Consider the following 144,179-nt stretch of genomic DNA (forward strand, 5'->3'; position numbering starts at 1 on the left):
ACATTGGAAAAAATTCCACCTTGCAATTGAATGGATAAAGTTAAATCTCAGAGAATTTATCCTAAGGAATTGGATATTTTTACGTTGATAAAATATTGATTATTTAATTTATTAATAATGATATTTATATACCATATTTGAACATTTAAATACGGTAATGTCTCTTTCTAAAACCAACGTGGCGATTTGGGGCATCTGCAAACACTGGGCAACCATGGGTAACGTTTCGTGTCAGGAATTACCCCGCGGTTCACTTTATGATAGATTGTATTTACTCTGTTTTTCTTATAATACTGTATAATTGTACGTTGTCATGATCAGGATCTGCTTTTGACCATCACAACATAAAATTATAGTGATTTAAAATTTGAGGTGTCCATTTTTCTTTCTTATAAATTAAGAATTATTTATATTTCAATTATTCAAAATTACTAATGAATATGTGTAAATAAATTATATTTCATTTTTTTACTTCCTTTGTCTGTAAAACTTTGCCCACTTGTCCTGTTGTTGTACAGGTTCTCTTCACTATTACCCCATACCACAAGGTAATACCGGAGAGTCCATATTTGTCTAGTTTTATATGAAAATAACAGGTTAGATTTTTAATGTCATATACCATTAGCTAACAGATTGGAGTATCAAATGATATAAAACGTTCTAAGGTTTCTCTAACAGATCCTCTGATACAGACTTAAAATTGTTGTCTTCGCTATTCCTTCAGTTTTCCCTGTATGTTACTGTATAATTCCATTTATTATATTTCCCATTAGAAAAATTACAAAACACTTTTCTATTTTACGGTAGTTTTAATACAGGGTGTCGCATTAGTCACTCCCTTAGGCGAAATATTTATTCAGATGATGACTACAGTTCCGTTAAATACACAAAGATTCGGACAAGTGATTCATAATTTCGGTTAATGTTACCTATGGTTCCAAAATGGCCGCTCGTCTCTGATTCCAGCAAATAGAAGAAAGGAAACAGTGGGGACGCACGTTCTATCCTAACCTAACCTAACCTATTCTAATAAGTTTGTTCGTAATAATTATGGTAATTTATTAGGATAGGTTAGGTTAGGTTAGAACGTACGTCCCCACTGTTTCCTTTCTTCTATTTGCTGGAATCAGAGACGAGCGGCCATTTTGGAATCATAGGTAACATTAACCATAATTTCAAATGACTTACAAGATGACCTGACATGCCAGATTTAAATGGGTAAGTGACATGATCTGTCCATAGAGTTAACGAGAGGCTTCAACTGAAAAAAATCAAGCCAACTTTATTTGGGTGATTCTTTTACTTTAACATTGTTCTGAAACAGAAGAACTCACTTCACTACATTGTAAGAATCGGGGGTTAAGCGACAAGGCTTACCCGGTTTCCGACAACAGGAAGGTGAGTCCCGCTCACGGGGTCAGTGGATGGCAATTTAGGAGGGCACAAAAAAAGAACATCTTGAGTGGGAGGTCGCGGATAAGTCGATAAGGTGTCGGCCGTGTTCGAGTAACCCACATATTTAAGATACTAAACAGATTTAATAAAGATACTATATAAAGGATACATATACTAGTAATAATAATAATAATAATAACAATAATAATAAAAGATAATAGTAATGACAATAATCCTTAACGGAATTTCTAATAAGGCGGTTAGCGGGGTTAAGCCGTACGTATTCGCGATCAGCTTTTAATCCCCTTTCTCTATCTAATCTAAATTAGACCTAGAGCAACTGAGGGAAGAAAGAGAGAGTTCTACTTAAAAAGTCAAAAATTACCTCGCTATCTGTTGTCATCGGCGTCAATTAGTGTCGAAGGGACAGAGGATGAAAGTTGGTCAGTCCTGGTTTGATGTCTTTGACGTCATTTTTCTAATGGGGGTGCGCGCCTTCTTTATACCAAATTCAAGGGGGTGAGAACTGTCATACTGTCAGGATTTATACGCACACCTGCTGGTGTGTTCATGTCTGGATCTAGCTAGTACGGACGCCGACAATTGAGATGTTTGTTTAAATTATAGACTTAAGTACTTTGTGGAGGTGAATTTAAAATATAAATTTCTATAGATTTGACAGCTCTCCCCAATCAATTAACGTCTAGCTGACAATAATTTCTACAATTTGGTCAACAATTTCGATATTGTTTATGTCAAACTTCGCGCTCGACGATGAGCTAGGTGATTTATTGCTGTAGCCATGTGTCACGTGCAACCAAAGCGGGGATGAGAAACATCGCCTATTTCCGTCTTGTTGACGCTATCGCCTATCGAGTTACCGTAATACAAAGGATTGTTTCTTTCTTGTTGATATATATATTTTAACAATTATTTCGAAGAGATCGTTGCGGTCGTTGACCTTGGAAGGCCTCCTTCTCCCTCTTACTTAAAATTCTTACATAAAATTACGAGATTTATAAAAAGAGCGATACTATACAAAAAGGGAAAAGGGGGTTTCAGATCCTCGCAACATTTTGCCTATAAGCGTAACTTATGGGATATGAGTTGCATCAAATTTTTATACAAATTTTAGTCTATTTTATTCTCATATTAAATATTTCAAAATTTTGTTTAAATTAAGTAAAAATTATTTTCAAAAATATTGTGAAAATTAGCTTTGTATTGTATTAGATTAATGTATTTAATAACTAGAAAAATTTAAATGTTATAAACTAAACATAAAGTAGCCTACTATACATCCTGTATAGCGCATTATAATTTAGTTTGTATAGCACTGGTTGTATAATTTACTTATTTTTCAATCAATAATTAAAAGAAATGTCGCTAAAATTAATTATTTATCTACTTAGTTATTCATTAGAAATAAAAGTGCATATATAGAAGTTTATTATCTTAACCTCTATGTAAAATATTATTCAAAAACAATAATTATCAGGTGTATAATATGCTAATTATTTCTAATTTAATTTTTCATAATTCAGTGGGTCCAGCGAAACTTTTGGAATCTATTTTATTCGGGTCATATAGAAAGCATATGCAATAATAAATCATGATAACGTGCAAGGCAATAAAAACTAATTACATTACGGTTGGCCTAATTTCACTGCTCATTCTACATCCGTGTAATGTCTCTAAAGAAATTTATCGGGCTGTCTCAATAGTACTTAAAATGGCTCTGACACATGAGGCATATTATTTGGAACTGCTAAAGTATAGAATACAACAGGCATATCCAACAAGTTGATCGATCGATCGATCGCATCATCAGTTTTCAAGATCACGGATGTTTTTATAAAGGTCGATGAAACCCCACTATAAGTTGGCCAGGCCTTGTCTATAACATAGTCAATGCATATAAAATACATTTATGTGTGATACTATTGACAAATATAATCAATTAAAAGTTTATTTAATTTATTTAATTTAAAATATATGCTCAACACCGCAAATTACTAGCGGCTTGCCCCTAAACATCATACTTTTCCTTTAACAGTAGAGTTGTGCCGGTCACCAAACATCTTTCAGAGGAAACACTTTGAATTGAAATAACATGACTTTCGGTTTTCATATGAAGTTTATATGTAGTTAATTGGATCCTTTTCTTTCTTCTCTTATTATATTTGTCTTGGCATTCATCTGTCTAACTTTTTCTCGAGATTAAGAAAAGCAGACAAGCGGACAGACGAAATTTACAGGTCTATAATTTTTTCTGCAGCCCCAAAAGTAGATTCTTACATAGAAAGAGATAATTAATACACCAGAGTAAATTACGAGATTTTTTATTTATTTATTGTCCGACTGATATTTAATCTCCAAAAGAATTTATATAATTATAAAATATTTTTGAGCATATGATTTTTCTCCTAGTGTTTATGTGACGTTAAGCAATTTACATCGATCCGAATACGCTTGAATATTTATTGATCGTTCAGACAGCTCGAGAACTTAAGGAATGGATTTGTGAAGTCATTCTGCCTTTGCATTGGATAGAATTTTGTACAGAAAAATAACAAGTTATGCAACAAGAAACAAATTTTAATAAATTCGTACGTAGTTTTTCACACGTGAAATATTTTTTTGGATATAACTTTGCTGTAATAATTTAAAATGTAAGTGTCTCGTGTCATAAACCTTTATCTTCTTTTATTAAAATGATTATACATTTATTTCAAGCTTTAAGTTGTCAACTTAGAAGAAAATTATAACATCACTAACTTGATGTTGAAGTTAGAAATAATTTTAAAATATTTCAACCTTTATTACTCAATGTAAAAATGAATTAGGTATAATTAAATTTTTATTTAATTATCCCTAATGTATTTTCACATAATACTATTTTACATAACAAATAATTGACTTTGTAATAATTAATTTTCAATTTTTTTCTTAATTAAATTCATAAAGAAAGAATAAATTTGTCTTAACGGCAAATAATATATTACACATTTTATGGCTGCATTTTAAATAAAATTAATCATAAACGAGCAAAAATTATCGCGATATCGTCACGATGCCGGGCTCTTAATTTATTTAATTTAAAATATACGCTCTCGATCTCAAATTAGTAGTATCTTGCCCCTGTACATCATACTTTTTCTGATAACAACGGAGCCTTGCTGGTCATCTATCTAACTTCATTCTGGAAAAAATATTTGAATTGAAATCATGTGATTTCCGGTCTAGACAGAAAGTTCGTGTATAGTTAATCAGAACATTGTGTTTATAAGCTTTCTATATCTGGTCTTGACTTTTATCTAACTTTTATCTCTAGATTAAGGAGGATCAGGCAGATGGATGACAGTGGGAATTTATAGATCTAAATTTTTTTTTTTCAAATTGCAGCTTAATAACGAATAGAAAACAATTAATAGTATAATTATTATAATAATTTAATAACTTTTTGATTGAAATTATAATCAAACAGCAATTAAATTACTTTCTTTATAAAATTTATTGTTTACCTTTCACCTGTAAGCATTGTATGGATCAGAAAATCAACTTATTAAGGTTTCTCAACTGCAATATTATCTAATTATGTAATAAAATCATAACAGGTTTCATAAATAATACAGAATTTTTCAAATAATCTCAACAGTATGGAATATAATTAAGTATTTTAATATTTAGGAAACTTGGTAGAAAAGTTTCATTCCGCTATCATGTTGAAGTTATAAAATTTATTCTGCTCTTGTCGATTTACGCTATAAAAGCAGTTTTTATCTACAGAAAACCTATAATTATATCATTCATACTCACTAGGAGCTATGTACGTGAAAATTGTCAGGAGATTAGAGAAGAGACACGCAATTCTATATTTAGTTACTGATATGAGAACCCCATCTGTTTTATAGTCTACTTTAATATTTTCTTATACAACTAAGTTCAATATAATTATTATATAAAATTAAAACAAAGTTCTATGCAGTAAAACCTGTTCAAAACGTACTCGCACGGTTTGGAAGTTTTCCGTTTTGAACAGGTTTTACTGTATATATAAATCTTTTAGAAAAAAAAAAATGGTAAAATAAAAACTATATTCAATTCAATTTTCCAAAGTAATAAGAGAAGTAGAAAAGGAAAACAGGAAAATAATAATAGACTTGATTTAAATTTTGTACGGTAAACAATGTACTGTACATTTATTAAAAGAAAAATTAAATTTATAATGGCTTTGTCTTACTTATTGTTACATGTAGCGTAAATTATTTTTTATAATAAAATAAATGTTATTTTGAATAATCAATAATGTGAAATTTATATATTGTGAGTAAAAATCAATATCAAAGCCACGTGTCTTTATCAAAACAAAAAATGGATATCCATTAGCAACAAAATTTTCAATTGTATTATATATAACTAAATTATTTTCTTAATCACAGTTGAGTGAATATCTTCAGCTCCCTTCTAGAAATATAAAAGGAAAGATATACAAGTATAATACTTCAATATAATTAATATGAGTGTATATAATACAGTATGCACGTTAAGATTACAAGTACTGTAAACGTATACTGTAAAAAATGTATACAAGATGCGTGTGTGTATATCACACACATATATAGTACACGCATACAGTACAAACATATGCATGAGATTTTTCAAGGGAGGGGGGTAAAGCTTGGAGACAAATAATTACATCAATAAATTCTTATTCAATTATTTAAATAAGAATTTATTTTAATGATTTTAAGGATTTTCACAAGTAGATTAGAGTATTGTATCAAAGGATGTAAGATTACATATCTCGATCACATTTACGAGTATAATCTGTGGAACACATTACGCGACCGTAGGGAGGTCCACTTGCTCTGTCCTCCCCCTCTGCTTGATGCTCATATACACACAGTGTTATCTTTTAAGTGTTAATGTTAATACAACTTTAAAAGCAATTGTCTTAATGATAAAACCCAAGAAGAAACATTAATTTTGTTTAAAAAATTGATTGAGAAGGAAAAAATTTTAAATTGCTTAAATATTATAAAACATGTTCATTATAAATACATAAATTTAAATGTTATATGAATTTTTTCAATGAATTTTAAATATATTTAATAATTATTTTAGTGTTCATGAAGATTTTAGTGTAAATATAAGTGCAAAAGGTTCTGGAATGGAAATATTGAATGTGTTTTAATGTACAATAATCTGAAAACAGTTTAAGAATAGAAATTTTCACAAGTCTCATTACAAATTCAGTACTATAAGCTGTCATCATTAGTTTTTTCTTTAATAAAAATGATACAAAAGAGCTCGAAATCTCTATTATTACCTGTGAATAAAGTTCTTGACATTATCAAATATTAAAATTCACATCTTATAAGTAAAAATAACGTAATTTATTATTCTTAAACACGCTCATCAACTAATAATATATAAATAGTTAATTCTTTTATAGGTTTATGTATTCTATTACCGCTATTATTCTTTCTAATATGCTATTATGTTTAAATTTTAACATCATTTTTTTACTATAAAAATTTCACATTATATTGTTAAAATTAATGGAATAAATTGATTTTATAGCTTAATATTTTAAATAAATACATTGTAAATTAATAATTTAGAAAAAAAAATATTTTTTCATTACGTTGTTGCCCCTGTACATCATAGTTTTCCTCACAACAACGAAGTCATGCCGGTCATTTATGCAACTCCGTTCTGTGGAAAATATTTGAATTAAAGTCACGCGACTTCCTCTCCAGACAGGAAGTTTGTATATAGTTAATTGGCCTTAGACTTTCCATATCTGGTCTCGACTTTTATCTATCAAATACAAAGGAAGTTCTCGAGATTAAGAAAAGACAGACAGGAGACAGTGAAAATATATAGGTCTACAATTTTTTCGAATTTCAGCCCAATAATATAGTAATACAGTAAACTGAACAATGATCACTAATGGAAACATAAAAAATGGCCGTAGTTTAGAGGTTACTCTGTAAACATTTTAAAACAAAAGTTCCTGAAAAATAACCGCTGCTAAGATGTGGCCGTTATTGGAGGTTCGACTGTAATACTTTCCATATTTTTATAAGACTGATATATTTGAAAATCTTCAATTTTCGTCACGATATGGCCACCAGTGGCCAATTGGTTCCACTCGCTGAACACTAGGAGTTCGGTTTTGAGTTTGCGCTTTCTCCACGTCTGTAACGCCTGAATAGGGATGAGTTACCCTTAAAAAAACCTCCTGAAAGGCATCCCCCTTAGGCATATCGCTCAAGTGTTGCGTTGCCATAATTTAATTAAACAAAACAGTCATCATGTTATTTTAAATAATTAACCTAAATAGGAATGTGAGTGCTTTCCTAATGTAGTTTTTGGGGTGGAAATTAGTGATTTTGATGAATTTCTTTTAATTAAATAAACGTTTTATAGAATTTTCATTTAAAAATTTTGGCAATAGAGAATGTTTATAAGCGATAGAACAAATATAACGATAGAAACTGCAGTGATTATAACAGTTTTCCTTTCTTAACAAGGTTTTCTTACAATATCGTTCTTACGAGTCAAAACTTAACAGACTTTTATATTTATAATTAGAAATATATTCATGTTGAATATAAAGTTATAATTAATTTACAATTTCTTTTAATTTTCACAATGTTTCTACTTCTATCATTAGGCAAAAGGATTTAAACTTCACTGACAGTTCTGTTCGAATATATCGTAAAATTTCCTCGCCACTAACAAAAAAATGACTAAAAATAAGCTTTAAAATGCTTAAAAACAATGTAAAACATCAAGTATTTATACAGAACAAAAATTAAATGCCTTTAGCAGGTAATTTAATATTTACCTTAGTTAAATAATTGTTCACTTTAATTATTTCCACTGAAACTTTAATGAAAAATAAACACATTACATATTTTTTTTCATATTATTAGAATATACATTAAATATATTTTTATTTTTATTTGAATTATTAGTGGAAATAATTAATGTTTGCATCGTTACACAAAAATTACCAGACTCCGTTCGTATATAGTTAATCTCTGACCCCTAAGCTCTCAATATCTGGTTTCGATTTTTATCTGTGTAAACCCGTTCTCGAGATTAAGGAATGACAGACAAACGGACGAATAGACGAATTTATGGGTTTCAATTTTTTTCAAATTGCAGCACAATCAATAAACCGAAAGACTACTTTTTGTAGGAAATTTTTAAAAGTATAGAAAATAAGAAAACCAAAACGTTTAACCCAATTACATTCTTTAACAAATTTTGCGGGAGTATTTTTTGTCATTCGTTTGTATTTCGGTCACCAAACAGTTTTGAAAAATCGATAAACTAAAAGTGACGAAGAACATGTTTGGAATAGCAATCAACGTTTAAAAATATATTCTAAAAAATCGTTTTATTAGCTCGATAATTGAAAAATACATTTTGTTAATTGTCTTCTGTGGGATACTATTGAAATAAATTATAATAATCAGCGTTCAATTATTCCGCCATTTTATATTGTTTGTTAATCCTATCTGTTCACGCAATGGCACGTTTTAATTTCAAGGAGAGCCCCAGGTAAATTTGAATTAGGTGGCCCCATGTACAGTATTGACTTCAGACATTTTTATTCTGAGGAATTTTTCGGGGAAATATTTTCTTATACAAATTAATTTATGGCACTTGATAGTGAAGCCCTTTGCCCCTTTTTGCCCACAGGATATGTTTGTGAAAGAAATTTTCGAGAGATAACCAAAATCTTACCTTTTATTATTTTGACTTATGTAATTTTAGGTAGTGTTCTCGTCTATTTATTTCTTTTAAATCATGAGAAACGTTTAAGAAACTTCTCTAATTTCTCAAAATTTTATTACACTCATTCTGTGTTTTATTGTCTCGTAAATATTATTCATGTAATTGTGAAGTGTAAAGGGACTAGCGTGTCATTTTTCTGAATGTTTCCAAGGGTTATAACAACAATAAAGATACATGCTATCAAATATAGGGCGTGTTTGAGGTGGGCAATACAAGCAATTGCCCACCCCAATTGCAAAGTTTACTGTATTCATTCCTTGTATCGTCATGCTTTTGTCGTGCAGTTCTAATCTTCAATCACAGAGTTTTTATGTGCTCATGTCACCTTCACTTCCTTTTCTCACTTCAGTGAGGCAATGGCAAAATAAACGGATTTTTGAAGCAACACAGCGCAATTATATTGCAAATGGGATGTCAGTAATGTGCTTATTGTTATTTTGAATTCATTTTTACCTATTGAGAAGCGGAAGAGTGTCGTCTTTGTATACTTAACACCGGGTCTACAACAACTGGCATTGCATTAAGAGCAATTCTTATCCAAAAATCAATTTCACACTTCATAGCCCGCAAACTGTCGCCATCTGGTGCACATCAATCTAAATTTCACAAAAGATTTTTTAATGTAACTAGTATATCATGCCCCAAAAAATTCAGTAAAAATTATTATATTTTTAACACAGTATTTTTATTAATTGGAGTACAATTTTAGACAATTTCAGACTTATAAATTTCCACTGCCGTCTGTCCGGCTGTCTGTCCTTGCTTAATCATGAGAACGATGTTACATAGACGAAAGTCGAGACCATATGTAGAAAGATTAAAGGGAAGAGGCCACAAATAACTGACTTGACCTCATGAAATTTCTTATAGGGAGTGAAGGAAAGAGTGTGCTATAAATACCACCCCTACCACAGGACCTCCAGAATTTATAATTCCACAATCACTCCTGATATGCAGGGTCAGGTGTGACCAAATATAAACACACTGAACATTTGTAAGATTTAAAAGTAATATTTTTCATTTGTGGGCATTTGAGAACAGGTCTTAAATTCCCAGTTTAAGAAGCCCTGGTGTATATTAATGTTTTCAAAATGATCTTAAATTTAGTATACAAAAAAAAATGGTAACTTTCATAACATTTTGTTGTTAAATGGAAAATTTATTATATCAGCAGTTTGTAAGGAAAGGATTGATAAACACGATAGAAATCCAAATATACCCATTGACGATATAATGACAGTAATAAATGTTCAGATATGAGAAAAATGATATTTAAAGTCATTTTCTAAGCAGTAAAACTTCCAAATACGTTAACCTATGTTGATGAAAGGGATATTTTTGAAATTACAGTATTAACACAGATGGCCAAACAGTAAAGAAGATAAAAGCAAAGAATGTTCCTCTGAGGGAATCGCATTCGAATCTGGGTTGAAACCTCGAAATTTTACCTTGATATCATTCTTCTATCACAGAAAAGTTATGATAAATATGCATAACAGTGCCATGTTAATGAAAGAACTTTAATCAACACTTTAAAAATAAAATAAAAATCATCATTAAAGCATATTATATATTTTTTTGAATTTTCTGATGAAGATTTCAAAATAAAATTATATTTCTTTTGTATTGACAAACAGACTAGATGTAAAAATACAAAACAAGAAATCTTCCTATTTAAATGTAGATCAGTACAGGAATTTAGATAAAGCTCAATGTATTCAGTTGAGTATTTAGATTAGTTCATTGAAATACTGATGTGAAAGCTGATTAAATTGACGTTTTAAAAAATATTTTTTATAAAAAACACAGACTTAAAAGTGCATACATTGACGTGTAAATATGACAGTGATTCAAAGAGTACAATTGGATTATTTGAAACATTTTATTAACATATTTTCACGCTATTGATACTTTTATTACCAATATTTTCATTGTAAATGATAAATTATTCAAACATTTTCTTTCTATACTTATTCTATTTAGTGATAATTGGACAATTTTCTAGATATTTCGTAATGTATATGAAGTAATTTAGTAATTAAAATGTTTCTGCCCTCCACTCGAGGATTGTTTATTTAATAATAAACTGCAGACATTAGATTTTGTTGTTAATTTTAATCTTCTAAACTTATAGAGGATGATATATTCTAGGTTTAAACACACAAAAGATTTGCAAAATTTTTATATTCCTCTAACGATTGGGAAAATTTTTTTATTACTTTTCATAGACACTCAGTTCCAAAATTAAACATTACCATTATTGGGCTTATATCTTAAAAAAACAACAAAAATTTTACCTAAATTACGTCAAACCGAAAACAACGTAAAAGAGTACTTCGTATTGTCTATGGATTCTAATCCAATGACTGTATTACAATCCAGTAATTAGATTAGAATAGGAATCTAGATCCTATAAATAAGAAATTAGGTACAGTGTATTGGATTAGATTATACCTAGATTCCTATTTATGGGTTGGACAATTTTCCTTATGTTTTGAACACGGTGTATTTAATTAACATAAACATTTTCTATGAGAAATTGTGACACATTTTATATAAACTGTGAATTAAGAAACTTTAATGACATAACGTTATAAAATTAAGAAATTCAGCACTGTATATGTGGAATACTACAGAATATGCGAAAAGACACACGCGCACTTGCATTGTATTGTTTGTATAAAAGTACACAGTGACTTTATGATTATTATCTATACATTATACAATTCTTATTTAAATATTTCAGCTTCATTAATTCTTTATTATATCCAAAAAGGAACATTAAACTGTTAATGTTCCAATTAATAAATATATATCAATTATTTAATCTGTCTTTGTTTACTAATGAATACATTTATGTTCGAATTATATAATTTGTAACGTTGATAATATATATGATTAAAATGTAACTTTGTAATCTTAATTTACAGATATTTAATAATTTTATTCTCTGGAGAAGCAGAAAGTAATATTAATAATTCCTAATTTACTAACCTTGTTAAATTATTAATTAACTGAACTGTGTACAAAAATGTAATATATCTTAAACACTTTTCACATTTATTTGGTGTTATTAATGCTTATGCAGGTAAAATAATTTAACTTAAACCGAAAGGGATTAAAATATTTTTTATATAGAGAGCGTTTAAGTATGTAAAACATCCACTCTTAAACACCTATTATTTTGTAACAAAAGGGATATCCGGTATTGGTTAGTTTAGTTTAGATTAGATTAAAATATGGACTTCAGTGGACACAAATACATGAATATAAGTCGCCATGACTAGCACCCATTACGCTGCTATCTGCAAGCAGCACAACATGTAGAGGATGCCGCACAGCATTCGAGTGATGCAACGTTATGATAAATTTAACAGTATGACGAGCCACACCTTCAGCACCTTTCTGGGCTGACAGAGTACTTTTCTCCCCGAATGGCGTAACTATAATATGTTTCATACCAGCACGATGGTGTGCCAGCTCTATATAATAGGTCTTAAGCACCTGTTACACCTGTTGTTCCTGAAATAATTAGAAATATGTGGCTATTTAGGACTCATAATAGATTTATTTCATATTACTATCCACGAGTTAGCTTTGTTTTCATCTATATATCTGAATACATTAAGACTTGAGGTCACTGTTAACTCTACCCGTAGAGATAACGTATTTACATAGTAGAATATAGTTTCGACACGTAAATAATCCCTTTAAGGCTTCCTGTTAATATATTTATCATTGAATGCCTTTAGCAGATATTTCTACATATGAATAAAATATTATTGAAGTAGAGTTCACATTGGCATACGAGGTAATAGAATTCAATACATAAAAATAGCTCGGCAGTTGCATTATATTGCTCTATTGTAGCTGTTTAATCTATATTTCATGAGTCAGAAATTCTTTAATTTGATTTAATTGGTAAGATTTTGCTTTGTAAAAGTTAATAACCTGCAAAAAAGGTAAATTACATTATATATTACAGTATTATAAGTAAATTTCAAAAAATTTCGCAAATTAAAATGTACTGAAGACTTTATATTTGCCTCGTAAATAAATATACTAATATTTAACATGCACAATAGTTTATTGTTTCTATTTGTCATCATTGTTTAACTGAATTTTTTATAAAGTAATTTTAATTTCGACAGTTGATACAGAAGATATGGACCATTGTTAGAAATGTGGTTATGTACTGAGTAACTTAATCTTGAAGACAATAAAGACATGAAAATTAAACATTTCCTGTAATGGAATCATTCCATGTTTTGCATTTATTGAAGAAATAATATTATCTCTTATATTAGTATGGCGATCTGTCAAAAAATAATTCACAAGACATTTATATTTTTGAATTCAGGGAGACCTTGAAACGTCAAGAAATACAAAAATGTTTGGTGTTTTCTGTATGTATGGCGGGATCAACCTGTTTGAAGCATAATAACTCCTGTGTCTTTTGTCGAAAATCTCTGAAATTTTTCAGAGAGGTTTGTTTATCAGGGTGATTGATGCTGTTAAACTTTGGTGTTTAAGGTCGAGGAAGTAAGGAGTTAAAGAGAGTGAACAAAATCACACACTAATATCTATACGTATAGAAAAACACCTTGAATATTTTTGCACTTCTCGACGTTTCAATGTGTACCTAGTCCAAAAATGTAAAAATCTTGGGGTAATCATTTTTGATCGATCGTCATACTTTCCCTGTGTTAAATACAACAAAGCTGGGAAAGTAAATAGTGTCATAAATATTTAGAAAATGAACTAAAATCTTCATAAGACACAAAAATATAAAATAAGACTTAGAATTTATATTAAAAATAAAATATTTTAGTTATATTTATTATTAATTTCAACGGCTTAATTAGAACATGTATGTCATATTTTTTAATATTATGTCTTAATATAAAACCTTTAACACAACTCCAGAAGATTGCTTCTATTGGATTTAATACAGGTTATAAAATGGCTTTTAGGTCTATATATTTCTCATAAGGATTATCAGTTATAAGATCTAAAATTTGTTTTCATTTTATTTAATTAAAAATTCCTAAATTAACTTTCTCTTTATAGATGCCTTAATGGCGTTATAATATTGTAAGAATTTACGAAAATTTTCATTAAAATTACATTAATAGAGATTAATTAAAATCGTTTTAAAATTATAAATTCCAAATCGCTTATTAATTTTCGTTAATACGTTATTTGGTAATCTGTACAAAATAGTTTACTTCGTTAAAATGTCTTTCGCTTAATTAATTATAATTAAATATATTTTTATGATTGTTTAATTTCCATTTAGATATGTTTAAAATTAGAAATATATTCTTCTTGTATACGGAAACTTCGCAAGTGGGCTATCTGCCGAAGGGGGATTCCCCGAGAGAACTTTCTACGAGAAATTCGCTTCTATTTAGGTGTTAAACTAAAGATAGGAAAAATTGAGATTTTTTTCCTACTTTAATTATCTCTACCTTAAATTCCCTATTAAAGTCGAAGAATTAATTTCCATATATAATTTGAAATCTCAGTTTTTCTTTATTACAACATGACAGAAGAATTCAATAAGAAGTTGACATAAAATTGAATTTTAAAAGTGTAATTTCATCGGATTTTGCCATTCACTGAAAGAATAAAATAAATAGAACAGATAAGAATGAAAACAACAATCCAATTGCCCTTGCAGGAAAATCTGTGTATTAGGGGCATTGATACTATTAAATTTCGGTGGATAAAGGTCGACGGGGGAGGAAGAAAGAACAGGTCGTATTGTGTCTGGAGTATGGAGGAAACGACGATTTTACTCGTTATTATCATTTACAATTTTTATAAAACCCTTTATTATACATTAAACTTTTATAAGATTACTACAAGTGTTTATATTAATTATGTAATATACAAAGATGCTACATTTTCCAGTCCTCTCATACATATATTCAGATAAAATGTAGTTTCTTATAAAAGCTTATGAAAGTGAACTTAATGGGGATTTGTTCAATCGATAATTGTTTTATTTATTTTTGTTTCTATATAAAGTGTTTCAAATAATAACAAAAATTATCCTTTCAATAGTTCGGTTTAGAAGAGATTCTCTAGAGAATGGCTAATGTCTTTTCTTTGAATGTAAAACTGGTCGAGTCGGAAATATCTTAATGTTTCTACTCGCTTCCATTTCAATAAGACATTTGATATTTATGGAAAGACATTATAGATCTATACAGATATTGAAATAGAGATTCGAATAAAAATATATCGTAATAACTTCTACGAATAAATGCACACAAGTTAAAAGTTATTAGGTAAAGTTTTATATTGATAACGTTTACAAGATGCTTACTAACTTATAAGTGAAACAACAAGATAAAAACATATGAAATTTAAAATGGAGTTTACCAGAATATTTAAGAACTTTACCCAATTATAACTTGAAATTATATTGAATATTGAAAGTTATGTAATGATTGTTCTCCACACTAATGTTATTTATCCTTTCTTATTTATTAAATATTACAGGAACAATATATGCCATTTTAATAGATTTAGTAAATACTATCATTAGCCTGTATATCATGTACAATGATAATATTGACGTAGAAAGAATCTGTATAAAGCAGCTGTATAAACCCATTTCCGCATTATTTTATATATTAACAGCAGCATTCAATATTTAAAAAAGGGTTGATAAACTACTACAAAGTAAAATCCAAAAGTCAATTCTTATTATCAAAGCGTATTGATATTAACATCGTATTATAAAATTACAATTTTTCATTCAAGTTTTATTTTATATAATATATATTCTTTATACTGTATTACAAGTTGAATTTTTCTGTTCTGTTAGTACTAGGAATGAAAACATCTCTAAATTTCTTTTAAGTAAAGTTTATTTCACTTAAAATTATTATAATCACAACTGTAATTAAATTTAAGTAATTAAAAAAAGATTTTCTTTTTCCTCTCGTTGCTTTTCTTTTTTTCCCTTCTTCATCTTACCTTCTTTTTCTTCTCTTTTTTTTGTCTTCTCTTCTCTTCATCTTATATTCTTCTTCTTCTTCTTCTGTTTATCTTATATTCTTCTCCTTCTGTTTATATTGTCTTCTTCATCTGTTCGCTTTTCTTCTCTCACTTCTTTTCCTTCTGTCTTCTTTTCTACACACATAAACCAACATAAACAAAAATGAACCAATATTTCTATTATTTCTTATTTTTCTGTGACTTTTAATCTTGATACTTCCGTATATGTAGACATATAACGTTAACTTGTAATTTCAATAATATGAATAAATGCATACATTCCGCATTTTTAGAATTTGCAGCAAACAAATATAAAGATTACAATTATATACAGCACGTCAGCAATGACATTTTCGATATCAGCCTAAGTAAATGTTCTTATTGCCTTAGCTTCTTTTATCAATTTTTTCAATTTTATATTCTCTTTTCACTTTTAAACATTAAAAAATTTAATTAAATTCATTGTTAAAAAATTCATTAAATATTAAGTAACTAGCAGATGAGCCCGGCGTTGCCCGGGCAAATAAGGGAAAATATGGCGATCGGTCATGAAACGACCCCTCAAAATTTTTACATTTTTGTACTCATGGACCTTAAAATGTCGAGAAATGCAAAAAAGTTGAGGAGAGAGTTTCTGTATGTATGGATACTAGTGTATGCGTGCGGGGGGGCACGATTTTGTTCACCCTGTTTGAAGCTTAATAACTCCTGTACCTTATGTCGAAAATTTCTGAAATTTTGCTGGGAGGTTTGTTTATTAGGGTGATTGATACTGTTAAATTTTGGTGGTTAAAGGTAAAGGGGGTGGGAAGATAATGGAGGTCGTGTATATCTGCAATAGGGTCGGAGTTAATAAGGATTTTACTCGTTATTAGCATTTACAATTTTTTATGAAATCCATCCCAACCCTCAAAATTAATCTTTTTTTCCACTTTATAATAATTTTAAAAAATAAACAGTGTTTTTAATGAAATATGATCACAGATGGCACCACCAAAATTCTAAATGTTGCCGGGAAAGTTGAACAACTCGTTGTTGGTTTATTTTCAAAATTAATAATATAAACGAAACATTCTATAAGCTTAAAATTACTGATATATTCACTCAAATAGAAATAATTCTGTTAATTATCATTATTGCAATAAGTTAATAAATTAACGATATTCAAATTAATGAATGTCGTTAATTTGAATATCGAAAGTTATCAAACGATCAAAGTTAAGGTTTTTTTTTCTATAGAAAAACCATTAATGTCTTCTACACAACGATAAAGGTTATAGTTAGCCTTAATAACAGTTATTTTATATATATATATATATTGGTTTATAAAGTGAATTCATTAAATTATTATTTAAAATTACGTTATCTTTTATAACAAACAAACAATTATTTCTTTCGAACATCATCACAATACAGGGCTGCACATTTTAATTAATTTTTTAAATTTATTTAATTTAAAATATATGCTTTCCACCTCAAATTAGTAGTAGTTTGCCTCTGTACATCATACTTTTCCTGTTAGCACTACAGTCATGCGGATCATCTATCTAACTCCTTTTAGGAAAAAAGTTTCAATTAAAGTAACGTAACTTTCGGTTTTTATCGGAAATTCTTTTATAGTTAATCGGGTTTTATCCCTCAAGTCTTTCCATACTTTTTCTAATGTTTTTCTAACACCATTCTGGAGAGTGGGGATTTTTCGATCTACAATTTTCGATCTCAAATTGTAGCACAATTATGTATACATGAGAATACTTGAAGAATAAGGTATTTCCTCAGTGACGTAACTATAATTTTGAGATCTTTTCCTAAACATTTCTGGAAAATAATTAACAATAATAATTATTGCTATGTTAACCTTTCGTTACTATTTTTTGACTCCTTCCATTGCTAGAACCACTAATTAAATTCCTAACTAGTTCATTCAGTTTGTTTTATCTATGCTAACCTTGTACTATTAACGCTATTGTTTTGTCTCGTCGTACGATTTGCAAGATGGCTGCTCGTGCTGGACTAAATATGTATGTTTTTGTAATGGTCGTAAAATTGTGATAATTATGTCATCCGCCATTTATATACACACTCAATCTAACATGCAAACTTAGCACACCGTTTAAGGACACTCAGAACAGTTCTTAGCTTTGTCCTCCTAGCCAACTGCATTTCTGTCATTTTACAGAATTGAATTGGAATGATAAAACGCAATACATGGGCGATGTACCAAGGGATTACGTTGAATCTTCCGTGTTTTCTTTAAGGGATTACCTCCAGGAAGACTTTCCTGGAGGTAATCCCTTAAAGAAAACACAGAAGATTCAACGTGGCTAGCCTGATGGTTAGGCGATTAGTGACTATCTGTTATCAGTAATTCAGAATAACCTGCCACCGCTGTGGTTCACCAGAAGGCAATTTCAAGATGGATGTCTTCAAAATGACGAAAATGAGAAGTGATCTACCAACATCGTTAAAATCTGACAGGCAGTATGTGTTCATCTTATGGGAGTGCATGGAGTGTTAGTTCAATGCAATCTTCTGTTAAATGCGTGATTTTTCCCTAAAGAAGAAGCAACGCTTAGTTAGCAAGCACGAAACACATATAAGGGATTTTCACTGCAATCTATAAGCCTTAAAATCCGAAAACTGTTTGAAAACTGTCTTATTTCTTAACATATTGATTTGAGGTGAAAATAAATGGGATAGAGCAAAGTTTTTAGCTTTTCAACAAGATCCTATCTTAATGATAAAATATTGAATGAATTTCATTAAGTAAACTTGAATTTGAAAAAAAGAGTTCAATGATACAAAAAGAAAACAAATAATTAATTCTTTGTGAGTTTTAATTAATTTAATTTAAAATATATGCTTTCCACCTCAAATTAGTAGTGGTTTGCCCCTGTACAACATACTTTTCCTATTAGCAATAGAGTCCTGTGGATCATCTATCTACGTACGGTTGTAAATTTTGAATTTGAATTGAACATCCTTAAACATTTCAATTTTGTTTTTAAATTGTTTACCTTGTTTATAAATAAGACTTGTTATACTGGTATAATTTCGAATTAGCAAAAGGAGGAAACCTTAGTCAAAAATAAGACAAAATATCTCTATTTTCACCTGTACACTCTTTTCTCCTTTTGCTAATTCGAAACTACACCAGTATAATGAGTCCTATTTATAAACAAGGTCCACTTTGACAATAAAAAAATACGAATTTGAGAAGATATAACTGTAATATGAGTAGGTACAAAGTTGTATTTATTACCAATAAATAATAATTAACCTGATAAGAATAGCTAAACTACAATAACTAAGTTAAAAACTTTACTATGAATTCGATTATTCTTATAATATTTTCCAATTACGATAATTTAATTTGCATTTAAAAACAAAAATAAGCAAGATCTAATTACATTTAAGCTTGCATCCGATTTAATTTTATTACCATGTTCCAAGAGTAGTGTAATGATAAAATTAAACACGATACGAAATGATCTTTATTATTAAAATTAAAAACAAACATTTAAAATATATTATTCTTTAAAATTTCGTTACGTTTTTCGCCATACATTTAAATACGACGTTTAAATTTTCTAATAAAGAAACCGTATTTACACAATTAAAACATATAAATGAAAGAGAAATGACACCATTAACATTTAAATAAACGATAAATAAATGTAATTGCACGAAAATAAATCTTATGGGATTAAAATCATATAGAAAATAATAGTAAAACCTTCACAAGAAAATTCTTTAGCATCAAAAACAGTAACTTTTATATGTAAATTCTAAAAATGATGTAATTAAATGTATTACCTTTCGTGGAATTACATCTAAATGTGAGTTTATAATTATACGCTTTAAATATTAGAAAAGATACTTTTTCACGTTAATATCTTATCTTAAAATTATTATTTTAAATATTAATAATAATTATAAAACACATATTTAAACCCGTAATAGCTCTGTAACTTTCAAAACTAGTCATAATTCATAATTGTTTGTTTCAATATATGGTTCCAGTGAGGATATTACTTTGCAAATTTCTTTTTGCGTATAAAAGTATATTGTATTTGAAGACAAACACAAAATAAATCAACAACGAACTGCTTAACTTTCCCTGCAATGTTTAAAGCTGTGTGTGTGAAGCCATCTGTTATGATACATAATTAAAAACTTTTAATGTTTTTAATTATTTTTTATAATAATAACAAAAAGTTTAATTTTGAGGGTAAGGATAGTTTTATTTAAAAAAATTTAAATACTAATAACGAGCAAAATCGTCATTCAGTCCGACCGTTCTGGAGATACGACACTCGATTACGCCTTTATCTTTCCACCCCTCGACGTTTAACCACGAAAATTTAACAGCATGAATTCCCTTAATACACAAACCTTTCAGCATAATTTCATAACTTTTTCGACAAGAAGCACAAGAGTTATTAAGCTTCAAAAATAAAGAACAAAATCGTGCCTTCCACACACACTAGCATAAAAAATACATACTACACACAGGAAAAAAACCTGAATTTTTTGCATTCCTGGACGTTTTAAGGTCTCCTAAGTCTAAAAGTGTAAACATCTTGAGAGGGGGTGAGACCCGCTGACACCTAAACATAAAAGGGAAAAGCTGTGTTTTTTTTAACTTTTTCCTCCCTGTGAGCACTAAGATGGTTTTTTTTTTGGTAAGTAGGTACAATAAAGCTTCGGAGTGGTGAGGGTTGGGGCTTGACAGATAAAGATGAACCACCCCTAAAAAATTCCAGCAGATTTTTGACCTTTTTGGATTCGATCCAGAGTGACAATTCGCCAAATATCAAAGAAAAAAGATGTAGAGAAGAATGTTAAACACATGATATTAAAGAAGTTTTTGTTATAAAGAATGAAAAAAAAATTTTATTGAAATTATTTACATATTGATATGGTTTACGAAGAATAGTATGGTTTTCATAGAACCTGTTTATTCTTATATTACAAATTTGGACTTGTTTGACTTTATTTTAACATTCGTACAATGCTTTAATTCGTGAGATATCACTAGTAGATAAACCAGGCTTCTCATTTGTTTTCTTTAGTCTTACTCCTGATTTAGATGATATAGTCTTAGAAACTCCATCTTTGGAAAATGCTGTTTCCCCGTAAAGCATGATAGAATTAATATCAAAATTATTGAAGAGTATATTCTGATTTGGCTGAAGTTTTCTGAATTGTGATGCCATATCTAAAAGTAAATAGATTTTTATTTAAAATTAACATTTTCATAAATGTTTTGAAAATAACTACTTACTTGATCGAATATTATCCCAATGTATTATCAGATATGAATCTCTGTCAGAGCGACTGTGTTCGTGATAGAAACCAAGAGCGTGACCAATTTCGTGAACAATAATATTTTTCACGTGGCACCCTCTTCCTAAAGATATTGGTTGAGCTCCTCCAGCACGTCCAACTTTAGAATAACAACTGAAACGAATGGCCTCAAATTTACGATATACAATATAAATGTTTAATATTTAAGTTGCCTTTAAATACTACTGAATTTACTTATATATTTAAGTGACTTACCCTTCTCCCCTGAAAAACCGAACATAATTTTCTTCAGAAGTTCTTGGTATGAATTTGATGCAAGTTGATCCAGTGACTTCATCCATAGCTTCTTTTATTCGATTAGTTACATTTGCTATTTGTATATATAAGATTTATTAATTTTTGAATAATCTTAAAATAATTTAAAGATAAGAAACAAACCTAAAGAGGAATCGATGGTGTAGGGAACGATTCCATTAGGCCATTTTAAATTACGGCTTGTTATAGCATTTCTTGCCTAAATGTAATGATTGAATTGAAATTTCGTTAATGTTTAAAGCACGTGTAAAAGAAAACTTACATCGTTATCCTTTATTCCAATGATATCGCCTTCGAACAAATTAGGATTTAACAAATCTTCCAGGTGATAATTGACTAAAGGAATAAAAATAATAATATTTTCCTTCTAATGATGGTTGTCAAATATTAGTAAAACTTACCATTTCTTGCCACTGCTGTTATGATTATAGTCAGAAAATAAAGCAACTTCATGTCAAAGTCATACATCTTATTGGGGCGCATTACATCCGTTTCTCTGTCAGGTAAATGATAATTTCTTAAATAAATTTTAAAATATTTACGTATGCTAATAGAAAAATATTGTACATAAATTGATATTCGAAGGGTAATCATTTTTATATCCTGACACAATTGGCCTTTTAGGCCTGTGCTGGATGACTCTAGAGGCTGTACGTAAATTTCGTAGGTAACAATGAAACTTTTATAGCATTCATAACGATTGCTACAGAGCCCGCCTGGTAGAAACATTCTGTGAACATGTCCACAGGGAGGGAGAGTTAAAAATTTCAACATATTTCTTTAACACTCCACACGGTATGGGGCCCAAAACCGCCTTATTTTCATACCTATCGTGGACTACAATTGGGACAAACGGGGTCGGATTATTTTATTTTTAACTTAATCCGATAGCGCATAATGTAAACATTCATTATTTGGATACATGCTTGGAAGAAGGGACACTCGAAAGAATAATACAAAAAAAAAAATAAATAAAATCGAACAATTTGTATTATTAAAAAAGAAGTATTCTGTTTATAGAAAATAAAAATCTATTTTTAAAAGTAAAAAAGAAAAGTTCAGTGCAGAAGAGAAAGGTTTACAATAACAAATTAATTAAAACAATTACTCTTCTACGATATTCGCATTTGATTTTTTAATTGTTTACGTAATTGTACTTATTAAATGAACACTTTCAGCAAGAGCCGCATCTAACTCAAAAAGAGCCGCATTTGCCCATGCCTGTTATATAATATCTAAAAGCTCTTAAAATAATGAGAAATTTGAGACAATGTCCCTATCATGCTGTTCTTTACAGAACAAGACATGGAGTACAAAACAGTAAACATGTTTCCATAAACCCAACAATAATAATACATAGATCTTCTATATTGAAATTATGTATATTATCAAAGTTATTATTTGTAATAAACATAATGAATTCAACAATATAAGAGTAGTTTTAACACTTGATATAAGTCATTAAGACTTACATCAAGTGTTAACACGAGCACTTTTTCCTTATAATAATCAGAATTAAATAGTAAATTTGCATATAATTATAGTTTTTACTTTTCTAATAGTTCGTAAATAAGAGTTTCTGACAATATGAAATTAATAATTGGCTCTATAGTCTAATATAAAAATTTAAAAAAAAATTATTAATACTTACGATGAACTGTAATTCAACTTCTTAAATTATATCTTTTATTCGTATGAATGTCTATAATTTTAAAATAAAAATACGATTATATAGTAAATTAAAAAACAATTATTGACCTTGTATGGTACGCATTCTAATTTCATAACAATGCACAATAATTCTTTATAATAAAAGATTTTAACTTACCTTTAAAACAATCATTTCGAAATATTGACACGTAGCAGAGCAAAGGTTAATTAGTTCAAGTGATACTAGAACTAATTAACGTATTGTTAGAAAAAATTAATGAATAAGATGAATACATAATGAATATCATTATAATAAATAATTATTAATGTATTGAAAACGTATCAGTGCTTTCAAAACAAAAACCATTTGGAAGTTAGCTTTATTAATTTATTGAAGATTATTCATGTGACAACGTATTAATAATATTACAAAATTTATATTGAAATATGTAAATTTATTAGAAGATATTAAAATTCGAAAGGTTTTTCTGTATGTATTAATGTTAGTGTGTGGAGGGACGATTTTGTTCACCTTCTTTGACGCTTAATAATTCCTGTGCCTTTTGTCAAACATTTTTGAAATTTTGCACGGAGGTTTGTGTATTAAGAGTATTGATTCTGTTAAATTTTGGTGGTTCAAGGTTGACGAGGTGGGGAGAAAGAGAGAGTCGTGTGTCATATCTCGAGTATGGTCGGACTTAATGACGATTTTCCTTGTTATTAGCATTTAGAATTTTTTGTAAAAATCATCCTTATCTGAAAATTAAGGTTTTAGCCATTTTATAATAATTAATTATATGGGGAGACTATAGATTGCTATCTACGGAATTTTTGGACTTTGAGTATATATCTGAACTGAGGGGACCGAGACGAGTTCAACGATATCCTACTTTTGGACCGGAGACGAAAAATAAGAAAGTTATCATACTTTTTAAGTTATCACACTTATTTAATGCTATCTTGCAGACGGCACCGTAGTTGCTAGTCCCACCATCTTGCGGTAAAGTCTGCAAACCATTAAAAAAAAGCACTCTGAAAGGCAAGAAATTGCATGAACAGTCGAACGCCACTTAGTAGAAAACGCTAGAATGGCGTAGAACGCATTGTGAAAGGCAAGAAATTGTAACTATGATAACTCTTATTTTTTGTCTCCAATCGAAAAGTAGGGTACTGTTGAACTCGTTTCGGTCCCCTCAGTTCAGATATATACTCAAAGTCCCGAAATTCCGTAGATAGTCATCTATAGTACACCCAATAAGGATAAAGTGTTTTCTTAAATAAAATATCATAACAGATGGCGTCACTAAATTTTTAAATGACGCCGGGAAAGTTAAGCAACTCGTTGCTGGATTCTTTAGTATCGAAATCATACGAGAAGAAAATAAGCATGCCACTTACGTCACTTAAATATTTATTTATATATTTAAAAAGATGTTAAAATACTTATTTTAGTGTTTAATACTTTTGCTTTTATTGCGAGATGCAAATAAATCCTTCTTCTTTTTCTTCTCTCAACCAATTAGTGGCGATGAATAATGAATAAACTGCTTTTTGAAGTAAATTTATTCTTAGAGGGAATAAACATTTTCATTGTTGACTTTTGCTACAATTTCGATCTCATGCCTTCCTACAGTCAAGGAAGAGTTTAAGGCTTGTAATGTGAATGCAGAATCGTAAGTCATGAAAGTTCTTAAAGAGAAGTAGTTACAAAGGTGACATCGGCTCTTCGGCCAGTGCCTCACGGAGAAAATTTAATGGTGCCATAGCCACCATCTGACTGGAAGTTATCCATTAGTGATAAAGAGAACTCTAGTAAAAGAAAAGCAGAAGTATTTGAAGTCTATGATCCGACCTACAGTCCTGTAAACTATTCTTATTGAGCAACATGAACTGAACGATGTAGTTCATAACTTGGTCTATCCAAAGAAAAAGTTGAACTTCTAAGTTCACGATTGCAGGAATGGAACCTATTAGCTAAAGGCACTAAAGTATCAGTCTTCCGGAAAAAAATGAATGTTTATCCTCCTTCTATAGTTGGAAAATTTGTTGTACTACTGTCTATGGCCTTATGATAGTAGTATGATTTACCTATGACCCACAATAATGGCAACATTTCATAGATTCTTCAAAGTTTAGTTTGAAGGCTGTGTTGTCTAAACGTCCCTCTCAGTTGCAATATAAACATATTTAATTAATGTATAATATTTTTTTATAATACATATTTATGATTTTTTGTAAATAAATAAAGAATTCGAAGTAGTGATGTGTGGGTAGGTAACTAATTTAAATAATTTATCGATATCGATTCTCTTAACATTCACTTTTATGTATTAAAGGAATGAATATTCATAATATAAATAATTACTTATTCAATGTTTACTTATTTAGTGAATGAAATTAATAATCTAAATTATAGAAATGATACAAAGTTAATTTGGTTAATGTTACCCTAGGATCCAAAATGGCGGCGTGGGAAATTTTTCCCTACGTTGGAGACTGCGACGGGGAAAAAATTTTCCCTCGATTCAAGATGGCTGCGTTTCCGGCCGCCATCTTGAATTTCTCTGCACACTCCGCGGATATTAACCGAAATAAACAATAAAAAAAAAGAATTTTTTTACTCACTTTTCGATGGTGGTTGCCTGCTTCTTCCTATCTTTTTTTCCTTTCCGAACGTATTTTTAAATATACGCCCTTTCTCGTACTTTCTTTTACATATTACGGTCTCGTCGATTTCCACCGTTTTATTCGGCACTTCTTTTTTAAACGATGTCAAATTGCTCAAAGCTATAAGCAATACCAACCGTATGTGATTGGACCAATCGACTCCCGTTTTTCTGGATTTGCCCGCCGCAATCGCCGAGGTCGTCGCCGTACATTCCAGACATAGTTAGTTCCATATAAACGACAGAATGCAACTCCAAGAAATGTGGCCAAATTTACTTTTATATGTTCCATCAAAGGCAGAGGTCTTCGTTCCGCACTTACTACATCGCAAGAAACAGCTTTCTCTATTACTCCGATAGTATAATTTGCATAAAGAATCGCAATGAATGCAAACGGACTCGGTCGGCTGTATGCCTAATTTTACAGCAAATTTCAATGCGTTATCGATACTGGGAGGCAAACCTGGTTTCAAAAAGTCGTCTTCAATTAACATGGAGAAATCACGGGTGGTGCATTTCGACCAAAATCCGTCGTTGCAACTCGAATCTGCAAAACTACTCATTATCGAACAATTGCAAATAAACTATACGTTTACCAATAATAAATTGTGCGAGAATGAAATATCGTAACGAAATAAAACAGCAATTATTCCAATACGCAATTTGTCGCAACACTACAGCAAACGATTCCAACTGGAAACTAGTCGATTTGCATAAAATTGCCCGGAAAGGAACAGAATCACGTCGTAGATCATGCATTTGCATATCGTTTGTAACACCCCTACGTATTTCCCGCCGATTTTACTCTCGCACGACGCTACGAAAAAGCTCCCTCTACCGTCGCAAATACACACTACCGTCCGTTTCGAGGTTACAGGAAACTCGGCCACGTCGAACGCAGGGTCGAAACCGAACGGGGAAAAATTCTCAACGGCGTCGACGTCACGACTCTAAGGAAAATTTTTTTCCCCGTAGTAGTCTCCGAAGTAGGGAAAAAATCCCACCGCCGCCATTTTGGATCCTAAGGTAACATTAACCGTTAATTTATAAATGAATTCTTATACTAATAAATTATTCAAAATTACTTTGCTTTTGGTATCAATAAAGCTATATTAAAAAAATCTAGCAACTAGTTGCATAACTTTCCAGGCAAAAAAGCTAATATTGTGTTTAGCTCCATCTGTTAGGGACGGGTTTTACAAAAATAATTCTAAATGCTAATAACAAGGAAAATCGTCATTAAGTCCGACCATACTCGAGATATGACACACGACTCTCTCTTTCTTTCCACCTCGTCGACCTTTAACCACCAAAATTTAACAGAATCAATACTCCTAATATGCAAACCTCCCTGCAAAATTTTAGAAATTTTGGACAAAGCGCACAGGAATTATTAAGCTTTAAAGAAGGTGAACAAAATCGTCCCTCCACAAACTAACATTAATACATACAGAAAAACCCCCCATTTTTATTCATTTTTTATTTTATTTATTTTATTTTATTATTATTATTATATTATTATTATTATTATTTTGCATTTCTCGACGTTTGGTGGTCCCTTGAATCCAAAAATGTAGAAATCTTGAGAGCCATTTTGTGACCGATCGTCATGATAAATCAGAAAACAAACAAGATTAGTTTTAATAAGTGTTATCAATATTAGAAAACTTTTTGTGTGTGACAAGCAATGGTTTTCATTAATGAAAGAGTAATATTTGAGTCGTGGCTATAACACTGGATGGATTTATACTGCTATGCATCGATTCGTAGTATTTTATATGGAAACTTGACATCCTTGCGTGATCAAATGTTATAAGAGTATAAAGTAAAAGTTTTATACTCTTTATAATTCAAAGATTTTCAATGATATAACTTTATATGTAACTTTTACAGAAAAACCCCCCATTTTTATTTATTTTTTATTTTATTTTTTTTATTTTTATTTTTCATTTTATTTATTTTATAAACAACTGTCTGATAGAAGCAAGAAGTGACGTTAATAACATCACGTCACTTCTTGAATTACGTGAAATAACGTGAGACGTTAGCAAAATTTATATTTATATTATATTTCATCTTCTATAATAAATGATAACTAAAAAAAGAACAGGGATATTTTCCTTTTCCGAATTCTTTTCATAACAGAAAAGTAACATTGGTAATGCATTGCTCAACAGTTAAGACAAGCTACTCACAAAAATATTACAGTCAAGTTTTCTGTATGTGATATAACTCGCATTCTTTATCAGTGTTACGCTATATGCAATTTATTTCAAATATTTTCCAGACAATAATATCTATAGAATTTCTTTCGGTATGAGGAACACTTTTATAACATTTTTCATCAATACATATTTCGAGTTTGCGCCTCCCCAACGTGTAGGCCACGTGGAGATTCCTCGGTTTTCTTCACGTTTATAACGCTTAAACATTTGCTAGTTTCACACAGGAAGTACTTCTCGAAAACATGTCCAAAGAGAAAGATTTCAAATCCTAAGGGTGCGCCTATGCAGACGCGAGCGAGCAAATTAGTTAATTATTATCTCTTCTGTATTGGTTGACACCTAAAATCATTCTAATAAAATAACAATTATTTAAATAAACTGAATGAATAAATTGATGTAAATTTGATCTAGTACGAGGAAATGACTTTACGTACATTATATGTGATAGGTTTATGAAAACTCTTAATACATTAGAAAATAAATTGGATGTGGAAAAGTCCAGTGTCTGGTGTCAACACTTCATGGTGTCTCAAAACATAACTTAAAATTCTTAATGGTAAGTTATAGAAAATAGTTAAAGCTTATTTTATTATACGATAAAGTCATCATTATTCACAGTTTTATATGCTACATTAAAATGGTAGTAGACGACACTAACTTTCTAGACATAATGGACGTGTTTCTTGTCTCTTTTCTTCTGTTACAAAACTTGTTCTTTAGTTATATAAAATCGATAGAACACATCTTAAAACAGTATCCTATCGATTTCATATACTAAGAATTCTAAGAATACAGTAATATCAATAAGATGTGTTTTAAGTAAAAAATTCTGAATGTCAAAGTTCAATCACTCAAATGAATGTTTACTTATGAAACAAGGAAACGATCTAATTGCAAATAAGAATAAAAGTCAGCATGAAATTGTTAGTTTTCGATAGTAAACTATACATTTCATCTATTAACATGTACACAATTAACTAGTTTTTACTGTTGTAATTTAAACAACACGCACTAATAATGTCAAATTGATTACAGAAATTACACTGTGCACTGTATTTCGAACGTTGTAAATTGTCTTTATTGTATTTTTTATTATGTTGTCATTTTCGTTTTCCAATAAACTTCATACTTATACTTACAAAATCAAAAATATTTATTTCCCTTGGAAGTTTTATGTTTTCATATACAGACAGTGACCTAAATATTGTCCTTACAGTTTAATATCTCCTTATTAAATAAGTTCATTCGACAATTAAAAATAATAACTTTTTGTCACTGTTCAAGTTAGGAAAGGAGCTATTAAGTCAGATAAAGAAGACCTTTCGTAAAGGATGAAGATGGGTCAACTTCGAAATTTCAAATGTATCCTCTCAAAATGATTAACAGGGGTTTGAAATTGTCATATGAAAAAAGACTACCCTTTTGTATGACAATTTAATTTTCATTTCCTCTTTATAAACAAGGTTCAAGTAGACAATATAAAAACAAAGAAGAATACTCTTTTTTTTGTTCGATTAGCAATCAGATAAACGATTGTTTTATCATTGTCTTACGCATACATAAATCATTTTCAATAGAATTAGTACAAAAAACAAACATATTCTTTCTATTTAAATGCGAAGATGATCATAATTATTTTACATTAACGTCATAAAAGCATTAAATATCAAGTCTATCATTAAATTATTTTACAAAAATTCCGAGCCTCAGGGTTTGTCGTTTTTCTCGTTTTTTTTCGAAAATCTGGGAGTCAATTGGTTAATATTTAAAGGTGCATACGGAATTTATAGACACCATGTATGTATATACCAGGCATGGGCAAATGCGGCTCTTGCTGAAAGTGTTCATTTCTGTTTATTATTATTATTTTTACAATTTTATTTTTATAATTTTGTGAAAATATGTTTATTAAAAAATTCAATATTTGTTTTATATTATATTTATATTATATAATAAAATCGCGCGCCTTACCATACTATCCGCCACGACAGTACAGAACTGCAGCTCCCATGCAATTTGCAAAACCTACATTTCGGCTCCATTGAACTCTTGCTTGCCCACCCCTGATATATACAAATAATTTTAAAGTCTTAAATTGTATACTGGCTGTATATTGTATCTACATTATTCTATTAAATAAAGATTCTTTAAGGAATTATTCTTTATTTTTCATGTTTTATAACAATATAGAAGTTTGTTTAAAATGTTATCTCAGATTAATATTCATGATTCAAAAATAAAATTGGAAAAAGGTTAGATACGAAAGAATAAACTACTTTTCTATGGAAAATAAATATATAATTAATTAATTAGAAAAATAATTTTTATATTTTATTCAACATCTTTATATGAAATCAGAAGCCAAATATGGAGCCACAGGTTTCATCTTCGTACCAAATAAATTAGATGAAGGTAGTTGTTTTTAGACAAAGACGAATAAATCTGTCAAGTAAAACCAATATAGCAGATAAGAAACTTTATTACAACAGTATTAACTGTCTAACCTAGCCTACAGAGTTTCTGGAAAACATCACTTCCTGTTTTCTCTTGAGGAAACACTCTCCAACAAATAAAATACTGATGAGTTCTTGCTTTATGAACAACCTTAAATATCAGAAATTTACTTCATTTAAGAAATATACTGTCATAAACGATTAAATTATAATTCTCAAAATAAGTAGTGATAACCTCACAAATTTTTTGCAATTGTTTTTAAATATTTATCGTATTCCTATGTTTTAAAAGAATAAAATAATGGAAAATTTATAAAGCTTTATAAATTTCACGCTACAGAAACTGTAATGAATTTATATGTTTAGTAAATTATACTTAAACTAGAGTAATTCATTAAACAATACAGGAGATCCGAATTGAGACTGATATATTTTGAACTGCTGCCAAAATTCAGTGCATAGAGTTAAATGCATTTACATGAGGAAGAGCAAATGTGTAAGCTTTTTCTAGAATTAATTGAAGCAAGTAGAGTAATTAGTTTTGATGCTTCCGTCACGATTGCCAAAATGGAATTGGTTCAAGAGAAACCGCAGACTGTGTGGTAGTATGCTGAGATAAATTCCATTGCGTAAGTACAGCGAAACTTTCGTCATGTTTAAAAAGATCCTTCAAATGCGTGGCAGAGCGAACACCATCAAGGCATGGAAGGAACAGTTCCTGCCCATGGAAAATGTGTTAAAAGGTCATGTAGGTGGGAAACTCCATTGTTGGATGAAAACGTGGAGGCTTTTTAATGAAGTCCACGAATTTTATGAGTCAGGCAGGTAGACAATTCGGAATTCTCCGCTCAAATGTTGAAGATATCGCATTGCTGATGGCAGAAAATTGAATAACCCCATGCAATTGACTCCATGCTTTTATAATTTTGTGTAACAAGGAGTTAAAGTAGAAATATATTTATTTTTGCAATAAAACTTGGTCGGTTTGTCTTCAAATTTCTTATCTTACTTTTATTGTAGTTCTTACCTAATTCTGTGCCTACCATTGCCAGAGTAGACTGTACAGTGAACAATTGTTGCGGATTGGCGCCTCGTCAACGGGCTGGCCACATGGATTTTTTCGGATTTTATTCACGTTAGTAACACTTAAATCTTCCATAAAAGACCTCTCGGGAGGCATGTGTCGCAGTTCCTTATACAAATAACTCCAATCTTATCTAATTTTACTTATATGTTTCCTCACAAATGGAATGAAGGCATGGCTCAGAATCGTTTTCCTACGATCGCCTGATTTAACGCGCATGGAGAAAAAATGAAAAAGGAATTAAAGATATTGTCAGAGGCGTTCAGGCTGTCGTGTAGGTCTCTCAACACACGCGAAATTCTACACGCAAAAGTTGCTTTCCCAAAATGGCTTTAAGATTTTTGGAACTTCTGCAACTCAGTCCACATTACCAACAACTTTTTATGAATGTTTAATATGTAAACACTGAAAGTAAAGTTTGGTTTATGTAGTAAATGACAGGAAATGATAAAAAGTTTTTCTAAGTTTAATGTTTACGAAAACCTCTATTTAATGATACACGACTCATCCTGTTCAGATATGTATATAGAGTCAGGTGCAGTTAGTCCTATTTTTTTCAGGTGCTAGTCCTAATACTAAACTTTACGTACTTCGATAAATGGCATTATAAGCTGTTATTCTTTTGGTCAAAAGTTCGTGATGTATTATTATTAAAATTTAAAACTTCTTTTTTATTTGTTTAAATTATATTACTTAAAAGGCCAGAAAGAATATAACAAAGACTTCTTTGTTTTATAATGATGTGCATTCTTTTCTTAAAATGTAACTTAAGCTAGTTAATACATATATTTGATTCTAATTATAAATTGAAAAATATTTAATTAATTTAATAAACTCAAATTTAAGACTGGCGAAATTTTAGAATCTTATAGTAATTTAGTATTTTTTTTTTTTTTTAAAGTAGCACCATTTTGAAAAGAAAACAAAGAAACGATGAAAGAAAAAATATGAAAATGTGTGTAAATTTTTACTGAAGGGCCAGATCAAATTGGTACACCTAACTCGAAAAGTGGCTGATTTACGAAATGGCATAAAATCCGCAAGATGTTAAAAGTTATCGGAAAGTATTTTATGCCAGACATGCTAAATGGAGACTCACAATTCAGCATGGGTGGTTGGTGAAGAATCCAATGCTCAAAGATTTCGCTCTACATAGTCCATAGTCTCTGAGATGCTCCATAGGTTCCTTTCTGGAAACCTAGAGGGCCGATACATGCTTAAAAACTCTGTGGAATGTCCTGCAACCACTCATGGGCGAACCGAGACCGATGCGAAAGCGGATTGTCTTGTTGAAATAAACAATTTCCAGCAGGATGTATGATTGACATGAATGACTACAAATGATAACTGAAAATGTTTTTTCGTCTTTCATTACTAAGAGCACAATCTACATATGCTAATCGGTCCAGGGAACACAAGCTGAAACCATTTCACACCATTACTGACCCGTTCACTGCCTGTGTAATCATCATCTGGCAGGATGGTCCATAGCATCACGCGGAGTACTTGCCTGTCAGCATGAAACAGTTGGTAAAGACTCGTTCGACCAAGCAACCTTTTGTTAATCTTCAAATGTCCAGTAGTGTTCTTTCGTCCGGGCAAACAACAGGGACGTTAAAGATCGAACTCCCAAACCCAGAAAAACGCAAGAAATTTGAATGATTCGCATGGTGACAAATTTCTGGGCTTTTGCAATGAAATTGTTGGATATCTATTGCTATGTGGTCCGACTTTGGGTGGGTACATAGCTAGATAGACGATGCAATGCTCGATCTTGTGACAGTTGTTTCCGACTACATAGGCTCCGTTCGTGGTCCGTGTGTTTTCACGTACTTTTGGTGCACTCTTGCTACAGTCGTTGTTGATACCCAAGTGCACTTGCCATTGGAGTATGAATGACTTATCCGTTTGGCTCCTACGATCATCTCTCGTTCAAAAGCCGAAAAAGCCATATCTGAATCTTACACACACCAACAACGATGTAAGAAGCTAATGATCAAGCGTTGTCTAAATTAAAATCGCCAAACCACAATTAAAAAATCCAACATCGAGTTGCTTAACTTTTCCGGCAACGTTTACAATGCTTGTATGTCTTCATCTCTTATGATATTTTGTTATTGAAACTTTTTATAGTTTTAATTATTATAAAATGACAAAAAGCTTAATTTTGAGGGTAGGAATGGGTTCCATAAAAAAAAAATTGTAAATGCTAATAACGTGTAAAATCGGGGTGGGTCATTTTTACCGATCGATATACTTTCTCTCTGTTATATATAACAGAGCCGGGGAAGTAAAACCTAAAGCTTTCTTTATGAATCTGCATAAAATAACTGACTGTTTTTTACTAAACAGAATAAAAGTAATCAGAAATTAATCTCAATATCATTTAATAAAATTGGAAAATTGTTGTAAAATTATTAATTAAATGTAAGTATTATGTGAAGTAATCTCCGTGGAAAACTATAATCTCTATTTCCATTTCTCTCTAAGATTAATATCAACTTCGTTCTCGTTTAAGTAGATATAACTGTAACATCCATACGTTAAATATAAAATAGTAAAGCTTGATTAATTGGATATTAAAAGCTGAATTTTTGTAATTAACCTAAATTCCTTTTACTATCCAAGAGATAATCCTAGCAATTATTTACCAAAATTCATTTTAGAAGCATCTGTGATACAATGAGATTACTTTCGCTTCGATACTTTTTAAATTTAGTCATTAATATCATAACAAGATTTAATATATTATTCGAAATTAAATTATAAAAATATTCATTAATTGAATCAAAACAATTTTTAAAAATTTGTTTTTAATTTACGTTAAGCGTCAGGGGAACACACACTGTTTGAAACTTAATAACTACCGTGCTTTTTGTCGAGTATTTCCGAAATATTTCTGGGAGGTTTGTGAATTCAGGGGATTCATGCAGATAAATTTTGGAGGTTAAAGGTCGAAGGAGTGGAGAGATAAATATCATATCAGACCTTGAGTAGGGTCGGATTTCATGACGATTTTCCTCGTTATTAACTTTTGTAATTTTTTATAAAACTCATTCTTACCCTAACAATTAATGAATTTGCCACTTTATAATAATTAAATATATAAAAAAAAATTTTAAATAAAATATCGTAACATATGGTGTTATCAAATGTGGCCAGGAAAGTTAAGCAACTCGTTGCTGGCAAGATCTATAAACACAAGGTCTGGTCACGCATCGCTGCAGTCGCCATATTGGGTCCATTGAGGTTTTCTGTACGTTGTTTCTATGTAGAGTGAATTTAGTTATTTGTTTTATTCGATCTTAATTAGTTGAATTTCTTGTTATTTATCTTTTTAAAAAAACGGTTTAGTATTCAGCACCAAATTGTAAAAATTCGTGTAAGGTTGTTCCGTTTTCCTGCTGACAGATCCAGGAGAGTGATGTTTGAAGAGTTAACATTAAAACAGGGACCAGTATTTTTATAGAACGACCTCTCGAGAGCCACTTTTTTTGGCAGATTCACTACACATGTTAATTTGCCTTAGATAAGACTTCCAATTTAGTACAACCTTATTTATTAGACTATCTAATTCAATCTAAATCATAGTTATGAACTAGAAGCGTTATTTAATATTATAAAATAAATAATTACTAATTTGAATATTGGAAAAAATTCCTGCAAAAAGTATTTTTTTTTCTATTTCTAAGTTAGTTTAAATTATGTGAGCTTTACTGCGAGCAATTTTAAGTGAAAAGAAAAAGATGCTAATAAAAATAGAAAAATATTCCATCACAAAAATTCCAGAATTTTTATTATTATTTTTATAACTTTGAATTTTATCTGTAGGATTAAATGAAATAGTTAATTCTGTATGAATTGCCATTAAAAAAGTACAGAAATCATTCCTCTAATATTTAACTTACTTAATGGAAGCCATTTAATTCCTGCTTGCTTTCCAAACTTTGAATGCCATATTTCTTTTGGAATGAAGGTTTGTATTATAACTTAAACATTAAAATTTTTAATGCAAAAAATTCAATTAACTCTATATGCTAATAATCAAAGATATTAACAAGAATATTTAAAAATATTTTGTATTAGTTTCTTTGCAATCTTGAAGTTTACATACAATATTTTTACTGTTATATAAATTCTGTCCTATAGTTTTATGATACTTTTGTAGGAGGAAAAAAAACAATTAAATTTATTTAATTTCTTGTATCAGATAAGCAATAACATACAGTATTATTATATTTTTATTTATCGTAAATAAAATCCAGTAAATTTTAAGAGAATCTACTGTGATAAATACAAAACATTACGCTCAGACTAAACTTTCTAGATTTAGAATATTTATTTTATTCACTCGAATAAAGGATTCAATTTCTCGTGAAATCTATTGAAAGGAAGATTTATAGAATGTGGTTCTTAATAATCATCAAGTGAATCAACCTTCAACTATCGCTTATCAGTTAAAGAGTGAGTCAGTCAGAGTGTTTTTAAGTAAGTATCTAATTCATCTATTAAAGTACGTATTAAAGAGAGAGAGAAGAGAGAGAAGAGAGAAAAGAGAGAGAGAGAGTGATTCCTGTAAATTTAATAAAATACATCAAAAAAATGAATGATTGATACATGCAATATCGTAGTTGTCAAGTCAAATTCTATAAATTTCTTTTCAATTGTAAATTTTACGAATTTTGTTTTTGTATGATAACGTAGAAGATATATTGTAATAAAATATTTCAATCGTCGCCCTTTGTAGAAGAGAGAAACGTTAAATTGACCGGTGATATATGGTAGTTCTTTCGAGTTAGTGACAGCATTATAAAAGAAATATGGAGGAAAGAAATTTATAGAAAATATAGTAAATGTTTTTTAGAATAGTGAAGGTTGGTTGAGTTGTTACGATGAGTTTTTAATAGTTACTGCTAGATGCAGCACCTCACTACTAACGTAAGACGTGGCCTGTTGAACAAGCGCCTCTCACTCGTCACTTTATAGTTAAGAGTGAGCTAAACTTGCGAGGATTCTTGGATTTTATGTTCTAAAAGGCTTATCTTGAATGGCTATTAAATTAAATATACTGAAAACAATGATATATAACTTATGTGACAGTATTTTTTCCATAAAAATAATAAATATAAAGTGAGAAAGAAGAAGGAAACGGAGATGTACTGAAGAGAAAATTAGATTTAGATGGAAAGGAAGAAGAGATTTAGTATGTGAAAGGAATAAGTGAATACAAGCTATCAGAGTGTATGTAAAGTATGAGTCACAAAATAAAGTATCTAAACAGATTTCAAAAAGGAAATAAGGGGAAGAGAAGTACAGAAAAACACGGATGAGAGATAAGTGAAGTGGGACAAATTGTAAAGAGAGTTGTGTTGTAGTAGATTAAGATAGAGAAGTCTTGTGTGACACTATCAGGAAGCTGGATATATCAAGGAATGATAAAAGTGTTAATATTTTTGACTAAAAATAGAAAGCATTGAGAATTTATTTCTTTTTCTCTATTAGATTTATAAGCTGCATAAAAACAAATTATTCAGTTAAGATAATTAATATTGTAGTATTTATGAAACCGTGTACATATATACTGTTTGTACAATAGAACCTCTGGCTCGATGTAAAAAGATCGACTAGGTATGTTGCATTATAAATTATTATTATTATATTAAAAAGACATGGAATTGTCATCGAAATTGATAAAAAAAAGTAATACTTAATGTATAATTCTCCATCAGATGACAAAAATTGATTAATGTACAGAGAAATTTTAAAACAATTTTATGTTTACAAAGATCTGTGATTTGAAGGTATGTTTTATACGGCATAACCTTTTATTTTTTATATATTTCAATTTGTAACCGTATACCTGTATTTTAGTTGGCTAAAGAGGGGCGTCAACAGCCCGAAACGTGTACAAGCACTTAATACACGTATCAACTGAATAAAAATTAGTGATGAAATTTGCCGTGTGTCCGAGTAAATACACTGTATAGTTAGTGTTCAAGTTGCATAATTAATATTTTTAAATCTAAAGCTGATTGTAACTTCTTTGGTTATACACAGACGATTTACAGCAGATGGAAGTAGAAATTTAATGTATTTTCCATGGGAAAATACTTTTCCAAAAATTTTTGAAAGCGGAAATAGATAAAACAAAACAATTTTTTGTTAAAATTCTAATTAATTCTTTTGTTAACATATGGTTCGGAAATTTGAAAACTGTATTCTGTACAAATTTATTGAAAACTAACGAATTATATATATATATACATGTATATATACAGTAAAACCTACGTAAGCCGGAATTGCACAATACCGAATATTTTTGCTGGTTTGACAGGTTTTAATTTTGAACAATATTATATATAAAACATATAATAACGTAAATCGCATATTTTTGCATTAAAGAAAAATATTTTTATAAATTTTGTATATATATACTGATATATACCGGTATATATATAATTATTATTTATTGTGACATCGTCAGAATGCCGGGCGTCAATTTTTAATCACATTCTTAATTTATTTAATTTAAAATATATGATCTCGATCTCAAATTAGTAGTGTCTTGCTCCTGTACATCATAGTTTTCTTGATAATAACAGACTGATTCCGGTCGGTAGTTTGTATTTCTTTCGGTTGCCAGGACACGAAGAGACTTTTCTGCTTTCCATGCACGGTAACCATACGTTGTACCAAATGGAATATCAATCTGTTTGGACAGTATCTTCAGGTAAATAATGTGGTTTTTTCAGTAAATGCCTCTTACGTTGTAACGAATTTTTCTGGAGTGGAGGTGCTTAATGGGCTTATACTCCACGGATTGGCGACCTTCTGCGAACTTTTTTTACTGTCTGCGGAGTCCACCCGCTAAATGATGGTTACTGCGACGCTTCGGAAAAACCATAGGTTGAAACTACTTGTAGTTAAAACTATTTTATTTGCAAATTTCTACCATTTACACAATATTTTTACACAATGGAGCGTTACCACTATAGATTCGAACGAGACCGTTATTCCACAGGGAAGCTTGTATAAGGAGTGGAACTTGAGGTCAACTGAACTAGCTGTGGAAATATTTACCTTCGTAAGCGGCACCATCCGATTTGTCTACTAAAATAAACTAGGAACACCTGTTGAGTTTGCCAAGTAAATTGCTTTACCATGACACGTGACCAACCTTCGAGAAAGGGAATGTTTCCGCTTTCTGTGACTTTCTACGAAGTTTCGGAGTTCCTAACGAGCTCTATGCTCTCGCACGTAGAAGGTAATACCGATGATCTCTTTCTTCAAATCTCCTACTACACATCTCTTCCTCCTGGATCAGTAGCTATTTCTCTGATAAGCTCTGTCTCTCTCCTCTCTTCACTCCTATTTAACATAGGTAGCCCGACTAACCAAGGGTCAAGAATTCTATTACGTGAAGGAGAGCGTGAATTGTGAACAGGTGCCAGGTGAGTTACACGTGGAAGGAGTTATTATGTTACTTGCTCGATCGTTGCCCTTCAATAAATCCTTTCAGGTCGCTCTTTGTTTCCCAATGTTTAGTGTAGTTCGGTTTACACAATAAAACAATTATTTTTCTGACTCTAAAAAATTATTTCGAATAAAATATATTTTCTATAATATCAGAACTCAATACTCGTATTATTTCTGTCTCTAAATTTATACTAAAAATTCTTCGTTGTACTGTACTTTAACTTGATCATACCTATCGTTGAAATTGGTTCACAAACCCATGCTGAACTGTACAAAGATATTACTGTATTTTGAAACTTTCAATTCTTTTAAATTTTTTTTAGAAAATCTTATCGGTTATAATGTCTTATCACATCTCAATAGCTTTAGAATTCTGCCAAACTTATAACTCATTTGCATTTAGTGGAACAGCCGGATTATTTATATCTAATTGAATATATATGGATGGTCACTTGTGTTACTTTATTGCACTAGAAATATTATTCTTCCAGAAATATTGTAAAAAACATTAAAATTTCATTTTAGAAAATTTTGTAAGCTTTAAATTATATATGTATTTATATTATTCTTTTCTTTATATTATTCATAATCCACAAAGTTTTAATACAATCGTATGTGTCTAAGTTTATTTGTTTAGAAAGTGAAAAAGAAAAGTAGACAAACGGAAGAAAAATACTAAAAAAGTAGTAAAACAAACAGAAATTACAGGAAAGAAAAGTAACCTGAAGGGATAACATCAAAAAAATTTAGTTAACAAAGTTACAGACGTTTGAGGAGCCAAAATCCAATTGTAGCTTATTTTATTTTATCATTTCTTTAATAATATTATTAATTAGTTTTACTATTATCTTTGATATTTTTTGTTTATTCATTCCGCCCTGTGAGAGATTTTCTGATAAAAAATTTCCAGCGGCGCCCGCAGATTATAATAAAATGGGAGCACAAGCTATGAAAAAGGGCATCATACATTATGCAAGAAGCTTCAAACTATGATTGAACTCTTCCACAAAATGGCATTGGTTGCAATCCGGCCTTACTTGGCCTTGAAAACAAAGAACATTCAGTGTGTTCAAGGCCAAGTTTTGGTCAACATACCACGAAGTTTGATCCAAGTTTTATAAAGTAAATAATAAATTAATTAAATAGAAATGTCTACATCTATTAAAATTCATTAATAAATCCTTTTTAATAATTATCTTTTATTAATCTTCTACATTTTTATACAGAATGTAAGTTAGAAACTTCCACTAACAGAATAAAATTTAATTAAACTATTTAAAAAGCAGAACGATAGATAATTTCTCGCATATTTTATAATATGTGAGAATAATATGTGTTTCAATATTACAAATGAATTTTCAATTTTTAAATTTAAATATTTCTCTTTAACTCAAAAATTAATTTTTCAAAATTAAATTTCATTAAAGTTTTCTTAATTTAATAATTATTAACATTAAAAAATACATTAAAATATGAACTTTTTGCAAGAATATGAATTATAAAATATTTTTCTCTTCAAGCTTTTAATAATTTATAATTTTGTAATATTACATATTTCAATGTGTTTTTTATATTAACAATTATTAAATGAAGAAAAGTTTATATAAAAACCTAGCAGCGGGTTGAGTAACTTTCCCCGCTGTTATGAGATTTTACTTTAAAAATCCTTTTTTAGTTATTAATCATAATAAATATAATTACATATGGCGCCATCTGTTATGAGATTCTGTTATAAAAAGTTTATATATTTTTAATTATTATAAAATAGCAAAGGATTTAATTTTGAGGGTAGATGTGAGTTTTATAAAGATCTGTAAATGTTAACAAGAAGTAGAATCTTCATTAAGCCCAACCCCATGTGAGATATGACACGTAACCACACTCTATCTCTCCTTCCTCTTGACTTTTCTATATAACTTTTATAATTTAAAATTATATAATAATTTTCCTAAATTATGCTCTTTATCTCCTTCCAAAAGCAGGAAAGGAATAGGATAACAAACTAACTTATGGCATAAAACAATGAGAGAAAGATTATTCTTGAGTAGGTTTCCACGAGTTTTTTTTTTCTTCTTAGAGGCTCATACATACTGTGCACATCAATGATCGTGCATATGAAACCACTGAACAGTAGTAGTTGATTATGGGTTCTGACTTGGCCAACGGGCTGACCACGTGCTCTTTTCCGGGATTTCTTCACATTTGTAACATCTAAAATAGTTATCTTCTATGAGAAATCTTTTCGCCTAACATGGTTATCTTTCTATGGATAACTGGCTCCAGTTTCCTATAGAACGTTCTCGGGAAGTTTCCCCTAGGTATATTGTCCATATGTCGCGTTGCCAAAAGTGAATATGGAACATATGTACTTTATTAACGAACAATTATTTATTTTGACATCGTCACAATGCCAGGTTGCAATTTTTAATCGTGTTTTTAATTTATTTCATTTAAAATATATGCTCCCCACCTCAAATTAGTACGGTAGTGTCTTGCCCCTATACATCATACTTTTCGTTAGCAATGTAATGGTGCCAATCAACCATTAACTGCTTTCAGTTGAAAAGTTTTAATTGAAATAACTTTTTCGGTTTGCATCGAAAGTTCATATATAGAGCCTCTTCTTTCCACCATTTCCAAATGTATTTTCTGATTTCATCTGTCATTCTGTTTTTGAGATTAAGAAAAGACAGACAGGCAGATGACAATTATCAATACAATTTCTACATAGGTCTACAATTTTTCAAATTGCAGCCCAAAAATATTTTATTAAGTTTATTTTATGTCGTTGCCTTCAAAATTAAAAAATGTTGTCTAATCTGTTTAAAAATTTAGAATACAGCTGACCCTTGATAATCCGACACTTTTGTAATCCGACATGCTCAGTAGTCCGACGCAACTCCCGTGAAGGTCACCGTAGTCCCCGTCCCGTTACGTGTCTGCTTGCACAGAAGGATGTCGCGACATGAATCTCCCCACCCAATTCTTACACGATGACACACGTTTCTTGTGTTTTCCGTGAGCAGTTCTGTACGTACTGTATTATTTATGCCTATACATACTGTATGTACATTTATTGGCTTCCATATTTCTTTTAATAAACATGTTTTAGTTAACCGAAATAAGTGTTTCATTTCCATATTAACCTAGGCAGCATTTTACACATAAAATGTAGGAATATTGTAGGCTACTGCTAGCAAAACAATGCCAAATATGTAATCACTTTCGGTAATCCGGACACTTTTGGTAATCCGACACCCCTTCGGTCCCATACCTGTCGGATTATCAAGGGTCAGCTGTATTTTTATGCATATTGTTTGTTGGGGGTTAGTAATTTCTATATAGCATTTTTTTAAGAAGTGTAGATAAATAAATAAGTTTAATGTACAATTAATAATTATTATCGTTATTATTTTTTTTTGCATTTCTTTTGCGACCATAAAACAATTCGGAATTTAAATTTATTTCAGTCGTTTCGTTTAAATTAAAATTCCTAACTGGTTTGTGACTACACTTAAATTTCAAAAGGAAGAAATTTCCAATTCGTTTTCGATAATTTCATTAAAACAATGCATCTTAAGGGAATTTAATTTTTATTAAATTAGCATAAAGCAAAAGGAAAACAGACTACATTTTTTTTTGTTCTTATTAATTTGTATTCACATCTTGTTTACTTCTGCTGTTTCTCATCTTTCCACCGTGTTTTTATTTCTATAGTTTATTGTTCTCCGCTATCTCTGATATTTGAAGGATTTTCCAAATATTAAATGTCTTTTTTTTATTATTACATATACAAAGACGATGACAGCGTACCCATGTCTTTTTTTAACATTATTAAACACTTCTATTTCTTAGTGCTTATTGTTTTTAGATATTTTAGGATTTGGAATGTGTTTTTTTGGTTTATGTAAGTGGTTACAGACTGAAAACTAATATTAGCCTAATTTCCTGGCTATTATAACATAACACTGGTTACTTTCCTCGCTGTCATAACATAGTATTGTAATTGGGTCACATTTGTCCCTCTGAGTTTTTAGAATCTTGATGTTTTGAGACCCCTTGAATCCAAAAAAGCCAAAAACTGATTTTTGAGATATGTCTGTACTGTAGGTGTCTATTTCGTTTAATACCGGAAGATGGGGCAAAGATTAAGAAACCAAATTTGGTAAGGTAAACCTGTATATAAGGGGCATTGATGCCTTTAAATTTTGGGGGTTAAAAGTCGAGGGGTGGAGAGAGAGATAGGAAATCATGTGTGGTATCTGGAGTAGGGCAGGATTTAATGGAACTTTTACTCGTTATTAGCATTTACGATTTTTTTTTATAAAACTCCTATCTGTTCTCAAAATTAAGTATTTTTTGCCTTTCTTGAATAACTAATAATATAAAAGTTATTTTTTAAATAATGTTTTATAACAGATGGCGTTATATGCAATTTTAACTTCGTCCTGTTGTGCCATAGTGTTTCATAAACACAAGTGTTTTTTAATTAAAAGGAAACTTACGCAACTCGTTGCTTAATTTTTATACACTTGGAATTTATTTGCAACATAATTTAGAATAGTCATGATATAAAAGTCAAAGTTATAGTAGATGAAAAGCTTGTCGGTTTCAAAAGCAGATATTTATTTATTCAGTACAAGACTAGCCAAACAGCTGAATACGGTATTACACTATCGTGAATCTGAAACTGGCTGTACAATAGATGGTGAAATATGTGTGGGAAAACAGCCCGGAACAGAAGTACAAAAATTTCTACCTCTGAATATTATAAGAACTTTAGTATAATCTTATAACCTATAGAACATTTTTTAAGAAATTTGACATTGGAGAAGTTGTGACATTGATCATTGTGCAGTACGTCATAAAATTCAGATACCAAAAAATCAAAACTTAAGGAGTTTTACAGTTTTGGACCATAAAATAGTAAACTATTAATGTAAAAGATAGACAAGGAGATGGTAATGAAACAACATCACGGATGTAGCAGCTCTAAATGTATATAGTTTATATATAAACGAAAATCCAGGTTCTGAGAAGAAATGACTGAACATGTTTGTCTTCAGATCTAAAAACCCATAGGAATAATGCATACAAAACATGAAGTTGAATTTAAATTATAATAAATTATATACTAAAGAAACGATATGACAAATGGCAAGATTAATAAGAAAAAAGAAACAATAATTTTGTTAGATTAAAGATGAATTATAGTAGTTGAACAAGACAATAATAAGCGTCAAAATTGACAAATATTGAAACGTTGCTGAATATGAGACGAAATTTATTCTGAGACCGGTTGATGACAGAAGCAAAATTGAATTTTTATGAGAAAAGAAGATATGATTTTATTTGACAAATTCAGTAAATGCGTGATATCAAATCGAATTTCCTTACAAAAAGGATAGAGTTGATCATCTCTTACGATAGTACATTTGATTGACATTTTAAAATGAAGCCAACAGGAAGACTATATTTCTATCATGCAATTTTATATATTTTAAAACAATTAAAAGACCAACTCGTTCCATTTTGTTCTGGAACACTAAAAGAAGAATAAAAATGGTAATCGTCTAATTTTTGGAACGACAAACGAAAACAATTTTATATAATTTTATCGAAATTATATTCAATTTAATTAATATATCCGTATTTTTAAAGTGTACTTGTAAACAGTGCTTCCTTTCAAATACACACACACACACACACACACTTAAATATATTTCTTTAAGTATAAATTTAATTTAATGTTTTAACATTGTAACAACACTTGATAACAACGAAATAAAATTTTTATAAGGAATAATTTAGAAAGATTTTTCCCTTATTAAACATTGAAAGATTTATTTGTTCTTGTATATTAAGTATTTTATCTAATCAGTCCAAATAGTGCAGTGAGCTTATAAGTTTTCTTTATTTTCTTCTATTCTTCTTTTATTTTATTTCTTCTAAGCTTCTGATCTCAAGCTTAAATTAGAAAAAGTAAGGAACGACAATAAAACTGAATCTGTCAGTCTAATCTACACAATCATTTCTACTTTCTTAGCTTTTCTATCGAGCTTCTGATCTAATCAGCAGCTTAAATATAAAAAAAAAACTTATAAGCTTACTGTACTATTTGGTATGATCAGATGGAACAAATCTATTTTATTTTATAACATTTGTTAAAATTTATAACACAAACTTCTATTTTTCTTTCGAATTATTGTAAATTGCTCAAAACTGCTTCCTGTTTGATCTGGTAAGTACATTTTATTGAACTAAAATAGAAAAGATATGTTTTAAATTAAATAAAAAATGTGATTAAGAATTGTAGCCCGACATTGTGACGATGTTACAATAAATAATTGTTCGTTATATTTATTTTTTTTTTGTATTAGTATTAATTAAATGTATTATAATTAGAAAATTCTTTCATATCTAAACTGATTTTTTTATTAGTAAAAACGACTAATTAAAAATTTTATCACTATTATTAATCAGAATTTAAGACAGAATTAAGAAGAAATTTAAAATGTCTGAACTAATATAAAAATACCGTATAAATCAATCTATAGGAAGGAAAGAAAATCGGCAGTAGGTTATCAATAAATCTGCATTCATATTCTACTTTCGATGGTGCAGTATATCAAAACATGTAGAGTGTATAAGAGATTACGTTTCTTATATCGTAAATACAACACTATTTTATCACAAGTACTATCTCTCACTGTACTGTCAAGTACAATTGGGCAACTGTTAAACTAGTTTAGCAGTCGAAGTATGAAAAAAGTGATTTCATCAGAACTATTTTAAAACGTGACAAATTTAAACGAGATTTTAAACTTTAAGTTCGTTGTAGTACAGTCAAGCTTTCTAATTCGATAAAGGTCTCAAAACACAATTTTCTCTCGTTTCGGAAGTATAATTTGGATGCCGTTTTGATCAGAATAATGATGTCAATACATGCAACATCGTAGATTACGTATGTTAAGCTCATTTGTTATTCCAATTAATGCTTATAGCTATTTGATTCAATAATGAATGTCCTCGTCACGTTAAGTTTCTATTGGATAACAGCGAAGTTTTTATTTTAATGCTTATTTATTTATACTTTATACAGCTTTTTAACTTCTTTGATACTTAATTCATATTACAGTATACGTGGAATAAAGTAAACTAACAAAGGGCATTCATATTAGAAATTACTTTTATTGCCCTTATTTCTTACAGTCAACATAAACCGAATTTTGACATAACTTATATTACAGTAATAGTACAATTAGTTTTTACAAAAGACCCCTTTTTGCAGTTATACACTTCTGCAAATTTTTAAATTAAAGACCTATAGACTCCAACTGTCGTCCGTTTCTCATTCGTACGTCCTTCCTTACTTTCGATAACGGAGTTAAATACATAAAAATCGAGACCATATCTAGTCGCAATTATTACGATTAATTCATGCTTAAAGGTCTAGAAAGCTTAGGGAATCCGAGTAATGTCTGGACTCGAACTTTCTGTCTAGACCGAAAGTTATGTGAATTTTATAATTAAAATATTCTGAAAAATTGCAGCTCGGCATTGCAACAATTGTCACAATACTTACAATAGCCTTGCAGCCCATTCTGTGTTACTTCCTTCAGTGTAATCGTTGCAACTCTTTTTTTACTTTTGCTAATTTTAATCTGAACTCCTCAGCATTTGAATCTGGTCTCTCATTGCAAACGCTGTGGAATTACCATTTGTACTTAGTTCTATCCTTATTGTTTTATTTATACATTTCTCGATAAAAATTTTATCTGTATTTAATGAATTTCTTTTTTGTAATAGTTTTATTTTTGATTAAAATATCGTAATCATTCTAATAATTATATTGTAACAGATGATTCATCCGCTCGATAAATCACAGTAATTGGGGAAGAGAAATGCACTCATCTCGAATCAAAAACTCCATTAAAATACTCGAAGCAGAATTCTAATCTACAATTTTGAAGATTGAAAATAACCCCAGAACAACTTTGAAACTAAAACAGTGTACGTTAATTTAATAATGTACATTACTGACTTTCTACATCGTTAAATCTTTGAACGGATTTAAATAATAAGAGAAATTATGAAATTTCAGTTTAATGACTTACATAAATCCTAAGGTTATATCAGTTTGTTGAAGTGTGTATTTGATTAATCTGTATTTTAGTCTTGTAATTAAAATATAATTTTAGTAGGCGCACGTAAAATTTATCATGTAGAAGAAATTGCACGTAATAAATATATATAATTAATTAAATTAAAACGGTTATTCATTACTAAATATATCACGTTTTACTTCATTCTAAGTTCAACTATTCTCTGTACAGGTTAATAATAGAGAGTATTTTTATGAAAAAATTATCTTAACTAAATTATGTTTTAATCGGATTTTTAAGCATTTTCCTATAAACAATTTAAGAAATAAACATTGAGAATATATTTTTAAAACTGATACTTTAATTAATTCATAGAATACATCTTAAGCAATTTTCTCTTCATAAATTTCATATATAAAAATTGTCAATCCTTTTATCCAGAAGAATTTTATAAACGTTGTTCCTCTAGATAAGTTCTTTACATCTGATTGTTTCTTAAATTCTTAATCAAAAGAAAATTCTGCGTACAATTCAATGAAGATAATTAAACTTAAATTCTAATTCTATTACATTTTATTATACAGAGTGTATCATTACAGCGGTTACAAACTTTCAGGAGAGATAGATTACACATAGACGATGGGAAATCACATTGTAATGCATGGTCAGAAACGCTTTTTTGGCGCGGTAGTGACGACACAAAACACAAGAAAGGAAGGACACAAACAGGGTGAGAAGACGTGTTTATTATTCTTAGTACAGCAAAAATCAAAGAAGGTGTTCGAAATTACGACAGGCCTCACAACTCCAGCCAAAGACGACCCAGCATTTTTGCTGTACTAAGAATAATAAACACTGTTTTCTCACCCTGTTTGTGTCCTTCCTTTCTTGTGTTTGTGTCGTCGGAAACTGTTTCCGATTATGCATTGCTATGTTATTTCTCATCGTCTAGGTGTACTTTATCTCTCCTGAAAGTTTGTACTCGCTGTACTGACACACCCTGTAGCCTATATGTTAGGCTGTCTTTAAAAAAACTCAAGTTTAGTGGTAGTGTATGTGAAGATAGAGAGGGCTATTAATAATTAAAATTAATAAGTAAATTAATTTAAAAATAAATTAAAGTTTTTCCGACGTAGTGAGAAAGTGTCAAAGGGTCGGTTAAAAGGGAAAAACAACCTTCCACATTTCCTATTACGTTCGATCGTAACGATGAGTAAACTGATCGTTATGACCATATAAGGCAACAAATTTTACTAAGGTTCGAGAAACCAACTCTGACCTTAGTCACCTCCAACCATTTATTTCGAAGGTTAGGAAGTCGGAATCAATATAATATAAACAACACTCGGTTCGAAACGAACTTCGAATAGATTATACAATGATTTGCATTAGTCATTTCCCGACCAAACGGGTGTAAAAAGGGTCGGATACAGACCTCCGGGCGGCCATCGACAGAAGACACCCGACACGCTGGCCCGCCACATACTCTACGGCTACTACTTCCGGCCCGCCAAGTCTACAATGGTCCACCTCCGATACTCCGCTGGATCAGCGAATGTCTGGGGACAACGCATATCACGGTTCCATACGCAGCGAGCATCGTAAGGTATATTTTACGTAGATTAACTGAGAGAGAAGAGAGAGTTTGTAGACAAGTCATAGCTATAAGTTAACGAATAGTTATCAGTTAGACTCATATTGCCGAACGTTAACATACGACCGGCATACGCACCCAAATAGACTTGTCGCGAAGATACCGATATTTTATGTTGATTTAGTTATATTTAGATCAAGTAGAATCATATCTTCGTAAATGTTATTCTTTGTATATATATTCCTGTCCAATAAAGTAAGTTTATGTTAAACCTGTCTCATCCTTGAATACGGCCGACACCTTACCTCCACCACACTCACCCTCCCACTCGATTTTTGCCCTCCTTTAGCCATCCATTGACTGAGAAGCCGGTAAGAAGGGTCAAGCTCGCCGCTTTACCCTCTCGGTTTTCACAAGTAGTTGCTTTAAACTGTAACCGGCAATCGATCCGTAGATTTTACATGGCGAACTTTGACCTCGAATATCTCAGCCCGTAGATCGAATGTTAAATTCTGGCTTCGTCACGACATCGTCCTTGCTGAGTTCTATATATTTGCAAAAAGTCATGTTTGATGGTCGTACGATCGATTAAGTCTGTAAACATCGATTACAGACAAAACACTTACTGACTTATGAAGAGTTCTGCTCAATTACGCTGTTTCGAAGATATAATTAGCGTGTTATCAATTATAAATTATCTTATACACTTATATTTATTATTATTATTATATAAAAGCCATTCTCTTTCTCTCTCTCTCTGTGTGTGTGTGTGTGTGTGTGTGTGTGTGTGTGTGTGTGTGTGTGTGTGTGTGTATTGGCGTCTATTTTCCTTAATATCTCAGAATAGAGTAAAGATTAAAAAACGAAATTTGGCATGTTGGCTTGTATATGAGAGGCATTAGTGGTATTAAATTTTGGTGGTGAAAGATCTAGAGGGTGAGAAGATAAAAGGGGGTCATGCATCTCAGGAGTAGTAGAACTTAACGGAGAGTTTATTCATAACATTTACGCTTATTTTTATATAAAACTTACTCTTACCCTCAAAATTGAGCTTTTTGCTATTTTATACTAATTAAAAAAATAAAAAGATTACAGATAGCTCCACACACAATTTTACATTTTTTGTTTAACAATTTATGTTTTTTTTTAATAAAAACTCATAACAGCCAGGAAAGTTGTACAACTCTCATTGCTAGATTTTTTATTCTCAAAGTAATGTGTTGAGATAAAACCTGGTTGCTTGAGTGTTTGAAAATCAACATGAAAACGAATTTAAATCGTTCTGCACTATAGTATTTTTGCAATCCAGGAATAAATTATTTTAAAAAATTATTTCCTTTTCTTCAAGTATACGAAGTTGAAACGTTGAGATTTACTTGGCCAAGAGCCGTACAAGATAAACTGCGCCAAGCTTAGCCAGTATGGTAATTATGCCAAAAAAACACCAATCAGATAACCATCCTCGTAGGAAGAACAAGTTAAGTATTACAAATCGTTCAAGACTTCTGCTCCACTCAGTTCACTTTCGTTGGAATTTTTCAAAAGATTCTAAATGATGCTTTAATACTAGCTAAAAGTTTTTTCTAATAAAGATTATACAGTTTTTAAAAAACGTACGCCATTATATTAATAGCATCAAATCATGTGAGGTAAAAACATTGTCGTTGTGTCACCGTAATCATATAATCCTTATCTCACATTTGCTAGCTTTCCTGTCTGTTTTCCAGCTTAATAAAAATCTTGGGAAATCATTTTTGGACTCGAAACACCTTGAAACGTCGAAAATTGCAACAAAAAAAGAAAAAAAATTCGGGAGGTTTCTCTGTATGGATGTCTGTATGTGTTGGGCATGAATTTGTTCACCCTGTTTGAAGCTTAATAACTCCTATGCTTTTCACCGAAAATTTCTGTAATTTTGCAGGGAGGTTTGTGTATTATAATGAGTTATACTATTAAATTTTGGTGGTTACAGGCTAACAGAATGGGGAGATAAAGACGGGTCGTGTGTCATATCTCGATTATGGTCGGACGACGAGTTTTCTCGTTATTAGCTTTTACAATTTTTAAAAAACCCGTCCCTACCCTCAAAATTAAGCTGTTTGCCATTGTATAGTGATTAAAAATATAAAAAGTTTTTTATAAGAAAATCTCTGGATGGCTTTTTAGAGGCGAATTTGGTCTTGTGTTCACCTTAATGGATGATAATGCTCAACCTATAGATCTGGCTCGGTTCAGAAATACTTGGAATTCAAGGATATAAGGCATCTGGACTGACCAGCGTATTCATCAAGCTTTAAACTCCATAGAACAAGTATGGGAGATTGTTGATTGCAGGATTGAAACCCTTTACCACAGATCATTGCAGAGCCGTCAAATGTACTTGTGCAACAGTAAGATTCATAACCCCAGGAACTGTTTGAAAACATTATAAACAGCACGAGGAATCGCTGTGCCGTTTGCGGCATCATACACACTATTAAGCTTCGTGCGACTACAGGGGTGGCATAAACTCTTTAGAGAATGGCACAAGCGATGTCATGCGGGAAAATCCAAGTCTGTCGTTTTTCCCATAATGAACCCAAACTTCTTTTATCGCTGTATTTCGTATTTGTATATTATATTCATCCTATTGAAAAGTGCAGCTGAATGAGGCACTAGCAAATTCCTTAAATTATGGACATAAGTGTACACATATCCTAAAACCTTGCTACAAGAGGGTAAAATTCATAGCGTGAGGCCTATGCACAAGGACAACTAACACATAGAAAACTTGAATAATAGTAAAAATTGTAACTACAGTATAAAATAAAATTGTAGTGATGTACGGGTAATACTGATTTTAAAACATTCGTGAAAAGTGGCAAAAATGACTGAAATATCGGCGTACAATTAACTATTGTACATAGCACAATAAAATTTACATAAATAATGTCATTCTTTGTGATGTTCTTTTGCTATTGGCTTTTATTCTGGAATCCTAGTTAATATCTTGGCTATAAGTCGCGATCCATAGCCGAGCTACTAGAAGTAAATACTGTAAATGATTGCACAGTAAAATTTAGTTTTTGTTACTGTAAAATTAAATTTCTAAATAATAAAAGAAAAAAAATGGTTTTAAAAAATATAAATTGATTTAAAACGAATATCTATTTTAAAAAATAAATTAAGAAATAAATCCTGTTGTATTAGTGTATAATATTCTTAAGAATGGCTATGATTGTTTCATAAACATTCAAATTTCATTTAAAAAATCATATTTAAAAGGTGAAATAAAAATGAAATTATTTTTATATATTGCATTTAAAGATTTTAAATCCATATTTATTTATATATCAACTTTACTTTTATCAAAAATATTTATAATTTAAAATGTTTGTCATATTGAAGCGACGTTGCATCCATTTCGTTTTCTTTTTTTTCGAATTGAGAAGTTATAAGATTGTTTAAATTAAAGTCTGGGCCTGATTTTAAAACTTGAGTAGTTGATATCTTTTTTTTTTCTTTATTGTGTAGAGTAGAGTTGTGTGGAGAATAGAAATAAGATAAGACTATAATGCAGAAAACTTTGATGAAGTCTGCACTGTTTGAGAAAGAAGTTTTACCGAAAAATTATCTTAGCCCAGTTTTTTCAGTTAAAAGATGTTTTTCTACATAGAGTTTTTACAGAAAAAAAATAAAAATGAATGAAAGTTTTTTCGTCATTTTGTGTCAATGAACATAAATCATTTTAATATCTATTACAGTGTTGAAATAGATCGTAATTTTGTGTCGAAATTTCCGTTTATTCCTCCATCTTAAACTCTATGAAACTACTGTATTTAACGTGATAAGTCGTACTTCGAACGGCTCTAACTTCGTACGTTTCAGACTTCGAACGGTAAATTCGCTCCAAAGTACGAACTTTTAGTTTTGGTGTGTTTGGTCAGTTATATATATCAACTTTCTAAATTACGGTTTACATGTTCGAAGGTTAAGAGCTGTAATATTAATGATGGAGACGAGGAAAAAATTATTGTGAAGCATGAAAGTTATAAACTTTTGACGAATATGGCGGCCATGCTTTAAAATGCCAATGTGCGACCATTAAAGGTAATTTTCATTTTGTTATACAGTATATACGTATTTTATTTATTATTTGTGTGTTTTAATTTATTATCAGGACATTTAACTGTTTTATGTTTATTTAAATTATGTGCATTTTCTGTTTTAAATATGTAGAAATCAGTGTTGTTTAAAGTATGGGAATTGATTAATTGAATTTCCCTTATTTCTATTGAAGAAAATTGATTCGGATGTCGAACGATTCGGATTTCGAACGGCTTCCTGGAAAGAATTAAATTTGAAATATGAAAAATCAGTATATTTATAACAACATATCTGTTGCTAGCCAGAGGGCAGAACAGATAGACTTTCCTATGTTTTTGACACTCCTGAGTCGTACACTAGGTTAGTATGCGACTCAGGAGTGTCAATGAGAGAGTTGTCCCGAATATATCGTACCCCATACGTTATCCCAGGTTCTCCATTATTATGGTCTTAACATAAAAAAGATTCTCTTAGTGTCTCCAGGACTAAAGAAGTTAAAAAAATCTATAATCGTTTTGTTTTTATATTCATGTTTTATTGAAATCAATAAGTTTAAAAATAGTTGATTTGTTAAGTTCAGTTCTCAAATTATTAATTTATTTTAAACTAGTTATTATATAAGTAATAGATTATAATATATGAAAGATTTTTAGTTAGTTAAAGTTCTAATATATAAATATAATAGTTTATTCTCACCTATCACTGGTCAAGTTTAGATTGAATGTTCTTTGTTACAAGTTTCAACTTAACTTGAATTAATTAATGGCACCAAACAGAAAATAGGAACATCCGGTCTAGACCAGAAGTCACATAACTTTTAAAATTAAATGATTAAAAATTCCAACTAAGCACTGTGACGATGTCACAATAGATAATTGCTTGTTTTTATACAGGGTGTTCCAAAAGTTTCCATATATACAAAGGTAAATTGTAACTTTATTCACAAAAAAAATGTCAGCATTAAGACTTGTGTCAGTGGATTGACGTAGTAAGGCAACGGAACACATGGGTGATCTGCCAATTGGGTAAGTTCTAGAAGGACTCCCTATGTGGAAATTGGATTCTGTTTAGGTGTTAGACACACGAAGAAAACCCAGAAAACTGCATAGTGGCCAGCCCATTGGTCAGGCACGATCCAATTACCAACTACCAGTATTCCATAGTTTTTTTATTCGGCCACTGGTGGGCTTGATTTGTGTTACTGTATTGAGACTTTTGGGACATCCTGTAGTTTCTCATCTTGAGAAAATCTGATTTCATGTTCTCTAGGAAAATGTCCCTTTGCTACTCTGATCGATATGTAGGCGCATAGTGTTTTTCGCTTATATGACTTAATTGGTTCATAGAAAACCATAGTTAAGCAAGTAGTGGTAAAAAATCTATCGTCATGACATAGGCATTTCAAAAGGAGTGTGATGATGTCAAATGTAAGAAATTCATTTTCACAAATAAGGGCGTTCTAAACCATACCAAGCCATGGATTAATTCTGTGTAATTTAAATTATTACACAGAATAATTAACTCTTATGAAAACTGTTATTAATTGAATTAATTGAATTTGCTAATTTTTGTTATATTTTCGCATGAACAAATGTTTAAATATGTTAAAATGAATAAATATTTATTTATATCAAAAGAATTCAATATTATTGAGCAGAGAAGAAAATGTTATATATAGTTTATTTATATGCAAGTAATAAGCATAAATTAGTCTATGTTTATTGACAGCGGTATAGTTTACCAACATTTATAGTTTTAGAAAAATGTTTTGAGATATTACAGGCTTCAAAGATCTGACATAAGCTACACTCCCTGAAGTAACAATAGCAGTGTCTGTTTATGGTATGATAGGAATAATAGCAGGTGGCTTCTTCATTTGAACAAGCTATAGTTCTTCCTAATCTCAGCATTATAAATCAAGATTACGTTGTTGTGAAGGTATTTCTAATTATATAACATTACAAGAAATAGATAGGCATTTTATAGAGTCGTAATAAAAATAATACTAGTCGTAAAGACTGTGTAAAGTAAATTCCCACAAAAAAGGAACGTATTATTCTTCACTACAGAACTGACACATTTTAGCTTTAAACTGTAAAAGTTTTCAAGAAAAAATTATTACTTTTTAAATGCAATAATGTTACTACTTCATATTAACGTAAAATTATACATTTGTTGTTTTGACAGTAATATAGGCATATGTTACGTATAAAATCCTAGGACACAGAAACTTAATTGAAAACAAACAAACAAAACTGACTAAAAGTTGGCTTCACTCGTCGTTTTTTACATCGGGAATTCGTTTAAAACACTGAAAATAATTTGCTAAAATCGTAAACTCAAATAAGAGGTGAAACCTCAAATAAGTTGTTCCACCTCTTAATAGGTTAAGACATGTGTAAATTATGCAAATCACAATAAACGTCTACAAGTGATTGGATAATATTGTAAAATAAACTTAAATATATTACATTTGAAAATTTAGGAGAGTAAAGTTCATTGAGAAAACGAGCATATAAACATATATTTTCCGTTCTGAATTCAATCATTGCTTAGAAAGTTTATTTATTGGATTTTTTGCATCTTTAAATCTTCTCAAGTATTAATAATTCCATTTAATTCTATAAAATATCATAAGAGGGTGTTATTTTAGCGAGTTTAAACATGATCTTTTTCTATAATATCTATTAACCATGCTAAGAAACAAACAATTCACTGACAATAATATGATTTACATTTGGAAAAGAAAGACAGAAGGTGCAAGAGTTAATTAAATTGCTAAAGAAATTCATAAGTCTGCCTCATTAATATATGCAATTATTGAAAAGGGTGAAAATTGGAGACTTAAACCAAGATCTGAAAGACCAAATATGGCTTTTGAACGTGATGAAAAGAGAATTTTAAAGCTTGCTTCAAATTCAATATCATTTGCTTGAAAAAATTTAATAGATTTGGATCATAAAGTAAGTAAAAACACCATTCATACTATATTAAAATCATCACCAACAAAAATGGCTAAACAATCTCTTTTAAAACCATAACACATTGAGACAAGATTATACTGTTCAAGAAAACTCATGTTGTGGGAAGAACAATGGAAAAGTGTAGGTTCAGTGATGGAAAAATTGGAATTTAGATGGCCCTGATGGGTTGGCCTTCTATTGGCATGATATTAGAAAAGGACCTAGAACACATTTCAGTAGATCACAAGGAGGAAAAAGCATTATGCTTAGGGCAGGATTTGGATATGGTGGGAAAATATCAATTATATTTATTTATGAACGACAAAACTCAATTTTATCAACAAACTGTTCAACAGTATATTTAACTTTTTGAGAACAAATTTCTCAAAATAACTGGATATTTCAGCAAAATAATGTTCTATTCACGTGTCTCACTCATCTCAAACCTGGTTTACTTTAAAAATTCTTGTCATAACTTAACAGCATTCTAATTCAATTCATAATTGCAAAAGTACACACATTTTGACATCCACATATTATTACACTTACAAATATCATACTTAACCTGAGTACACAATGTATAAATGTAACCCGATTGGTCATTAATTTTTCTATAAAAGAGGAAAGGTACTTTCACTCGGGGCTGCTTTAGTCATCCTAACATCCGCCAGATTCAATGTACCTAGCCGCCAGCGATAGCCCGCCTCATCAGACTAAGTAACGTCCTAAGAAGAGATACAAGGGTATCGCCATCTCGTAGTATATTTTCTTATGTAAGCTCTCTCTGTGTCAACAGCCGTAACCTAGGCGTTAGCGAATATGTACCTCTGTTATAAGTTCTATATTAGTGTATTGTACGCCTTAAATATGTATCTGCTAGTCTATGTATATACCTTGTATGATTAATTCTATATATTCCAATAAATAAAGTAATTTAGTTTATAAATTTGTCTGAGCATCCAACTCCCGAGTCAATGGGAGACTCTAGACTTAGTCCTCAAAGTAAATATTAGACGTCACCACTCGAACGTTTACAATAGAATAGACATGTATACAGTACGATCAAGAGTTAGGACATGGAATAAATTAATCCTGGCTGGTGTCGGGATGACGTTCTGACACCAGTTACTCTCCCTATCCTAGACAGTGGGCGAGGTTTTACCAATCCCGATCTCACACAGTTTAGTATATTAATGAATTTTCAAAAAATTAACTTTTTTTTATCAATTATTACAATGTGTTATTTAAAATATTTTAAATATATCTCAGAGTTAGGTGTAAAAGATTGTCTAATCAAATACTGTGAGATGTATTTTATCCAAGCCGGATGCTTCAATTTTCAATGAATTCGGCACAATACACTTATGTGGCATCGTCAGAATGTTATTTTTGAAAGGGTATTATAACGAGAGACAGTCTTTTTTATCAACACAATTGAAATTTTCTTCAGATATCATCTATAGAGATGGTGGAAGTAATAAACGCGTATGGCTATCACTTTATGAAACTTCAATTCGAGTTAGTATCGTATTTTCGCGCTTAGTAGACCGAATACATTGTTCTGCCTTTTCAGCCTACTATTTGTGGAACTAGACGATCCTACAACAAGTATGATAACAGATCCTTTAATTCTTATAAAATAAAAACAGCTAAAAATAAGGAAATTAGTTATGTACACGATATTAAATTACATCTAACGTTTTATTTGACAGTGTACTTTGTAATTGTAAGTTAAACTTCGGTTACGTTCAGTTACATAGAACAAAACCTAGTGTCTTTTTTCTTCGAGTAGCCGTATTAAATCAGAGAGTTTTTCTTGTTTTTTTTTAAACACAGCTAGTTCATTCTTTTCCTTTATAAGCAATGCATTTCGGATTAGATTTTTGAAATCCCTTCTCAAGCTATAAATTAACAAAAGGAATGCATTAGCAATGTTATTTCTATTAAAGCATTCTTCTAATTAATGAGAGCTGTCATTGTTTTGACAAAAAACATCTAACTTGAATATGGAGTTAACTTATTTAATATCTCGAAATGTATTTGATAAATTTTGCCATTAAGAAAATTCATAACTTACATCTAAGTCATTTAGATAAGCAGAACTGCAGATGTTACATTCCTTTCGGATAGAAATATTTTTTATTGGGTTTTGTAGTTTATTTACGAGTATTTTTTAAAATTTTATTTATGTAAGATAAAGTATTTCAAATAAATATTGAATATTTTTAATGTGATTCCAGCTTCCCGTTTAAGAGAAGTTGCGATACAGTTTGAATTGTCACGTATCGTTACTGCAACGTAAAAAATGTATAGATTTCTATACATTTTTCTAACGTTTCGTATATCAAAAATTTTAAAACCCTTGCAGAATCATTAGCCATAATATTGCCATTGAAAAACATATATATAGTTACTCAGTTTTTATTCAAATTATACTAATCTATTATAGTCTGAGCAGCGAAAGAGTAGACATGAATTACCCTGAGCTGGAATGGTCTATATCAGACAAAAGGCATAGGAGAAGAGTGGTTACCCCTTTGAGAATTGATATAACTTTTTAAAATATTTTTTGTTTTATCTTTTTAAACAAATTTTATTACTTATTCTTAATTCTAACGTTGCTCATACGTTAATTACTTGTCTCCTTTCATCCGAGATAGACCCTTTAGGCTGGGGCTAACTCGTGTCTACCCTTTTGCTGCGAGGATTATATATTAGTAATGTCCTTTTAATGCAGAATAATTTCTTTTAGTTATTTTTTACATTAAAGCGTTACATCACCTGTGATGATGATGACGGAAAAAAAAACATGATTCTTACTTATTTCTTACTTGTGTTTATAAAATAGTTTTAAAATGTTATGCATTAATTCTTTCTTAATGTCAAATAATATCGATTTTTTAAATGAAAAACCTACAATAACTTTGGAATAGATTAAAAGCGAAATTGGCGTTGATAATAATTTCATCAATTAATAATGAAACATGGATTATGAAATTAAATATATATGACAATTAAGGGTGCACCACATAGATCTGCACCTTCTTAAACAATGAAGCATTGGTTATGCACGTTTTCGTAGTATTTTGTGAATAAATTAAATATTGCAAGTTTCTTTGTTTTACAATACAAAAATTACAATAACTTACTTAATTAGTGAGTGGGGGCGATTTTAAGTAAGACAACTTATATTGTATAGCATAATCATAGTATATCGTTTATGGTACAAGCTTTTGCAGTCCGCAAAATCTATCTGCAGTCAAGAAACAAACTGACAAGTATCATTATGGGCACGGGTGTGTACGTACAGTACATTGAAGTGAGCGTGGGCGCTGACCGGCACCCGGAGTTTGAATCGTCATTGTGTATGGAGGCACCACCCTCTGTTGAGTTTTGCATGGGCAACGTAGAACTTTGTGGCATAATATCTGCAAGACGGCTTAAATGCGCCAAAAATGGCCTATATACTCAGCTCGAAAAACTATGCAATCAGTAATTTTCTCAGTTTTCCGATCAAAATACAGTCGGAAGTGCAACCTAGATGTTTATAAAGTAGAAGGGCTTCACTCTGCTTAAAAAAAGTACGCACTAACATGACTACAGCATTGATTATGAGGTAATTTACGCAGCACTATACTGTTTATTATTTACTTCCATTTATAACAAAAGATGCTATCAATAATTCTACACTCAACAGTCTTAGTAAATCCTTTACAAACATGCTACTGTCACGTTTTTCAACGAAACGAGCTCCAGCATCTTCATCAGAGTCAAACAAGATAAAGATTGACTAGCTTATTTTCTAAGTATAAGTAATAGCTAAGTTCTCAAAAGATCTTCGACTACTTCCATACATTTTCAACATTACTTTAAAATATATTAGAATTAACTTAAAGCAACATAAATTTGGAAATAGTAAATATAGCCATATTATCAAAGGGAAACCACCCATAATCAATTACAACAACAAAGAAAGTAAAAACAGCCGTCTAATATCCCGAAAAATATAAAAAGTGTTTAATAATAAAAAATATCACAACAGATGGAGCCATACGCGCAGTTTTAAATGTTGCCGAGAAAGTTAAGCAACTCATTGCTGGATTTTCTAAATATTTTATTTATAAATCTGTTAATCTATAAAGTCACCTATTATAAATTATTGTGCATTTTAAATTCAGATTATTTGTACTGAACGGTAGAAAAACATAAATTATTTTAAAACGAACTTAAATAAAATTGTAAATATTTTCTTACGTACAGTAAAACCTGTCCAAAGCGGACCCTGAATAAAACGGAAACCTGCCAAAAAGGAAGAAATTTTCCAAATTGTAGCCGAATTAATTACGATTTTATATACCAAAAATATTGCATATATGCAGCATGATGAATTTTAATCAATTCATTGGAAAAACTGGAAATATATATATATCCTACAAAGATTCATTGAACCAGAAATGCTAGACTTCAAAGGGTCCACAAGATGGGACTATCAGTTTTATCATATATGGCACTACTGTCAGTGAAAAGTGGGTCAACTTCATTTTCTTAAAATGGAGAATCCCGGTGCTCCCATTTTTTATTGTGTTATAATTCTACATAAAAAACAAAAAAAAAATTTCTTTAAAACAGTTATTGTCGAGGTTTTAAAGGCGCTACACCGTGCATTCACAAGTCCATGGTTATCTGTGAAATTGACTTTAAACAGGGAAAAAAATTGTTAAAATTCATTAGAAAAATATAACACTTTTCGGTGAAATCAAATGAATGTCTTCTCTCGATCACAAGCTTGACGGCTTTAGCATGCTGAGGAACTAGTTTTGCATCAGTTCGTTTGAAGAAAAGAATGATTCCACTAAATAATAATAGTTTATTAAATTGACTACCCTGTGTATAGAAAAATATGATAAAATACAGTTTTTAAATAGATAAATTAATGTTTATTACAGTCCACGCATCGAAAGAATAAACATGACTCAGCCTGAAATGAAAGGGTCTATGTCACATGAAAGGGAAGGAAGGAAACGTGTGGGAATTGACACATAGATCACAGCAATAAAATTTGTAAAAGAACAGGAAAATAATAAAATTATTTATGATAAATATTTGAAACGCTTTATACTATTTAAAAAAAACAACTGATGAAACAGATCAGATTCATACGTCAACTTTCAAACATCTCCCATCCTTTTCATCCGATATAGACCCTTCCAGCTCAGGCTGACTCATGTATACTCTTTCGCTGTGCAGACTATAGTAAGAGTAAATACTGCATTTCTTCATATACAAAAACTTTTGATATTTCCCAAAAATTCGAATCACTAGAATTATTAATTTAATAATATAACTTTCAATCATTTTTTCCCTAAATTTTAAATATTTTAGAACAGAATTTGCTATATCGCTTCCTATTTTTAATACTTAGAATGTATACGATGTTTGTTAAATATTGTAAATAAATGGCAAGCAGATAAAAGTTTTAATGTAAAATATTATAAAGATAAGGTTGTAACTAAACATAATAAAAAGAAGTATTAGAAAATATACCGAACACATTACATAGGTTAATTTATCTTATGAATTTTTACATAAGTGAAGGAATTGAATAGAATATGACATTAAAGACACGGTATCGCTATTTAGATAAAGAGAATTTATGTTATTTAAAAAATATTTGATTTCAAACAGAAATACTTTCATGCCAAAAATTGTTTCTCATATTGAAAAGGAAAGAATATATTCAGTCAGAAAGTTATTGGAAAACTGTTCAAATGTTACATTCTTCAGAATAAAAAAAAATCCAATAAAGAATTTTCCGCTACTAAAAAAATTAAACTTATATACTTCAATTTATTTCTCTTTATCTATGAAAATTTATTGGGCTGCAATTTGAAAAAATGTAGACTTATAATTTCCCATTGTTGTCTGTCTGTCTGTCTTTTCTCTATCTCGAGAATGGCCTTAGACAGATGAAATTCGCGACAGTACGTGGAAAACTTAGCCAAAAGAGGTAACGATTAATAATATAGAAACTTCCGGTTTTAATTGGAAGTAACGTTATTTCATTTCAAAACGTTTTCCCGATCGGAGTTAGATGACTGACATGACTTCATTATTAACAGGAAAAGTATGATCTTGTTTAAACAAAATATTTCTTTTAAATAAATTCAGAATAGGAATATCTCAATTTTTTTTCAGAAAATTTCTGATTCTTATGCTATTACATATAATCGAGTTTTGCCCTTGGGTAGTTTACATTTCGGCAATAGATACCTTAAAAATTTCTTGATTATTACTTAACAGGGTAGTGACTATTGTAGTAGAACGTGGCCAACATGTGGCTCGTGAGAAGCACATGGTACTCCAAGTATTAAGACTGATAAGCGTAAATATCATTACTACAGTATATCCTTTAAAAACTAAAATATTATATTAGACAAAATAAATTAGGTTAGATCAACATCCACACAGTAAATATATTTCATTTAACATCAATTAAAATATGACATATTGTTATGGGACCATTAACAGCTCAGTACTATGTTTCGTTACTACATCGCTTCTTATTGATGTTGACACATTAAGTGAGGCTCTAGGCTAAGGATGCCCAATCTTTACAGTAAACCACTTCTTATTTGAGTGCACAAAATATGAAGAACCTAGAGTGAACTTTGAGAGAACCTGCCTTGAAGAGGGACAAAATTGGCCTCCCAGGGAACAAGATGTGTTTGCCTGCGACAAGTTGCTACACGCTATGATAAAATTCATACAAGACACCAAGGCACTAATTCCACAAATCGTAAACAACCTGAATGTGGATAACGGAACTAATGAAGAAGACCAAGATGACCACAGCGACGATGACAAAGAGGAAGAATAGTGACAATTCTGACGACAGTGACTATAATAATGAAGAATCATCATTATCAACAAGACGACAATCACAACAACAACAAAGGCGACCATAATCTCGACTGGGAGAAGACTCTAAGATAACGACAAATACAAACATGACAATGACGATGATCGCAAAAATGACAGTCTTGTTGTTCTGGTTGTCGCTGGTCGTCTTGACCAGCGACAACCAGAACAACAAGACTGTCCAAGATAGTGATCAATCGACAACCAAGCAACAACCCAACCGACGAAGATGACAACCAAGACGGAGTGGAGCACCATAACGACGATGAATGACTATAGTGACAACATGAAGACATAGTGACAACATGAAGACGACCATCTTAAACCACAAGAAGACGACCACAATCAACAACTTATGATGAAGACGACCAAGACAAAAACATCCAGAAATGACGTCCAGGTCAATGACGAAGACGATTTAAACGACCAAGACTAACGAAACGACCATGATAATTATGACGTCAACTTCAATGACTATTCTAAGACTGTATTCACCGTGCAGTTACAAATTGTCTAAGTATATAAATGTAAATAATGTAAATAGTTAATAAAACAAAGGTTACGTAATTATAATTGTTTATGTTCTTTGTTGATATTTGTAATTGTAACTGAAATTTGAATTGTAATTATCTTAACTATGTATTTACTCAACTTTGTATTCGGTTTCAATCAGCCGTAAATTGGTTGGTTTTTATTTTTCACATAGTCAATTGTAACTATGTTTACTTTGTTAAACACATTTTGTAATTTGCCATTCTATTTAATAATTGTAATTTCTGATCAATAAAGGCGATGCAGGCGCCAATGGGATCCCATGGGCACACGGTTGCTTATTTCACACTGTCCTATCTTCCTTTATTCCCTCTTCCCCTAACTCTGACTTTACTCTTTTCTTTTTCCTTCCTTTTCACCATAGGGCAAAGTTTGTTGCAATTTTACAAACAGCTCTTCTTATCTTTAAATCAAAGTCGAAGTAAAAGTCCACATGCCATATAGTAAGCATCCTGTGAGAACCCGGGGTAGTGTAAATTCGACAATTTCGATCTTATTTTTTTAGTCAAAAAAGGGGAAGAAGTATTCCATTTTACATATGTAGTAAAGAAACTTTGTAAAATTTAAGTGGGAAAAAATCGCAGATTCGAGCAACCGTCAGCTTTACCAAAAATGGGCATTAGAGTGGCAGGGGAGGACAGATGACGACCGAGAGATCACCTGCCAAATTTGTTTGTGATAGACTCTTCCAATAATCCCATGCCTTTGTAAAATAGTTCTAAACTTAAACAAATAAATTGTTGTTATTTAACGTTTAAATGCATAGTGGCGTGAGTTATTCCTGGTGCACTGTCTCTCGACTCTTTCTCCATCCCGAATCCTACCGTTCTCATACGCGATCGCTCACGCGAGACTTACATACGGACGTAACAGTCACAATGATGTCTGTCCTGACTTGGACATTGCCGACATAAAGATCACAATACTTATCTTTAAAAATGTTTATGCGTGCCAAAGTTTTAGACTTCGAATAACGATATTCAAAGAAATGAAACGAATATTCTTTAATTACAACAAATGTAAATAAACTGATTGAAAAAAGGGTGATCAGATGAAAACAGAAATCCTGTGATACGTTACGAGTGAGATTTCTGCAACGTGCCACTTTAGGAAAGGCCATAGGTTTGCCACCTTCGTGCCATAGGTTTGCCACCTTCTGCTCTAGACGCATACCATCAAGGTTGAGGTGTATTTTGGTCCCTTGTTTGGATTCCAACGTGCTAGCCAAGTAAAGTTTTTTCGGCTTTCCTCCACTTTCTGATCAAATGGGGGCCACTTTTCCCTTCAAGTACTCCCGGTAAGTATTTCCCGGTATTCCTAATTGCAATACAAGTCCCCTTCCTAAATCCTATTTCCCAAATTACTGAACCTGATTATTAGTGGATTATCCCTAGCTGAATTTTTTTTTCTGACGTAGTCTTGGACAACCCGAAAATCTCAGGTTGGTTTAGATTGGTTACTAATTAACTCCCTATCCACTTTCCTATCTTACTGCTTCCTGTGATTCGGTAAGTATATAGCAGAACACATAACTTATAGAATAAAGATATACAGATAACAAATACATGTAATATATGAGCTCTCACGCAGGAATAGTTGGATATTATGAGCCCAAATAAGGACTTCCTAACCACAATACAACACATCTTGGACATAACCGTCTTAGCCTCTTAGTGTTCAATGAGAGGAATGGGGCATAAAACCACAAAAAGACGCATTATGATTAACTTTAAAAATATCAACATTCATTTCAAAATTGAATGTAATTTTTGGACTGTATAGATATAAGAATCAATGATATATAATTTGTTTATTAAAAGTTATAACAGGGAACATTTTATTAAAATATATTGTTATAATTTTAATAAAACGAGCAATTATTTATTGTGATATCGTTATAATGCCGGGCTGCAATTTTTTAAACATTTTTAAATCATTTAATTTAAAATATATGCTCTCCACCTCAAGTTACTAGTGGCTTGCCCCTGTACATCATACTTTTCCTTGAACAATAGAGTCGTGACGGTCATCGATCTACCTCCTTTCAGGCGGGAAATTTTGAATTTAAATAATGTTGCGATTCCCGGTTTGAATGAAATGTTTGTATATACTTGATCGGGGCTTCCTGTCGCTATTCTATCTATACCTTGTCTCGTCTTTCTCCTATCTAACTTCGTTCTCCAGGTTAAGGTATGACAGTCAGTAAGTTCTTCTATATACCCAACCCCTCGACCTTTAACCACCAAAATTCAATATCATTGACCCTCATAGAACACAAACCTCCCTTTAAAATTTCAGATATTTTCGGAAAAAGCACAGGAGTTATTAAGCTTCAAACAAGATGAAGAAAATCGTTCCCCCATACAAACACGCACAAAAAAACCCAAAATTTTGGCATTTCTAGGTGTATCAAGGCCACCTGAGTCTAAAAGTATAAAAATCATGAAGGGTCGTGTTTTGTCCAATCGCCATACGTTCTCTCTATTATATATAAAGATATGGGAAAGTAAAATATGTAAGATTTATGTATAAATTTATAATGAATAAAAGTTTACAATTGCTTATAGCAGCTTTTTTTATATTAATTTTTCAAGTTAATGATTATTGGTATTTAATTAGCCCTCTTCCACTGATGTGATAAATACTTTCATTAGTGTAATTTCATAATGTCATTATCTAAAGAGAAATCAAAATATTTTGTTAGGAATTTTCACTATACTAATTATATCATTAATTGATTTGCAAATCTAATTATCGCGCTGTTCTCGTGCTTAATTATTATTATTATTTAAAAAGAATATAAAATATCGATATTTAATTTAAAAAATTTAAATTTCTTGTTGCATTATTTTATATACTAGGAAGAAAAGTATGGAGATAGGGCGAAAAATTACCCTTCCCAAAAATTTTTACACTTTTAAACTCAAAGGACATTTAAATATCGAGAAATTTGGGGTTGTTTCCATATGTATGGATATTAGTGTGTATTTATATGAATGGAACGACTTTGTTCACCCTGTTTGAATAGCTTGAGCTTAATAACTCCTGTGTTTTTTGCCGAAAATTTCCGAAATTCTTCAGGTAGGTTTGGAGGTCAGTCAGGTAGGAGTGGGGAGATAAAGGAGGGTCGTGTGTCATATCTTGAGTAGGGTCAGACTTAATGACGATTTTCCTCGTTATTATCAATCCCTACCCTAAAAATTAAGCTTTTTGCCATTTTATAATAATTAAAAATATATAAAGTTTTTTATAATAAAATATCATAACAGACGGCGCCACACACACAGTTTTAAATGTTGCCTGATTTTTTTCTTTTTGTGATTCCGATTAATACGAACTTTCGTAGGAAGAAAAAACAGTGTGAATTTTACGAAAATAAAGATTTTTGTAGTAAATTCAAATTCACTTTATAACTGCAAAAAATCAATGTTTTGTCTTCTGTTTTATTAGAATGTACAGTACATCGATTTGCCATTCAGAATTTTAACCTAACACGACTTATGTTTTAAAGTATAAAAAGTAAACATTCATAGTTTAGAAAATAAAATGAAAAAGTTATTTTGCTCATTTATATTTCAGTAAATGTTTGTTACATTGAATAGAACTGAGCTAACATTGCTATTACTAGTATATTGGTTACTCTACTAATTTTTATTATTGTACAGTACATGTCATTTGCATGCAAGATTTGCCATACTTAATGATATAAAATTTCATTAACATCACTGACGTATTCACTAATTCATAATAATTGTTTAAATGAAAGCAGAATTCTTACGGAAAAACGGAATTGTACAGTTACAAAAGGAGGTGTCAGCTAATGGAATAGAAAACTGAGAAAATAAATTTTTATAGGCTATGAGGTATAAGCCAATGGCCTGATGAAAACAAGTAAAACAATATGTTTTTCAGACTTGCTTTGACTTCACCCTTTCATGGTTACAACTAATCAAAACAAAGTAATATATTTTATTTGTCATCTAACATTTATAAGACATTTCACATTTTTACTTTCTCAGCTCTGTTATATATTATACCAGTATAACAGAGCCGTAACTTTCCCTCTGTTATATTATAATAGAGGGAAAGTCTGGCTATTGGTTAAAAAATGACCCCCAAGATTCTTACATTTTTGATCTTAGGGCACTTTGAAACGTCGAAAGATATTCAGAGTTTTTGCTGTATATATTAGCGGTTCCCAACCAGTGGTCCGCAAGAGCTAAAATATGGTCCGCGAAAAATTTAAAACTTTTATTCGTTTTAAATTATTATTCCCACATTGATACAAACTGAATTTAATTTTTACTAAAAATGTTATGTTTTCTCTTATAATAGTACTGTTAAAGCATGTTATTCTTGAGTTTAACGATTACTTATGTTAAAAGTTTTGATTAAAGTTTATTTTTCTTAAACCTTGTGGTCCCTGCTAACAACAATGAAATCAAAGTGGTCCCTAGTCATAAAAAGATTGGGAACCGCTGGTGTATATGGATGTTAATGTGTGGGGGCACGATTTTGTTTACCCTGTTTGAAGCTTAATATCTCCCGTGTTTTTTGTCGAAAAATTTCTGAAATTTTTCAAGGATGTTTATGTATTAGGGGATTGATGCTATTAAATTTTGGTGGTTAAAGGTCGAGGGGATGAGAAGATTCAATCTTCAATTTCTAAATATTCTTTTGAGTCATTCAATTAGTAAAACTAATATTGTTTATGTAAAGTATTATTATAAATCGTAACAAAGACGAGAATATTCCCACGCGACACGATATGTCAGGGTTTGGGCTGCAATTAGTAAGCAGTCAGAAGCAAAATTCCTAATAACAAAGGCTATTGATATGCATTTAATCGTGAAAGGTTATATGAATTTAGATGTATATAAGTATGATTAAAATAATGTATTTAAATACCTTCAAATAATCACTTAAGAATTTACATATTTTACATATTAACATTAATATACACCGTAATTTAGGATGAATAGAAACAAAACTTTAAGAAGATTTTGTATATGCCTGACAATGAAACTAACCAACAAATCAAACATTTCTCAATGCTCGCTCTTTTTGGAAATTGTTTTTCACTGTACGGACATTTTGTTTCGCCAGGCTGGCAACACTTATATTCCAGTGTTATGGTTATAGATACATGCTTTCCATGTTTGAGAACTTTCTTGCCAAGTGTCATATCATAAGAATCACTTTATTAAAAAGTTATGTTAGAGTATTGTCTTAGTATCATTTCATGAAATTTTTATTAAAATCCCTCATATTTTGAATGCATTTTTGGGCTGCAATTTTAAAAATATTTAGACCTATAAATTCCCACTTGAGAGTAAGATGACCACCGAGAACAGATATGAACAGATTACGGGGAAGGAGGCCCAATTAAGTGTATATGCACTTTCGATGCGAACTGGAAGTCACGACTTTATTTACACGTATTTCAATTCAAAAATTTTCTCCTGAAAGGTGTTAGATAGATGATCGCCACGACTCTATTGTTAACAGGAAAAGTATGATGTACAGGGGCAAGCAACTACTAATTTGAGGTGGAGAGCATATATTTTAAATTAAATAAATTTTAAAAATAAAAATTTCAGCCCAGCATTGTGAAGATGTCGCAACATATAATTGTTCGTTATAACCATTGATCTCTTTTTGCAGTAACGATTCGTGGGTTGAATTGAAACCCACAAAAATGGTTATTTCTATTCATCCCATTCAAGTTTTTTTTAAATCAATGGTTTATAATTTTAAAAGGTTTGGTATAATGGTTTATAATTTCAAAAGGAATGGTAATTTCAAAAGGGACTTAGCTAAATAAATTTTATTTGTTCGTTTCCGTATTGGTATGGATTTCAATCAGGACACTTCTCTTTAACTTAGAGACTTCTCTGTAGTGAAGGTGTGTGAAAGAAAAAGGACTCTAGCAGATCATGTTGCCAAGGTCTTTCAAATTAAAGATGGAATACGCGGCGCTCTTCTATAAAACACCACGGAGAATGAAATTTTCTCAGACATATAAAGAATCATGCTTTATGTATGGGGATATGGTTAGTAAATTCTGACATCATCAGCTCTTCTAAAAGAAGATAAGCTAAATTTTTATTTACTTAACCAGATTTTAACTGACAAAAGTTTTTTTTTGTAAAAGTTCGTATTTCTTTATACATAAGTTCTGTAATGAGGAAAATATATATCGTCTGAGCAACTCTAACAATTTTTTACAAAGAAAAAATTTCCTTTTACCCCTCTAGTTTTAAAATAGAAATAAACGTAACTTTAAGTTCTATTAAACCCGAAATACGATGTAATTTTAATCACTAAATAAATATTTCAGTTATGATGTGTAGGTTTAATGCTAAGGGATTTTTTAAATAGATTAATCTATTGAATTTAAATAAATATATAGGACGTCCTTACATTAAAATGTTAATTATTTTCCTTTTTATCTACATCGCAAATCAAATTTAAGTATATTAATTATTTTACGGAAAACGTTTTTATGGCATCATATAAGAAAAAAATCTCATTTCAGAGAATTTCTTCCACAACAATGCTTGATAAAATAGAAAAATTTCCTTTATTTATTACGAACAACAAAGAGTAATCTGGTTTATGCCTCTGTTTTCGACTTGTGTGAAAGGATTTTCCGATGGAATGATTTTGAAACGAATTAATTTCTGTTATGATGAATAAGAATCTTTCACAATACTATTTATGCATTAAATTCAATTATCACCTTCATTTCTAAATAAAATATATTTCATTAGAACATTCTCTTCTTTTATTTTTTAAATATGCTTAAATACAAAATTACAGTTTAGATTAACTCCCATTCTAATTATATATATATTTGTTTAGATATTAAATTTTATTTTTCGTTACCGTAAATTTTAATTCTGTTAAAGTTTTCAGGGAAAATTTTTTATTCGAAAATTTTCCCCTGAAAGGGATTACATAAAAGACCGGCAAGACTGTTGTTAAAGGAAAAGTATGATGTACAGGGGCAAGCCACTACTAATTTGAGGTGGAGAGCGTATATTTTAAATTAAATAAACTTTAAAAATATTAAAAATTGCAATCCGGCATTTACAATAAAATATTTGCTCGTTTCATTATGTGTTCCTTCGATTAAAATTTCATTACATATCAGAAGGAATTTATCACGTTATCTCATAGATAAACATATATCTTTTTTATTAATATATTTTGAATTTTTAATTTACTATAATTTAATTTTTTCCGTACAACACAGGAAAAAGATTGAAATATATATTAAACTAGTTAATATATTTCTCTAAATTAAAAAAGAAGAAAAAAATTTTCAATTATTTGTGACGTCTGACTGGTTACCATTAATTTACGCTTTTTCTTTTAAAATAAATTAAATTGGAGTATTATTTTACAGGAAAAACTTGGTAATTTAGTGTATGAATATCTGAACAAAAACAATTTCATTCATTTTTGTTACAGATTATTTTCTTTCAAAAAATTTATTCAATTAAATCAGAGTATTGTGTAGTTAATAACTTTCTTTTCTGTTGTTTTATTTAAGTAAAAAATCAACAGAAAGATTAACTCTGTAGAATATGCGAGTATTTTGAAAAATATTGCAGGAATAGTTAGAAAAAAGTAAGACATGTCAAAACATAATGAATTTTATTTAATATTTTTTTAAAAATTATCTTGAGCTTTCGGAGATTTCTCCAATTAGTGAAATATTTTTAAAAATTAACTTTTTTTACAAATTGCAAAATTCTCTTGAATTTAACTCATTGGTTCAAACTATTTTCTTTTTAAAATTTTCTCGATTTTGAGTAGTTCAGTAGAAATTAGATCAAGGAATAGATTCGATTTGAGTCAATAGAACTCACACAATAGAAGTCGAAGAAATTTTTACGACTTTTCAAAATGTCTTCTGAAGACATCGTTGGAGAAAGTGTACTGAATCACAGGGTGGTTCTTTTGAAAAATATTAAATAAATTTTTTAATATTTTACCACGTTTCGATTTTTTTTAATCCATTCCTAAAACTTTTTGTACACTCCTCGAATATATAATACTAAATAAGAGATATTAAAACATTTTGAATTTTTATTAGAAATATTTAAAACCTTTGCAATTTTTTATTCAAATTGATTATACCATGTATTATTCATTCGCTCTAACCAGGGCCGAGCGGTTCCCTTCCCTGAACAGTAAAAGTTCGGTCGTGGGTTCGCGCCTCATCAGGACGGGTTGGCCACGTGGAGTTTTCCTGGTTTTCTCCACGTCTGTAACGTCTGAATAGGGCCAGTTACCCTTAAAAGTCCTCCTGGAAGGTATTCTACCTAGACAGATCGCGTTGCCACAACATAACATAACAAAACATTCATGTGCTACCTAGGGTAATGCCTTCTGGAATAGCTAAATACACAAATTCAACTAAATCAAACAATAATAACGATAAAATAATCAAGTTAAGCGATATCTTTACTTCATAAAAAATTTCGTAGCGGAAAACTAATCAACAAATATTTATCAAGGTAGAGAAAAACTTGAACTTTTAACTTCTGATACGACCACGTTTGTAATTAACTTTTACACTTCTTAATTGAAATGACATTGGTTTTTCCATTCATACGTCGAGGACCCCGTAATGGGTTTATCACGGACCCGATATTGAGATCGAGATCGACCAGCTGAGATCGACACTTTCTTAATTTAGAAGGAGGCGTCGTTCAGGATGGCAAGGTGTGAACAGCGTATGTGGATGGTGGCGTTATACACAGAGGCACAAACTCCATTTACAATTAAAATCCGTTTATTAATATACAAAAAAGTGTTACACAACACAGGAGATCTCCTTTGTGACTTAAACTAATCTGACGCATAGTGTCCGGACAAACTGCTATGTTCGCGATAGAAGTTTTTCAGTTGATCTCTCTTCCTCGGCGTCTCGATGTTCTCACGGACGGTCCCAGATGGAGAGTGCGAAGAACACAGTTCGGTGGTTCTCGTATTCCGGATAAAGGTTTCTCTGTCCCAACCGGAGAGTTCCTGTACTTCGGAATCCCATTCTTCTGTCTGTGGGAAGATCTATGATCTGGTGAGGCGGAGAAAAATTTGGTATTCTTGTGAACGAAACCACCACAGGAAAAAGCCCATTTTTCCTTGAATTCGAGCCTCTTAAAAGCTTTGCATCCCTGTTTCGGCGTCCTGATTGGTCGTGATCTCCATCTTCTACCTCTCCGATTGGTCCCTAGTTGTTGCCAGGGCCGTGTTTGCAATCTTGCTTTAGTTATAGCGTCTGTTAATCAGCGTTTAAAAATTCGATTTAGATTTATCATTAGGACGATTGAAACTTCTACAACTGATGAAAGTGCATACTCTAAATCAAATTAGAAAATTTAAAATGTTTGTTATATTTTTACGACATAACGGGATTGGATGCATAAAGGAATTTCGCCTATTTATCCGATTCTAGGGACTCCCCTTCTAAATTTTTAGCAATACCGATTTAAAATAATTAAGAGAAACAAATTAAAATAAAAAATTATCAATTAATTGTTATAAATCTCACAACGTTCGAAGAGGATGGCCGTCGTTTTCCCCTTTTACAATAGTATCAGGTAAAAAATGCTACTCTGTCCATATCACGTGGATACATATAATTATGATAGACAAGAGAAAAGGAGGACTACAGAATCGCCACTCATGTTATCGTTCATTACCTGAACTTCCTCCGGAATAAAATTATGATTGGTCAGAAAAAAGAATAAAACAAAGGAAATGACTAAAATCAAGCAGAGAGTGAAGGCAGAAAGAGGTAGAAAGTGAGAGAGAGAGAAAGAAAAAGGAAGAGAGAGAAGGAGAAAACAGAAGATGAAGGAGAAGGACAAAGGAGCAAGGAAGAAAGCAAGGAAGAGAGAGGGAAAACAAACGAACACAGCACAACCGTGGAGAATCGCACCAGAGGAGAAGGTCTTTGTAGAGGAAACAACTTTTTTCCTTGTATATTGTGAGTCGCGAGATTCGGATACCCCCGGTATGTACTGTACTGTACCTTCCATTTTACTAATAGAAATAAGTTGATTTCCGAAAAAAGATATTGTATTTAATATTGATTTCAACTAAATTCTAATGTTATGTTTCGTCTTTCCGTGATAAATTTTTTTTAATTCTTAAATTAGTCTAATTGACTTTGCATTCATCCTCCTTAAAGGCTCATTCCTGGATCTCGGAGTAACTCTTACCCTCGAGCCTTACAAATCTGACTTCCCTAAAGTGTAAATCGGAGGTGTGTCCGATAATATACGCCTGATCCTACCTTAAACTCGATTTTTGACGATTCCCGCAAAGCAATAATAAAACTAATGTAAAATTTAAATGAAAAATAAATTAATAAAAAAATATTTTAGTGTTGAAACCTCACAAATTGTTAATTAAAATTTAATGATAAGTACGTTTAGAGAATAGATCATTTTTAAAATCCATTAATACAATTCATTTAATTTTACACTCGTTTAACTAAATTAAGATTCATTAACATTTTATTTTTAATATCTTTTCTCCAGACAGTAGCTTTAATATATTTCCATTCATGTAGCTATAGGATGAGATAAGTAATTCGAGCCACAAACATTCGGCGAACGCTACAGCATTCACTTATTATATAATGGATACAAAACGACAGCTAACATAATGAGAATTATAGAAATCAACTTCTTATATTTCGATAATTTTATATAATGCCTCATAATCTATGACAAATTAATTTAATTATGTTGGTGAATAAGGGAATCAGTAGTTCTACTGTTCATTCCTCTGTAATTATACACTACAGTGTAATTATACAGTGTAATTATACACTACATACTATCTGTAATTATACAGTGTTGAGAATTTCAATCAGTAGTTCAATACTCAAAGATTTAAGATGACAAAACAATTTTCTAACTTTTTCGTCACTTTTTTACCTTGGATTTTACACCAATTTCTGTTTCTTCATATATCACATACATTGTTTTGTGTGTGTGTGTGGGAATAAGGGATGCCCAAGATCTAATTGTTTTGTCATCGTAAACCTTTGGATGTTGGAAACTGCCGATTGAAATTCTCAACCCTATTAGTTTAGAATTATATAGGAAGGAACAACAGTATATTAATTTTGTTACAAATTTCATTTTTTAAAGGCTAAAGAATATTTATAGGAATTACTTTTAATCTCTTATTGGTAATATTTTCAAGCAATATTCTCTGCAATATTTTCACGTCCAAAATCAGTTCTGAATTGGTATCGTTAGATCGTTAACTAATCTTTTAAAATTATATATCCTTAATTGTCTGTGTAATATATATTTGGAGCGATGATAAAATTGTATGAAAAAAGGCTAGCAACGAATTGCTTAACTTTTCCGGAAACATTTAAAATTGCGTGTGTAGCTTTATTTATTATGATATTTTATTAAAAACATTTTATATTTTCAATTATTATAAAATGGCAAAAGGCTTAATTTTAAGGATAGGGATGAAATTTATAGAAATTTGTAAATGCTAATAACGAGTAAAATCCGTCGTATTAAGTTCGACCCTACTCGAAATATGACACACGATCCGTCTTTATCTCTCCATCTCGCCGACCTTTAATCACCAAAATTAATAGCATCACTCTCTTTAATATACAAACCGTCCTGCAAAATTTCAGAAATTTTCGATAAAAAGCACAGGAGTTATTAAGCTTCAAACAAGGTGGACAAAATCGTGCTCCCAAACACATACTATACAAAATAACCGAATTTTTTTAAATTTCTCGACATTTCTAGGTCCTAAAAGTACAAGTTTAGGGTGAATTTTTTACCGTTCGTCATACTTTTTCTCTTATAAATAACAGAGCCGGTAAGGTAATAAATATAAACTTAATAAATAGTTCTTAATATAGACAATATTAAGAACTACGTAGAGAAATAGGTTCTTTAAGCAAATATTCTATACTAACGTTGTTTATTTTTCATATTAAAAAATACGTATAAGAAAGTAAAACGTCTTTAAAAATAGTCTTTGTAAAGGGAGATTGTACAAGAAAACTCTGTAAATGTAAACTCTAAAAGAAAATTCTGTAACAGTTAAAAAGAAAGAAACAATTGTTCCCATGGATAAAGCAAAATAATAGAATTGTTCATATTAATTTTATTTGTAGACAAAATAATCTATACTTAACATTAATCAATGGAAGTCAAACAAAGATCTGAGTCTTCTTATTATTAGAGATGACATATAATATTACTTTTCCAAGAAATAGGTAAACAACAATAGATTCCCTTGCCTTGTATTCCTAAGCAATTACTTGAATTATTAATTGATGAATTTCTTGCATTCTAATTAAGAAGGAAATTTCGATTTACTCTATACGTAATGTAAACACAGATAAATAGTTATTTAAATGAAATGGAAATATTAGCATTTAAAAAATGTAAACCAACAGTTAGGCTCACGTTTATCATAATTTAAACAGAATAATGTTAATCCTATATACTTATAATATTTAGATCACTTATTTTTACATTTTAGCTGCATAATTATATTTCGAAACTCTAAATATTCATTAATTTATTGAAGAAAATTGACTAAGGTAGTGTTACAGAATTTCTATAAGACACTTCGCTAAACGCTCGCATCAATAAAGGAGAAGGACAATATGCAAACCAGTAGAAAAAGAATCAATAGTGCTTTACTTTATAATATTTCTAAGTTATTTACTTACGTAAAGTAAATGGAAACCCTACTATCGTCAGGCTAATCAAGGAAAACTTGCGGGGATTTGTTTAACAAGAGCTGAAATCTAGTATTGATTAATCACATTTCACTTTGGTACGTATTGTAGTTGTACTATAAGTTAAAAAAATTGTTTGGTTAATTTAACAATACCTATAAAATAAACTAATTTTAAAGATAAATAATTAACATAATGGTTCCAATTCAGCTTATTATCAAAATGCAAATCTAAATAACATGTAGAGTTGTATAATTGTAGGCTTATTTGATGATTTATCATGACTTTCTTGCTAGTGTGTAGTAATAAGTTATTCAGATAATACAACAACTTGTCTAAGACATTATTTATATTATTATTTAACTGGTCCATAGTTGTTGAGATGCAAGTGAAAATTGCTCTTTCAATTTTCGTATCAATTTACTTAATGTACACGAAAATGTTCCCGATTAACCATACTTTTAAGTGTCCCCACAATCAAAAATTACGCCGATTATTATCCAAATCACTAAATTGCCGTAGTGTCAAATGTTTAAATGCGTGTACTAAAATATCATTCTGCCAAATTTAGTTGTATTTGAACTATTAAACATTTCTACAGACAGTATTGGACAGGGAAGTACCTTACTTACGATAGGGATAAAACAAACATTATTATTATTTGATTACTTATAACTAGGAGAATGAATTCTTGATTACATAATAAATTCTTGAATATCCACTACAGTTGAAACTTAAATATATTTAATTATAACCAAAGTAATAGCCAGGAAGGGATCTCGATAAAAGTATATATAATACTTACTACTCATGAGATCGATATTCTCTTAAGGCTAACAGGATCAATACAGAAGTTATATTGGATTTGAGGAAACCAATATACTAGTGATACAGGAAAACATAAATCCATTTTCTGTAATCAATATTACTAAGTGGGTTATACGAAAAGTTATAACTCTATTAATACTCATTTAAAAATATATATATTAATTAAAATTTTAGTGGCCCCATCTGTTACCATATTTTATTGAAAACTTTTTATATTTTTAACTATTATAAAATGCCAAAAAAGCATTAATTTTTGGGGTAGGGATTGATAATAACAAGGAAAATCGTCATTAAGTCTGACCCTATTCGAGATATGACACACGACCCCCTTTTTCTCACTACCCCGTCGACGTTTAATCATATAATAATATAAAACGATTTTAATAATAAAATATTGTAATGGAGGGCGCTTTATACCCAGTTTTAAACGTTGCCTGGAAAGTTAAGCAACTCGTTTCTGAATATCTTTTATGGGCCTAATGTTTATGGTGAATAGTAATCATCACATGTCACTAAGACATTATTTTTTCTCGAAAAAACAAATGAATAAATGAACTGTTTTAGTGAATATCCACATTTTTTTTTTACCTGCTTTTCTAATTAACGTTACGGTGATGTTTATTTTGTATTAATAATTTACTGAACGACATGGAAAAAACATTACTAATATTACAATAATGTGTCTTTCTTTCTTATTTAATAAGCTATCTGTCTTGACGTCATATTTGTTATTCATTTATATTACTTTTGCTCCATATACAGCTTTATTTATGTCTATGAATACAGTAAAATCTTTTCTCTACCGACAATTTTTTCATATGCTATCTCGTTTAATAATTGCCATTATAACAAATATTCTTTTCAAACGGCTCCTGACAGAATTTCTTTTTTCTCCAAACAGATATTATCAGTTATTTCATTTCTTTTCCCAAGATAATTTGCTTAAATTACACTTTAAAATAAGTTGGTAAAATGTAATTTAAAATTAGATATGTGCTGAAATTTAGGAGGATCCAGATCCACCCAACTCCTATCAGGCACACTATAATACAACTACACAATATAGACAATAGCTGAGTGACGTTCTTCGGAAGGCAGATTCAAAGAATGTAACGCTGTCATTCAAATGTACTGTACATTCAATGTACATTCAATATCATTTACCAACACACCAATTACTCTTAGATGGAAGGAGTTGCCCTGACCCTTACCAACCCCTCCACTGTGGGTCTAGCCAAACCCATAATGGGCTTGACGAAAGGTCCTTTTAGTGCTCACAGAGCGGAGAGAGTTAAAAATAGGATAGGTTTCCCTCCAAATATATATTGGGAGACACTAAGAGGCAGCAGGTTAAGGTAACTGCGAGTCACAAGTTTGGGAACCACTGCTGTATAATTTATACCGGGTAAATAAATTAATAAATTCTATCGATCAAGCTGTCTATAATATACATAAATATATTTAACATCTTTATTAACATGCTATAATAGAAATTCTTAGTTTTATATAGACTAGAGAACAATAAGTCAATTTATATCTGAAGGTAACTTGAAAAGTGTAATGAATTATTCACGAATTCAATATCAAAGTAACCAGCTCTGAAACCATTCAATAACCAGCCAACATATAAATTCTTATTCTAGCTTTCAAGCCAGTGAAACTTTAGCTGCAATTTTCTAAAAAGGCGGATGCAATGGCATCTAGCTCTTATTTTTCTATATCCTCTTATAAAGATAAGTACTATTGAATAGGATCTTTCTTTGTTAAAGTGCCACATTGACATCATCTTGACCTAACTCGTTTTATAACGTTTGCATTTTTAAAGAAAAATTCATTCCTGGTTTAACTTTTATTAGGTATAAAGACATTCCAAATTATAGAATTAAATATCTACATATCTATTTCTTCTGACAAAGTTAGATCAATGACAAACACCACTTTGTTGTTAACAGGAAAGTAGTAGATGTACAGGGGCAAGATACTACGACAGCTTTGCATTGTTACGTAAAAAAATGTTTCTTAATCTCTCTAAAACGCTATTCATTACGATTTCTAATAGTAAAACATCAAATTCAAAATACAAAAACATTAGTAGACTTTACTTCAAAAGTTTCTCCGGGAATATAATTACAAACAAATCTTCCTATCAAATCTGCCTCCATTTTCAATTACTCTTTTTAAAATGAAAGTATAGTTTGCACAATTAAAAAAAAACCCTTTTAATGCTTGTAAAAGGAAGTTGTTAATGCCATTCGATTTTCTATTAAGATAGGTTCTTAGTAAATAGAATTAAAGTTTTCCTGCTTGAAAATGTAGATTTAGAAGCGTAGTTTTTGTTCAAAGTTCGAAAGAATCGAGTTCAAAGCAAAATTTCTTTGAAAAGATTTCATAAAATTTTGTTTTTATTGATTCATAGTAAAATTTTTCAAGTTTTTTTTTGTTTTTTTAATTATATTTAATGCTTTTCTAAAAATTAATAACTATATCTGTCATTAAGTATAAATTATTTCCATAAAAATACATACTAATAATGGGTGAAAGCACATTCAATGTACGATTTGGCAGAGGATAACTCGTAAAATTTTAAAAATGTAACAGCAATTAAATAACCAAATCATTAATTAATCTTTGCATTTAGTAAAAATAAAACTAATTAATCATAAATATATATATATATATATATTACTTCAAATGTAAATCGTAAAATTGTGCAGGTAATTATAAACAGTCTGGATATAAATATAGTGTGTCTCTATACAGTGACACAAATCAAGCCTACCAATGGCCGACTAAATAAAACAATTGAACACTGGTAATTCGTGTCTGGCCATCATGCAGTGTTCTGGATTTTCTTCATGTGCCTAACACCTAAACAGAATCCAGTTTACGTTTGTAGGCATTTTTATACATAAAATTTAGTTATAGTAATTTTTTTTATTATAACTGATCGTAATTCCCATTATTTTCTTTATTATATTTTTCTCTAAATGACAGACCATCTCGATTTGCTTCCTTTAATTACTTTTACTTTAGTCTTGATCCTATCGACATAAAACACTGGAGTTATTAAGCTTCAAAACAGATGAACAAAATGCTATTCTCCTACATATAAACACACTCACATCCGTACATACAAAAAACATAAAAATCTTGGGAGGTCATTTTTTGCCCTATAGCTATACTTTTCTTCTGTTATATATAGCAGTAAGAAGAAAACTTTTTAAACCATAAATTGACAAGGACGGAGAATGTAAGTTATCCTTTGAAATTTCAGTATTTACTAAAAGTTTACAGCAATTTTCTGGCTGCATTATTCAGCAGTTGATCTGTTGGATGTTTTTCACACCGACTCTGATGTCTACTGTGTTCTAACGTGTGTATCGAGTGCCATTCTCTTTGTCTGGATAGATAAGCATCAGTTTTTCCTTGATCCGTAGTTTATATATAAATTCGAGAAAATTTCGCAGAATAATGAAATTTTTCCTTTATAAAATGACTTCGAGTAACAATACTTTTTTCAGAAATAAATATTTAGTAAAATTTTTAATAATTTTTTATATTGAACGACATAAGCCCTATAAACAAACAAAGATTTACAATTCATTTTAAAACAAAAAAAAAATAATTGTTTTTATTAAAGCAGAAAACATTACGTAAATAATATTACGTGACACTTTAACAAATCTTATATTATTATAAATGAACGTCATGTTCCTTCATCCCAAATATAACGACAGAATGAAAACATTTTCTTTCAGAATTCTCCTCATAACCGAATAACAACATCGTTAATGCCATCCACATTCAACTGTGAAAACCAGTGTCTCACGAGATGTTACAGTCACGTTTTCTGCATAAGAAAATCGTAATGTTTCGTCAAACTCTATATTCATTTATTGCAAACATTTTCTATGAAATAACATTGAATAAATACTACATTAACATCTTCCAATTTTTCTGAGATTTTCTTCTATGTATATTAGATACTTAAATACAGTTTGACCACGATTTACGAGTATTCATATTCCAAAATTCGATACAACTGTTTGTTTTATTGGTTTTCTTCTGGCATTTAATTATGTTACTTTTACGTTAAATTATGGGAATTTGTGTTTAAATTTATCGAAATGGATTAGGGACTAGAAAAGGATTAATTCATTTTCCATTATTTCTAACGCAAAATTCATTCGACTTCGAACAATTCGGACTTCGAACGGCCTGCTGGAACAAATAAATTCAATATACTTAGTATATTGAATTTATATAGTATATAGTACTATAAAAATATATAGTATATTTTTATAGTTTTACAGATTATATTTTTAATTAAGAACTCTACATCTTACTCGTGTCGTTCTACTTACGGTGTAAGTAGTTCTATATTGAAATTTGTGTTTTTAAAAGAGAATTTTAGAAGTTACGCTATGAGGAATTAAAGTATACAATTATTTATTGTAACATCGTCACAATGTCGGGGGAAAACAATTTTTAATTTATATAATCTTAAATATATGCTCTCCATTTCAAATTAGTAGTGTCTTGTCCCTGTAGATCATACTTTTCCTTTAACACTAGAGTCGTGCCGGTCATCTAAATCTATGTTAATTGCATAGGAGTTATTAAGCTTCAAAGTGAGTGAATTGTTCAACATTCACACACTAACATCCATACACAGAAAAATTTGACCGAATTTTTTCCATTTTTCGACGTTTCAAGGTCCCCTGAATCCAACAATGTAAAAGTTTGGAAGTCATTTTCGACCGATCGCCATACTTTCCCTCGGTTAAACATAACAGAACCAGAAAAGTAAAATGTGAGAGTTGATTTTATTGTAAGAATTGAATGTATTTTCCAATCCATATTATTATATTTTGTGTGTAAGAAAGTCAATTGAAATTCTCTTAAATTTAATTTTACTGTATTTCATTTCGAATATTTTACAATGACAAAATAGCTATTCAAATGATACAGTATATTTTGATTATATCACATTCATATTTGTTTTATTTTTATAATAATTAATGGATATGACGCTTAAATACTTCTTCTATCAATATTCCAGTTGTGTAAGTACTGATATTAATTTTATTATTAATTTAAAACAAGTTCCTGTTCACTGGGTAAAAAGGTAAAATTTTTGACATGTTATTTACAGACTGAAATACATAAAACGATTGTTATAATATATCCCCACCTCCTCAGCAGTTTACTTACAATTATATTCAAACACCAGAAAACTTTTTGAGCTTACTATTAATTTATTATTCAAACGTTTTCACCCTATTTCTAATAGGCCATCCTCAGGAAATTACTGTTCTACAATCGAACACAAAGCTTTTCGAATACACGTTAAATTTAAAATTATTTAAAATCTTTTAAAACTTTAACATTAAACTGTAAATATTAAATAAAGTACTAATACATTATGTAACTAAAAAAATGTAAAAATATAAACTAATATAACGAAAATACATTAAATCACTTTAAGCATAACCGCCACAAGTTTTTAAGGGTTTTTAATTCCCATTACTTTTTCTATCATGTATTTACAGGCCGTTAGAAGAGCATTCGCGTCCTTGGCATTTAAGCAATCGTTATTCACTTTACTCTTACATATCTCCATTATTCCATACCTAATGCAATTGTCGGAGAGATTGGACCACCTTAACTATTCTTGCCTTATCCCATTTTACATTTGCTCCTTCCGTTTGTGCCATGACTGCCAAAATGGTGTTATTGTGTCCTCTATTAACGTCGTACTTGTGTTCTCTTAGACGTATTGCCAAGTTTCTTCTGGTTACACCCATATAACTTTGCCACTCCCGACTGCTGATTTTCAAAAGGAATTTTATAAACACCAGCTTTTTCTTGCATTCTTGCTTCGTCTTTATCATTTCTTAGTAATCTATAGATGTTTGACAATATTACAGTTTAATGCTGAAGTTTTAAAAGATTTTAAATAATTTTAAATTTAACGTGTATTCGAAAAGCTTTGTGTTCGATTGTAGAACAGTAATTTCCCGAGGATGGCCTATTAAAAATAAGGTGAAAACGTTTGAATAATAAATTAATAGTAAACTCAGAAAGTGTTTTGGTGTTTGAATATAATTGATTGTTATAACACAAAAATTACAATAACACAAATACAAAAACATGCAGATTATTTTTTCCAGTCCATAAAACTTTTATTAAAACAAAAGTTTTAAGCTTAAAATTATCATCAGCCTTTACGTTCCCGACAGACTAATTGATATCTTTGGTGTGTAATTAGATTTGTGAAGAATTATCTAAACATGAAACTAATCCCTTCTTCACCTCATGATCTTAATTTATTTGTCATTCTAGATGGAGTACTGCAATAACATTCTCCTTTAATTAATTGTTGTATAAAGACATCAGCATTGAGTTAAACTAATAAAGTTAATTTATTATGAAAGAGTAAATGAATCTTGTTGCTAGAACTAATATAATGAAACCTTGAAATGGCGCCATTTTGAATTGCGTTGGTTTTGTCAAGCGCTAGTGAGTACTTTTGAATGAATTTTTTCCACAAATATCTTTTCCACGAGAATCTTTCGTGTTTATAAATTACTAATCATACTATAGGATGTCCCAAAAGTCTCCACACAGTGACAAAAATCAAGCCTACCAGTAGACAAATAAATAAAACCATTGAACATCGGTAGTTGGTCATCGGTTCAATGACCAACTACCAGTGTTCAAACACATTAATGGTGCACCTACTACCATCAATATTATTCAGATCTAAAATATTCCAATATTCGAATAACTCGAACTGTAAACTTAAGTATGGCACCTTATATAACTTATTTATTTAATAAATGCTATATGACTTGTTTTTACGTATTTCTCTATATTAAGGAGAAATTATTTATTGTGAGTTCCGATAACAAGTCTTCCATTTCTGGTCTCCATTTTTATATATCTAACTCTATTCTTCAGATTAAGGATGGGCAGACAGAGAAATCCCATTGGAATTTATAGATCTGCAATTTTAAAATTTCAGCCCAATAGGCATTAAGAAGGCAAGCCTATTATGTGAGAGTCTTGAGATATCTCAACAGACCACCCACGGTGAGTTTCTAGTGTTTTTCGACCCTCCAGGATTCAATTACTGGTCACAGAAGTGGTAAACTGTCACCTAACTACTCGGCCGTCCGTCCTTAATGTAGTCTGCTTCGTTACTTCATGTTTCTGTTATTACGGTTATTATGTTAGACATGTATGTCCTCCTCGAACTTGCAGGATTTAAACTGCTTTACACAGAAGATGAGAAGTATGACACCACATTTTGTAATCGTTTCAAGCCGAAACAAAAAAAAAACATGTACAGTAACACCTCGACTTACGTAAAGGTTATGTTTTTGGGTCCGCGTAGGTTCACTAGCCGGATTATCAGGAAGAAGCGCCTGTAGACAAGCGAAATTGGGCATATTTTCGCTTATAATTATTTTAAATAAAATTAAATAGTATAACTAGATGCGACATGGCTAATCTACATTAAATACACTTTAAAATAATGAGTAAAACGTAAATTTAATTCGTACGTAAGTACCTTAACGAATTATATTTCGTTTTAGGGTATTCTGTACATTGTAAATAACTACTATTGTTATACTCTGAGTTCATGTAGTTGAATAAATAATTTATCTAATTAAGACGGCTAAATACAAATAAACCAGCAACTAGTTGCTGAACTTTCCCGGCAACATTTAAAATTTTGGTGGTGCAATCCAATATGATATTTTATTTTAAAAGCTTTTATAATTTTAACTATTATAAAATGGCAAAAACCTTAACTTTGAAGGTAGAGGCGAGTTTTATAAAAAATTGTAAATGCTAATAACGAGTAAAATCGTCATTAAGTCCTACCCTACTGGAGATACACACGATCCCCATTATCTTCCCATCCCTCTCACCTTTAACCATGAAAATTTAGTACCATCAATCCCCCTAACACACAAAACTATGTGCAAAATTTCAGAAATTTTCGTCGAAAAGCACAGGAGTTATTTAGCTACATACAGGGTGAACAAAATAGTGCCCCCCACACTAACATCCATACATATAGAAATTACCAATAAATAGTTTTGCATTTCTCGACGTTTCGAAGTGTCCTGGTCCAAAACGTATAAAAATCTTCGGGGGGTCATTTTTTTGATTATTCAATTTAATGTCATGTAATTGGAAAACCAATTATATATTAAACCCATCAATGACAGTTGGAAACGTTTGCTAAGAGGACATCGTTATTGTTCAATAATCTTTTGAATCAATAGAAAATCAGTACAAAAGTCATATTACAAACACTAAAGTTTCGAGATAAACACTTCAAGTCACTTCTTTCATTCTCTCCTCTTTTCAATTCTGTGTGTGAAGTGCACAGAATTGAGACTTAGCGAGTAAGTGTTTCATCAACACTCACACTGACACCGGTAAAAAACACTTATTTCTTCCTGAAGCATAAATAAGAAAAGAAAGAAATAAGTAGGGTCTGACTCAATGAAGATTTTACACGTTATTAGCATTTACAAAGAAAAAAAAAACATCTTAATAGATGGCGCCAAATGCAGTTATAAATGTTGTCGCCGAGAAAGTCATGCAACTCGTTGCTGGATCTTGTAAGTTACATATTTTAATTATCTTTGAACATAGATAACGAGGGTAGTGTTGGAATAAAAATGTTATTTTATTGATTTATAATTGATTGATTGATTGATTGATTGATTGATTGATTTGATTTTATAAAATTATATAAATGTTACAAGATACAATTTTGGGTTAATTAACGTACCAAGTTATTACTATTATAAGTAAAATAACGGTTCAAATTGAATTCAGATACATTACTTATTGTGTTATATATATATATTGAAAAGAAAAAAAATCCAACAAAGAGTTGCTTAACTTTTCCGGCAACATTTGGTGGCGCTATCTGTTAGGATATCTTATTAATAAAATTTTTTATATTTTTAATTATTATAAAATGGCAAGAAACTTAATTTTGAGGATAGGGATGGGTTTTATAAATAATTGTAAATGCTAATGATGAGTAAAATCGTTATTATGTCAGACTCTACGCTAGATATGACATACCGCTTTATCTCCCCATCCCTTCGACTTTTAATCACCAAAAGTTAATAGCATGAATGGCCCTAATACGCAAACCTCTCCGCCTAATTTCAGAAAATTTTCAGAAAAATCGCATGCGTTATTTAGCTTCAAAGAAAGTGAAGAAAAGCATGCCCAACACACATACACACTGACATTCATACATACAGAAATTACCTCCGAGATTTTTGGCATTTATCAACGTTTCAAGTTCCCCGAAGACCGAAAATGTAAAACTCTTGAGGGGGGGATCATTTTTTGACCGATCGCTATACTTTCCCTCTGTTATACATAACATCCGGGAAAGTAAAAAGATGATAAAATTAATTAATGAACACTCGTTATGGAACGAGTTAGCATCGTGAATAAGCATCTAATCCTAGATGCTTATTCACGATGCTAATCCTAATGATTATTCATCTAAGCATAATCCTAATGATATTTTATATAAAAATTGAAAATTGAAGGCATTGAGACGATGTCACAATATTTTTTCTAGTTGCTATAACTAATGATTAAGCTTAATACACACCCAGTCTATTTAATTAACTTAACCAACATGTATTTCGACCTTAGTGGCCCTTAATGATTGGATGATATACATGAAACAAAATATATGGTGACAATTGCCAACGTTACAATATGCGTTAATAGCATAATTATTACAAATTATTACATACGCCTTATTAACAGGTTACTATTAAGCTTAGATTTCCTTTTAACGGGTATGCTGCCAACACCAAGGAAGAAAACGAAACATTTCTTAAAAGAAATTCTAGAAATGCTAACCGTTGGGCTCATGCTTAGAAAAACCAGAAATTACAGACTCCTTAGAGAGGGTATAATTTCATAAAGAATTATTTAAATAATCGTATTCTATCTGTTCAATTTTTTAATATTAAAACAACGTAAAAACGTACTTTGAAAATGTAATTATCTTATTCATTTAATAAAATCTCTTACCAATTACTGAAAATACAATAATTTGGTAAGAAAGGAGACTTTGAACTAATAGAACTACAGATACAATTTTGCCTAGCTAGATCAGTCGGTTAATGTTACCTATGGTTCCAAAATGGCGGCTCGTCTCTGATTCTAGCAAACAGAAGAAAGGAAACAGTGGGGACGCACGTTCTAACCTAACCTATTCTAACAATTTTATTGGTAATAGTTATGGTAATTTATTAGAATAGGTTAGGTTAGGTTAGAACGTGCGTCCCCACTGTTTCCTTTCTTCTATTTGCTGGAATCAGAGACTAGCCGCCATTTTGGAACCATAGGTAACATTAACCAATCAGTCAAATATCCCACTGTGCAAACTCACAATACTTTTTTAAGAATTAATTACATTTTCATATATACAAGAACCGACTGAAGCCTTTTTAAGGTTATTTTTATTATACTTTTTACATGTTTAAGTGTTTATCGTATAAGACATAAAATCAAGAGAAGTAAAACCAATTGAATTCGATGCGCATTGTTGGAAAAATGAAGGCACGAAACATGCACAATATGTATTACAGAGTATAATGAGTGTGTTAAATACGAAAAGTGCAAAAATGTTGATTAAATTGTTAAATAAAAGAGGTATCTCACCCTTAAGTATTAGGTAACTCTCCCGGAGGTAAGGGATAGTTGCCCAAAATGGACAAGCGTCATTTCTTTGCTACCACTCTGTTACGTCGAGATTTTACTTAACTTTGTTTACATTTTATTAAAAGATAACCTTTGGCTGTATATGCATTATATAATTATTTCATCTTGAAACTACAGTTAAGCGAGTTATATGCGTTTTGGGTGTGCGGACCTGACAATTTTAACCAGAGGTCCTCTAGGAAGAGGGAGCAGTGCTTTACAGAGCCCTATCCTGTCATTAAATTCTTAAGCACTGCGCACGAGGAGGTGGGTATTGCGACTGGCTCGATGGACCTTACATTAAGGCAGGACGGGTCGGTAGGAAGGCCTATAGCAGATTGCGGGGTGGCATCTAGCTCTTACTGTGGGTGAAGGCCTAGTCTGGAGCTATGCTACAATTGATATTTGAATCTGTCGTAGCGGATCACAATGCATAAGTACAGTAGCGAGGTTGCAGCATCGGGAGCCTGGCAGGAATCCGATGTTATTATTGTTTTTCTTCGTTTTTTTTTTGGAACGATCTTGCAGATGTATACCATTCCAGGAGCTGAGGATTATCGAAGGGAAAATTCGTTCTACAGAAGCACTGAATAGCGAATCATTTCTTTGCTACCACTCTGTTACGTCGAGATTTTACTTAACTTTGTTTACATTTTATTAAAAGATAACCTTTGGCTGTATATGCATTATATAATTATTTCATCTTGAAACTACAGTTAAGCGAGTTATATGCGTTGAAAAAAAAATGTATAGGCACCTCACCCGGTTTGTAATAACAATAATAATGCCACGAAAGGTGGTAAAGTTGATACGATTATATCATAAAGACATTGTATTTGTGTATTTGTACCAAAAAAGAAAACTCACTAAATCAAAATTTAAATTGGTATATAAATTTACTAAAATGGAAAATTGTTGACAAACGTTCCCTTTAAAAGTATGTCCATTAGACCATACTTGCATTAAAAATTTATATATGACATACACGAAGATAAATAACGTATATATAACTATATAAAGCTAAGGAGATACATTTTATATATTATTAACATTGTTTCAGGAATGTTTGATCGATTCTTTGAACAACAGCAGCATATATTTCGAACACAATCAGAACGTCAAGCTACAATATCGCTGTGGGAGGTTAACAATACAAACATATTAATATAAATTTCTCTTTCGCGAAACGAAGCATACAATGAATTAATTCGAAATTTAATAAGACTTGTAGCTACTTCTTCAATGTATTGATTTATATTCATAACAAAGGAATAAAATTGGATCAAAGCCAAATGTCTTTACCTTTATCAACATTCTTCTTTTATCATATCTGCTTCAGGTTATTTTTCTTTTCTGCAATTTCTTCTTTTTCATTCTTATTTTTACTTTCTCACTTCTCTAGTTTTGTTATCTCTTTGGTTTCTTTTTTCTTGCGTATAAAAATTAAGTTATTTCTTCACAAAACACAATTGTATTATGCTTTCAAAAGTTAACAAATTCAGTTAAAAGTAGTAGTAAATTTCATGTATGACAATAAATTTTATCAAAGCTTTCTTCTATATCATACTTAAAACTTATATCCAATTAAAACTCTGCGAGAAATCTATAGGAAGAACATGCCAAATATTCTGATATAAATTTAAATATTTTTGGCATTTACCTGATAAATAAATGATTGGTAAGAATTATTTCAATTAATTAACCAGCAGAAACAAATTTCGATTAAATTTGTTTTGTAATCATTTAAATTCACTTGAAATTCTCGAGATAATGTCTATTTACTTTAATGATAGTAAATTATACTCCCGATTTTTACTCTCCGCATTATAATAATAATAATAATAATTATTATTATTATTATTAAATAAAATCGGGAGTATAATTTCGGAGTATAATGGAGTATAATGCAATAAAAATCGGGAGTATAATAATAATGATAATATAATGAAAAATATAATGAATTATATAATGAAAAAAATTTCTAGGTGAAGAATTATTAAAGCGTTCTATAATATCCACTCTTTTATAATTCAATTTACTCTGCTATTTGATGTTAGTTACGTACGAGTGGTCAGTCCACCTCCACGACACGAAGAAATTTGTAGGTATTAGGAGACACGTGACTCGTATTTGTGTGGGATAAGTAAGTAGAATTTTTGTACTTAGACAGACAGACAGAAGAAATTATGTCATTTTAGACAGCATCGTGACGCTATAAACTTGTCATTTAGATTAATAAATGTCGGTTTAATTGTAGATTTGTCACATAATATCCTTCTACCTGCCATTAAGCATGTTATAGGACGAGCTGCTTCCAGTCTATGAATTGTTTTGTCACTGGAATAAACTGGATAAAAACTTCAAAATTATTAATTGGTATAGAAAATTCAAGAAAGCCATTAAAACACTTAATTAAAGTGGAAACGGAAAAATTGCTAGATTTATTTTCCCCTTCATTTTCTTCTTAGATCAATTTCCACAATATCAAAATATTGCAGGCGGAATTAAGTCGACATATGTTAAATCATCTGCGTAAAGATGCCAACAAACATGGACGACTAAGATCTATGACATCGAGACCTCACATAGTGTTCTGGGTTTTCTTCGTGTGTCTAGCACCTAAACAAAATCCACTTTCCACATAGGAAGTCCTGCTAGAACTTACCCAATTGGCAGATCACCCATGTGTTCCGTTGCCTTACTACGTCAATCCACTGACACAAGTCTTAATGCTGACATTTTTTTAATGTTTTGTGAATAAAGTTACATTTTACCTTTGTATGTATGGAAACTTTTCGGACATCCTGTGTAAGCATAGAAAACTGTCACCCATATTCAATTAGAATCAGAGTTTTATCTATGATGTGTAATTTATATCTTGCCAATCATACAAACCTAACATCGTATTCCAACAAACCGGAAGTTCCGCCGTTACTTATCTCTAGTTTCGAGGATTTAATCGAGAATATGAAGTACTTACAGCCCATTTGGATTTAAAAAGTTGTTCGTAATCTTCATATATTTTGATATAAGTTATAAATTTATTAAGTGGTTTTTAAACTATTTTCGTGTATATACCCGTAGTTATTTCAAATGAAAATGATTCTTGTTCCAAATTACAATAATAGCGGTGCATCCGGTTCCGTTACCTGCGCTTCTATTTTACCTATTTAGACTTAATTTTTTAAAGAATTCTTTTAACTAAAATGTTTGTATTCTGTACATATTTTATCCTAAATATCCGTCTTGCGCAAAACCGATCAATGCGATTAATTTAACACATTTCAGCAACAGAAAGCTTGGGAATAATTTTAAGGTACAGTGCATTGTATATGTTTTGAAGCTAATGATTGGCTAGCTTAATCAGTTTAAATTGGTTTAAAAAGTTCATATTATCATGGGTCCAGGTACCGGACTTTGTCCAGGGTAAAATGTCCGGAACCTTTCTTTTGGTAAGTTCCGTGAGTGGATAGACTACGGCAGCATAGTTGGATATATATTCTCTATAATAATTGCATAAACATAAGAGGCTTCTTAATTGCCTTTAGGTTCTAGGTACGGTTAACCGCGAGATGACTTGAACCTTGCCGGAATCTGTGCGACGCTTCCCTGAGCCGATGACGTGTCCAAGATACTTGATCTCGGGCTTAGCGAAGGAGCATTTTTTGATATTTAAGATGAAACGTACTTCTTCCAATTTCGTGAAAACCTTATCTAGATGGTCTGGATGTGTTTCCCAGCCACTTGAAAAGATGTCGTCAATGTATGTCCGCGCAAAATCGAAATTGAGCCAAGACTTTGTTCATTTTTCTTTGGAAGGTGGCAGCACCATTCTTTAAACCAAACACCATAACCTTGAAACGGTATTGTTCTTTGTGCGTTTTAAAAGATGTTAAGTCCCTAGTCTCGACTTCCACAGGTATCCCAGTAGTAAGTAGTAGGTAAGTCCAAACAATTTTCACGTTGGATTCGAGAGATAAAATTGCCAACATGAACTTTTTCCGTTGAAAAGCATACCGTTAATTTTTTAAATAGCTTTATTTGCCGCTTCTTCTATCTCGAAATGTACAATCCACATCCTTTCGAAATTCACCAGTGGCCAAAAAGTTTCTGTCCCTGAACACTGGGAGTTCGGTCACGGTTTCGCGCCTCTCCAAGACGGGTTGGCCATTTGGAGTTTTCCGGGTTTTCTCCACGTCTGTAACTCCTAAATAGGGACCAGTTACACCTAAAACGACCTTCCAGAAGGCATCCACTTAGGCAGATCGTCCAAGTGTTGCGTAGCCATAATTTAATAAAACAAACCATATCCTTTCGAAATACCTCTTTCGTCGGTTACAACTTTGCAAGAAAGAATGTTTCCAAAAATTGAAAATGTATTATATACTTCTCTGTTAGTAATGTGCTTTTCCAAATTTTTAATGTAAACATTCCCGATACCAGTTTTCTTCAAATAGCATCTCTCTGATATCCACATATTACGGATTGGCTTTCCATATATCAAATCATAATTCATTGTCTCTAATGCTCTTGCTGCACCTTGGTAATTGATGTAAACGTAACCCAATGATATCGATCAGGCAGGTCAAACACGCGGCCCGCCAAGACGTTTTAAAAAAATTTAAATATCGAGCTTTGACGCTTGAAGTTGAAAAGTTTGAACTTTTTGGTTGACGCTGGCGTCGCGTGTGGTTGCGTGATCGCTCGGGACGCTGCGCGCTGGCGCGAGGCGTCAAATGAAAAGCGGAGATAAAAACACAAGACAATTAGAAACATGATAGAAAACGGAGCGATCTAATCTGACGCACGACACATATTTGTGTGGCCGTCAGCCATACTGATATTTGTATATTTGTACATATTTTATTATATTATGTTAAGCTTAGGAATTTCTCTTTGTTTTTTGTTCTAACTGTTCTAGAAATTGTTGATGAAAACTTACAAAAGGAATTAATTGAAATCCAATGTGATAATTTGCTGAAGCAAAAATATATAGAAGTTAGAATTCCAGATTTTTATACATATTTATCTGTAGATCGGTTTCCTAAAATGTTATCGTTTGTATGGCTATGTATGTTCGGAAGCACTTATTTATGCGAGCAACTATGTTCTTTAATGAAAAATAACAAAAATTCAGAAAGGTCAAGGTTAACCGATCAACATTTATCATCAATTTTAAAAATTGCATCAGCTCAATATATTCAACCAAATTTTGATGACTTGTATGAGATCTGGATTTTATAGTCCGAAATTTTAATTATTTAATATTAATAATTCTCTATTATACAACAGTTTAGTCGACAAAATTCCTTAGCTGAGAAAAATAAGAGACCATCTTCCCCTAACTGTCAACTATCCATTGTTTTTACACTGTGGCAGATCAACTTGCACCTTAAGTTTATAGTTAGCATCGGAATTTGTCATTTGTTTTGGATCCCGGGAACACCTATAACCCTAATCGCAATCAGCCATCGATCACGTCACCGATTTTCCCATCAAAAAGCTATACTCTTCCCCCCTTGGGAGAAGATCGTCGACCAAAATCAAGTCACGTTGGATTTACCATCTTACCCTTGTGCCTAACGAATAATTTTATCCTGGTGCCCAATTAGATTGTTAAGAATAGACGGATTAACAAAGAGGTATGGAACTCACTTATGTGAACTCTCTCTCTCCTTCGCGTGTTAGGGATTTATAACTCCCCTCAATGTTAGATTTTTGTAACGTTTTATTAGTATCCAATAAACCGTTGTTTCCTTGTTAATTGGTGTCTTCCTTGTTCGAATATCGCCGGTCGTCTTACCGACGACCCCACCTCGTCCCTCCCACTCTCCTTCCGCTCGACTGGACAAAACCATCCAGTCCCCGCGGGACAATTAACGTAAACAAGCCATCTTGACAAGTTTAAAAAAATAACATGAAATATAAAATGTCTATGTATGTATAATATACAACACATCGAGTCTAATAAATACATAATACATAATATAATCATTCTAAAAATCGTATTTTATTAATTTTTTGAACATTGAAAACATGCGGCCTCCGACTTAACACAAAATAGATCATGTGGCCTATAATATCATATGAGTTTGAGATGCCTGATCTAGATCATTGTAGAGAATCCATTATTACTAAAGAACTCATTTAAAATCATCTTTAAAAGAGAAGACTTTGAACACTTTTTAAAAATCTTATCCAAAACGAATTTTTTTTTTCCGTTACGGCCGTTACGGCATTCGAAATTTATAACACTTGTTTTCCACTTTCAAATTCAAACATTAGCATTCTTAGAAGCCAAAAACATAAAATAAATAAAAGAACATAAATATAAATCCAGCAGTAGTAGCATATATATATATAACATAGACTATAGACTATGCCATGCTCGTCGAGTAGTGTAGTCGAAAAGGCTTTTAGTATTTTAAGTTCTCGTTTTCGCATCTTCAACCGATTATTAACGTACAGTGAAGATCACACAACAAAGATGGTATTACACAAATTCAATTTCTAACTGTGATGATGCTGATGCGGGACTATAACAGGGAAAAAGCAGGAGTAGGTAAAAAGGCTTCATCAGTAAATAATTATTGTAGTGCTTACCTTGAAAGAAATGCTATTCTGTCATTAGGACATAAAAGATCTACCGACTCGGCATACACAGGCTCAATATCTTGTGGTGGATTATCAGAACCAGCTGCTAAGATTGGTGATATATTGTTGATAGTTCTGTTGTTATAAAAACAGTACAAAAAATACTTTTTGCTTTATCCATAACATATATTCTTATTTAACCTAAAATATTTACTGTTCATTTGTTTATGGACAGTTCCTCAGAAACCTAGCTATCACATTATATAGGTACCACTGCGATACCTCTACCAGTGCTGTCTTCCACTTTTTTACGTTCCCTTGTGTAGCGGTCAAGTTGTGTTTTCCAACTGCTTTCAGCACTGTTAGCATTTGTAACATAAAAACTTTATAGAAGTGAAGCTTTTGTACATCTTTTTCACTATTTTAATCACTAAAATGCAATACAAAACACTATCTAATAACACTCAATTAATTTATTGCTTGATACATTTCTAACAATGTACTGTACACAAATAAAATTTAATTTAGAACAGAATAATTTAGTATATAAATTTAATTGTAATTGTATAATTCCAGTGACATAGTTGTATATAGGTGAAACAGAAAGAATATTTAAAATGAAATATGAATATTTGGAGCTAATTAAATTAGATATAGAAAAGTAATAAACAACTGTTCAGGCACAGGATTGCAAAAAATGCATATTGGATATTAGTGAATTAAAATTTGCAATATTATAAAGAAAAATGTAATTATCTGGAAAGTCCAGTGTGATTAAATCCAAATTTTTATAATAAAACTCACCCATTTAACTTATAAACTTCTGTACGTACGATTTTATAATGTATATGTGATACATTTTTTAAAAAGACAATATTTATATTCTACGATTTATTTGTACTATAATTACAAATGTAGTAAAAATAATAGCTTTATTATCATATTATTACGATATTTACTATAATAATATAGTAAGCGTGCTATACTTAGCTATTTTATTATATACTGACCTAAGAAGACACAAAATTTATTTGATAATTTGACATAATTGATATATTTAGAATGTAATAAGGGATTATATAAGCATGAAACTAATCTATTTTTCACCTCATGATCTTAATTGATTTGTCATTCAAGACGAAATACTGCAATAACATCCTCCTTTAATTAATTGTCGTGTACACACATTAACATCGAGTTAAACAAATAAATTGAATTAAATTCCGTATAATAAAAATTAAACAATTTTTAAATCTTTATAACTGGATTATTTATTTAATGCAATTATAAAATTTTAAATGTGAGAGTTTTAACGATGTAAAAACTTATATAATTTTAATAAAATTATATTAAATTATTCTCACAAGATTTATACATTACTTCGTTAATCTTTTAAAACAAAAAAGATTTATTTATTTTATTCTTTAGAATCTTGTATCCTGAAGATTAGATTATAAATTTAATTTATAATGATTTTCTTAAATGTGATGTATATTATCGTATTTATTTGTAAAACATTAATATTTTATAATTATAATAAATTATATTTAAATCTTTGAAATTTTAATTTTATATGCTATAAATCATAAAATAGTAATTGCTATTTATTCCAGACATTTTTAATAAAATAAATATTTGCAAATTATCATATCCTTATAAATGAAGATGTTGAACACACAAACACATTGTACAGTACATATCTCACTATCAAAGTCGTTTACTCTATTAATTATTATCAATAGAAGCTTTTTTACTGAACAAAGAAGTTAATTTCTTCTTTAATTAATTAACATAATCTTTCTCTCTTTCTGAACACTATAAATTAACAAATTGTACTTGCTAAATTTATTTAATGCACACTGGTGGGTTTGATTTATGTCACTGTATGGAGACTTTTGGGACACCCTGTGCATAATTTGATTAAATTTAACTTTCTAAAACTGAAATCCTGTTTGAAATTGCCATATAAGACTTTTCTAAATTCCCTAATTTGACCATTATCTTTCAAATTTTTCATTAATTGAAGTGATACAAGATTACAACAACTTCAAATCCGTTCAGCTCTTAAGTGTAAAGTCATCTCAGATTTCCGAATCCATTTCCACTAGGAAGTCTGTAATTGTTTGTCATTTACAATGCCTAACTCATTTATCTAAATCCTTAGGTGTAGAAAGAGAAAAGATTATTTCCATGAATACGAAGAGCAGAAGAATCCTCTTTAGTATAGTTGGTACGTACTATACATATGTATATAACACATATTTATATAAATTGTGTAAGTTAAAACGGTTAATTTTTACAATTTTATATTGTCCTTGTGAGTTTTGAAAAGATATCTTTGTAATAAAATAATCATGGAAACTTCCTCATATTAATATACAACCTTATCTGCAACCATTTGAAAAATTGACTAAAGCCAATTAAAAATTTTTTCCATAAATTATAATATTGTATTTCAGTTAAATATTTGTTTTCTTCTTATCATAAAATCACTGAACAAATCAAAAACCTTGGTCTCAGTTTACAAGCAGGCAATACTTTATCAATGTTCAATTTCTTCAATAAATGACATCCCCTTTTAGAGACTTTCAATAAAAATTATTACGTTAATTATTGGGCTGCAATTTTTAAAAAAATTGTAGATTTATAAATTCCCACTGTCATCCGTCTATCTGTCTTCCTTTGTCTCAAGAACAGCGTTAGATAGATGAAAGACGAGACCAGATACGGAAATTTTAAGAACGGGAGGACCCAATTAACTATATAACTTCTGATGAAAACCGAAAGTCACGTTATTTCAATTCAAAATTTTCCCCTGAAAGGAGTTAAAAGATGACCGGCACGACTCTATTGTTAAAGGAAAAGTATGATGTACAGGGGCAAGCCACTACTAATTTGAGATGGAGAGCATATATTTTTAAATTTCTTTATACTTCATACAAATAAATTCTTTTAATACGGTAATAATGTATAACCTTATCTATTATAAATCACACGATATTTTTATAACTTGAAAATTTCAATCTAATTTTATCCTTATTTTTACAGCGTTGTTTTGGACAAATTATTTCTAATTGAAAACTCGGTAAATTAAGTGTTGCACCGCGGTTTCAGGATTTACATTTAAATGTTGTTAAAGAAAAGATTAATGATTAGTTTAAAAAGTATTGAGGTAAGAAAAATCTCACGTTAGCTAACGCTAAAGAGAATATTAACAATCGCTGGGATTATTTCTAAAATTGTGAAAGCATTTATCTTAATTGGAAACTAAACCAATTCTTTAATATTTCAGTATATATATATTCTTTTTCTCGAACTAATTTTTTCCTTAGAATGAAAGAAAGTTGAATGACTTTTGTTTCCAATCAGCAGTGGAATTATTATTTCAACATATTTAATCTCTCTTAAGTTACAGTATAGCTTTCTTCAATATTTTTTCACAATAATCTAGCTTTTGTACATTTTTGCTGTACAAGTATTATAAAAATGTAAATTTTTCTCGAAAGGCGTTAGATAGATGACCGGCACGACTTTGTCGTTAAAGGAAAAGTATGATGTACAGGGGCAAGCCAGTGCTAATTTGAGGTGGAGAGTATATGTTTTAAGTTAAATAAATTATAAAAATATGAATAAAAATTAAAGCCCGGAATTGGGACGACGTCTCAATAAATAATTGCTCGTCTTCCCTCTCTTTTTCTTTTCAATTTAAAAGTATTGAAAACTTCTATTTTAATACATTAAAATTTGTAACAAGTTAAAGTATACATTCTTATAAATAACAGTATTTTCATTTTATTGTCCTCTTTACGATTTATGGCAAACTTAGTGCCCATAAAACACTGAGAAACTGAACTATTATCACTACAAAAAACAATCGAAGTTATCTAAGGAGCGTAACTTCTTTTGACATAATTTATTATACATAAAATGTATTTTCTTGTATGATATTTGTTTTTAAAAAGTAGTATTTTTTAAATATCTTATTCACGATAATAAAAAATAATAATTCGGAAGTCGATAAAATAACTTTTTTTGTAAAAATAAAAATATTAAAAATCAAATTTATTTTATAAATAGAAAGTGAAAAATGAACGTGAATCATAGTTGTTTCCATTTTAAAAATTCGTGAAAAAGTCTAGTAACTATAAAGATATCGTCTTTAAATGTCCTGTATATCAAATATACCCTAGTTATAATATTATATGAATTTTATTAATGTAAAGGTCCGCTTTTAGCGTAGGAGTTCGGAAAGCCACGCGACTAGGATAATTGGTCCCACCTGGCGTTGGGGCTATAAACGGCCGGGAAGAACAAAGGAGTAGCGTCTCCGTTTAGGGGTCAATGTGTTTGCCACGTGTCGGTTGGCTTGGAAAAAAATGTAAACAACGGACGGACGCGACTGTAAGCTACGTCGTCGGGAGTAGGGCGGACGTCTTTGGAAGCTCCCAGGGAAAAGGAAGGACCTGATTTGTCGCAAGCTGTCGCCGTAGAATTCCTTAAAAGGTAAGGGTGGCGAGAGGAACGGGGAGAAGGGCGAGAGACCGGATACGTGGTAGTCTCTGACACTTAGGAAGCCCGTGAGGTGTAGAGAGAGTGTTCTCCTCTTAGGAATTCCTCGGAGAAGGGTTAGTGTAGAGACCGGACGGCCACGCGGTTGAGCCAACTCCGAAAACCGACCGGAGTTTCCCCAGGGTCTAATAGTCCCCAACAGACTAGCTGTACGTGAAACACCACACCTTTGTTGCATTGTGTGTGTAATGTTGTCAAACTTGCTTTGTATATAAACTGTAAATATTCACTGGACTGAGTGTGGAGGTGTACTTTTCTACGAACCGACGTACTGTACGGATATTCTCAGGTCGTAAGAACCAACTCGAGACGGATCATCGTAAAGATCTTAGCGGATTACGTAAGGATCTTCACTACTAATATATCACATTTTCTCGTGAGCTTTTTTCTGACATCACTACCTTTGATGCATTGGATTAAAAATAATTTCTTTTAAAACTAATCGATTATAAACAATAGAATGCATGTGTATAGTTACAAAACACAATTCATTAGATGTATGAGTGAGCTACTACCACCAGCAATAGCTAACATAGGAAAGTTATTATCTTAAGTTAAGTTTGACCTTTATTATCTTATTATATATTCAAGAAAACTGTTTAAGAATTTTAATTATTAATAAATAAACAGAAACTTTAGTTGATACAATAAAATTAGTTGAATAATGTATGAATTATGAAGAAGAAAAGAATACTCCAGAAGTGGTATAATATAATTAAATCGTTCCAATACTATATGATGTTCATCGCAGTGAATTTTATGCTGCTAAAATTAAATTATGATACTTACATTCGAAATTTTTCAGTAACATGTTATTTATCCTCAATTTTAAACATACCACGAGGAATACTGGAGTACAGATATCCAATTAGATCCCTTAATTACAACAGTTTCTGCAGATTCAGTTGGTCATGGTTACTTTCTGATTACACTGTACAGTACATTTATAACTTAATATACTGTATATTAATTTTATTTTTTAAGTTTAGGGTTGTAATTTTTCTCTCATGTGCCAGTGAACTGTCTGTAAGTAGGAGAAGAAAACATGTGCTATATTTTCTACACAAAGCGGAAAAACGAAGTACCTTAAGGCCTCTCAAACATATGCATTGCTAAAAACAACAAAAATGATACCGAAAAACACTTACCATCTGATGTTAAAGAGAAAACATTGCAATATATTTTCTTGATGAAAGAGAATATTTGACAATAATGGACCCTAGAATCACGTCTTACAAACTGTGTCAGAATCCATTCAAAGAAGAACGACTTAGACGTAAAGAGTCACATGAAGCACCACTCTGCAAGGTTATCCAAGTAAAAGCCACGAGAAAATTTCCTTTGTAAGGGCGTACTGTGTTCTAAAAAGAAAATGTTACTGTTTTTTTATCTACTAAGGAGATAGGCAAGAATAAAATTTAATATACAATGTGCCTTTTATGTAAGGAGGGGTGCCATATGGAGTTGTCTGGTTAGAGTGCGATTTCTCTACACTGGTCAGTTGTTCAAAGGAAAAGTGAATTATAATTTATCATAATATTTGTGATCCATTAGCTAAATTTACATTTTTGCATTTTTTTATTTTGCTGTAATTTCCTCATGAATGGTCAAGTCAGGTATTTGATATTAAAAGTAAACATTTATGGTTTATTGACCTATGTTGATACTACTGCCAACTAGGACACTTTTGTGCATTTTTAAATGATAAAAAGTATTTCATATTTGTCAATTTTCTTATAGAGTGTGTTTAGTAAGTTTGTATAAATATAGAAAAAACTATTTCTTTTTCATTACAAGCAATTTAAAAACGTTTAAAAATAATATTTTAAACCAATATCAATAACAATTTAATCATCAAAACTTTTTCTTCTCCAAACTATTTAAACATAAAACTCATTTTAATTGCTATTTTTAAAAATCATTCTTACATTTTACTTATTTTGTTATGTCCCTGCTAAAAATAAACTTAACGAAACCACAAATAAATCTAGCATTTTGTACAGACAATACTTTCTGCAAGTTACTAAATATAGAACATTTACTTTATTCACTCAAATGAAAGCTTCAAGTACTCATCAAATCTATTCAAACAAGAATTTACTGCCTTTAATTCTAGAAAATCATTAAGTAAATGATACTCCCGACTATCCTTTATCTGTTAAATTAAATTTAGAAAAAAAATCTACTTGAGGAAAAAATTATATATATTAATATACTTGAGCATATTATTAACAAGTTATCTTAGCACGTTTTGATCTATTTGTGGATTAATACTGAGAAAATTGCTTATATTATGGTATAAAATTAATTAGATATGATTAAAATAGAAAAAATCGTGACAAATTTATAATTTGTAGTACTGTATATTAACTAAACATTCGTCAGATATTCAGGCTTAAACGTGCAGCATTATTTATTGTACGTTTCGCTGATTGCTATACTTGGGTTTTAATGGTGGGAGGTAATGGTGGGAGGTTTTGTTGTTTCGAACATTACCCATTGTAAGAATATAGAATTAAATATTATTAGATCATTAATCAAGATACAAATACAAGCTGTAAACTTGAAAAATAGTAAAAGAAAGCAAAGAACAGAAAATAGCAATTATTCAACTGCTGAGAATAAAACGAAATTCCGATTATTTCTATAGATTTCAAATTAAAATATAATTTATAAGTTTTCTCATCTTAGCAGTAATATTGGATTTCACTTAATTACAACCATGTTCAAAATTGTGTGTAGATTTACAATGATTAATTCTTTATCTTTACACTGTAGAAACTATTAAAAATTAATCGATGTAAGACAGTGAATAAAAAGTATACAGTCAAACCTGTTTTTATGCGGGGGATAGGGACCGCATTAAAAAAGACGCATTAAAAAAAATCGCACGAAACTTCACGAATGGCTGTAAAAAATAGTTTTCGCAACACAATTAAAAAAATATTTTTTTTTATGCGGTCAACAGGGACCGCATAAAAAAGTCTCACATAGAAAATAACTCAAAACCGTACGAAATAGAATTTATTGACAACAGATGTCAGCACTTGACTGCATCGTCTGGTCTATCGTCTGTTTTACATATTTTTGTCCAGGTGGTGTTTTGTTGACTTAAAAAGTAAATTATTTCATTTTTCGCATATTCATGCAATAATATTACTATAATAAGTGCATTTATGCTATAATAAGTTTATTTAGCTATAATAAGTCAACGTGAGACATGACGAATCGCACGAGACTAGTCGCCAACTATACCGCACAAATTAAAAATTCGCATTAAAAAAATCGCACAAATAAAAATCGCACATAAAAAGAGCGCATAAAAACAGGTTTGACTGTACTTAGTCCTTTGTTTTGTATAGTACGGACTCACATAACATGGCACTTTTTAGAAACGTGGCCACTGTGTTATACAAGGGATACCTGTATGTATCAATAACAACATTGATATCTAAATTATTAAAAAATAATTTAAGTAAAAAATATTCGAATATCAAATCTGAAAACTTATACTTTACGGAATTCAGTATTAAAATAAGATCCCTTCAACGTAGCGTATCGTTTTATACGAATGAAAAAATGATAATATAAAAATTCATATAAAATTTTTATCTTACAGATCGCTTTCAAGTACTGTATATGTTATAAATAAATAGAAACAACGTACAAATAATTAAATACAATTAAATTTAAATTTGTTATGGAAATAAGATCAACATGAGTCCATAACTTTAAAAATCCGATACTGCAACTGAAATTGATTTTTATTTTAAGCTCTTTAACTTATATCTATTCTTTCTGAAGATTAATTACTTAATTAAAGTAAAACTGTGTTATATTATACTAGCAATTAGGTGTTAATCATACTTTAATTCGTTTAATTTAAAATATATATGCTCTCCGTCTCAAATTAGTAATGGCTTGCCCCTGTATATCATACTTTTCCTTTAACAATAGAGTCGTGCAGGTCATCAAGCTAACACTTTTTGGGAAAAACTTTTGAATCAAAATAAAGTGACTTCCGGTTCGCAAATCCAGATCTGTCAAAGAGTTTGGGTGTTTGTAGAGGAGATGAAAACTAGGAAGAAGGAGTGAGAGCTTCGAGTTCTTTCAACATCGAAAAGCAATAAGCTTTCCAATGGTGAAAGAATTAAAATCTGAGATTACTTCGAAGTAAGAAACAAACATTCTCTCTTTATACACATTTATTTACACCCGATAAATGCCTTTTCTTAATTTATTTCAGGGCCTCTGAAAAGGCAACATCTAATGTTATCACCTGGTAACAAAATTTATTGATTACATGCACTTCCAGGCCAAGAAAGACCGACATATAATTGTCCGTGCGAAAAGCATTTTTTTTTCTTAAGTCAATGCTTACTATTTACTATTTTCAACGTCTGAAACTGGGATTCGTTTATTGTTAAGGCAAAAGATACTTTCACAGGGAATTGTATGAAGAATTGCAGTAACCTCCAAACTGCTTCCGGTGTGCTGATATAGCGGCCGTTTAAATAAGTTTCTATTTCATCGTTACTGTTTAGTATGGAAACAGTAGCCTTGTCTGATCCTTTATTTACATATTTGCAAACGTACTGTATAGCCTGAACAGATTTGTAATATTCTATGTTATTACGTGTAATGAAAATTTCATATAATATTGGAGAGTAAGTAACAACTATTCGGTTTAATTATCAATCTGTATACATAAAACTGCATGCATGATATAGTTTTATTTCTAGGCGAATTTCTTAAGGAATTTTTATGTAATAACCATTGTCTCTTGTTATAAATATCAGTGGATATTGTAAAAGATCGTATGCATGATGCAATTCTGACCCTCTTTTTAATTGACCATCGATACAAGTGAGTACAATATCCCTTGGTACTCTTTCTTCATTTACTGTACTAATAGTACTGCCACCTAATTCGCCACAGGTGTATAATAACGTCCTCTATGTTCGGTAACAATTTGAAAAAATTGTACACCTATAAATTTCCACTGTGTTTCGTCTGGCAGTCCGTCTGTCTGTCTTTACTTAATCTCAAGAACGGTGTTAGATAGATGAAATCTGAGACAGAACATGGAAACCTATAAGATCTGAAGGTCCCGATAAACTATATATGAATCTCTGATGTAAATCAAAAGTTACGTTATTTCAATTGTTTATTGTGACGATGTTTCAATACAGGGCTACATTTTTTTTAGTAAATCAGGGTCTCAAAACCCTAAGGTTTCCATATCAGGTAACAATTTTAGCAGAGGTAAAAACTTGCAATAAAATATTTAGGAGTTTTCATAGTCGGAAAATTAACATGGTTATTCAAATAAGAAATCTGCCAAAATTAAAAATGATGCCTTAGACAAAAAAAATTATAAAAATACTACATAAGAATAATACAAATTAAACTATATTGTGAAATATTTCTATGGGAAAATAGTTGTACAGTACATCTAAGTACATTTTACAAAACTCAGCTGTTACAAAATAATTTTTATGCCCTTTTTATGCTTAAATAATTAATCATCGATTTCAATATACTAGAGAAAAGAAGAAATTAGTAATATATAATTATTATACATAAAAAATCTATTTTATTTCTTTAGGGATATATTAAAGAATGAAACATCTAAATATTAACTTATTTATTAAATCAATCTTATGTTTTTTCTAGCTTTGTTCATTCATGTTTTGTGTGTGTTTGTACGTGTGTTACTTTTAAGGGTTTCTATTGAAAAAATGAGCATCTATGAACTCCATTCGTCAAATAGTTTATACATTCAATACGGTTTAAAAGTTTAAATATGGACTTTTTACTTTAAGGGATTTATTCTCATCGAGTGACCTTTCGAGTAATATCTGTTTGATCTAGTGCAAAAGGTTGCAATAATGAGCCAGCATAACCATTTTCCAACATGTCATTCGGAACGATTCGACACTTTACAGTCTAAACGACACGAATATAACATGGATATTGTACTGTAGCAGATATCATTAAAAATTATTTTAAAACACTTTCGAATATGTTTACCTTAAAAATATAGTAAAATATATATAGTAAATAAAATTATTATGAATACAATTAATTTCTATAAAAATTTTAGAATAAACGTTTTATTTGCGTAGCATCCTCTCGTTACTTCATATCTTGAAGAGGATGGAGAAATAATTAGAAGTCAGATTAGCGTAATATGATAAATGATAGAATCTTTTCCTCCTATGACATTGCACTCTAAGGACACATAATCATCGTTAACAATGGAACATCTTCCGTATCACTAAATGCTTTACTTTACTCATAACATCATTGGAATATACTGTGATATTGGACCTGTCTTTAATGATATCGTCTATAGATATTCAAGTCAGTTTTTACATTGTGTTTGCAATAGCTAATAATATAACTTTTTAATTTTGGAAATAACAAGAGATCACAGGGAAATAAATTAGGGCAATAGGCAAGACGATCTGATTAGGTAATCGCATTTTTGGACAGAAAGTCTCTCACTAAACATACTGTGTGAGTTGTTTTCAAAGTACACTAGCAGAGCCTTGTTATCTTCTCAATAGCTAACTAACTGGCTCTGTCAGCTTTTATTTTACGCACATATTGGTGTAATAACTTAATTCTGGGTATTAATTTATTACACGTGAAATTGTGGGCACGTTAAGCTACTTTAAGCAATTTCAGCTTTATGTAGAAAACTTTTCTACGCCTCAATTATTCGGCATTGTTGTATATAACTTTCATTATTTGTAATTACACGTATTTACTTGTATACATAATACTGTTAAAAATAATACTTGAATAGATTAAATTTCTGTAATTATACAAGCAAATATCTTGTTCAACTCTGTTACATTCTTCTTGACTTAAGAGAATCTCGACATCTCTATCTCCTGGTCTCACAAATTTTACTAATATTTTATCGTTGATGGCAGCCATCTTAATTAATAATTCTTCAAATTTAATTTGTTTTACATTTATTTATTTCCTAAGAAGTGTAAAATTTATTAAAATGACTGAGAAGACTTCAAAAAATATTAGGTAATTGTAGAAGTTTGATATGCAGCTGTAAACTAACGTTAGAACGTTATCATTAGGGGGTCGACTCCGTTTAATTCCGGTGATTAAACAAAACCCCAATTGTTTGAAATAAAGATATATAGTATGTTTTTAATTAAAGTACTTACACTGTATAAGCCTTATACAGTGAAGTTACTTTAACGTTATGCTTTTAATCTGGGGTTTATTTTTAATAGCGACTTTATTTCCCGGGATTTACTCGAAAACTGAATTTTGTTTGTTTATTTGAATCATAGGGATTAATCGAGAAAATACGGTGCATTCGTGTAAAGCAATTAGCATATAAAAATGTCACCCATAGCCAATCAGAATCGGAGTTTATTAGCGTGTATATTAACGGCAAAACTTCCTGTTCGATAGGTCAAAGTTCACGACTCAAAGTTTTGGATTGTATTCGGATTACTAAGGGATTATATAACCATTGAATTAATCTTTGTGTACGTATGATCTTAATATATTTGTCATTCTAAACGAGACTGTACGATAACGTTCTTCTTTAATTAATTGTAGTGTCAACAAATTAACATTCAGTTTCAGTTAACCAGTAAATTTAATTTAAACGTCGTTCATTAATACCATAATAAATTATAACATTGACAAGAAATTTTTAATTTGCTTCTGAATATTCTATTTTATATTTTGTACAGTAGGGTTCATCGGCGCCAACTCTATTATTGTGGAGCAGAATGGGTTATAGCTACTCAGAGTTGGCATCAATGGTAAGGTGGAGTAATGGGTTAATATATTGGTAGCCCTCGGTTTACGCCGGTTCAATTTACGCCGATTCACAGTAACGCCGCGGCGCAATTCGCCGTTTTGCGATGTAATTCCCTGATTTTTCCTATGCTAGACTGATTTCCGTTTCAGTGTTGACGTATTTACTGAGCCGCGACATTGTACATTCGTTAAAACAAAGATTTTTATTGAATATACTATATTTATTTTTTCTGTTTAATATTATTGGGTATGTATACATTTACATTAAATTAATCTTAAAATACTAAACGTTTAGGTACCCACGAGTCAAGTTATTAAACTTAATAGTCCAATAAATGGCGTTCGAATCCATTGAATGTATCCCGTATAGTTCGTTCAGGAAAACACCTTACGACGCAGTAGCACTTCCGACGATCACAAATTATTGTTAATGAGACAAATCTACTCGTTGGCCAGACGATATCTATCTCTCTCCTTAGCTACCTTCAATTTTCCCGCTCAAACTGACCTTATATATGCGCTACGGCGGCCGGCGGTCGACCAATCAGTGTCTCCGCTCGTCTGTAGCTCTACGTCGGGTTAGCGTATCCTTTCAACTATGGAAAGTTTGAACTATACCTCACTGTAAATTTGGGTTCATTTTACGCCGATTCGATTTGCGCCGGCTTTTGTAGGAACGGAACTGCCGCGTAAACCGAGGGTTACATATACATTTCTTTACGTATATTCGACGTTTCAGGAACATTTAAACCATTTCTATAAGTGTAAGAGAGAAGAGCCTATAAAAGAAAATCAACTCTGCCAGTGTTGATTGTGTTAGTAATTGAGAATGGACGTTTAGAAAACTTCAAAAGGTTTTCTTTTTATAAGTCTTCAAAATTGTATATTTTTACATTCTTAAAGTTTAATTGTCACGTCTATCCGTATTTACATAATGACAGCTTATCATCTTAAGTGCTTCCATTGGTTAAATCTCTCATTTAAAATATATAGTTTTAACACAATTGCTTATTAGCATTTTCTCCTTAGTTCGGAAGTTATCTTCGCTTAGGATTTCGAAATTCGACAGTCTAACTGCAAAAGAGCCAATTAAACTAGAAAAGTAATCTAAAACGCATCATTTCAATGTTTCCAATAGTTGAAACTTTTCGAGATAAAATATAAGTTTATATGGAAATTTAAACAATAAATTTTAACAAAATCCTCAACTGATGGAAATCCAGTAAATTACTACAGAGTTCAGATACTGTACGTAAAATTCTTGTAGAATGGATTTTAACTTCCTTTATTGTCAGAACGTAGTGACGACTAATACTTGACTTCGTGCATTCCTTGTCAACAAAATAACTCTGGAATGATTTGTCCGATCTTGATGAAATTTTCTTGGGAGACTCATCATCACTCAAGGATGAACTGATTAAAATTTCAACTTTCAAAAATGATCCGTTTCTGTAGAACTGGAGATAGGGGTTTTTCTTCAGTATGGATCATTTTTGAGAGTTGAAATTTTAATCAGTCCATCCTTGAGTGAATTTGAGTCGTCGTAGAAAATTTCATCAAGATTGGACAACTCATTCTAGAGTTATTTTGTTGACAAGGAATGCATAAAGTCAAGTGTTAGTCGCTTCCTGCACGCACGTGTAGAAGCGTCATCTAGTGGTCGGAAATGGTATTTTTGAAAGATAAGTGTTATTGCTAACTAGATACACAACAGATATAAAAATAAAGTTTTCTTATTAAAACGTTACATTTATACAAAATCAGAAATTATTAAACTTGCTTGGCAGCCGCTTCCTGCAGGCCGGTGTGTGCTTATATTTTGAGTCATGCGATCCTTATTTCCAATCAGTTTACAGGGCTGTAAATTGGCCGCAAACATTTATTGTGATTAAAGTTATTGCTGGAAAAGCACGAATGTTGTGTTTTCTATTTTATTGTCAAATCTCGGGTTATTAAAAAGAAACTTTTTGGGGTTGGCTACTTTTTTGAAAATTTTGGCTACAAACAATAAAAACATCTGGCAATGCTGCCTCGAATTAGTGATTGTGCTCTTCAGTGCCTGGACTTTTAATTGAGTTTGTTTTCTATTGCCAACTGCCAAATTTTGGAGTTCTGTCGTACTACAAAAGTAAGCCATTTACATTTTTGCTATGCCTAGTATGTCAAAACAGAGTGATCGGGTTTGGCGTGAGCGTCAAAGTTGTCATTGATTGGTTTCGCAAAGAGGTGGTATAAAAGAGGTGAAAGGTTTATTTGTCGTAAGAAAGATGCAGTTATCAGAATTTTTCCACGAATCAAGCTTGATACAGATCCTGACAAATAAGAACAGTTTTACAAATTCCAATGCATTCTCTACATTCCATTCTATGGTGAGTTCTGCAGTATTCTTGATAGAATTGGGTGGGAAACATGGTTTGAGGCATATGAGAGGAGTGGCATTGGTACGATAGAACATTTACAGTTTCCACAGCCAGAGGAAGAAGGCTTCCTTCCTGAGCGATTAATAAAGACAATATACAGGAGCCATTTATGATTGTCGCTGGCTTCAGAGGTACTGCTGTCGACACAACCTTAGGCCATAGATTGGTTGATTTATCTCGTGATTGGAATTCCATGCCCTCTGTTATTCTATGGATGATGTTTCTGAGTTCTTGAAGACATATAAGAATGCTCGAAGAATGCGAGAAGAAATAGCTGACTGTCCCCAAGTTAACTTTTCATCTGACCAACGTTTAGTTTTAGATATTATTGATAACCAAATAAAGTCTCTAATCGTTCAGTCTATTCATTGTGAGAAGAGATTGGTTATTCAAGGTAAGGCAGGGTCTGGGAAAAGCACTGTGATAAAGGAAATTGTTCGACGGGTCAGATTAGCTATAAGACCTGATTCTATAAAGATTTGTGCCCCCACTGGAGCAGCAGCGATCAATATTGATGGCTTTACGATCCATTCTCTTCTTCATCTTCCTATCGTTAGTACGAAATTTCGATCTCTAAATGAAGAAGCTGCACAGAGATTCCAGATCGAGATAAAGTCGCTCAAATTCATCGTCATCGATGAAATGTCAATGATTGGTGCAAGAATGCTTTACATGATCGAGAGAAGATTGATGGAGATAAACCCCGAGAAAGATGAGCCTTTTGGTGGATTCTTTATCTATTTGTTTGGTGATTTTCGTCAGCTTCCTCCTGTTAAAGATACTCCTCTCTACTCGAGTGTTTTTTACGATGTAATGTCTCAACAAGGTAGATTCGCATTTGATTCTTTTGAGAAGTTCATTGAACTTAGTAATTCTCACAGACAAAATAGCGCAGTATTTCCTTCACAGATGTCTTACAACATCTAGCTTCGGGTGATTTCTCTGATACAGATCTGAACATTCTGACGACAAGAAATCGAGCCTATTTGTCCAGAGATGAACTCGATCAGTTCCAAACGGCAGTAGAGCTATATCCAACAAACGAGCAAGTTAAACAAACCAACGAAGACTACTTGCAGTCAACTGGGTACCCTCTTGCTTATATAGCATCTGAAAACACTCCAGATATTGCCCTGCCTTCGTCCAAAGATGACTCAGCTCTTGGTCTCTCCAAGCATTTGAATCTCTCAGTTAATGCCAGAATCATGCTGAGAGTCAACTTATGGGTGCAAGGAGGTCTCGTCAATGGTTCACTAGGAACTATACGCTACATTATATATGCTCTTAATGCTCGCCCTCCAGCTCTTCCTCTGTTTATTTTAGTGGAATTCGATAGCTATCGGGGACCTTTCATCTATGGTAATCTGTTTCCAATAATACCCATAACACGCTCTTCGAATGATGGCAGTACATTGCGATCTCGTAGACAGTTTCCCCTTACCTTAGCATACTCGATGACTATATATAAATCACAGGGATTAACTCTTCCAAAAATCAAAATAGATATAGGGAAAAAAGAGAAAGCTATCGGTCTTACCGGTTGCATTGAGTCGAGTAAAAAAAATAACTGACATAATATTTTTAAAGAGTTACAATAAAGATCACTACGAGTCAATCTGTAAGTCCAAGGCCCATAGCGATAGACAGAATTTCATGAGACATTGGCATAACAATTAATTAATGGCTTATTCTGACTTTATATTTGTACTTTTAAATGATTCTATAAAAATCAAACATATTGTTGAGAATGAATGATTCTTTATTTCTTTTTTCCCTCATAATCTAGAAAATAAAGGTGCGAGCAGCTTCGTTCTGACTACACGCTGATACAGCGTTACTTAACTAGTTTAATTATAGTTAATTTAAATATATAAACATAGAATCTTACGTATATTGAACCATAACAGAGGGAAAGTATGACGATCGATCAATAAATGACCCCTCCCTTCTAAGATTTTTACGATTTTGGACTCAGGTAAAACTTGAAACATCGATAAATGCGAAACAATTCGAGAGGTTTTTCTATGTACTGTACGTATGAATGTTAGTGTGTGTGTATAAGGGACAAGATTTTAATGACCCTTTTGAAGCTTAATAACTCCTGCTCTTTTTGTCTTTTCTGAAATTTGAAGGGATGTTTGTATATGAGGTCATTAGAAAATGTTTAAACCCGAATCTCCCATGCCTCTTGTAAATTTAAGTGAACTTACATTTAGTAATAAATATCATAATATATGTAATGAAAGTCTAAATTTTCAAATTTTAATGTGAAAATTCTATAAAAATCAATCTTCTCTTTATTAAAGTAAAGAGAAGAATGATCTTTTGAATTGATTTTTTGAATGAATTTGAATTAATTAATGAATATTTTCATTAATTAATATTCACTTAAAATACTGAATAAATACTAAATATGATAATTTTTGAGATGCCAGGATAAAAAAACAATTCCAGTAACGAGTTGCTTAACTTTCCCGGCATGATTTAAAATTTATATGACGTCATCAGTTATGATATTTTATCTTAAAAACTTTTTATATTTTTAATCATTATAAAATGGCAAAAAGCTTAACTTTATGGGTAGAGATGGGTTTTGTAATTAAAAAAAAAATTGTAAAGTCAAATAACGTGTAGTCATTAAGTCAGACCCTACTCGAAATATGACACTATCCCCATTTTTATCCCCACCCCGTTTCCTTTAACTAACAAAATTTAATAGCATCAATCTTCCTAATAGATAAATCTCACTGCAAAATTTCAGAAACTTTCTACAGAATGCACAGGGTGTTATTGAGCTTCAAAGAGGGTGAGCAAAATCTTTCCCTACACACTAACATCCATAAATACAGAAAAAACTCCAATGAGGGTACCATTTCTGTTTGCTAATTTATAAAAGTCAGAGTCTTTTATTCCAGCAACAATCTCCAACACATTTCGGTCGACATCAAGGACCTCATTTTATAGAAATAAATTCGTCTTGTTCAGTCAGGGTTTGATATGAAATGTGGTATGTTGCAGCTCATCTTCAATATTTTCCTTTGGAATATGGTTTCCGGTATGGTCACTGCTCAAACTTTCTTCAAAAGTATTAACAATTTCTTTGAACTGTTTTTCGGTTTCAATATTTGCGATTTGTTCTCCAGGCAAAGATGACGATGCTACGCCTTTTTTCGGTTTAACGCCAAACAGAGCTTCATAAGGACTTTGGCATATTCCTTCACGGTATGTTGTGTTTTTGGAAAATTGAACAAAGGGCAGAACGATACAAATAAATCGTTATCGTTCATCCATGCAGTTAACATAGTCTGTACATGAGACTTTCCGTAAACTATCTTAACATTTTTCCACATAGTTCGGATATGACTCAATTACTAAATTCCCTACCATTATCTGAATGCAATATAGCTGGGACGGGCACCAAATGTTAAAAATATTTGAAAAAGATGATATGCTACTTCATTCAGCTGTCGTTTCGACCTTCACCATAGCTTATCTGTGCTTGTCGACATACACAGGCGATGGTTCTAATGTATAATAATGTAAGCAAATATTCGGTCTTTCTCCAACATATTTGCTATGTGTCGACATTCACCGGAGTCTATTGACATTCTCTAATTTCGGTCTTTCACGGTAACATATATATATATATTAATTCACAGTGTAATATATTCAATTATGCGTTGTGTTCAATCAATTCAGTGTAATATATATTATATATATACATTGATATGTAATATATTAATTCATATTATTTATTGATATATATAATATGAATTAAATATTAATATATATATATATATATATATATATATATTAATTCATTATTATAATATCTCATTTTCGCGACATGTCAGATTTGATGCAAATTAATATATATTATATATAATACATTGCTTTCTCCTCAGCCACTCTCATCCATTTCATACACAGCACATTAATCATAATATGTATAATTTAATATTAATAATATATTAATTATGATAATATATTTAGCAGAATAATTAATAATTTTTTACGAAAATTCATACATTTATTAATGTAAGTTTCAGGAAAAATGTAAATAAACGAATAAAATAAACAGAATATACGGGATATGCAGTATAAAAATATTTGACAAGTTGTTTTTTCCTATTAATTATCCATTTAGAGTTCCTAAACGACCAGTTTATTTGAGAATTTTCTATAAAGTTATAACTTCTTACTCTATTAATAAATTTAAAATAATTTAATTTGCATTAATAATCGAGAAAGAAACATTAAACATCGTTTAAATAACATTTCACATGCAATTTTATTATCACGCGAAAGAAGAGAAACCTTTCGTGTAAAGATAACTTTTCTCTGATTAGAGTAAAAATTTAATTAAATATTTAATTAAATTATCAACAAGATTTTTAATACATTTGTTATAAGAACACACTTTATTGTTTATTTTAAACTACAGTTTTTAATTCGCGTACAAACAGTGTAGATTTAAGTACAGTATAATTGACTTCCACTCTAATTAAAATTACATAACTAGAAGAAAATTTATAAAATAAATTTAAAAAATAATTAAATTAGATGTATTTTATAACTTTATTAAGCTAATTTAAATAAAATACTTAATAAAATAAACAGAAAAATCTATTGATCTAGAACATCATTTCCCAATCTGAGGTATGAGGCTTCGGGTACCACTTCCGAGGGAAACAGTGAAAAAAAAATTGTAATAAGTGCCAAATTTAATTGTAACTCGGCATTATTTTGTATTTTAAAAAAGTTTATACCTAAATCATTCAAAATCTTTTACGTCCAAGCCTGTAAAAGCCTAATAACTTTAAGATTTTATGGACTTTCTGGTTACTTTTTACATTCACAAAGGTTCTAGTTCAATTATTTTAATTTATTCTGTCTTTTTTGTTGATTAAGTTAGCATTTTTATTACTAAAATAAGCAAATTAGTAGTTTAAATTGCCAATCAATAAGTAAAATTCAATAATAAAGGAGTAAATAATTTTTGTATTTTTTAAGAAATAAATATTCTTTATTGACAAATAAAACAAGTAACGTTCTGTTTCAATTTACAATTACATAAATGTATGAAAGTGTTTTTATCGCATGTAAATTTGAAAAAAAAAATTAATTTTAAAATACGATAACAGATGGTGCCACCAAATGTTGCTGCCAGGAAAGCTAAGTAACTCGTTCTTGGATTTTTAGTTTTAAAATTACAAATAGTAATTTTTAAAACTCCGATCTGCGAACACTAAAGAGCCTTTCAATCATCCTGGTAATGAATTTGGTCATGCCCATAATGGTTTCTCACCATTATGGGCATGACCAAATCCATGTCGAGCTCCGTTTAACTCTTCTCGGTTGCTTCACACTGCCAATTAAATTCTTACCATAAAATCACTTCGAATAAAAAGTCCAATCGTTCAACATCTTGGTACATCTGTTATCCCAATTCTATGCTTTTTGAGCTTCTTCGTCAACTGTTCTTTCGGTAAACACGGTATTTGATCCAAAAATTAAAATTCTAATAACGGCGTTCAGCGTATTTCAAATCACTGTATAACACAATTAATCTATCATTCTACCTTGACTCATTAAGTTGCAATTTGAAAAAATTGCAGACCTGTAAATTCCCACCGTCGTCCGTCTGACTGTCATTCCTAAATCTCATGAACGGGGTTAGAAAGATGGAATCAGAGAACAGATATGACAACCTTTGAGGGAGGAGACCCTGATTAATTATGAACAAACTTCCGATACAAACTGAAAATTGCGTTTTTTCAATTCAAAACATTTTGAGATGAACCGGCTACGACTCCATTGTTAACAGGAAAAGTATGATGTACTAAGGTAAGCCGCTACTAATTTGAGATGGAGAGCATATATTTTAAAATTAAATAAATTTAAAAGGTGTTTAAGACCTAAATAGGGGCCAGTTTTTCATAGAATTCCTCTCAGGAGGCATCCTCCTTGGCAAATCTTTCGTGTCAGAACATATTCACAAAAAAGGGTTAATGTTACCTTAGGTAGCCAAGATAGCGGCTCGTCTCTAATTTCAGCGAGGAAACAGTGGGACGCACGTTCTAACCTAAACTAACCTATTCTAATAAATTACCATAATTATTAGCAACCAAACTATTAAAATAGGTTAGGTTAGGTTAGAACGTGCATCCCACTGTTTCCTTGCTGGAATTAGAGACGAGCCGCCATCTTGGCTACCTAAGGTAACATTAACCCAAAAAACTTATTCACCCAGATAATGCTCCAGCCTCAACAGTCGTGGTTCAATTGCATGCCAAATAATGTCACCATAGTAACTTAAAGTCTCTGCTTCAGTATTCTATAAAACGTCTTGCAGAGACTCATTGTGTTCAGAATTTTCAGTATACCTTTTATTTGGGGGTCTCTGAACGCAACCGTACATGCACGACTGACAGAATTTGAGTAAAACCACATCATTAGACTGAGAAAAGAAGGTTGCACTTTTCGCCAATTTTCCCACAAAAAGAGCCGTTCTGATTTGACTATAAGGAGATGTTGGCGGCAGCCGATATACCAATCAGTGCCCACATACGTGCTCTGGACATCCAGAAAGGGCTCCAGGCAAAATGATCGTTTGATCGAAACACATGAAGGACACCTGCTATAGGGCATTTATCTAACATTCGGAGACAAGTGGAAACCTCGCTATAGAACCTATCTCTTCCTCTACTATTGGCAGGCGACAAGTAGAGACAAATTTCCAAGCACGGCGACCGCTACGCGTTTTGCCATTACCATCGTTGGCTTCGTTTCCGATGGTGATGAACAAAGAAGCATGGACTATTGCGGATTGGCAGCGTATTATCTTTAGCGACGAATCTCAGGACATTGGAAATGGACGACTACTGTGTTTTCACTGTAAAGAACTACTGGTGAGCGCTTCAATCACGTCTTTACCGTTAAGTGGAACACTGTCTCCACGGCTAGCGTCCGGGTTTGGGACGAAGGACATTGACAGCACAGCTCTTCATTCAGGAAATCCTGCGATCTTGTATGTTGCCTTTCGTGCCAAGATTGCGAACAGCTATTTTCCAGCAAAATAATACTCGGCCGCACACATCTAGAATTTCTCAGGAATGTCTTTCTGACATTGCCATTCTTCCTCGATCTGCCTGGATATTTGTCACTCATCATTTGTGGGACTGGATGGGTTGCCAGTTTCGGCGATCTCCGAGTGAGGGGTCTGAAGAAGAAATAACAACATCTGTGGACAATGTCGGCAAATTTGTCGCAGGCTAACATACAGAGCCTGTATGCCTTTCTTGACTTTGTATGTATCCAGGCAAGAGGAAGTCCTACAGAGTGCTAAATGTTCCTTTATATTGTGTTATTGTTTCACAGTAAATTCTTCATTTGCTATGATATTTTAATCACCTATTACCATGGTCATTACATTCTTACAAATAAAGATTTATTCGATTGCACATTTTCTTCTGGTGCATAACTTTAATTGCTAATGAATTTTCATTTCTAGTCCTCAATGTTGGGTCTTTATACACAAGTTGAAAGTTGCAATCGAAGTAGTTCATTTACAACAAATGCAACACAATAATTATTGACAAGACATGAATAATACGTCGAAAGCAAAATAATTTTTACTTTCCAGGCTGTTATAACGGAGGAAAAGTCTGGAAAAAATTACCCCCATCAGATTTTTACATTTTTGGACTTATTACACCTTGAAATGTCGAGAAATGCAAAAAATTTCGGGGTAATTTCTGTATGTATGGATGTTAGTGTATGTGTGGGGGGCACGAGTTTGTTCACCCGTTTGAAGCTTAATAACTCCTGTGCTTTTTGTCGAAAATTTTTGAAATTTTACAGGAAGAGTTGATTGTTATGAGGATTGGTGCTGTTAAATTTTGGTGAGTAAAGGTCGCGGGGGTGGGGAGATAATTGGGGTAGGGTGATCTGTACGATTAGACTTAGTAACAAATAAATCGTAATTATCATTTATAAATTTTTATAAAACCCATCCCTACCCTCAAAATGAATATTTTTGCCATTTTATAATAGTTAAAAATATAAAAAGTTTTAAATAATAAAATATGATAACCGATGACGCCACCAAATGTTGCCGGGAAAGTTAAGCAACTCGTTGCTGGATGTTTCCTGTATTAGTATCAATTACATTTTTATACAAGTTAATAACATAAATAATATTTTCATATCAACAACAATTTTGATAAAGTTCGAAAAAATAACGAAAAATAAAACAAATTTCTTCAAAATCAACTTACGCATTTTAGATTGTATTGACGATTTTTTAATATTTCCCCTGTTCTTCTATAATCAGAAATGAAATATAGCAACAGATGTTCTTTCTCCCGTGCCCTATGCTTTGTCCATGATAATTTCGCCCACTAATGCCAAATACAATGCAACTATGACTTATGGCAGGCACATGAATATCGCTCCATGCCTCTAATTTATTTTTTAAACTTATACAGATGTATTTATAAATGTTCAAAAATTCAAAAATAAAAATAAAATCCGATATAAAAAATCTCTAATTTTCTGAAAAAGCATTAAAAACTTTTAATGTGTATAATTTAATCATTAATCTATGGGATTACAACGGTGCAAAAGACAGTGGCGGGTGGGTGACCAGGCAAATTTGAATTAGGGATCCCATGTACAGTGTTTACTGTAGACATTTTTCTTAGGAGAATTTCCGGATAAAATATATTTTTATAAAAGATTGGTTCGGGGCAACCCCAATTTCCCTTTTCGCCCATAGGATAACAAAAGATATTAGATTAAATAAAAAAAAATCCCTCTAAGTAAAAACATTAATAGAGTAATACAGACGTTATGTGGAAGAAAGTGTTATATTAGCTTTAAAACAGTTGAATTAAATAATATAATTTTAGAAAAAAAGATATAAATATGTCAAATGAGTCCAATATCTAAAATAAGAAGATTTATTGTGGTGATAATAGTAGTTACTATATTCTAAACTTTGCTAATTTAGTATAGAGCTTCTTTCTAGACAATCCTCCCCAGTGAAAAATATATTGATTTCTCTTCTCCTTATCTACCTAATATTTAGTAGATGCACTTTATGTAGATTTGAATGCATCTTTCACTGTTTGATAACGAGATATATAAATTTTACATTGTTACTATACGTATATATAGCATATTTGGTATATAAATTTGTATTTATCATCTAGAAATCTAGTTTATAAAATCTACAATATTATTCTTAATAGGAATTTTAGAAATTTTTCCATATAAATATAATATTTTATTAGTGGATTATCTTATCAAAAATGCTGATCATATATAAATTTCTCCAAAAAAAACGCTATACAATCTACTTTTTAAATATTTTTATTTATTTTTCATTCAAAAATTGTAGATTTTACTTAATAGAGCATAAAGAGTTCTACACGGAAACTGATGTTTAAATAAAAATATTAAAAATATGGGGTAATAAACTAAATAAATGTTATTAAATGACCAGTTTTATTTTGTGTGGAATAACAAGGATCGTTTAACATTGCAGAAGTTATTCTCTAGGGAATGGTTAATGTCTTTTTGAAATGGAAACCCGGTTCTAGTCAGGGTCATTTAGATTTTTTTTCGATTCACTTCCAATACTTTTCAATGGTACGTGATATTTATTCGAAAGACATTATACTTCTATTGAGTTATTGCAATGGAAATACAAATTAAGTTTCCAGAAATATATTTTAAAAAAACATTAAATGTATTTTGTTGTGTTCAAAGATAATAGTTCAGCTTTTATCTTAAGGTTCGTCCATAAACCACTTTTCCTATTTTAGTTGATGTTTAATATTCTCCCTTCTCCCCTTAGTGGTCTCTAGACTCATCGCCAAAAAAGACTACTTGAAAATTTTACGATCCCTCCCCTTTATTTTTGGGACCCTTAAAAATTATTATTATATATGTAATATTAAATGTATTAAAAGGCTGCTTAGCTTTACAAATAGACGTAAACTATATATTTTTTAACTATATAACAGGCCTATTAGTTAGAAAATAACAGAAAGTATTATGCCTAGAATTTCCTTCTGTTATGCTGGTGTGTCTTATTTTCTCAAAAGTTAAAAAGATCTACCTGTAAAGTTGCCATTTGGATAAATCTTTCCTTAGTGTAATTAGATTACTATGAATAGAATAACTGAAGGGATAAGATAAGAGGTTGTAGAGAATACTATTTCCAGAAATTATAGAATATTTACGGAATAATGATTGTCAGAGATCTTCTGTAGGCCCCTTACTGAGCTATGTCATTATTAGCACGTTAGATTTTATTCATTGTTACAGTACAAGTACAAAAACAAAATTATTAAGTCACAGGCTTGTAATGCATTAAATTTCTATGCCTTAACCTTTTGTTTAATTATTTTAATAGAATTAAAATTAATATGTGTAGTTTATTTCATGTACTTAACATTTTATTCCTATTTTTAGTCACATGTTTAATTTATTTAATTTAAAATATATGCTTTCCACCTCAAATTAGAAGAATTACTCCTGTATATAATACTCTTCCTTTAAGAATAGAGTCGTGTATAGTTAATCAGATTCCTCAAACGCTACGATTTTCACATGTTTCTTGAGTTTCGTTTATCTAACACCATTCTCAAGATTAAGGATGGACAGGCAGACGGACGGACGGCAGTAGAAATTTATAGGTCTACTTTTTTCAAATTGCAGCCCAAAAGAGACAAAAATTAGTAGTCTATTTTTATTAACTAGCATACAGTATGTGTCTGCTGAATTTCAATGTTTCTTTGTGTTCTATTTTCATACATAGAGATGTAAAGGTGTTTGTATTATATTACTATTGCTAAGTATTATATTACTATACGCTTATATTAATATAATACAAACACTATACACATCTGCCTTTTCTATTATCTTTAATCTGTGCGCCTCTCTCTACATGATTATATGCATAGTGAAAGGATTCTTTCCCTATGCATCCTTCTCCATTCCCAAGAGAAAGGACCTCATCACGATGTTAAAATCCGCATATAAAAATTAAATAAAAATATTAAACAGAAAATTAAAGTAAATTACAAATTTATTGCTTAAATTATAAAAATAGAATGAATATTATTATATTTTTATAACGATATTTTATACTATAATTAACATTATAATTTAAAAAATAAAAGACTTTTAATTCTATGATAAAAAGCAATTATAATTTATAATTGCACTTAAAATAATAATATAACTTTAACTATATATAGTTAAAGTTATATTAATCATTATTTTCTTTGAATTCATGATATAATATTTTTTATTAATTGAAAGAGCGTGAAAGAAATGGGGTGGAAGTTATTTATTCTTTTAAGAAAAGAAAGTTTAGGTGAAAAAAAAACCATTTTGGAAAAACCATAAAGAGTTATTGATTAATCCATTTAAGGAAGAAACTATATAAATTCACGATTTTTAATATATATATATATATATATATATTTATATATTTTCTTTATAATCTTATATTTTTAAATAGAATTCTTTTGAAAGAAATTTATGAAATAAAAATGAAGGTTGATTGATAGAGAAAAACTACTGAACTGTAACTTTTAAAACTTAAATAATAAAAATAATAATATGGAATAAATCATTTTCCTCCTTTTAAAGTTCGGATTACTGAACTTTAAAAGGACTAAAGAAGTTCGTATTAGCGAAATACTACTGTATTTTGATATTTATAGCTGATATAACATCTTAAATCTCTATAAACTGGTAAAGAATAAGACATTTGTGTATAATTATGTTAAAAACATATTATCAGAGTAAAGGGTTATATTATCACTTTCACATTGTATCGATTTGTGGAAAGTATTTTGCCATTTGTATGAGGATAAACAAATCTCTTGGAAACTAACTGTAAAAGTATAGTATATTCTTCTCCAAAGTTCCATATTTTTTACCTTCTCTATGTACAGAACATATAACAACTCTTTATAGAGGAGATTAATAAAAGAACCATAAAATAAACACGCTGTGGAAATATCTCAGTGAAGAATATTCCATAACGTGATTGAATGAAACTTTTCTCACGATTAGAAATCATTTATTATTTATGTCGTTGCTTCCACGTTTCTGAATTCTCATATTATCTTATCGATCAAACGACAAGTAGACTACCGTTTTTTTCACTTGTCACTTGGTGATTTTCTTCTTGTATGAAGGTGACGACGTACAGATGCTTTTCTATAAAATAACATTAGAAGTCCAGAAAAAACAGTTTCTATTGGATGAATTATTGTTAAAAATATCATTGAAGCTACTATAAAAATTGATTCAACTGTTCTTGTGTAAGAACTATCAATCATTTGTATTCTATATGTATAATAACTATGGAATAATTGTCTTTATGTAAAGTATGAAATGAATTAAACTTACATAGTTTAACTAGTTAGTCTATGGAATAGCTAGGTATTAACTAACCAGTGTTAGTTAGAATATGAAATAGAAATAGTAAAATAAATGTATGTTAAACTTGTCAAATTATTATATTTAATATAATAAATAAATACTGTAAAACTATAATAATTTCTATTTATTAGAACAAGGAATGCTAAAGTGACACTTAGTATTACAGAGAACATTATTTTTTAGACAAGCACATCTTTTTTTTGTCACACTGTTTTTTACATGAGCATTTTTTCAAGCCCCGACCCAACACTTTGGGTTGTAGTGACATACTGGAGTGGTATTTCAATATCCAGTATTTTGTCAATTGATATTAATTTTTATTCACACTAAAGTTATTCCTGCAATATAACTGTTTGAGGTGCCTATTTCTTGTTCTCAATCGATAAAATCCTTGACTAATTTCTTCCATAACAATAGCAAGAATGGATCTGACATCTCTCATCTTCTGCCAAATTCAGGCACTGGGGTTCGATCCGTCATTTCTACAGATGCCTCAGAGAGGGATTTTCATTTTCTTTGCTTGTATCAATATTTTCAAACCTTCTTTTGATCTTTTTTTCTTTCTAGACATTCGGTTTTTTTAAACATAACCTGCAGATCTTCTGTTCAACATCTTCTGAAATGTAGCTTTCTTGGTGATTCTCAGAATCCCTTGTGCAAATGTCACGTAATGTAGATGTGGTTTCTTCAACCAAAGTGTCCTTATTTCGTGTTGCAGACAGAGCATCCTGCAAATAATCATTATTCGATGAATCAAATGCTTCCTTTGGAATGAGTGTTGTTGACAATCCCACCTTTGAAACAACTAAACATAGCTTCGTAAAGAGATCTCTTTATACCAGAGTGGATAGTTCTATTATTCATGAACTGAATAAATTTTAGTCCGTTATTCCATAAAGTAGATTGATCATCTTGCATCCAGGTTGTCAGCTATGTCTTGGTGTCCCTCTTTAAGCTTCCTTGACTCTGACTGTGCCTTGGTTTCCGGTGTACAAATTTAAGTTCTGGCCAAGTTATTTTCAAGTTTTATATGACATTGCAAAATTCGCGGCAATTATTAGCCTGGAGAATGAAGAGTGCACCGAGAAGCAGAAATATATCAAATGTGTGTACCAACTTCTTCGACACTCTTTGTTTGGAGGAGCCTTAAAACAACAAACTTAGTCAAATGTACACTAAAATAAACTTGTAGTTTCTATCAGGTTGAGATTGAAACTTGAATGGACTACAACGACACTGGTTGTGATGGTTCCAACTCGTTATCTTTATCACTGATATCATTCCCTGACCTTTATAAACAAACATAATTTTCGTTCCATACTTTAACGAAGCAGTGATCGTTATTCTATTTAAGAATATGGATGAGGCACTTGTTGATTTTGAGGTTAGATTAGTTGATATTGAAGCCAGGATTGGTCTTGGTGGATCGGAGTCGGTGAGCTCTTCCCTTATTGATAATATTAGTGTGAAAGTGTCGAAAATGAACGAGAGATGGATTACATGGACAATCAGCGGAGAATTAATAATATAGTGACACATGGTCTGAAGGAAAGAGTCGGAGAATCGGCAATGGATACATTGGAGGCAGTTAAATCTTTCGCTATGAATAAGTTTAATTGTCCTCTGTTGCGATATGTCGATGCTAGGCGAGTTGGTAAGAAATTCGGCGATAGGCCTAGAATAATAATTTGTCAGTTTAGTTCTCTTAATGATAAATTATCTTTTAAAAACGCAGTTTTTGAGTTTCGTAATCTGAATGTATATGTTAACGACGATTTTTCTCAACGATTGAGAGACAGTAGGTATAAGTTAAAGATGTTTGGAAGACAAAAGAAATCTGAAGGTGCTCATAGAATCCGTTTAACCTATTTATTGATGGAGTAAAATACGGATATGATGAGGATTCGGGTAAAATTATCGTTGTTTCCTCATAGCAACCACTGATCCAGGCTACCTTTATAGTAGCGTGGAATTGCGCTGGTATTAAAAATAAGCCGAATTTATTTTGGAAGTATATATCGCAATTCGATGTAATCTTTTTATCTGAAACTTGGCATTCTTCTGAAAGTAATAAAAGTAATTTGGAGGTATTATTGGATTATAATTGTATTATAGGTGATGCTTTTAGAGATTGTAGTAGGGGTAGGTTTAAGGCAGGATGGTTGCTATTTATAAAAGTTTGTTTTTGTTATAAAGTAATTTATAGAGATGATTTTTTAGTTTTGATTAATATTAAATTCCCTGTGGGTGAATTCTTGCTATGTTTTGTTTATATCCAAAGGCATAGTTGGCAGGAAATTTTTGAGATTCTAATTAATTTTCATTTCAATGAAGATTCTAATTTAATTATTTTGGGTGACTTTAATGCACGGATGTGCTCGGGAAATGTTATCTCTGACTACATCGGTGATGCTTTCGATATTGATTTTGCTAAAAGAAGCAGGACATCTAGGGATGCTATTGTGAATAGGTCAAAAGATGCTTCAATTTTGTGTAGATAAGAATTTAATAATATTAAATGGTAAAATGTCTGGTGATGAAGCTGGTGAATATACATCTGTTTCTAGCTTGGGTTCTTCGGTTATTGATTTTGGTCTAACAACCTCTTGTGTATAGGGTTGTGTTAAATCTTTTTTTGTTCATAATTGTTGTTTATCGGATCATTTTCCTATAGTATTATGTTTGGACAATCCTGTCCAACCTAAGGTGAAGAATAAGCGCAGTTTTTATGAAGGAATTTTTTGAAATTGTGAGACTATGAACAGATTTTTGCTTCACTTTTAGAAACATTTGTTAGAATGTGATTCTGTTTCTTTATCAATTGTTAGTAAATTAATTGTCGAGATAGCTATTTCCCATAATATGAATTTTAAACCTAAGGATTACATAAATATTAATAATTGGTTTGATCTGTGTTTAATTTGGTCTGATGAAATTTTGGATGTAGATCTTATGGACTCTGAGTTGAGCTATGTTTTAAGTAAAGTCAAAATTGGCTCTGCGCCTGGAGTTGATGGTATACCTTCTGAATTTTGGAGGATGGATTCTGTTTTTTCCGATAATGCTTAAAAGTTTTAATAGAATCTTGAGATCTGGGGTAGTCCCAATGAATTGGGGTAGTGCTATTCTATGTCCGGTATATTAAAATGGCTCTAAATCGATTCCTAGTAATTATAGAGGAATCTCTCTGCTTAACTGTGTTTCAAAGATTTTTTTGTAGTGTATTGTACTCTTGATATATGGTATTAGTTTTAAATTTGTTTCTTTGCTTACAGAATTATATAAAGAGTCTAATGTTAAGATTAAATGGGGCCGTCTCTGTTCTAGGTCGTTTTTTCACTGCTACTGAGGTTAGACAGGGCTGTGTTTTAAGTCCTGTGTTGTTTAGTGTATATTTAAATGATTTGATTGAACAAATAACTAATTCTGACTATAAAGGTATCGAGGTAAACGGCATTAGTATTAAAATTTTGGCTTATACAGATGATATAGTTTTGATTGCCGACTCTGTTAGAGGTTTACAAGGATTTATTAACATTTTGGATAAATATTTATTAGAAAATAATATGAGCTTAAATCTTATGAAATCTAAAGTTGTTGTCTTCCGTAATAGTGGTTTATAAACGACGTAATACAGGAAATTACCCAATATAAATGTCTGGGCTTCATATTTAAGTATAATGGAAAATATAAATCCCATATTCAGACTGCTAAAAGGAATGCTTTTATTAAAACTGATAGAGTTATTCAGATGTGTAGATCGGCTAAATTACGTAATTTGAATGATTTTTTAAGGATTTTTAATTCAATTGTTACATCTTCTTTGTTATATGCCTCTGAGGTTTGCGGATATCAATCTGCCCAGTTAGATCCGGTCTTGGCTAATTTTATTTAAAAATTATTTGGTTTGTCTCGTTGTACCCCAAGATACCTAATTTTTATGGAGTGTTCGCTATTACCTTTGTCTTTTCCAATTCAAACACTTATTTAGTATTGTATCTTTAGGACAATTGAATTGGATGAAAAGCAATGTTGTAGAATGTGTTAGGTGTTAAATAAGAGGGACTTTCTGTGTTATAAAAGTTTAAGGAAAATTTGTGTTAATAATGGTATTAGTTTTAATGAATTACTAAATAATTATTACCGTTGTCCCACATTGAAATTAAATTATTTTGAAAATTTTATTCTCGATTTGAATCGACGTATTAATGCTCTTATAATGTTTGGTATAAGCATTTAAACAATTTTTTTTTTGACTGTTCGCTTTATAATAATAATTCCTCTTTCAATATTAGCTCTACGGTAATGTAAATCAGATATAACTCTCTCAATTTTTTGCAGTATCATCACAGAGAAGTTTGCATATATTGTCAAGGTGATCAGCTATTGAATGCTTTTCATGTGATAGCTAGGTGTGCTAATTTAGAAAAAATTCGTGAAAGTATTTTTGGTATCCCTTTTATTCCATTTGAGAATTTTCTGGACCTTATTGTGACCCTTTGTACGGAGAGCGGTGTACATTTTGTTTGGTTTTGCTTATTGGAGTATTCGATAGTTAAAGTTAAGTAAATAGTAAGGTGGCGTTTGCTTTCTTCCTTTAAAAGTGTGTTCGTGGCTAAGAATCTTCGGGAGAATATCCATTGTTTGACGTGATAACTTAATCCTCTTTTCTCTTATAGGTGGGTGTAATTAATTTCTTTATATAATGTTGCTTTTTATTGTTTGGATTGTTCTCCTCACAATTTTTTATTTTTTGTTTTTGTATATGGATATTTTGTTTAAATATTTCTTAGTATCGCCTTGTATAATTCGTTTGTTTTATTTATGTATATTTTATTTTTTCTCTGTAATAACTTATTGCAAACTAATGTAATATTACAATTCAGGTATATGTAATGATTTTGTTGTATGTATTCCCCGCATCGTGGTTCTTCCCTGTATGTTTAAATAAATAAATATTTTTATGCTTGATTGAAGTTATATGAAAACAGCGATAGAAAAAATTATTAGGAAATGTACTGAAAGAAAAATTGTTTCAGAAGTTCTACTAAAAGTTTATACTTTTCCATACAACAATAGTTATTGTGTAGAATCACATTCGATTTTCCTATGTCCTGAAAAAAGATATTAAGTTATTGAATAGATTTATATTTAAGAACACTGAAAATCTACTTTAATGAATGTAAATTATTGCCGATGCATAAAGAACTTATTTAATGAAGATTAAATCTTAACACAGTATTTTTCTTTAAGAATTTACATAAAAATTTTAATAAAATATTTAAAATATAAATTAATTTTAACGAGCAATTATTTCTTCACATCGTTACAATGCTAGGCTGCAGATATATGCTCTCCACCTCAAATTATTAGTTCATTGCCCCTGTAAACCATACTTTTCCTGACAATAAGTCATTCTGGTCATCTATGTAACTCAATTCTGGTGGATATATTTGAATTGAAATCACCTGACTTTCGGTTTAAACCCGATGCTGTTATATATTTAATCGGAGCTCCCATACCTCGTTTCGTTTTACATTTAAATCAATAGTTCACGACGTATTTAAGCACACTTGAAATATATTGCAATTGCAATATAAAACATTTTATTCAGTTGATGGCATATATATTTCATTCGAAGTAAATTGTATGGAAATCCTATTAATGTTACTGTTCTAGATTTATTTAATCTAATTTCATAAACTATTCCGTTTCTTATATTAATTTTTCTTCTGTGAAGTTTGTATCTTCTGTTAGTTTTTCACACTGTTTGCTTAGAGGTATGTAGAGTTTAAGAAATAATTTCATAGAAAAGTATAAATGCTATAAATTACTATTTTAAAATGTACAGGTCGTCCATTTAAACATCTGTCCGTGAACAAAACGGATATTTTCATAAATGAAAAAATTGTATGCTCATGATTCATGCTCATTTCAGCGCTATAATAACCGAAAAGAATCAATTTCACATGATTTAGCATAACATATAAATAATGTTTGATTGTAAAGGATAAAGACAACATTGCAGAATTTGGTACAAAAATATCTACCAACAAGTTGCGTAAATTTCCCGACTGTTATGGAATTTTATCTAAAAAATAACTTTTATGTTATTAATCATAATAAATATAATAAATTAAATTGTGGGCCGCCGTCTGTTATGAGATTTTGTTATAAAAGAACTTTTCATATCATTAATTATCATAAAATGGCAAAAGCTTCCTTGATGACAAAATTGCAAAAGCTTAATTTTGAAAATTGAGATGAGTTTCTGTAAATGCTAATAAAGAAATTAAATTTTCATTAAGTCCCTCCCATTTCGAGATATGACATATGACATCCCTTTATTTCCTCATTCCTCTATCTTTCACTACCAAAATTTAATAACATGAATGCCCCTTATATATGCCAAATTTTGTTTCTTCATCCTGAGATATTAAATGAAATACATATCAAGTCACAAAATAGGGACATCTAATCTTATCCAATTGCAAAACCGATCTGCGAGCCATTGACGAATGTATCTCTGGAAATTAGGTACTGTGCTATCGTGCTGGTACGAAACCTGCTACAGTTGCGCCAATAGCAAGTCATTAATGCAATCGTTCACCGCAGTGTTCCGGCATTGCTCATTATTCAGTGAATACGGGAACAAGAGACTACTTACTCCAAATTCCACATCAGATGTTTATGGTAAAACGCTCGTTGTGGAGCACGCTTTGCTCAGTGGTGCACGTTGTGATGGTGATACACTACATCCCGGGAAAATAGTGCCTCGTTCAGTCCATAAAATGTGCTGAAGGACTTGTGTTTCGTCATGCTGTAAATTTACATCACAATGCACCGCCTAAATCGCTGTGCGTCATCCTCTGTATGTTGCTGGTTGTACTGTAGATATTTTATTTTATAATGAAAGGGGCGGAAGACCAGGACTACTCAGAGGTATCGCCTGGGATGAAAAAGGAGAATAAGAGGGGGATGGATAAGGTTAGGTGAAAGTGTGATAGGAAAGATGGTGAAGATGGGAGAGACCGTCAGCACGAGCATCACAGTAGTTTAAGTAGAATAATGCATGTACAGCTTACAAAAAGAGGAAACGTACAAATAGTTATGAAGCGTTACATATGTACGAAAAACTTCGTGGTTACAGAACAATGTATTTGTTATACAAGAGTTGAATGTGATGAATAGTTACAAAAAGGTGCTTGGGTTGGGGGTACATAGGCAATGGGGTGGAACTACAGATAGCGCGCTACATTACACAGCAGGTGCATGGTTTTCGTAAGGTGCCATTACTGGCTATCCAATTCCATGGAACGGCGTCGATCGCGATAACGTTGAATCGCGGCAGTTATATAGAGCCGGACATTAAACAGATAGTATCCTGCCAAGGTATCGTTCGTTTTACCTTTACAGAAGGTAAAACGTTGTTACAATTTGATTATAATAAAGGGCCGGGGATACCGAGTACAAACAAATAACGATTATACAGTAGAAGTGGTTGTTGAATGCCGTCGGCGTACAAACGTAAGTATGGCTGGATACAAAATCAGATAATTTATGAGCCGCATTGCAGTACTTGTGCAACAATTGTACTGTAGATAACAGGAAAATGGGTGTATGTCACGGCGACATAATATCCGGTGTATTTTTGTCTACTGTATTGTACTCCATTAACTAAGCAATGCGTCATCCGGATGGCCAAGCCGTTAAGGTCTCAGCCTATTGATTTGTGGACCTGGGAGTGAATCTGAACAAACTGAAAATACCCATAAAATTTTCAGTAAAGTTTTTTTATATCATACAACCATTTAGGTTGAAATTGTCTATATATTTAATTTGAATCTATTTTCTCGTGTATTCTCCATCTTTTGATAGGTCCTTTATCTTCATTTTCTCTTATATTTCGTGTCATTACGATCTCGTGTCGACATCCTTTTACTGACACAATATTTTTTGATTGATTTCCTGGTAAGACACAAGGAAATTCATGGGCACAGAAAAATTTGAGAAAATCGAGTATTAATTAAACTCTTTAACTCGAAGTCCGGATATTTTACCCCATAAACTTCGACTCAGTGAGGTTTTATTGAGATGTTTAATAAACTTTAACATTTGTTTTTCCGTAGAAGAACAAACAATTTTAGAAGCAATTTTTATTAAATTAGCAACTAAAAGTTCTAACAAAGAGTGTGATTCAGTTGTTTTCTATCTTATTTCTTCATTTCGATTCTCCTTCCTGTTGGCATGAGGATAATCTTACTCGACGTCCATTGTGGATCTCGTCTTATAATATGTCTGCACCATACTGTTAGGGAATGTGGTAATTTTCGGAGTAACTACAAGAAATAAATTAAAGAAAATATAAAATTATAAACACCTAAATAACAGTTTTGTTGAAAAATATTAGCAGAAGATTTATAAAGTTACAAAAATAACAAAGCGAAAGGCTTTGAGTTAATATACTAATAGTGAACAAGCCGTTGAGAAGGGGAGTCCAATATTTTTCTCTGGATTTAGAGAAAACTAAAGGCCTACAGTGGTTCCTCTCCATATAAATTAACCCTTTCCGTGGCGTTTTTTTTAAATTTTTTGAATTAATTATGTTTAATTACATTAAAAAATATTAAAAACCAAAAAATGTGTTAATTTTGAAGAAAACACTTCAAAGTACAATTTCCTATGGACCCTATATGCTCTCTGTGACCGTGATGGTGAGAGGTAGGACTTGAAGTATTTGAGTTTAACTCAAATACATCGTGAGAGGTAGGACTTGAAGTATTTGAGTTAACTCAAATACATCAAGTATTCCTTTCTCAGCATTCCATTATATATATACTTGTAGTAAAAATTCGTTAATCCGGCGCTCTCTGAACAGTAGTGAATAACTCGAAATTTTCCGAATATAACCCACATCCTAGAGTTCTGCAAATCGGAAATTGCGCTGAAAACCTGAGCAATAACGTGTCCATTAATTTTTTCAATCGGTCTTAACACAGTAGTCATGCATTGTTTCATCTTCAGACTTATTAAAGAGCGTGACTAATCAAATCGATTTGTTCGTTAATCTAGCATTTTCGATAATTCGGCACCACTCTGGACGCATAGGTGACGGATTAACGAACTTCTACTGTATATTTTTTAATTATGCAATCTATTTAGAGTTTAAAATATATACAAGAAATTATTATCGAGTAAAAAACAAAATAAAGCGGAACATAGGATACTAAGATAACGTTGCAACTAATTTGCATTCTTCTCATTTTTTTTCTGTTTAATCTGTTTGGAAAATATCTTAATTTAAGAACCAATTTAGTTTAATGAAAATGTACAAAAAAGTCATACATACAGCTTACGATACTTAATGAATCTGCTTACTTTTCTTGCTTTTAACACTTTGAACAATTTTTTTTTCTTTCTTTCAATTAAGTGTTATTACTTTATTTAGAAACTTTATTAAACCCCGAAAAACTCATTTAATAAATATTTAAATCCTTAAGATTAAAATAGCTTTTAAACAATAGAAAAAGGAAAATTTATTTGCTGCCATATAATAGTCGAAATATACTGTATTATATTTTGATTTTAACTGGAAATTTCTTGAGCAATTTTAAGAAAAATTTGAAATAAAATTCTTACTATAACAGAAATATTATATTCTATAAACAGTATTTAATGATAGTATAAATGAAACAATAAACACTGATATTTAACCGTATACAACGGTCAGACAGACATGACTATGTAGTGTCGTTTTTCATGGTGATGAAGATATAGAGGAACAAGAAATAGAATCACGGGGTATTCCCCCATTTAGAGAGAACGAAGTTATTTATCTTCTTCAATGATTAAAAAACTGAAGATAATTACATTCTATGAAATATTTTAGTGAAAGAGTTTTTAAAATGATCTTCTCTTCAATCTTATAATCTTATCGTTTTATTCGCAATTCTATTTATTTACATGTTTTTTATATTTTCAAATTGTTTTAAATTTGTTATTTTATAAAATTTCGTGTAAATAGAAATAGAATGTTCAAAACTATTATACTTTCTAAATACGTTAACATACTGAAAATATATTTATATCTTTGAATATTAAATGCGAGAGGATGATTTGTTTTTTATCTGTTCTTAGCAGAGAAACGTTTTCTATTGAGAAAAGTGCTCTTAGAGGTAGGATGTCTCTGTAGACAGAAGGCAATCATTTTGAGTAAACAATGAAAGAACGAATATGTCCGATAAAGTGCTGATCTCAGTATTTTTTTCTTCTTCCACTGAGATAGAGAATTCTGCAAGGAAGCTCTCAACATCAAGACAAAGAAAGAACTTTTCTATATTATCTATTCTTTATATTACAGGGTGACAATAATTAACCCGTACAAAGTTTGTAGACATGCTGCACCTGAACTTTTTTACTGTCACCAATTTACATACTATTGTTTAATTCTCCATGATTTCCTGCCCGTGTAGATGTACTTTCGATGTAATAAGGGTTAGTTTTTTATTTTTTTAATGGTGTCGAACAAATGTTGTGCAATTTTGGAGCTATTCCGGCAAGGAAAGCATCAGTGTGAAATTGTTCGTCTGCTCGGTGTTCCAAAAATGACAGTCTCAGATGCAGTTCGGCGATTCAAGGAGCTTGGCCACAATGGTGACCGTCCCGGACGTGGAAGAAAGCGCACTGTCAACACGTCTAGGAACCGCAAGATCATCACAAAGCGAGTTGACTGACATGCGAAGGTCTCCATGAGAAAAATTGCTCGTGAGATCAGAATCAATCGCAAATCGGTGCGGTTAATGGCGAAAAAGGAACTCGTACTCAAGCCCTACAAGTTCCAAAAGGTTCAGCTCCTCACCGATGAAAACAAGTGCGTGAGACTCCAAAGATCCCGTTAACTCAAGCGTCGGGTCGCAGGTCGACAATGGGAGTGCATTCTCTTCACAGACGAGAAGCTTTTCTCCGTACAACCATCAAAACGACAGGAACTGGTCCGCGGGGGCTCCTGGAAGCTCAGCCGTCATCGAACATCACAAAATCCAATGTCAGTCATGGTTTGGGGCGGAATTTGTGCGAGCGGCAAGACACCCCTTGTTTTCGTCGATCAAGGGACCAAAATCAATCAAGATGTGTACCACCATGACATTCTCGAGGCTGTGGTACTTCTGTGGGCTCAGCAGCATTTTGTCAGTGCGAAATGGACGTTTCAGCAGGACTCGCCGACACACAGGGCGAAGAAGACTCAGGAGTGTGCAAGGCTCATTTTCCCGATTTCATCTCGTCTGCGGAATGGCCACCGTACTCGCCGAATCTGAACCCAATGGACTACAGTGTGTGGTCCATTTTGGAGGCCAGGACCTGTTCTAAGCGCCATGAAAGTTTGGAGTCGCTGAAGCAATTCTTGCGCTGGGAGTGAGACAAACTGTCTCCAGAAGAGTGCGGCAAATCGCTGAGAATTTCAAAACGCGTTTGGGGCTCTGCATCAAAGCAAAAGGAGTCCACTTTGAAACTGGCTGAATATCTGATTAATACGTAAAGTATTGTCACTGTTATATGCTGTTGTTTTGCTAATTTTCATTTCTTTAATAAATTTACGATACAAAAAACTAGTACGGGTTAATTATTGTCACCCTCTAAAATCAATTAATTTCTCTTCTACATGGATAATTAAATTTTGATACTTAAACAATCTCACCAATCCGACCATTTCTTTGCTTACACAGACGTGCTGCTGGATTACTGTGAATGTATAGGCTTATGGCTTGCTTAAGACAATGAATGGCGTGACCTGTCACCATCATTCGGTACTGATTCTTTTTGGATACAAGTACAAAGTAAGATGTACAGGGACAAGTAAATACAAGTATACAAGTAAATACGGCGCACTGATATACAATAGTGTACATAGAAATGAAACTCTAGTAAATAAGATATAATTTTAAATATTACTAATCATGTTTTTCGAGATTAAGGATGGTGGGGTTGTGACTACCCTCACTATATACATCATTACAGTACATTTACAGACACACACGCACAAACATCGTATTTAAATTCTGTTGTTTTTCGGGACCACCCCTAAATCATCATTAAGCTGCAATTTGAAAAAAATTGTAGCGCAGTGATGATTTGACATCCATCTGTCTGTCTTTCCTTAATCTCTAGAACGGCGTTAAGCAAACGACAAGACCTAATATGGAAATACTAGGGGCAAGAGGACAGATTAACTATACACGAACTTCCGATATAAACCGTAAATCACGTTATTTGAATTTAAAAAATTTTCTATGAAAGGTGTCAGATGACTGGCATGACTCTATTGTTAAAGGAAAAGTAAGATGTACAGGGGCAAACTACTACTAATTTGAGGTAGAGAGCATATACTTTAACTGCTTCTCAAGTTACATACAGGGTGAGTTTTTATCTTAAGACAATGAAATAACTTAATTGGATCTCATTATTTTGGGAAAAAGGTATTGACCAAAGTTGTAGGGTTTCGAAGGGCCTATCAATTGGTGACCTTGGATGTGACCATGACCCTGGCCTTCAAGGTCATTTGAGGGTCAAGTCTGTTTTTTAACAGGAACACATATTTTTGACCCTGACAATGGAAAGAGCAGGAAATTTCACAACCGTATATACCTTTGACCTTATGGTCTAGGTCAAAAGTCAAGATTATTTTAAGGTTTAAATTATAAGCATTTTCTAATGGAAAATCATACTTTTTATTACTGGAATAGGCAGGGAAATAAAAGTTACATTTTTTCATGACCTGATTACTTTCACCTAAAAGTAGTGAATGCTTAAAAGCATTCACTACTTTTAGCACTACCCAGGAGTAACGATGTGGACGTAGTAATTTTCTGCTCCCTTTGAGGTGCTTATTTTCAGTGAGTCCCCTTGTCTCTCACTATGCGGTGCATGTTTTCGGTGAGTCACTTTACTTCTCACCATTGCTTGAGACGTTGGTTTCGAGGGAAAATTTTTTAACAAATGTTCAAAATGATGCCCTTCCACTTCGATGCATTTGTTGAGCCGCGCTTAAAATTATCAGGATTGAGATGACCTTCAGAGGTCAAATTTTTGATACTCAAGGTGATGATTTTGAAATTTTCTGCTCTTTCCGTGTAAATGTAACTTTTACCTTTTTGTCTATTCCAGTAATAAAAAGTATTGTTTTCCATTAGAAAATGCTTATAATTTAAACCTTAAAATAATCTTGACCTTTGACCTAGACCATAAGGTCAAAGGTACAGTACATCCAGTTGTGAAATTTCCCACTCTTTCCATTATCGGAGTCAAAAATATCTGTGTCCCATTGAAAAGACATACTTGAGCCTCAAATGACCTTGAAAGTCAAGGTTAAGGTCACATCCAAGGTCACCAATTGATAGACCTTTCGAAACCCTACAACTTTGGTCAATACCTTTTTCCCAAAATAATGAGATCCAATTAAGTTATTTCATTATCTCAAGATAAAAAACTCACTCTGTATATTTGTCACATAAATATTTAATAGAGAGATTTCTATATGAACAATAAGCACGAACTCATTCCAGAAACAAATTTATAAATGTGTTTATAAAATTAGTAATTTATTCTGGAAGAATTTATAATCGTCGATAAATATTAAAATTAAACAAAGAATAAATGCTTACGAAAAATAAATTAGATAACTACTTTAGCTGTAATCCAAACTATACTTGCAAAGGAATTGTAAAAATCGAATAAATAGTTTAGGACATTCTTCATTGAAATTTAATAAATATTTTAATGCTTTTAAAAATGACTTTTTATTAAAGTTTAATTAAAATTAATATAATATTTTCATATTTGTATATTAATAGTTCTTTTATTCATTAAATTTTTATATAAGATTAGTAATAATAATAATATTATTATAGGCATACAAATTTTTTACTCAAACTAAATTACTCAAATTATGTTTAATTTAATACAGTTCAGTGAATCAGATTAGTAAACATATCGATTCAGTAATATTACACTTTTAATCTAAACATTTTATTCATATAGTAATTACATAGTTCTCTTCTCTATACTAGATATATCTCTCAATGTAAGATCTCTCTCTCTCTCTCTCTCTCTATATATATATATATATATATACACATCTCTCTCGATATAAGATCTTCCTACCTATCTACCTCTATACAAAATCTTTTTCCACTCTATCCTTATACAATACATTTCTCTCAATATAAGATCTTTCTTCCTCCTTTCCTCCCTCATTTCCCCCTTTCTCTCTGTCTCTCCCTCTCTCTCTATACAGAATTTTCTCTTTCCCCATCTATTTATACACAGCACATCTCTCATTGTAAGATTTCTCTTCCTCTTTCTTCTCCTCAATGTATGCAATACATCTCTCTCAAAATAAGATTTTCCTCTCCCCTCTTTCTCTCTATACAGAATCTTCTCTCTCCCCCTTCATTTATATACAATTCATTTCTCTCAATGTAAGATTTCTCTTCCTCTGTCTCTTCCACACTCTATACAATACATCTCTCTAAATATAAGATTCTTTTGACAAGATATTAAGTATGTTTAACATACTAATATACATACTGTATATTGTTGTAGATTATTATTACACCTTATTTATCATTCAATTAAACTACACTTTGGAATTTTATGAAAATTTCAATGGTAATAACGTTAAAACTTTCAAACTATTTACTTAACTTTTCATTAACTTTTTACGTGTTCATTAATATGGAATGTTAAAAGTTTATTTAATTAATAATTCGGATAATAGTATTATTTAATTAAGAATCATATAAACGTTGGATGCGTCAGGATAATCAATCGTGATGCATTTATTTCTTGACAAGAAATATCACCTGGCGTATTCAATAACGAGAAGATGGCATCAGATGTTAACTTCTGACTTTTGCTAATTAACAAAATTACAGGAAAATTACATTTGCTTAATTAGCAATAGAAGCAACTGTTATTTCATTCATTTAATAACTTTATTTCAAAAACCAAAGCTATATATTAATATATTAATTACAGATATTGATTACGCAAAAATTAGTTAAACTAATTGTTTAGTTTTGTCTGTTAATCTTTAAGGCAAAACTACTGTACGGTATATGCCAACTTCAGGTCTCCTCCACAAAAATAACTTGAATTCGTTCCTCCTTCCTCAGCTTTATGCGTTAACTGTAAAAGGATAAACAAAGATGGACCTAACTCCTACGATTCCAGACTTATGGGACACACTGTCTATTACTTAATGATAGACTATAAAATATAGAAATTTTATATTCTTCAAACTTCTCTTAATTTAGCATAATCATTTTTTTTAATGTACAAGTAATAAATATAATGAATGATAGCGTTTAAAATTAAAATTTAAATTTGGGGTATTCGTACGAAATGAGAAAAAGGTTTTAAAAAATCCACCAGATAGTTGATTAACTTTCCCGGCAAAATGTTAAAATTGTATGAGGCGTCATCTGTTATGAGATTTTATTTTAAAAACTTTTTATATTATTAATTATTATAAAATAAGAAAACTTAATTTTGAGGGTAGAGATAAGTTTTAAAAAAATGTGAATGCTAATAACGAGTAAAATCATTAAGTCTGATATCACTCGAGTTATGACACATGACTTTCTTTATCCCTCCACCCTTTTAGTCTATAACCGTAAAAATTTAATTGCATAAATTGTTCCTAATATATACACCTTCCTGCAAAGTTTCAGAAATTTTCGACAAGAGGCATAGAAGTTATTAAGCTTCAAATTGGATGAACAAAATCGTGCCCCCCACACACACTAACACTTATGCATACAGGGAAAAACCCAAATTTTTGAGCGTTTTTTTTTGGTGTTTTAAGATCCCCTGAGTCCAACTATTTTAAAATCTTGGAAGAGTCATTATTTTTGACCGATCGCCATACTTTCTCTCTGTTATACCAGTATAAAACAGAGGAAATTATATTAACATTTAAAAGGTAATAATTATTTAAAATTTTTAAATAAACAAAACTTAATAATGTAAGAAGTAAACATGGAAAGAATTTCCATCGAACGATGTTGTTTTTTCCTATTTTTATTCATATTATATTCTGTTTTATGGATGAGAAGAAACTGCACTTGTGTCCAGACATGTCTATTCTATACTATAATCATGCTTTATGTTTATAGAACTACAACAAATCACCTCCTTATTTATTATGCAATAGGAAATAACGGTAAATAACAAAGGATCCTAACAGCATCTATAAACATAATACAAAAGTTAAAATGAAAGTTAAATGAATATGAATTAAATAAGAAAATTCGGTTCCTGTAAACGATAATGTCAAATTTTAGTAAAGATTATAAAACTTCATTATTAACTAAAGAACTGCCATTAATTTATAGAATTATTTTTGATTGAGTTCTACTTAATTTGACTTTAATATTTAATTTTAATTGCATACCTATACATTCCCATTGTCGTCCATTCGTCGGTCCGTCTGTCTGACAGTCTGTCTATCGTTAATATCGAGATAGATAAAAACCAAGAGCAGAAATGGAAAGAATGGGGAATGTAAAACCGAATAAAATGTATATTAACCTCTGTCCGTAAACTCACGTGATTTCAATTCAAAATTTCCCCTGAAATGTGTTAGAAGACTTGCACGACTCTATTGTTAAAGGAAAAGTATGATGTACAGGGGCAAGCTACTACTAATTTGAGGTGGAGAGCATATATTTTAAATTAAATAAATTTATAAAATATGATTAAAAATTGCAACCCCATGTAAACTAATAGATAATAAATAGTAATAAAGTATTCTACGCTAATTTTCAATATTTACGATGTTTAAACTTAAAAAGGATGGTACCCACAGTGGATAAAGCCACTGGCAAACACTGATAGTTGTCATGAATTCAACCCTTGCCAATGGGCTAGTCATGTGGAGTTTCTTCACGTTTATAACACCTAATAGGGACCAGTTTCCTAAAGAAAGTACTACCGGGAAGTATCTTCCCTTGGCAGATCGCACACGCGCTAAGTTGCCATATACGAATAAAACCAAACTACACAAACAATGAAATGTTATTATAATAAGTTAATCGTATACATGGCTGTTAATTGAATATTGCCCCTTTAAAAACCGTGGTATCTAATGTCTCTTAGACCCCTAAAAAATGTCGGCATTGTCTACTAGTGGCCTTATGGTCCTACGTTGATGGATGTCCTGTATTGTATATTTTCTAATTATTTTAAATAGCGGAGTAAGGATCTATATTTTAAAATTACTTTAAAGAATAAATTATAAGATTGCACTATAACCTGATATTTAAAAAATTCCTTTTGAATATATGAATTACTTACCGTAAAATTAGATTTTTTAATCAAATGAATTGAAATTAGAAATTTTATCTTTCTGCTTCTAAATATTTCTTTCAACTTCTTATCAATGTTTACATTAACGAAATTTTATATATTTTTTTAAATTTATAATCAAAAGTTGAAGCATTTTTTCATTATATTTTGAACGATCGCCACACTTCACTCTGTTATATGATGAAAGATAGGCCTACAAATTCTGAACACAAATTCCGAAAATTTACTTCTTTAATAATATATCACATTTATTTGGCTATATTTTTTGTGTTTTTCTCTTTATAAGTTTAAAACGACATCCTTTATGGAGTGATATTTTTGATTAACGATAATTTTCGACAATGTTACGGGTTTTTGATAATTTATTTTTCGATAATTCCTCAAGTGGTGTCATGTCGACAACAATATGTGATAAACCGCGTAGAAAATCTTAAAAATTGGAAACTTTGAAACAATTTTAGAACACTTCTGGTGTGATAAACTGTAAAATGTGAAATAACTCTCGAGAAAAAATATTGTTTTATACACAGGACCAGAAATTTTATTATGAAGACTCAAATATATAGCGTACAGTTGAATGAATAATGAAAAACGTGAGTGAAATCTTTCTCCTCAACTTTCAACTAGCAGCAACTTTCTTCTCACCTTCATGTCCAGATGTTCCTCGTTTGCTTCAGACACATGCATGCCTCTTCTTACATTCACATCCTTACCATCTTTCAGATACTTATCCATTAGTTTCTAATCAAGACTTTCTTGGCCTTCCTTTACGTCGCTTTCCATCCACCTTTCCCATGTTTACTCTCTTAATCAGTTCCTTCATTCTCTGCAACTGAAGCAGAAATACAGGAAACATAAGTAGAGAAAATACAAAACATTTTTATTGAGTAATTATCCAAAGACATGGTTAAATAAATATAATAGTCAAGTTAAAAAAATAAGAATCGGTTACAATATTATTTATGTGTGTACAGTACATACCATCCCTTTCTTTATTGTGTGTTTTAGTGTTTTGATCGTGTTTTGCTCATGTTTTTCACTAAAGTTTACCCTCATCCTTTACCAACTTTTATATTTATAATAATCTATTATTTTTGTTTACATTCTCTTTTTAATTTTTATGTATTCTTTTACACATTTATACAATTTTCGTGGTCACAGTTACGCTCATCCAGGTGACGACAGTTCACGTTAATTCGCGTAATCATTTCATAATATAATCTTATAGCCTTTCCTTTTAGATTTTATAAAGCAATAACACAGTTTTAAATGTACACTATTCTCATTAAAAATACTGTAAACATTAATTAAATATGTTACCTTGTTAGTTTTTAAGTATTATTTATTATGATTTTATGTACAGTATACATGTACATGAAGTACAGAATATAACAGTGTACAGTACACATCAGTGTATTGTTTTCTAGAACAAACTGTGGTGGCGAATGTTTATTGTTTTCAGTAATATGAATCGATTCTTATTCGATAAAAGTTTAAAATCATTTTGAATTTATTAATATTTTATATTAAAAGAAATTCTGAACGTTTCGTGTAAAGTTTAGCTCTAACGTAGCAAAGAACATTTTCTGTGTCATTTCACTAAAGATTTATCGTCAGCATTTCATGTACTGAACTGGCAAAAATACATCAACTGAAAGAAATAATATCCTAGAAGTAACGAATTATATAAGATATGGTTTCTTTATTTTATTAACAATATAAAAAATATAAAACATACCAGCTATTTTATTAGAGAGTATATAATAGAATATCAAATCGTTCATAGGTAATGGGAGTGATTTAGAAGAGAGATAAATGGAAAGAGAATTAATCTAAGTAATGCTAATACAGTAGTTTATAATGACAGCAATAACATTTGATGATGATGTAAATGTAAGTAAAAGAATTAATTAGTAGCAGTTTACAATAGGAAGGATCAGAAGGATGTCATCGACTGAAATGTGGCACCAGATATAGGAAAACAACCATTGTAAGGAGAACCAACGTTCGTTTCTATTACACAATTTATTCTGGAGACAGAAAACTATAATCAGTTGAAAGAGTACAAATTCAGGTGTGAAAAGTGGTTTTGTCACTTCTCACTTATTTTTTGAAGAAGATTAGGCTCGACGTTAGATTCGAATGAAATTTAAGGCAGCCGAAAGCAGACCGAAGGATAAAAGGAAAAAGATCAAAATCTCGCGAGTATAGCTTATCAACAGTAATTTAATAGTATATACCATATGACACTAATTAATGCGATTAGTTAATTATGTAAAATTTAATAACAAGATAATATCTGGTCTCGTCTTTCATCTGTCTAACTCCATAAGGAAAGACAGACAGACGACAGTGGGAATTTATAGGAACCCAAAAATTTCCTATTTATTCGTTCACGAATATATGTAGTTATATATATATGTGTGTGTGTTATATATGTAGATATATGTAGTTGTGGCGTGAAATTAAAAGCGGTAAATCTAGGATTTAAAATTAAAAAAAATTGTTAATTTAATTAACTATATAAGAACATCTAACACAAACCAGAAGTGTTGTTATTTCAATTTTAAACTTTATCCCTGAAAGCAGTTAATAGATGACTGGCTCAACTCTTTTGTTAAAGGGAAAGTATGATGTACAGGGGCAAGCCACTACTAATTTGAGGTGGAGAGCATATATTTTAAATTAAATAAATTAAAATTATGATTAAAAATTGCAGTCTGTCATTTTGACGATGTCACAATAAATTATTGTTCGTTACATATAAAAAAAAAAACATTTTAAAATTAATATGTTAATATTCACATATTACATAAAGACCCGGAAATTTTGTCCATTAAATCGAGGTTTTACTGTACTATGTTCTGCTTTGTATATTTAATAATTTAAAAACAGAGATAATAAATAGAAGTTTCACTGGTTTTAATTAATAATTGGCTTAATTATCTTCCAATGGGATCAATCGTTACCACTTTGCATCTATTAATACATCGATTTAAGTTAATAAATGTTTTTCGCACATCTGTTTACATAGAAAATTACTTCGTGACAACACATTATTCTGGATATAAAATCGATAAACTATCCAAATTTCTTTGAATAGCAGAAGATGTCATTCAGTTCTTGTTTATGTCACAAAGGTGTTTGCAAATTGCACTATAAACAAAGTCGTGTCGACATACATAATGGTTATTGCCATATTGTTTACCACAAATGATATTATCTGGGAAAAGGGAACGAAAATGGTGAAAAATTGGGTGGATGGATAATAATATAGTATGGACAAGAAGTAATATACCGTATTTTACGGACTATAAGACGCACCTGAATTTTGGAGGAAATTTTTCGAAGAAAAAAGTGCGTCTTATAGTCCGTAGAATACGGTATATGAAAGGATCTGCCTCAAACTAGGTAGGACATAAAAATTTATTTATATTTATATATAAATTATTATATAGTGAAAAGTTTCAGATAGCAAAAGAGAGATATAAAACAAAACGAGCAGTTATTTTATCGTGACAATTTTAAATCATATTTTTAATTTAATTTAAAATATATGCTCTCTACCTCAAATTAGGGCTGTGGTGTGTTGCTCCTGTACATCGTACTTTTCCTTTAACAATAGAGTTATTCCAGTCATCCATCTAACACCTTTCGGAAAATAACGTGATCTCCTGTTTGCATCGGAAAATATAGTTAATCAAGATTTCCTGACCCTACGGTTTCCATATCTGTCTTGACTTTGATGTGTCTAACTCTGTTCTCGAAGTTAAGGAAAGACCTACAGATGGACAATTTGACAGACGACAGTAGGAATTTATAGGTCTACAATATTTTCAAATTGCAGCCCAATTAAAAAAAAGAAAAAAATTAAATACTGAACATGGCAAAACTGAAGATTAAAACAAATAAGATAAATGAAAAATAATATAAAGGATAAAATTACATTCAGAAAGAATGTAAGGAAACTCTTTAATATGTACGACCAAGGACGATATGTCCTCTCTGGTCGTACATATTAAAGAGTTTTCTTACACCACCACCATTTCCTCACACTCACCACCATTTCATTCAACTTATGTCAGACATAAGCTTACCGCTCTGGGGGATTCGGGATCGACTCCCAGTGGTCGAAAATTTTCAGGAATTTTTCAGAATTGGTCCAATTTTTCCGAGGACTATCTCTGACCACCAAACTGCTCAGTTGTGGGCTTTGCAGAGCCCTTCATAGATACGAATAAAATCATCTCTTAGTGATTAACAAGACAAAGAAATAAAGAATAAAGAAAAAACATTTAGTGTTTTTTAAAGCAGTTAAACTACAGAGGGTCAGAAATAGGAATAAAATATATATTTACTTAAAAGCCATAAGTTTGGTAAATGGAATAGGAAATTAAAATCAATTGAATAAAGAGAGGGGAAAAACATAATTCAAAAGCAATTTGTATTAAATCAATATCATTAGGAGGAATAATTCAATTTTGGGCTGCAATTTGAAGAAATTGTAGAACTATAAATTCCCACTGTCGTCTGTCCTTCTGTCTGCCTTTCCTCAATCTCGAGAACGCAGTTAGATAAATAAAAGCCGAGACCAGATATGGAAACCGCAGGCGCATGAGGCCCGATACATGAACTTTCGATGCAAACCAGAAGTGTTGTTACTCCAATTCCACACTATTCCCCTGAAAGCAATTAATAGATGACCGGCTTGACTCTTTTGTTAAAGGAAAAGTATGATGTACAGGGGCAAGCCACTACTAATTTGAGGTGGAGAGCATATATTTTAAATTAAATTAAAAAGTATGATTAAAGAACTGCAGCCCAGCATTATGGCGATATCACAATAAATAATTGCTCGTTAAGTTTAATTTATTTTAAAATGATTTTATGAATTAAGTTTATTATTAAAATAGTCACACTGTACCAATAATAATACCAAAAAGACTTATTACAAAATGTTAAATAAAATTAGCTGATTTTAAAAAATG

At 30.9% G+C, this 144,179-nt stretch overlaps 1 protein-coding gene across 1 annotated transcript; it reads right to left on the bottom strand.

Moving 5' to 3' along the window:
• Positions 1-21,224: 21,224 nt before the first annotated feature.
• LOC136981962 (astacin-like metalloprotease toxin 2) lies at positions 21,225-106,081 on the bottom strand. Its single transcript, XM_067278387.1, has 8 exons — positions 105,969-106,081; positions 94,574-94,699; positions 22,251-22,366; positions 22,112-22,185; positions 21,973-22,048; positions 21,790-21,904; positions 21,512-21,687; positions 21,225-21,445 (listed from the first exon to the last, which is right to left on the bottom strand). The coding sequence occupies exons 1-8, from the start codon at positions 106,079-106,081 to the stop codon at positions 21,225-21,227; spliced, it is 1,017 nt and encodes a 338-aa protein (XP_067134488.1).
• Positions 106,082-144,179: the final 38,098 nt, after the last annotated feature.

This window comes from Centruroides vittatus, unplaced genomic scaffold, assembly GCF_030686945.1.
Source record: "Centruroides vittatus isolate TY-2023 unplaced genomic scaffold, ASM3068694v2 contig_799, whole genome shotgun sequence".
Lineage (NCBI taxonomy): Eukaryota > Metazoa > Arthropoda > Arachnida > Scorpiones > Buthidae > Centruroides > Centruroides vittatus.

Excerpts from the sequence above, each read along its gene's own strand:
- LOC136981962 (XM_067278387.1), bottom strand. The coding sequence starts at position 106,081 with ATGGCTGCCATCAACGATAAAATATTAGTAAAATTTGTGAGACCAGGA. Across the intron at positions 22,186-22,250 it reads AACAGCAGTGGCAAGAAATG|TCAATTATCACCTGGAAGAT; the intron begins GTAAGTTTTACT and ends TTATTCCTTTAG. Across the intron at positions 21,905-21,972 it reads CACCATCGATTCCTCTTTAG|CAAATGTAACTAATCGAATA; the intron begins GTTTGTTTCTTA and ends ATATACAAATAG.